We start from the raw sequence: 144,179 nt of genomic DNA, 5'->3' as shown, positions 1-144,179 counted from the left end.
TTACATGGCCTTCAAGAGCTACATGACTGCTGAGGTGACATATCTGACCCCTTAGGATTTGTGGCATTCCTTGTGTATTTGTTTCCCGTATGTTCCACTTCGTTTCTCCTTTCTACTTGTGACACTATTTGAGTTTTTTAGGCCTATCTCTATTACGTGACTAACCACTAGAGCGTTGGACTAGTTAACTGAAAGGTTGCAAGTTCGAATCCCCGAGCTGACAAGGTACAAATCTGTCGTTCTGGCCCTGAACAGGCAGTTAAACCCACTGTTCCTAGGCCGTCATTGAAAATAAGAAATTGTTCTGAACTAACTTGCCTAGTAAAATAAAAATATAAACTGCAGTGGGTTGAAAAGGCATTTTGTTGTATTGAATCAGGTAAACTGCAGAACTAATTGAATATAAACTGCAGTGGGTTGAATCCTACTAGTTCAGTGTTTTCCAGGCAGGGGTAGAGTAGGCATTTTGTTGTAGAGGCACAGCTGATTGAAAGAGTTGAATCAGGTGCAACAACAACAACAACAACAACAACACCAATCAATGTGAAGAGTGGGACACAGATTAATTAGTAGTGGTCACAGTTGGGCCTTGTGTTCAACATAGGTCAGTATTTGAGTGTGTTACCCGCACATGTAAGTAGCTTTCATTTCTTCTTCCTCCATAGTTCCCTAGAACGAACGCCCTCCCCTTTGCAGCAGAGGCCAGGCAAAAGCGCGCGCTTTCTGTGCCACTGGCTTCAATCAGGTCCACCAAACGCAGATAATAAGAGCACCAAGCAGAAAAAAATACGTCATTAATTCACTTGAACTCAGCTAGCGAACACACAATGTCTGGAAGAGGTAAAGGCGGCAAAAGGGACTCACCGAAAAGGGAATCACCAAGCCCGCCATTCGCCGTCTGGCTCGCCGGTGAAGCGTATCTCCGGGCTGATCTACGTCACCAAAAGGTTCTCCGCGATAACATCCAGGGAATCACCAAGCCCGCCATTCGCCGTCTGGCTCGCCGTGGCGGCGTGAAGCGTATCTCCGGGCTGATCTACGAGGAGACCCGCGGTGTCCTGAAGGTGTTCCTTGAGAACGTGATCCGCGACGCCGTCACCTACACCGAGCACGCCAAGAAGAGAAAGACCGTTACGGCCATGGACGTGGTCTACGCTCTGAAACGCCAGGGACGCACCCTGTACGGTTTCGGCGGTTAAACACACTCTACTCGGAACGTCAACATCCCGACTTGAACCCAAAGGCTCTTTTAAGAGCCACCCACATCCGCTTCAAAAGGGCCAAATCCATTACAGTCGTATTAAACCATGAGCCACTCCGAGTGGACGGGGAAGAAGTGTTCACGACAGGAGTCTATGTTCAGTATAGTCGTATAAAACCATGAGCCACTGAGTGGATGGGGAAGAAATGTTCACGACAGGAGTCTATGTTCAGTACAGTCGTATTAAACCATGAGCCACACTGAAGAAGTGTTCACGTGGAAAGAAGTGTTCACGACAGGAGTCTATGTTCAGTACAGTCGTATTAAACCATGAGCCACTCTGAGTGGACGGGGAAGAAGTGTTCACGACAGGAGGCTATGTTCAGTGCAGGCTTTGCGTACAGTCGTATTACGAGACACCCGAAATAAAGGCACCACGGCTGGGAAATCCCCACCAAGTCCAAAAAGGGGGGCTTTATTTCTGGGCATTGCATGGGTATTTTTTTGAAACACACCATTCCCCACCAGTGACAGAGCATAGGCTATGGAATAAGGGGGACAGGTCTTTGTTAGGGAAGCAAAGCCTCTGAGTGGAAGGCTCTTATGCGCGCTCAGCTCCACTGGGCAAATGGCAGGGGCGCCTATGAGAAAGCAGGGGTGTGTCCACGGCCGGCGAATTAGCTTAGCTTCGTCTTCATAAGAGGGAAAGGGCTCTCCGCCCCCTCATTCGTTTGTGAGAAGCAACGACACATCAGCATCATGCCCGAGCCAGCAAAGTCCGCGCCCAAGAAGGGCTCCAGAAAGCCGTCACCAAGACCGCAGGGAAAGGCGGCAAGAAGCGCCGAAAGTCTAGGAAGGAGAGCTACGCCATTTACGTGTACAAAGTCCTGAAGCAGGTCCACCCCGAAAGTCTACGCCATTTACGTGTACAAAGTCCTGAAGCAGGTCCACCCCGATACCGGCATCTCCTCCAAGGCCATGGGAATCATGAACTCGTTCGTGAACGACATCTTCGAGCGTATCGCCGGAGAGTCGTCTCGCCTGGCCCACTACAACAAGCGTTCCACCATCACCTCCAGGGAGATCCAGACCGCGGTGCGCCTGCTGCTCCCCGGAGAGCTGGCCAAGCACGCAGTGTCCGAGGGCACCAAGGCCGTGACCAAGTACACCAGCTCCAAGTAAACAGCGCATTTGGAGTGCTGTAGTAACCCAAAGGCTCTTTTAAGCAAGTTAATCCATTGCGCCTCGGCGAGGGAGGGAGGGGGTTGCATTTTGGGGTGGCACGGAGAGGCCGAGCGTCCCGTCCAATGGGTGGCGGAGGAGGCCTCCGCAACGGGCCAATCAGGGCGGTGCGGAGATGGTGACCAATCAGCAGACGCCGCTGCCGGCTTTATAAACTTCACATAGGCATTTGGAGGCTATACTCCGACTGTGAAAGAAGGAAGCTAGCTAGCGCCATGGCCAGAACCAAGCAAACCGCTCGCAAATCCACCGGTGGCAAAGCACCCAGGAAGCAGCTCGCCACCAAGGCTGCGCGCAAGAGCGCCCAGCCTCCACCGGCGGCGTGAAGAAGCCTCACCGTTACAGGCCCGGCACCGTGGCTCTTAGAGAGATCCGTCGTTACCAGAAGTCCACTGAGCTGCTGATCCGCAAGCTGCCTTTCCAGCGCCTGGTGCGAGAAATTGCCCAGGACTTTAAGACCGACCTGCGCTTCCAGAGTTCCGCAGTGATGGCCCTGCAGGAGGCAAGCGAGGCTTACCTGGTCGGCCTGTTCGAGGACACCAACCTGTGCGCCATCCACGCCAAGAGGGTGACCATCATGCCCAAGGACATCCAGCTGGCCCGTCGTATTCGCGGAGAGCGTGCATAAACGATGACCTGATCTCCAAAATCCCCCAAAGGCTCTTTTAAGAGCCACCTCCATATTTCAGTCAAAAAGGCACAATTGTTCCATTTGTACACGCCCCTTTCCCACCGTGTTCCCTGCTCTCGAGTCCCTACAGACCGTGGTTCGATTCCAGGCTGTATCAGGCTGATTGTAATTAAGAGTTGGTTCTTAACTGACTTGTGTCGTTTCAATAACGCTCTCTATATGTGATTAGATGTATGCCTAGAGTAGAAGAGGGGGAAAATACACTATCAGTAATAAGTGATAGTAATGATATAGGGCAAACAACTGACTTTGAAAGTCCCATGTTGCAGTGCCGCTGATGAGAGGGGAAAAGTTTACCGTGGAGCACGGAGTCCATCTAGTGGTTAAACGCGGGTACTGTCAGCGTGTGAGCACGTCATAGTGGCTCCCTATTGGTATTTGATCTTCAGGCCAGCGTTTCCCAAACTCGGTCCTCGGGTCCCCAAGTGGGGCACGTTGTGTTTTTTCGAATCCAATTGCTCTTGGAATGTAACATGCTAGAGTCTGTCTATTCCTTTGTGAAAATGGCCATTCAATCATTTCTGGCCCATGTGACATTCCTGGATGGCAAAGAAATCCATGTTTTGATCCGATCATTACAACGTTAGCTGTGTGCACCCCGTAATTGATGCGACTGACTAAGCTATTGAAAGTAAAATGATATATCTCTGTCCAGCGCAAGTGAAAGGTGGTCGAAAAAAAGTGGTACCAACGTTTTGGTTGAAAGTATAGGAAATGTTGTAGGCCACCAAATTAGACGTGATATTATTAAGTCGCCCTTCTGTGCTTGTTTGTGTGATTGCATAGGTAAGTTGTTTCGATATAGTGGAATAAATGGAGAAATGGAAGGAATGTAATTTAGTGGGATGAATTCAGTGTGCGATTGAATATTCCAATGCCATACCATAGAAAAGGTATCAGGACAGCAGGAATCAATAGATGTAATCATCAAGGGCTTGCAAAAGAGCTGTTACGAAACAGGACACAAGCAGCCGGGATGATTGCCCTATTAGTAGTTGACCAATTACAAAATAGCAATCACCAATGCAGGCAGGTACGTGTTGATTGCTGCATTGGCTTCGTAAATAGGCTTCATAAGGAACTAAATGGCTCAGCACATGACACCTTCACAGTGCAGAATATTTGATAGTACTGACTCCCGTTGAGTAGAGTCGTGTGTCTTTGGCGTGATTTGAAGTCGACTTCTGATGTGGGATTTAGTTCATTTTTAAAAGAATATTTGCTGAGGAACCGAAATGATAAGACAAAGTAAAGGCCCTAAATACAGGCTGCCAGTTAAATGCAGCAATGACACGGCTAAAGTGTGTCATTGCCGGACCAAAGAGCGGGAATTGTCTGCTGTTGCATCTTCACTCGTGAGACAGGTAATAGCGGAGCTCCGTGGTGCTGAAATAGACAGCGCCCCTGGCCATTTGGCAAAGCCTATTTCCCGTTGAAGGGATACTTGACATGCTATAGGCACAGTTCAGTACACCCCTCATCCAACAGACCCCCTCCTGTAATTGGTCCCACAATCATCCACTTGATTCCCGACCATCAACCGATTCTCGGGGTGCATTGGTGTAAAATGTGGTCGTCGAGATAAAGTTCTATAGGCTACATGGGGTAATGGCATCCAGAGCTTACAGATAAAGAGTGCAGTAGGCTAGAGAGAAAAGTAGCATTCCGTTGTTCATAAAGTAGGTCAATGTAACTTACCCTCTTTTGATACTTGAGAAACATACATTCACATGATGTCCAAATCTGCAAGAGACAAACCAGCAGAACATCAGCAGGTGAACAAAAGGGTTAAGTGAATATGATTTAAGAGCAGTCAAATGAAGTAATAGTGACATATATTGTAAGAAATGAAATCTACCATGTCAACATTGCATTGTGGCTTTAGAAGAGCATGTATTTGTAGATGAATGACAGATTAGGTTTGGTGACAACGTAACTGTATAATTTGAGGTACTCTACATGAGCATGTGTTTGCCTATTTGATGATCTGTTGTAGTTAATGTTTGATTTGGACCACGTACTTGTTGTGACAATTGCATCAGGTTTGAGGGAGAAATGCTCTGTGTGGCCATTGTGAGTGGCACTTCTGATCCAGCAGGTGGTGTTAAGATCCCTTTCTATGTGGCTTGAATGATGAGCCAGTGTTGGAAAAATGACTTGTGGTCCAGCGGGTGGCGGTGAAATGACTTGACCTATTCCTTTGACATTGTTCACTTGATTGGAGATGATTCCGGTCTTCTTCATGTCCTCTTCATGAGCACTTGTGCATGTCTTCCTTCCTGTCTTGCCATGTGTGTTTTTGTTAGATATCACTGGGCACATTCCTAACGTGGAGGTCGTTTGCATAGCTCATGTTAGTCTACGGACGGTCTGAGATTGCTCGTCCATATATTGATGTATTCCAATTCCATTTGGGTGTATTGTGTGGAATGTTGGAACATGGTTCGATCTTACTTGTTAGACTTGACTGTGCTGTTGGAGCTAGTAACACAAGCATTTCTGCCAAACAGGTGTATGTATATCTCTCTAGTCACCCCCAAACCCAATTCTTTCTTTGGCCGCATCTCCTTCCAGTTCTCTGCTGCCAATGACTGGAAGGAAGTACAAAAATCTCTGAAACTGGAAACACTTATCTCCCTAGCTTTAAGCACCAACTGTCAGAGCAGCTCACAGATTACTGCACCTGTACATAGGCCACCTATAATTTAGGCCAAACAACTACCTCTTCCTCTACTGTATTGAATGAATGAATTTATTTTGCTCCTTTGCACCCCATCATTTTTATTTCTACTTTGCACATTTGTTCCATTGCAAATGTACCATTCCAGTGTTTGACTTGCTATATTGTATTTACTTTGCCACCATGGCCTTTTTTGCCTTTACCTCCCTATCTCACCTCATTTGCTCACATCGTATATAGAGTTGTTTATACTGTATTATTGACTGTATGTTTGTTTTACTCCATGTGTAAGTCTGTGTCGTTGTATGTGTCGTACTGCTTTGCTTTATCTTGGCCAGGTCGCAATTGTAAATGACAAGTTGTTGTCAACTTGCCTAACTGGTTAAATAAAGGTGAAAAAAAAATGGGGGTAAAAACATGTGGCTATTTTATTAGGACTTTTCCTCTATGTGTCGCAACTCCATTTCCACTTTATGTCCCCGTTAGGGAGCTGTCATTGATGCTGCAGGCTAATTACTACCATTGTCATTGTGGTCCAAGTTCAACTCCTAGCCTATAGGGTGTGGTAACAGGCCCTCTGTTATTTGTTGTTGTACTCTGCATTTGAAGTATCTGCACTGAGCCTATAGAGGAACTAAGCCCTTGATAATAGGGGAACGCAAGCAGTTGAAGGGAACAAGTGACAGAGTCTAACCTGCTGTTGAACACAAACTCCCAGTCCTATGATGTTGCTCTGTGAAGGAGGTTAGCTTTTCAGCATTCAATTCGTGGCAGACTTCTTCTCCCCTGGTTGATTTGTGAATGTGACTGGTTAGAGAATGTTTGGCTTGGGTATCCAAGGTGTTTGACATTGTTGAGGACCAGTGTTCCGAGGGGCTGACTGTGACATCATAAAGCGGAATGTAGTTAGCTTGCTGTTTGAGGGATTCCAATTCAGTCCGTTGCGGCCTTCCAGGCAGTGCAGTTGTGCTTCAAGTGTGCTTGCTCTCTGTGTGATGACTTGTTGTGCATACACGGAGTAGAGCTACGAACGGACGTGACATTTGGGGTAAGCCTAAGCCTTTTCGTAACCTTAACCTATTTCTTCTAACTTGCTATGCTTTGTGCTTGGATGACACTAGCTGCATCCCAGCTAGTTGAACGCCGGCAGCCACTAAGTAGAGGTAAGAGACAATTATGGCAACAATAAGTTGTAAGATGAAACCTAGTCACATCTGAGATGTGAATCAACTGCACTGATTGATCAATCGCCAGTATGTGCCCTTGGGCCTCATTTGTCCCCTTTGAAATGACCTGTTGAGATCATTCGATGCAACATCTGAGCCTATCTGGCCTATAAAGGATCCACCTCATACCACTATTTCCATAATATAAGGCTATGTTATTGGTTTTTGAAAAAAGTACCATACAATATTTGCACATGCCTATCACCTCTGTACGCATAGGAAAACGATCCCTTTGTGTGTGTGTGTGTCGGGTGGGTGTATGAGGTATGTTTTACAGCGTTTCAGCTTGCAGAGGTATCACCACCCTTCCCATGGCCACCTGGATCCTGTCTAGGGAAGAAAAAGAAGAAAGATGTTATTACATGGCCTTCAAGAGCTACATGACTGCTGAGGTGACATATCTGACCCCTTAGGATTTGTGGCATTCCTTGTGTATTTGTTTCCCGTATGTCCCACTTCGTTTCTCCTTTCTACTTGTGACACTATTTGAGTTTTTTAGGCCTATCTCTATTACGTGACTAACCACTAGAGCGTTGGACTAGTTAACTGAAAGGTTGCAAGTTCGAATCCCCGAGCTGACAAGGTACAAATCTGTCGTTCTGGCCCTGAACAGGCAGTTAACCCACTGTTCCTAGGCCGTCATTGAAAATAAGAAATTGTTCTGAACTAACTTGCCTAGTAAAATAAAAATATAAACTGCAGTGGGTTGAATCCTACTAGTTCAGTGTTTTCCAGGCAGGGGTAGAGTAGGCATTTTGTTGTAGAGGCACAGCTGATTGAAAGAGTTGAATCAGGTGCAACAACAACAACAACAACAACAACACCAATCAATGTGAAGAGTGGGACACAGATTAATTAGTAGTGGTCACAGTTGGGCCTTGTGTTCAACATAGCTCAGTATTTGAGTGTGTTACCCGCACATGTAAGTAGCTTTCATTTCTTCTTCCTCCATAGTTCCCTAGAACGAACGCCCTCCCCTTTGCAGCAGAGGCCAGGCAAAAGCGCGCGCTTTCTGTGCCACTGGCTTCAATCAGGTCCACCAAACGCAGATAATAAGAGCACCAAGCAGAAAAAAATACGTCATTAATTCACTTGAACTCAGCTAGCGAACACACAATGTCTGGAAGAGGTAAAGGCGGCAAGGGACTCGGAAAAGGAGGCGCCAAGCGTCACCGAAAGGTTCTCCGCGATAACATCCAGGGAATCACCAAGCCCGCCATTCGCCGTCTGGCTCGCCGTGGCGGCGTGAAGCGTATCTCCGGGCTGATCTACGAGGAGACCCGCGGTGTCCTGAAGGTGTTCCTTGAGAACGTGATCCGCGACGCCGTCACCTACACCGAGCACGCCAAGAGAAAGACCGTTACGGCCATGGACGTGGTCTACGCTCTGAAACGCCAGGGACGCAGTATAAAACCATGAGCCACTGAGTGGATGGGGAAGAAATGTTCACGACAGGAGTCTATGTTCAGTACAGTCGTATTAAACCATGAGCCACTGAGTGGATGGGGAAGAAGTGTTCACGACAGGAGTCTATGTTCAGTACAGTCGTATTAAACCATGAGCCACTCTGAGTGGACGGGGAAGAAGTGTTCACGACAGGAGGCTATGTTCAGTGCAGGCTTTGCGTACAGTCGTATTACGAGACACCCGAAATAAAGGCACCACGGCTGGGAAATCCCCACCAAGTCCAAAAAGGGGGGCTTTATTTCTGGGCATTGCATGGGTATTTTTTTGAAACACACCATTCCCCACCAGTGACAGAGCATAGGCTATGGAATAAGGGGGACAGGTCTTTGTTAGGGAAGCAAAGCCTCTGAGTGGAAGGCTCTTATGCGCGCTCAGCTCCACTGGGCAAATGGCAGGGGCGCCTATGAGAAAGCAGGGGTGTGTCCACGGCCGGCGAATTAGCTCATCAGCATCATGCCCGAGCCAGCAAAGTCCGCGCCCAAGAAGGGCTCCAAGAAAGCCGTCACCAAGACCGCAGGGAAAGGCGGCAAGAAGCGCCGAAAGTCTAGGAAGGAGAGCTACGCCATTTACGTGTACAAAGTCCTGAAGCAGGTCCACCCCGATACCGGCATCTCCTCCAAGGCCATGGGAATCATGAACTCGTTCGTGAACGACATCTTCGAGCGTATCGCCGGAGAGTCGTCTCGCCTGGCCCACTACAACAAGCGTTCCACCATCACCTCCAGGGATCCAGACCGCGGTGCGCCTGCTGCTCCCCGGAGAGCTGGCCAAGCACGCAGTGTCCGAGGGCACCAAGGCCGTGACCAAGTACACCAGCTCCAAGTAAACAGCGCATTTGGAGTGCTGTAGTAACCCAAAGGCTCTTTTAAGAGCCACCCACCCTGTCAGTGAAAAAAGCTAATCCATTGTGTGTGTGTGTGTGTGTGTGTGTGAGGACATGTTAGAGTGTTGTGTCCAATTGGGGGGGGGGATAAATAATGCTGTCATGAACAGGGTAGGAATGTGTGCATGCCAGTAGAACACAGTGAGTGGGATTCCACTCGTGCTCCAATGACTGGAGCCTGTATCACTTTAGGCCGAAGCAGGGACCCTCTGCCCACATGAACAACAGTCTCCGAGCAAGTGACGTCACCGATTGAAACTAGCCCTTGCACCTGTACAAGAGAGAGGAGGAGGAGGAGGAGAAGAGCCTCCAAATCGCTCTCTCTAGGCCTATATCAGGGCGAACAAGCGCATGGGGCGCCAGCCTCCATAGCGCCGGCCGCACAGCCAGACACCAAGACCCACAGACACAAAGACCGGCACGAGTCACGCTGCGGAGTCCAGAGACAAGGTGAGCTCAACTACTTTGGCCCTCACCTCATCTGGATGACACGCGTTTGAAAGAGACACAGACAGAGACACAGAGAGAGACAGAGAGAGAGGGACTACCTAGCAGAAGAAAAAACACACAATGTGCACAAAGAGCAGGCTCCAAATCCAACTAAAGGACTAATAAAACATCACACACACACACACACACACACACACACACACAGTGCAAGTAAGCATGTTGTTGGACAGTGTATTATTTCCTGTGCCTCCTGGACACATGACGAATACAACGTGAAAGTAGTCTCAGCCAGGCCTCACAAGTGCATGTGTTTTAAGGTCCCCAAAAGAGCTCTCCTTTAAAACACCAAGGAGCACATCAGGGGACGCCAAACCATTTGACTCCCTTGCCAGACATCTCGGCTCACTCCACAATCAATGGTGCTCGCAATCGGATGCACTTTTAGGCCATTTAGGAGACAAATAGCACAGGAAAAGCAGTGCGCACCGCTCCACCCGACAGTCGAACGGTGAGGTTTTGAGCGAGTCGCAGCAAAATGCACGGGGCTTCTGCAGCCCACATGACTTTATTCTGAACGGACACAAGTCTGCTCGCTGGGCCGTTCGCTTTTGGGCCAAAAACACGGCTCCGTCGGTGACTTTTGGCCCGATATTGGCGACCAGAAAACACAAGTGAAAGAGCATTTGGCCAGCCCGGAGAAGCCGAGCTGGGTGGCTTGAGTCTACATGGTTCTCATGTCGCGTTTAAGGCCAGCCCCCTGCACGGTGTGGAGCTTCAATAGCGCAGAGCAGCGTCTACAGCAAAGTACTCCTCCTCACAGACTACCGTAGTGTTGTAAGTGTGTGTGTTTACCGGACCCAACGACAGACATGGCAGAAGTCGCACCAGCACCCGCCGCCGCCGCGCCGGCCAAGGCACCCAAGAAGAAGGCAGCAGCCAAGCCCAAGAAAGCGGGACCCAGCGTAGGCGAGCTCATCGTCAAGGCGGTGTCCGCCTCCAAGGAGAGGAGCGGCGTGTCCCTGGCCGCGCTCAAGAAGTCTCTGGCGGCAGGCGGCTACGACGTGGAGAAGAACAACTCCCGTGTCAAGATCGCCGTCAAGAGCCTCGTCACCAAGGGCACCCTGGTCCAGACCAAGGGCACCGGTGCTTCCGGCTCCTTCAAGCTCAACAAGAAGGCCGTCGAGGCAAAGAAGCCCGCCAAGAAAGCCGCAGCCCCCAAAGCTAAGAAGGTGGCCGCCAAGAAGCCCGCCGCCGCCAAGAAGCCCAAGAAGGTAGCAGCCAAGAAGGCCGTGGCCGCAAAGAAGTCCCCCAAGAAGGCCAAGAAGCCCGCTACACCCAAAAAGGCCGCCAAGAGCCCAAAGAAGGTGAAGAAGCCCGCCGCAGCGGCCAAGAAAGCGGCCAAGAGCCCCAAGAAGGCTACCAAGGCAGCGAAGCCCAAAGCCGCCAAGCCCAAGGCAGCCAAGGCCAAGAAGGCAGCCCCCAAGAAGAAGTAAACCTATTACAAACAGTGTTCTTTCTACTCGACACATGTTGTTACCACAAAAGGCTCTTTTAAGAGCCACCCACCTCTTTCCATAAAAGCGCATGTCATTCCATGTACGTCCTACCTACCTACCTACCTACCTACCTACCTACCCGTGGTGCAAAAGAAATGAAATGAATAACTTTTACGCACCACATTTTCGAGTGGCTAAATGGCTTTACATTTGTCACTCAAGAGAGTGCAGCACCCTCACCTGTCAACATTGTTGTGATAGGTGTTAGAATTCACATGTCACATTGATCGTGATAATAAGAAGAATACATACTATAGTGGGTTGGACAGCAGCCATTTGTATTATGAGCCACTCAGTGATTTGAGTTGTCACTTTGGCGCTCCCGCCAACGAGAAAAAGTAACAAAAGTCGGAGGGAAACACAGTAGCCTAGCCCTTGTCACTCTGCTGCCTGCCTGCCTGCCTGGGGGCGGGTGGGTGGGGGCGGGCTTAGGGCTGACTGTCTGTCTGTGTGTCCCTCCCTCACTCCAATTGGATAAGGCCACACCGGTCCGGTGGCCAATCGATGCCTCTTGTGGCGAGGTATAAGTAAGGCTCTCGAGGTGGCCAGCGGTTCATTCAGACTTTCTGTCACATACTGAAGCTACCAATATGAGCGGAAGAGGCAAAACCGGAGGCAAGGCCAGGGCGAAGGCAAAGACACGTTCATCCCGTGCCGGGCTCCAGTTCCCCGTGGGCCGTGTGCACAGGCTGCTGCGCAAAGGCAACTACGCCGAGCGTGTGGGCGCTGGCGCACCAGTCTACCTGGCCGCAGTGCTCGAGTACCTGACTGCTGAGATCCTGGAGTTGGCCGGAAACGCTGCCCGTGACAACAAGAAGACTCGTATCATCCCCCGTCACCTGCAGCTGGCAGTCCGTAACGACGAGGAGCTGAACAAACTGCTTGGCGGCGTGACCATCGCTCAGGGTGGTGTTCTGCCCAACATCCAGGCAGTGCTGCTCCCCAAGAAGACTGAGAAGGCCGTCAAAGCCAAGTAAAATCGCTGGTTCGGCTGCAACTTGACTACTCAACCCCCAAAGGCTCTTTTAAGAGCCAACCACCTAGCTCAGCAAAAGCGCAAAGTGTCCTGGCCAACTATTTGGCGTGTTTGTTAGATACACACACATATACACACCGCACAGTATCAAGTGCCCACATGAGGCCTGAATGAAGAATAACAACTACTAGGCTAAAATGAAAGAGCGTTATTGCGCGTAAAGTGTTAACGTTGCTCGCGGCCCTAACAAAAGACCCAAGCGCGCCTCGGCGAGGGAGGGAGGGGGTTGCATTTTGGGGTGGCACGGAGAGGCCGAGCGTCCCGTCCAATGGGTGGCGGAGGAGGCCTCCGCAACGGGCCAATCAGGGCGGTGCGGAGATGGTGACCAATCAGCAGACGCCGCTGCCGGCTTTATAAACTTCACATAGGCATTTGGAGGCTATACTCCGACTGTGAAAGAAGGAAGCTAGCTAGCGCCAGCGCCATGGCCAGAACCAAGCAAACCGCTCGCAAATCCACCGGTGGCAAAGCACCCAGGAAGCAGCTCGCCACCAAGGCTGCGCGCAAGAGCGCCCCGGCCACCGGCGGCGTGAAGAAGCCTCACCGTTACAGGCCCGGCACCGTGGCTCTTAGAGAGATCCGTCGTTACCAGAAGTCCACTGAGCTGCTGATCCGCAAGCTGCCTTTCCAGCGCCTGGTGCGAGAAATTGCCCAGGACTTTAAGACCGACCTGCGCTTCCAGAGTTCCGCAGTGATGGCCCTGCAGGAGGCAAGCGAGGCTTACCTGGTCGGCCTGTTCGAGGACACCAACCTGTGCGCCATCCACGCCAAGAGGGTGACCATCATGCCCAAGGACATCCAGCTGGCCCGTCGTATTCGCGGAGAGCGTGCATAAACGATGACCTGATCTCCAAAATCCCCCAAAGGCTCTTTTAAGAGCCACCTCCATATTTCAGTCAAAAAGGCACAATTGTTCCATTTGTACACGCCCCTTTCCCACCGTGTTCCCTGCTCTCGAGTCCCTACAGACCGTGGTTCGATTCCAGGCTGTATCAGGCTGATTGTAATTAAGAGTTGGTTCTTAACTGACTTGTGTCGTTTCAATAACGCTCTCTATATGTGATTAGATGTATGCCTAGAGTAGAAGAGGGGGAAAATACACTATCAGTAATAAGTGATAGTAATGATATAGGGCAAACAACTGACTTTGAAAGTCCCATGTTGCAGTGCCGCTGATGAGAGGGGAAAAGTTTACCGTGGAGCACGGAGTCCATCTAGTGGTTAAACGCGGGTACTGTCAGCGTGTGAGCACGTCATAGTGGCTCCCTATTGGTATTTGATCTTCAGGCCAGCGTTTCCCAAACTCGGTCCTCGGGTCCCCAAGTGGGGCACGTTGTGTTTTTTCGAATCCAATTGCTCTTGGAATGTAACATGCTAGAGTCTGTCTATTCCTTTGTGAAAATGGCCATTCAATCATTTCTGGCCCATGTGACATTCCTGGATGGCAAAGAAATCCATGTTTTGATCCGATCATTACAACGTTAGCTGTGTGCACCCCGTAATTGATGCGACTGACTAAGCTATTGAAAGTAAAATGATATATCTCTGTCCAGCGCAAGTGAAAGGTGGTCGAAAAAAAGTGGTACCAACGTTTTGGTTGAAAGTATAGGAAATGTTGTAGGCCACCAAATTAGACGTGATATTATTAAGTCGCCCTTCTGTGCTTGTTTGTGTGATTGCATAGGTAAGTTGTTTCGATATAGTGGAATAAATGGAGAAATGGAAGGAATGTAATTTAGTGGGATGAATTCAGTGTGCGATTGAATATTCCAATGCCATACCATAGAAAAGGTATCAGGACAGCAGGAATCAATAGATGTAATCATCAAGGGCTTGCAAAAGAGCTGTTACGAAACAGGACACAAGCAGCCGGGATGATTGCCCTATTAGTAGTTGACCAATTACAAAATAGCAATCACCAATGCAGGCAGGTACGTGTTGATTGCTGCATTGGCTTCGTAAATAGGCTTCATAAGGAACTAAATGGCTCAGCACATGACACCTTCACAGTGCAGAATATTTGATAGTACTGACTCCCGTTGAGTAGAGTCGTGTGTCTTTGGCGTGATTTGAAGTCGACTTCTGATGTGGGATTTAGTTCATTTTTAAAAGAATATTTGCTGAGGAACCGAAATGATAAGACAAAGTAAAGGCCCTAAATACAGGCTGCCAGTTAAATGCAGCAATGACACGGCTAAAGTGTGTCATTGCCGGACCAAAGAGCGGGAATTGTCTGCTGTTGCATCTTCACTCGTGAGACAGGTAATAGCGGAGCTCCGTGGTGCTGAAATAGACAGCGCCCCTGGCCATTTGGCAAAGCCTATTTCCCGTTGAAGGGATACTTGACATGCTATAGGCACAGTTCAGTACACCCTCATCCAACAGACCCCCTCCTGTAATTGGTCCCACAATCATCCACTTGATTCCCGACCATCAACCGATTCTCGGGGTGCATTGGTGTAAAATGTGGTCGTCGAGATAAAGTTCTATAGGCTACATGGGGTAATGGCATCCAGAGCTTACAGATAAAGAGTGCAGTAGGCTAGAGAGAAAAGTAGCATTCCGTTGTTCATAAAGTAGGTCAATGTAACTTACCCTCTTTTGATACTTGAGAAACATACATTCACATGATGTCCAAATCTGCAAGAGACAAACCAGCAGAACATCAGCAGGTGAACAAAAGGGTTAAGTGAATATGATTTAAGAGCAGTCAAATGAAGTAATAGTGACATATATTGTAAGAAATGAAATCTACCATGTCAACATTGCATTGTGGCTTTAGAAGAGCATGTATTTGTAGATGAATGACAGATTAGGTTTGGTGACAACGTAACTGTATAATTTGAGGTACTCTACATGAGCATGTGTTTGCCTATTTGATGATCTGTTGTAGTTAATGTTTGATTTGGACCACGTACTTGTTGTGACAATTGCATCAGGTTTGAGGGAGAAATGCTCTGTGTGGCCATTGTGAGTGGCACTTCTGATCCAGCAGGTGGTGTTAAGATCCCTTTCTATGTGGCTTGAATGATGAGCCAGTGTTGGAAAAATGACTTGTGGTCCAGCGGGTGGCGGTGAAATGACTTGACCTATTCCTTTGACATTGTTCACTTGATTGGAGATGATTCCGGTCTTCTTCATGTCCTCTTCATGAGCACTTGTGCATGTCTTCCTTCCTGTCTTGCCATGTGTGTTTTTGTTAGATATCACTGGGCACATTCCTAACGTGGAGGTCGTTTGCATAGCTCATGTTAGTCTACGGACGGTCTGAGATTGCTCGTCCATATATTGATGTATTCCAATTCCATTTGGGTGTATTGTGTGGAATGTTGGAACATGGTTCGATCTTACTTGTTAGACTTGACTGTGCTGTTGGAGCTAGTAACACAAGCATTTCTGCCAAACAGGTGTATGTATATCTCTCTAGTCACCCCCAAACCCAATTCTTTCTTTGGCCGCATCTCCTTCCAGTTCTCTGCTGCCAATGACTGGAAGGAAGTACAAAAATCTCTGAAACTGGAAACACTTATCTCCCTAGCTTTAAGCACCAACTGTCAGAGCAGCTCACAGATTACTGCACCTGTACATAGGCCACCTATAATTTAGGCCAAACAACTACCTCTTCCTCTACTGTATTGAATGAATGAATTTATTTTGCTCCTTTGCACCCCATCATTTTTATTTCTACTTTGCACATTTGTTCCATTGCAAATGTACCATTCCAGTGTTTGACTTGCTATATTGTATTTACTTTGCCACCATGGCCTTTTTTGCCTTTACCTCCCTATCTCACCTCATTTGCTCACATCGTATATAGAGTTGTTTATACTGTATTATTGACTGTATGTTTGTTTTACTCCATGTGTAAGTCTGTGTCGTTGTATGTGTCGTACTGCTTTGCTTTATCTTGGCCAGGTCGCAATTGTAAATGACAAGTTGTTGTCAACTTGCCTAACTGGTTAAATAAAGGTGAAAAAAAAATGGGGGTAAAAACATGTGGCTATTTTATTAGGACTTTTCCTCTATGTGTCGCAACTCCATTTCCACTTTATGTCCCCGTTAGGGAGCTGTCATTGATGCTGCAGGCTAATTACTACCATTGTCATTGTGGTCCAAGTTCAACTCCTAGCCTATAGGGTGTGGTAACAGGCCCTCTGTTATTTGTTGTTGTACTCTGCATTTGAAGTATCTGCACTGAGCCTATAGAGGAACTAAGCCCTTGATAATAGGGGAACGCAAGCAGTTGAAGGGAACAAGTGACAGAGTCTAACCTGCTGTTGAACACAAACTCCCAGTCCTATGATGTTGCTCTGTGAAGGAGGTTAGCTTTTCAGCATTCAATTCGTGGCAGACTTCTTCTCCCCCTGGTTGATTTGTGAATGTGACTGGTTAGAGAATGTTTGGCTTGGGTATCCAAGGTGTTTGACATTGTTGAGGACCAGTGTTCCGAGGGGCTGACTGTGACATCATAAAGCGGAATGTAGTTAGCTTGCTGTTTGAGGGATTCCAATTCAGTCCGTTGCGGCCTTCCAGGCAGTGCAGTTGTGCTTCAAGTGTGCTTGCTCTCTGTGTGATGACTTGTTGTGCATACACGGAGTAGAGCTACGAACGGACGTGACATTTGGGGTAAGCCTAAGCCTTTTCGTAACCTTAACCTATTTCTTCTAACTTGCTATGCTTTGTGCTTGGATGACACTAGCTGCATCCCAGCTAGTTGAACGCCGGCAGCCACTAAGTAGAGGTAAGAGACAATTATGGCAACAATAAGTTGTAAGATGAAACCTAGTCACATCTGAGATGTGAATCAACTGCACTGATTGATCAATCGCCAGTATGTGCCCTTGGGCCTCATTTGTCCCCTTTGAAATGACCTGTTGAGATCATTCGATGCAACATCTGAGCCTATCTGGCCTATAAAGGATCCACCTCATCCACTATTTCCATAATATAAGGCTATGTTATTGGTTTTTGGAAAAAGTACCATACAATATTTGCACATGCCTATCACCTCTGTACGCATAGGAAAACGATCCCTTTGTGTGTGTGTGTGTCGGGTGGGTGTATGAGGTATGTTTTACAGCGTTTCAGCTTGCAGAGGTATCACCACCCTTCCCATGGCCACCTGGATCCTGTCTAGGGAAGAAAAAGAAGAAAGATGTTATTACATGGCCTTCAAGAGCTACATGACTGCTGAGGTGACATATCTGACCCCTTAGGATTTGTGGCATTCCTTGTGTATTTGTTTCCCGTATGTTCCACTTCGTTTCTCCTTTCTACTTGTGACACTATTTGAGTTTTTAGGCCTATCTCTATTACGTGACTAACCACTAGAGCGTTGGACTAGTTAACTGAAAGGTTGCAAGTTCGAATCCCCGAGCTGACAAGGTACAAATCTGTCGTTCTGGCCCTGAACAGGCAGTTAAACCACTGTTCCTAGGCCGTCATTGAAAATAAGAAATTGTTCTGAACTAACTTGCCTAGTAAAATAAAAATATAAACTGCAGTGGGTTGAATCCTACTAGTTCAGTGTTTTCCAGGCAGGGGTAGAGTAGGCATTTTGTTGTAGAGGCACAGCTGATTGAAAGAGTTGAATCAGGTGCAACAACAACAACAACAACAACAACACCAATCAATGTGAAGAGTGGGACACAGATTAATTAGTAGTGGTCACAGTTGGGCCTTGTGTTCAACATAGCTCAGTATTTGAGTGTGTTACCCGCACATGTAAGTAGCTTTCATTTCTTCTTCCTCCATAGTTCCCTAGAACGAACGCCCTCCCCTTTGCAGCAGAGGCCAGGCAAAAGCGCGCGCTTTCTGTGCCACTGGCTTCAATCAGGTCCACCAAACGCAGATAATAAGAGCACCAAGCAGAAAAAAATACGTCATTAATTCACTTGAACTCAGCTAGCGAACACACAATGTCTGGAAGAGGTAAAGGCGGCAAGGGACTCGGAAAAGGAGGCGCCAAGCGTCACCGAAAGGTTCTCCGCGATAACATCCAGGGAATCACCAAGCCCGCCATTCGCCGTCTGGCTCGCCGTGGCGGCGTGAAGCGTATCTCCGGGCTGATCTACGAGGAGACCCGCGGTGTCCTGAAGGTGTTCCTTGAGAACGTGATCCGCGACGCCGTCACCTACACCGAGCACGCCAAGAGAAAGACCGTTACGGCCATGGACGTGGTCTACGCTCTGAAACGCCAGGGACGCACCCTGTACGGTTTCGGCGGTTAAACGCACTCTACTCGGAACGTCAACATCCCGACTTGAACATTTGGAGGTTTAAAATATCCCTCTGGTGGCCAAGACCTACTTTCAGAAATTATATTGTTTGGTGGACATAAAGTCTAAGATCTTTGATAGGCTGATGTGGAATTTGTTAGAGGAAATAATCACCGGACAGGACAGCTGGTCAGGTTAGGGCTAAATGTGCCAGGCTATCTTATGGGAACAGCTATCAATTCATGTTGCATTGGATCACATGCAATTGGCTGATGCACATTTTGAGACAAAGCAAAAGAATGTACTTAGAAAAAGTTTCATGTTTGCAAGTACGGCCCCAATCACGCTGTACTCCTGTTTGTTTTATTGTAAACAAACACTCTATAGTCTCAAAACATGGTTAAAACTGTAATGTTAATATCATGGATGGTTAGTCCTTGCATCCATAGCTCTGTCTATCAATTTGAAAGTGGTTACATTTCTCCAGCCCCATCCCTCAGCTGTTTACTGAAACAGTGGAGGGGGTTTCTGCTTTGCTATTGTTTGAACTGCAGATTGCCCCTTTAATGGATTGCCTTGTTCCTTAACCTCTCAGAAAATGCAGCAGAGACTAAACCAGTTTTCAAAAAAGGAGAAGAGGAGCAAAACGTGTCCATGTTGACCATCTTCAAGAAGGTAAATTAAGGGCTGGATTCAATCTATATTGTTGAAGTTCAACTTTATTGAATGATTGAAATGTAAAGGCAATGTTCCTCATGAAATAGTACCCGCAAAACACCAGTCTCAACGTCAACAGTAAAGAGGCGACTCCGGGATGCTGGCCTTCTAGGCAGAGTTACAAAGAAAAGCCATATCTCAGACTAGCCAATAAAAATAAAACATCGGCAAAAGAACACAGACACATGGACAGAGAAACTCTGCCTAGAAGGCCAGTTTTATTGCTTTTTTAATCAGCAATGTTTCATTGGAACACAGGAGTGATGGTTGCTGATAATGGGCTTCTGTACGCCCTATGTAGATATTACATTAACAAAATCTGCAGTTTCCAGCTACAATAGTCATTTACAACATTAACAATGTCTACATTGAATTTCTGATCAATTTGATGTTATTTTAATGGACAAAAAGTGTCTTTATTACATATATTTTATTAAGTCTTTATTCATGTAAATAATCTGATTTATTGAATTCAAACCCCTTGACTTTTTCCGCATTTTGTTATGTTACAGCCTTATTCTAAAATTGATTAGATTGTTTTTTTCAATCAACACAATCACCACAGAACTTTTCGCAAAATAATATAATATCACATTTACATAACTATTTAGACCCTTTACTAGGTACTTTGTTGAAGGAACTTTGGCAGTGATTACAGCCTTGAGTCTACTTGGGAATAACGCTACAAGCTTGACACACATGTATTTGGGGAGTTTCTACCATTCTTCTCTGCGGATCCTCTCAAGCTCTGTCGGGTTGGATTGGGAGTGTCGATGCACAGCTATTTTCAGGTCTCTCCAGAGATATTCGATCGGGTTCAAGTCTGGGCTCTGGCTGGGCCACTCAATGACATTCAGAGACTTGTCACAAGCCACTCCTGCATTGTCTTGGCTGTGTGCTTAGGGTCGCTGCCCTGTTGGAAGGGGAACCTTCGCCCCAGTCTGAGGTCTGGAGCAGGGTTTCATTAAGCCACTCCTCAGTAAAAGGCACATGACAGTCCACTTGGAGTTTGCCGAAAGGCACCTAAAGGACTCTCTGACCATGAGAAACAATATTCTCTGGTCTGATGAAACCGATCCTGACTAGTCTCCCATTCCCTGCCGCTGAAAAGCATCCCCACAGCATGCATCACTATAGGGATGATGCCAGGTTTCTTCCAGACAGGACGTTTGGCATTCAGGCCAAAGAGTTCAATCTTGGTTTCATCAGACCAGAGAATCTTTTTTCTCCGTGGTCTGAGAGTTCTTTAGGTGCTTTTTCTGAAATTCCAAACAAGCTGTCATGTGCCTATTACTGAGGAGTGGCTTCCTCTAGACACTCTACCATAAAGGCCTGATTGGTGGAGTGCTGCAGAGATGGTTGTCCTTCTGGCATGTTCTCCCATCTCCACAGAAGAACTATGGAGCTCTTTCAGAGTGACCATCGGGTTCTTGGTTGTTGACCAAGGCCCTTCTCCCCCTATTGCTTTGGCCGGGCAGCCAGCTCTAGGAAGAGTCTTGGTGGTTCCAAACTTCTTCCATTTAAGAAAGATTGAGGCTACTGTGTCCTTGGGACCTTCAATGCTGCAGACTTTTTTGGCACCCTTCCCCAGATCTGTGCCTTGACACAATTCTGTCTCTGAGCTCTACGGACAATTACTTCGACCTCATGGCTTGGTTTTTGCTCCGACATGCACTGTCAACTGTGGGACCTTATATATATATGTGTGTGCCTTTCCAAATCATGTCCATTTAATCTATTTTACCACAGGTGAACCCCAATCAAGTTGTAGAAACAACTCAAGGATGATAAATGGAAACAGTATGCATCTGATCTCCATTTTGAGTCTTATAGCAATAGATCTGAATACTTAGGTAAATAAGGTATTTCTGTTTTTTATATTTAATACATATACAAACATTTCTAAAAACCTGTTTTCGCTTCATCATTATGGTGTATTGTGTGTAGATTGCTGAGGATTTTTTATTTTATTTAATCCATTTCAGAATAAGGCTGTAATGTAACAAAATGTTAACGGGTCTGAATACTTTCCAAAGGCACTGTATATATTAAAGGGAACTTAATTGAATATAACATGATTTTAAAATTCAGTATTGGTACACAGTTTCGACTTACAAAATCAAAGGAGACATTTTGTGAAACGGCCCAATTACTTTTTAAATTACAGTTTGTTAAGCTCTTTAGCATGTCGAATGACCAGTCACTTTCACAGCAAATTAGTTTTGGAGTTTAAAAAAAAAAAGTATTTCAATTCACTTTATGAATTGGAAAATCACGAAAACCAAGACACTCTTTATATAACTCCTTAAAATGAATTAACTTGCCATTTTTCCAAGACTACGAAAGTAGATCCATAAACCAAAGAGCACCTTCAATCACACTGTTGATGTTCTCCAGGAACTAGATTCTGCAGCGGGCTGATTTTTATCTTGAGCAGATAGTCGGCGTGCCGGAACATACTTACAAATCATTTGTAGACTGCAACTTGACCACAAGAAGCCCAAACAGACATAATGTTAGACTAAAGCATAATAGTTTCAAACCTTGCTCACATTTGTACATGATCACGTCGTGTCTCTCTATTATGTGTGGGAATAATTGGGGGCAGATTTCTTTAACAAAAATGGGGTTTTTTTTGTGTCTTTTACCTCCAAAAAAATAAAATTCCACTCAAAATTATTATAATTTATGTATATCTTTTCCTCAGAAAACTTGGTAGGCCAAATATACCATCGGCGAGTTAGGGAACCTTGTTCTACAGCTGATCCACATACAGCTCTCAATCTTTCTCCGGGGTTGAATTAACTGAGGGATGCAAGCACAATAGTGCTTGACAAGGGTACAGTTGAAGTCGAAAGTTTACATACACTTAGATTGTCATTAAAACTCGTTTTTCAACCACTCCACAAATTTCTTGTTAACAGATTATAGTTTTGGTAAGTCGGTTAGGACATCTACTTTGTGCACGACATAAGTCATTTTTCCAACAATTGTTTACCGACAGATTATTTCTGCTTTAGAAGCTTATGATAGGCTAATTGACATCATTTGAGTCAATTGGAGGTGTAACTGTGGATGTATTTCAAGGCCTACCTTCAAACTCAGGGCCTCTTTGCTTGACATCATGGGAAAATCCTCAGACCTCAGAAAAAAACATTGTAGACCTCCACAAGTCTGGTTCATCCAAACACCTGATGGTACCATGTTCATCTGTACAAAAAATAGTATGCAAGTATAAACACCATGGGACCATGCAGCTGTCATACCACTCAGAAAGGAGACGCGTTCTGTCTCCTGGAGATTAATGTAATTTGGTGCGAAAAGTGCAAATCAATCCCAGAACAACAGCAAAGGACCTTGTGAAGATGCTGGAGGAAACAGGTACAAAAGTAGCTATATCCACAGTAAAACAAGTCCTATATCGACATAACATGAAAGGCCACTCAGCAAGGAAGAACAAACTGCTCCAAAACCGCCATTAAAAAGCCAGACTACGGTTTGCAACTGCACATGGGGACCAAGATTGTAGTTTTTGGAGAAATATCCTTTGGCCTGATGAAACAAAAATAGAACTGTTTGGCCATAATGACCATCATTATGTTTGGAGGAAAAATGGGGAAGCTAGCAAACCGAAGAACACCATAACAACTGTGAAGCACGGGGGTGGAAGCATCATGTTGTGGGGGTGCTTTGCTGCAGGAGGGTCTGGTGCACTTCACAAAATAGATGGCATCATGAGGGAGAAAAATGATGTGGATATATTGAAGCAACATCTCAAGACATCAGTCAGGAAGTTAAAGCTTGGTCGCAAATGCGTCTTCCAAATTAACAATGACCCCATGCATACTTCCAAAGTTGTGGCAAAATGGCTTAAGGACAACAAAGTCAAGGTATTGGAGTGGCCATCACAAAGCCCTGACCTCAAGCTTATATAAAATTTGTGGCCAGAACTGAAAAAGTGTGTGCGAGCAAGGAGGCCTACAAACCTGAATCAGTTACACCAGCTCTGTCAGGTGGAATGGGCCAAAATTCACACATTGTGAAGCTTGTGGAAGGCTACCCGAAATGTTTGACCCAAGTTAAATAATTTTAAAGGCAATGCTACCAAATAGTAATTGAGTGTACGTAAACTTCTGACCCACTGGGAATGTGATGAAAGAAATAAAAGCTTAAATAAATGATTCCCTCTACTATAATTCTGACATTTCACATTCTTAAAATAAAGTGGTGATCCTTTCTGACCTAAGACAGGGAATTTTTACTATGATTAAATTTCAGGAATTGTGAAAAACTGAGTTTAAATGCATTTGGCTAAGGTGTATGTTAAATTCTGTCTTCAACTGTATATCCGCAGGGGAAAAGGTGTCTGTGGTGGCCTCAGCTGGTCTAATGTGCTTTCTTCTTAAGCTCTGATCCATTTAATCTAGATCTGGGTCCTGGCTCTCTCTGTGTGTTTTGCCTTCACCATCACCATCGGCACCTTCCCGGCAGTCACTGTGGATGTGAAGTCTACCATCGCTGATGGAGGCACCTGGGGTGTGTGTGGGTGAGGGTGGGTGGGTGTGGTACATGTATGCGTGTATCTATCTATGATAAGAGCACGGTTTATGAGTCCATATTAGAGTATATGACTTGTCATTTTGCCAACACTTACAACATGATCATATTCAGTCATTCACAACCAATGAAACACAAATGAACAGACGTGGTCTCTTATTGTACATTGCTCTCTCGTCTCAGAGCTGTACTTCATCCCCGTGTGTTGTTTCCTGCTCTTCAACCTCAGCGACTGGGTTGGGAGAAGCCTTACTGCTGTGTGTATGTGGGTAAGTCACCAAAACAAAACACTTGTAAATAGAGTGAAATAAATTGGTCGGTTTTAACGGAAAGGCCTGAAACTAACCGATTCGTATTCAGGTTTTTCATATTGTGAACTAAGGATTCCAGTTTACAGGTCTGGATTACATTTAGCTCTCCACACACAATTACGTGATAATGTCCTAGAAGCCCTGGTTTGGAGGATAGCCTATATGTGACCCAACAACTTTATGTTAGATTAAGTCAAATATTGCGATTTAGCTTTTTGGATTTGTTGTTGTTGTTGAATCAGATATTCAAAATGATATGTCATATACACTATAGATGGAGGAAGCAAGGGAAAGTTATGCTGCTTTGAATGTTGATAAACCTGTAAAACCAGGAGACAAATAGGAGAAAATGCCCTTGAAAGATTTTGTAGAGATGTTCATACCTGTTATAGAGCTCACCCTTGTTTGCACCCATTCAGCATCGTTCACACCCTCTTAAGCCTTAGCCACGCTCATTTCTTTATATCAGCATTGCATTTTCCTCCAGAAAGTGCTCTCTACTTAAACTTTTGCCCACTGAGCTTTGTCGATAGCACCGGTTACATTCAGGGCAGCAATGTTTTTGAGAACAGTACCAACACTTTTGCAGTTGTCCATAGATATATCGTTCCAAAAATCGGTGGTAGCAAAGATGATCTAAATAATGGGGAAGCACCCATTCTGTTATAGAAAGAAGCATGTGACATAACGGACCAATAAGGACTCATCTCTCGACATGTCCAACCCCTCAATTGTTTTTCAAATGGTCCTACAGTGTAGTAGGAACCTGTATTCCCTGGATCCTGTAACCAGACACGGGTGTTAGGCCCGAGATGAAGTCTAGGGCCAGCAAACCTTGCCAATAAATTCTCTATACCACGGCTTCAAAGCTATTATCACTTTTATACAACGGTTACCAACATATTAAAATAAATATGAACATATAATATTTTCATAAAAAATGTTGTTTATCCATATTACTTCCACGAAGATATAGTCCAGAGGTTGCTACCCATGCCCACTGGTAGTTCATTCAATTTGCATTGTTGCCAGCTATGCCGACTGGTCATTCGTTTGAATGACATCATTGCCAGCCAATCCGACTGGTCGTTAGTTTGATTAGAAGGTTGCTACGTCAAACAATAATGTTTTCTATGGAGGCTCTTCCCGTTTGTTAGCTCGCGAACTACACAGCTAACACAATCACTTCAAACTGAAGCCGGAAAAACCGCAAACTAGCTGCATTTGGTTTTGTTTTACCTGTTTTTTTGTAAATGAAAAGGAATCTCCACACACTGAGGATCAATGCACAATTTTCAATATATTTACGCTGAGTTTTCAGTCGTCAAACCTTCATCAGAGCATATACAAACACACTGACAGAGGCCACATATAGACAATATAAACTCTCAAATACACAATTTAATAACAGGTGCAGACATATTTCTGAGAACAATCAGAATTGTGACAAGATCAGGACAGGACCCATGGTCATTAGTATAGAAGGGGCTAGACTAACGTACTATTCATCAGTTGCTTACTGCCCCCCCCCACCCACACAAAAAAAGAAATCCCTTGAAGATAAATATATATGATTTTGCAAACAAAATCTGTGATGTTGAAGAATCAGAACAATAAAGGTTACCCATAAGCCTTTACTGACGTGTTAAATTGACCATCTGAGAACAAAATACAGGTCAACACTGAACTACCCTGTATTTCAGATAAATAAGTAAATAGATATAAATAACTACCTTATCTTGTGGTGACCGGCTTAAAACATACACAGCAGCAATGTTTTATTGAACATGCACTTGAGTGCTTTTCATTGAATGTGAATGTGGTGTGTCTGGCATCCCTCTACTTGCAGCCTGGGAAGGACAGCAAACTGGTGCCCATTCTTCTGGTGGCCCGTGTGATCTTCGTGCCGCTCTTCATGCTGTGCAATGTTCAGCCCCGCTACAACCTGCCTATCTTCTTTGAACACGACGCCTGGTTCATCGTCTTCATGATAGTCTTTGCCTTTTCCAACGGATACCTGGCCAGCCTTTGCATGTGCTTTGGGCCCAAGTAAGACCTCTTGCCTGGGCACAAACCCAAATAGATCAACTTTCAAGGTACTGGGCAACATTTTACTCTCACAATGACTCACGCTGTGAGCAAACTAACCATTTGCTAACTAAAATTTGACATAGATGTGATTAGTAAAAATACAACTTTTCTTTAACAGGGAAATCCCATTGAGACCTAGGCCTATTTTGAAAGTACACAAATTACACAAAATATACAAACACAACGTAATAAAAACATAATATTTACAATCAATTTTTAAAAAGCAGTCACATTCCTCAACAAGGATCAGGTAGCCTAGCGGTTAGAGCGGTAACCGAAAGGTCGCTGGTTTGAATACCCAAGCCGACAAGGTCAAAAATATGTCGATATTCCTTTGAGCAAGGCACTCAACCCTTATTTGCTCCAAGGGTGCTGTATTACTATGGCTGACCCTGTAAAACAAAATATTTCACTCCACCTATCTGGTGTATGTGACAATAAAACATCTTACTAAATTGAACTGCCCTAGAGGTAACGGAGCACCAGGGTGCAGAGGTCTGCAGATCATTCCATACACAGGGTGCAAAATAACTGAATGCTAATTTCCCCAGTTCTGTAGAGATCAACGGGACCTCTGGAGTTAGCCATCCCTGTGATCAGGTCTGGTGACTCGTATAATTGAACAGTGAAGTATGGTACGGTGGACGTTTGTGCAAGAAGGCTATATAAACAAAAAGAGAGCAGTGTATCGATCTACAAGACGGCTAGCTTACTTTCTGCAATAGGATGCAATGATGTGTACTGAACCTGTCACCTGTAATAAAGTGAAGTTTGGTGTGGTAAACTTAATTTAATGGTTTCAGTGTAGTGGCACCTGCAGTTGTATAAATGGTGTCACTGTAGTCTAGCATTTGCAGGAAAGTTGACTGAATGATCTGCTTTCTGCTGTTCAGAAAGAGGCATTATCTATTTCTAAAGAAGAAGCCCATTTTTATTCTCAACTTTATTCTCAACTCATCCATATGCTTTTTAAAAGATACATTTTTGTCAATCCAGATGCCCATATATTTATAAGCAGGGACACGATCAATGTGGGCACCATAAACCAATTTCCAGTCACCTGATCCAGGACAATTTCAGACAACCTTTTTGAATGTGTAAAGATCGGTCGAGGGTGTCGAACGCTTTAGACAAGTCAATGAATAGAGCAGCACACTGTTTCTTCCTATCCAAACAATTTACTCCTTCATTTAAAACCAGTGATGCTGCCGAGAAGGTGCTATGCCCTGGTCTGAAGCCCGACTGATGGACATTTAGAATAGATTTTGAAATAAAGAGAGATCTTGGCAGAGCATTTAGTCAAGGATTCAAACATTTTAGCTAGGCAAATAAAGTTTAGAAATAGGGTGATAATTATTAAAGTCACAATGTCTGTTAGAAGGACGAGGCATAACACACATAGTAAACGCAAAGCAATTCTGTCCTACCAAGCAAAAAGGCATTAACTGTTCATAGCGTGGAACTGAGAAAAATTGCTTTTATTTCGTTTTTGGAACTCCTGTCTATTTAAAATGTTATGGTTAGTTTACTCACGTTGCAAGGGTCATTACGAGAGAAAAATGTCTCCCAGGTTGACAAAAATGAGGTTGCACCTAAAATCTTACCACACCTGATCGGCTGTCATTCTCTCTCCCCACAGAAAAGTTGCTGCTCATGAAGCGGAGACAGCTGGAGCCATTATGGCCTTCTTCATGTCCCTGGGTTTGGCTCTGGGAGCTTCCCTCTCTTTCCTCTTCAGAGGCCTGGTCTAAAATGGCGCCCTGTAGAGAACATGACCCCAAAACCCCAAATTGACCTATAAAACTTGCATTGTAACAAATTGTCTGAAATGTATTTGTTTATTTTTTAAACAAACCATACTGATTCACCTCAAATCTGGTCTTCCAAAGAACGGAAGGTGGTAAGCAGCTCAAGACCAGGATTCAATCCGATAGCACTTTGTTGGCTATGCGCTATTTAAAGGTCATTTTCTAATTGTACCGACATATACAGCGTTTACCGTGAATGCGGTCTCCGTGAACACAGGAACATTACCTTTAACAGCCGGTAGTGTGAGGATTCTTTTGTTTGAAAGCTACCAAACTAACCAAAACTGAATTAAGTAGAGCATTTGTGAAATTAGGCATCTACAGGTTCCTACTGGGAGATCACATGCAATTCAGTGCTTCCCTTTTTGATTCTGTAGTATTCCAATTTGAATCCTGATGAAGCCATGAATCCTTATGAAGCCATGGGGTGGCAGGGCGCCTAGTGGTTAGAGCATTGGACTAGTAACTGAAACGTTGCAAGATTGAATCCCCGAGCTGGCAAGGTAAAAATCTGTCATTCTGCCCCTGAACAAGGCAGTTAACTCACTGTTCCTTGGCCCTCATTGAAAATAAGAATTTGTTCTTAACTGACTTGCCTAGTTAAATAAATGTGAAATTTTAAAGAATTAGCTCAATACGAAGCAAACACAATTTATGGCTATATTAACTGCCATTTATTGGCAAATATATTTAATCAGTATGAGTGCAATATACAGTGTAATCATGAATAACACAATCCCTACAAGAAAGTGATGTGCAATGAGATCGACTCAGCGAGATAACATTGCAACGAGCCGCACGGCAGATATTGAGATGAGCATGAATCTGCCAGTGGGAGGACCTATAGGAGGACGGGCTCATTGTAATGGCTGGAATGGAATAGATGGGAGTCAAACATGTGGCTGGATACCGTTTCATCCCATCCTACTATAGCTCCTCTCACAGCCTTCTCTGGTATCTGTGCATGTGCATGGGGGCACATCACGCTGCCACAATGGGACCAAAACAGCTGCGGGGTCAAAACAAAATCATTTTAGCCTTGTCCATCAACACTCTTCGTTGTTGTGTAAATGTACCTGTATAGAGTTTACTTTGGGCATGCAACGTCATCTCACTGAGTCTACCTTTAGTCATGTGCCCTAACGAGCTGACAAAAACATGGACAAAGCCAAATCAGCTCCAGGCCATGGTCATTTTGACAGCCACCATTTTCGTTAAGAAATTACACAAAGAGCTTTGTTACAATGACTGTCGTTGCAAACTGCCATATCGCCATGATTTTGTTAAATGTTGCTTACGGTAGTGTATTGTTAATGTCTTAATGGAGTGTCACAAAAACAGTATGGTTTTACTTTAAATTATGACAGTATGATTAGCAGCCTTTAAAAGCCTACTTTACAGTAGCAGGAGATGAGGAACAATATCTTGAATCTATACCTAGCGGGGTATCACTTAAATGTTATGTCCTAATGTACATACAGTCATGTGAAAAAGTAAGTATATCCCCTGGAAAGTAGTATTGTTTTTGTAAATATTTGGACAGATGGATATGTAATCTTCACTTCAACACTATTGGCAGATAAAGGTAACTTAAATGAAACTCAAAGATTATATTTTGCAATCATGTATTCATTAAAAAAAATTACTTTGTAAATTAAAAATGGAACCATGTGTATTTTTCCAGGTTTTTAATCTGTGAAGAGTCTTTAATAAAACTTTAATGCAGATGGCACGGAAATATTAGTATAAATATTATTGAATGCTCTAGGAAGGTGTGTACTAATAAATATGGAATCAGAGAAGTATATATCATCCACTGGCTATCAACAGATTAAGTGGCTTCATGTGGGATGTGGTCTCAGAGGCATAGAATTGGTACATTCATCAGAGGGATAAGCCTTGGATGCACATTTCTAATTCACAACATATTTCTTTAGTTCACAACATAGTTCAATGTTTGCTCCAATGCTACTTTTGCACTGTACTCTTTCTGTCTGCAACTAGAAACATCAATATTCCCTTATGCAGATTACCTACTTCAGAGTACATGATTAATTTCTGCTATTGCTCACAGTCATGATCCTCTTGCCATCTTAACCCTGAGAAATACCTCAGGATTTCCCAATAACCAATTAAACTGTCTGTTGAGTGCATATTTCATGAGTAGTATTTATGTGGAGATGCACGATAAGGATGACAATCAGGGGTTCAGTCAGGGTCAGTGTTTTTCATTACTTACGTGGTTTTGTAAGCTGAGTTGTAGGCTGAACACTTGGCAACATTGCTCAAGACCTCAAACCCTGCTCCCTATACCTGACACTTCAGAAGATCTGTAAGAGTTATTTGTGTATGTGAAATGCAAGCTCCACGCGTCTTATTACCAGATTTACAGTGCACCATTGCCTACGAGTTTATATAGAATTGGGCATCACATTTCTGGCAATTTACAGATGTTGGATCTTAATTCGACCCGTTTCGTCATAGGAGGAAAATAATTCTGCAGTAGGAGGATTTGAATGACTGAAGAAATATTTAGAATTGCCGCAATGGAGCAGCTGGAAGCAGTGTTTGTATACAATATAGTTGAAAATAAAAGAGAGCCACACACTCTAGGAGCTCAGATGCAAAAATGTAATACCAACGTTTCGACAGCCAAGCTGTCTTCATCAGGGTATAATCACAAACACTGCGGGATGACTTGTTTATATAGTGTCAAAAGACACAGGTGTCTTTAATCATGGCCAAGAGTGGCCTAATATCATTGGTTAATAATCAAATATTAAAATGTCATACAAAGAACAGCATATAAACAACAAATGGATAGCATATGGTCATAGATTAATTTGACTACACAAGTTTACAAACAATTAACAATGGCAAAGTCACAATAATCACAAGAATGGCTTAAGATCAAAGTCTACGTTGAGACCGAAGGGCGCAAGGGTCTTTAAATTAAAGATCCAGGGAGCCTCTCGTTTTAACAATGAATTATCAAGGTCACCCCCTCTCCTAGGGACTCGTAACCCATACAAATGAATGGAAGTACAGAGGTCATTTTTGCCAACAAAAATAAGGGGTTAAATATCTGTAAAAAAATAGTACCAGTCAAAAGTTTGGACACACCTTTTTCTATATTTGTAGAATAATAGTGAAGACTTCAAAAATATGAAATAACACATATGGAATCACATAGTAGCCAAAACAGTGTTAAACAAATCAAACTATATTTTATATTTGAGATTCTTCATAGTAGTCACCATTTGCCTTGATGACAGCGTTGCACACTATTGGCATTCTCTCAACCAGCTTCATGAGGTAGTCACTTGGAATGCATTTCAATTAACAAGTGTGCATTGTTAAAAGTTAATTTGTGGAATTTATTTCCTTCTTAATGCGTTTGAGCCAATCAGTTGTGTTGTGACAAGGTAGAAGTGGTATACAGAAGATAACCCTATATGGTTAAAGACTAAGTACAGATTATGTCAAGAACAGCTCAAATAAGCAAAGATAAACAACACTCCGTTCATTACTTTAAGACATGAAGGTCAGTCAATACAGAAAATGAAGAACTTTGAAATGTGAAATGTGGTCGCAAAAAAAACATCAAGCCCTATGATGAAACTGTCTCTCATGAGGACCGCCACAGGGAAGGAAGACCCAGAGTTACCTCTGCTGCAGAGGATAAGTTCATTAGAATTACCAGCCTCGGAAATTGCAGCCAAAATAAATCATTTACAGAGTTCAAGTAACAGACACATCTCAATCAACTGTTCAGAGGAGTATGCGTGAATCAGGCCTTCATGGTCGAATTGCTGCAAAGACATCACTACTAAAACACACCAATGAGAAGAAGAGACTTGCTTGGGCCAAGAAACACAAGCAATGGATATTAGACAGGTGGAAATCTGTCCTTTGGTCTGATGAGTCAAATTTTGAGATTTTTGGTTCCAATCGGCGTGTCTTTGTGAAACGCAGAGTAGGTGAACGGATGATCTCCGCATGTATGGTTCCCACCGTGAACTATGGAGGTATGGGGGTGCTTTGCTGGTGACACTGTGGTTTATTTAGAATTCAAGGCGCACTTAACCAGCATGGCTACCTCAGAATCCGTCTGGTTTGCATTTAGTGGAACTATCATTTGTTTTTCAACAGGACAATGACCCAACACAACTTCAGGCTGTGTAAGAGCTATTTGACTTAGAAGGAGAGTGATGTAGTGCTGCATCAGATGACCTCTCCTCCACAATCACCCGACCTCAACCCAATTGAGATGGTTTGGGATGAGTTGGACCACAGAGTGAAGGAAAAGCAGCCAACAAGTGCTCCGCATGTGGGAACTCCTTCAAGAACGTTGGAAAAGCATTCCATGTGAAGCTGGTTGACAGAATACCAAGAGTATGCAAAGCTGTCATCAAGATTAAGGGTGGCTACTTTGAAGAATATCAAATCAGAAGTAAATTTGGATTTGTTTAACACTTTTTTGATTACTACATGATTCCATGTGTTACTTCATAGTTTTGATGTGTTCACTATTATTCTACAATGTAGAAAATAGTTCAAATAAAGAAAAAGCCTTGAATGAGTAGGTGTCCCAACTTTTGGCTCGTACTGTATATATTTCCTGAGCTTTCTCTCATAACTTTATTCCTTTTGATTAAATTTTTTACTGTCTTTTTAACATGTTATTCAATGCTTTTCTACAGGCTATAGTAGTAAAGGTCAAATTAAATATTTTATAAAATATCTGATAAAATGGCTTAGACGTTTAAGAAATAACCAACACATGTAATGTACAGTAGTTGCTTTGGTTATCAGAACGTGCCGTTGTACTTCAGTTAAATAACCTGTTAGTTCATCTGCCCTATGCCCGTGATATGTATGCCTAAAGGCCAATAAATTCAACCACACCTTTGTTTCATCACAAAACCAGAGAGCAAGCTCTGTCCACTAAAGTCCACAACGCTTATAAGCAAGTTAATGTTTCCAACATTTTCAGACCACTAAACAGCTATTGATGTAGAACCACATAGAGGTACCACAAGTCACAAAGAAAACAGGAGCTGCCTCCACTATACCAGCACCATTTCAATGTTATCAAATAACGTATGCTTAGTCTAATAGAGTGACAACTAAAATATACCAAAAACGATTTAGTCCAATCAACATAAGATACATATGATGTGGATTTCTGAGTGTGTGTGCGTACGTGTGCATTCATGCACGTAGAAAAAACATGGAGACTCCCCCTAATTGTAGAGAAACGCCAATGCCATCCTCATCTCTTTCCTGTTGACGAAACGGTCTATCACTACACACTTTTATTTTTTGTTGTCTTAGACTATCTGGCTCAAATGCTTGCTCGCTAGACTAACTTCCTTTCATGGGCAACGTTAGCTAGTTAACATTAGCCATCTACATCTAGATATATATATTGAAGCTACATCCTCTCAGGCCCGGGGGCAAGCATTTATTATTTAATGGATTGGATCAGAATTGCCATTATAATCATTGGCCAGTAGTGAGAATGAATTAAAACTACTATTCCAAATTCTACATCTATCCATGGCTAATTTAGGAAAGGAACAATTTTAGCAAGCCACTGGAGGACAACAACACAATGAGATACAACAATTCAAGTTGCTTCCCTTTACACTTTTTTTTGTGGTGCGCCATTCAGAGTTGAGCTCACTCAGTTTGGCTCAATGCTGATTGTCTATTTTATACTTCTTTTTTTAAATCAATGAGGCCGAATGCTCACTTGCTTCCCTTGTAGTCAATGCTACGGGCTGCAACAATGTCATATTCTTTTGGACCAGGCAGCACCAGATAGTGGACCAGACAGCACTTTCTCCCGTGAGATACATTCAGTTTCTAGCATATTGAAGGAAAATTATGAAACACAGCGAGACGAAAGTCATTTTTTGGGGAGGCCTGGCTTCCCTTCCACATTTTCTTATGTTACAACCTTATTCTAAAATGGATTAAATCATTTTTCCTCATCAATCTACACACAACACCCCATAATGACAAAGCAAAAACAGGCTCTTAGACATTTTTGCAAATGTATTAAAAATAAACAGATACCTTATTTACATAAGTATTCAGACCCTTTGCTATATGACTTAAAAATTAGCTCAGGTGCATCCTGTTTCCATTGATCATCCTTGAGATGTTTCTACAACTTCATTGGAGTCCACCAGTGGTAAATTTGATTGATTGGACATGATTTAGAAAGGCACACACCTGTCTATATAAGGTCCTACTGTTGACAGTGCATGTCAGAGCAAAAACCAAGCTATGAGGTCAAAGGAATTGTCCGTCGAGCTCCGAGACAGGCTTGTGTCGAGGCACAGATCTGGGGAAGGGTACCAAAACACTTCTGCAGCATGGAAGGTCCCCAAGAACACATTGGTCTCCATCGTTCTTAAATGGAAGAAGTTTGGAACCACCAAGACTCTTCCTAGAGCTGGCCGACCGGCCAAACTGAGCATTCGGGGGAGAAAGGCCTTGGTCAGAGAGGTGACAAAGAACCCAATGGTCACTCTGACAGAGCTCCAGAGTTCCTCTGTGGAGATGGGATAACCTTCCAGAAGGGCAGCCATCTTTGCAGCACTACAACAATGATGTCTTTATGGTAGAGTTGCCAGACAGTAACCACTCCTCAGTAAAAGGCACATGACAGCCCACTTGGAGTTTGCAAAAATGCTTCTTGAGGACTCTCGGACCATGAGAAACAAGGTTCTCTGGTTTGATGAACCCAAGACTGAACTCTTTGACCTGTATGCCAAACGTGACGTTTGGCATACAGGTCAAATAGTTCAATCTTGGTTTCATCAAACCAGAGAACCTTGTCTGGAGGAAACCTGGCACCATCCCTACGGTGATGCATGGTGGTGGCAACATGATGCTGTGGGGATGTTTTTCAATGGCAGGAACTGGGAGACTAGTCAGGATCGAGGCAAAGATGAACTGAGCAAAGTACAGAGAGATCTTTGATGAAAACCTGCTCCAGAGTGATCAGGACCTCAGACTGGGGCAAAGGTTCACCTTTCAACGGGACAACGACCCTAAGCACACAGCCAATACAACGTAGGAGTGGCTTCGGGACAAGTCTCTGAATGTCCTTGAGTGGCCCAGCCAGAGCCCGGAATTGAATCCGATTGAAACTCTCTGGAGAGATCTGAAAATAGCTGTGCAGCTATTTGGGGAGAAACTCCCCAAATACAGTTGTACCAAGCTTGTAGCGTCATACCAAAGAAGACTCAAGGCTGTAATCGTTGTCAAAGGTGCTTCAACAAAGTACTGAGTAAAGGGTCTGAATTCTTATGTAAATGTTATATTTCAGTTTTATTTTTAATACATTTCCAAAAACAGAAAAACAATGTTTTTGTTTTGTCATTATGGGGTATTGTGTGTAGATTGATGAGGGAAAAAAACAATGTAATCCATTTTAGAATAAGGTTGTAAAGTAAAAAATGTGGAAAAAGCCATTAGGTCTGAATATTTGTGGGTCCATACCTGCAAACATTAGAAAAATATACACTTTTTCGTTGTCTCAAAATGTGCATCAGCCAACTTAAGTCATTGATGTCGTTGCATGTGATGCAACGCTACATGTTAGCTGTTCCCAGTACATAACATGAAACATTTAGCCCTATGCTTACTTGACCATTTGGCTGTGATTATGTCTTGTTACAAATTCTGCATCAGGCAATTATAAATGTTGGTGTAGATGAACGTGATGGAACACTTTTCCATGAGAACGTCCTTAACAGAAGTCAAATGACACGATCTGCTATTCACATAATTTCATCTGGACCAATAGTGAGCATTACTCCTAGTAATTTTCTCTGTTTGCGGCAAGTTCAAATCCCAGGTGAGATCGTTTTTCCCTTTGAAATGTAGAATTACATTTATTGTAATAGTGTGTTGTGAAGGGAAGTGCAGCCAATACCTTGTAAGTTAAGATTAAATATATTGGTAATGAGGAGCTTCTTGGAGTCCCTCTTGCAGACTGACACCTTTGATGCTTTCCATTGAGACTTTCCCCCACATTTTTTATTGTAAGCTCTAGTGTTATTGTGTTCTTTTTCATTTACTTGTTTCGACGTCTCACGGGTGGAATTAATCAGAATCCCCTAAGTAGCTTGAAGAACCAATCATACACGTCTGTCGGAGACAGAATGGTCGATTGGCGAAAGAGGGAGCCCCTCACCTCACAAAAGAGCAGTGGCGTACCGTGGGCCTGGGCCTTCAGTGAAGTCCTACACAGTCCCACCTGAATTAATCCACCTCTTATTACCATCATTATGATGCCATGGCTCTAGACACTATACATTTAGACAGAAACGCAGTATAACCAGGCGTTGCGTCACCTTGAAATGTAAATTTTTATTCAGAGAATTGCAGGGGAAGAGTACAATACCTTTTCATTGTGCAGCTGTGTTACTCTTGCGCGCTTGTTCGTTGAGCTGTAGATCCACTCGGGTGTCCCCAAAAGTTTTCAAAAGCACCATTGCTTGTAAGTGCCCAGCTGTACTTTGGTGTCTCGTTGCTGCCTTGGTTAGACAACTCAGGTTTGCAAAGCCAGTGTGGCTCCAAACACCAAATTGATCACTTGCAAATAATAGGCATTCCCAGCAGTACAGTTTGCAGTGCTTCTCGGAGCCTGTGAGCCATTGATAGCGCTCGTAGTTGGAACTTTGAAAGTGGCGAATGAACCCCTTTCCCGCCTGTGACAGGCTTTGTAGCGTCGGCGTCGGGCGACCTCTCCTGACAATATCTAACTTTTCTTGAAAAGTTTGTCTTGAGAATGGCGTTAGAATTATATCCTCGACCAAATCTATATCTTCTCCTTCCGCCATTGTGGGTTGAAAAAACAGCTTAGTAGTACGCAAATTAATTTGTTTATCAGTTTCCTAGTTCTGAGACCTGTCCATATAGGACCTGCCTCTCAATATTGGTAATCCAATCAAAAATGTGCACGCACGTTTAACACTGGAGCCAGCCAGTAGGCGTACAATAGCCAACTCTAAAGCTGATTGGTTGACACTAAATTTTCATTTCCATTCACTTTAAGCTACAAGCGCCCGCACTGTTGATTCTGAAGGCCTGGGGGCAGATTTTAGACCCCTGGCAACACATGATGGCTGAATATGATTGGATAAAAGATCTAACATAAAGACCGCCCTCCAAATCTCAACTTGGGGCTGGAAGTAGTGCAACCAAGAGGAAAGCTATGAAGACTATAACTCTTACTCTGGGGAATAATTTAATACATATTTGTGGGAAAATATATTTAAAAAATATTATATTCTGATGATGTTTAGGCCAGCAGAGAAGGCCTTGCTGGCCCTGACGGCCCACCACTGCAAAAGAGCCACCCGCCTGCCCTCTGATCATTGTTGTGCCTCTTCCTCACAGAAGAGTTATGCTTAACTCTTCTCAGTAGAACTTGATCTGTTTTCCTGTTTAACTGTTCACTGGTGTGCGGTCAAAGTTACACCGCCAAGCGCAGGGTTTATCATCTTTTGTGTTGGGTGACTTTACCAAAAGGAAAAGTTTCCGCTTTGGGTAAGAATTAGCTTCACCGCTTTTCTTCCAATGTCTCCTTTTGTAGCTAGTGCCACACGGCTAGCTGCAGAGTCTTAGCTAGCTTAGCTGCAAGGCTTAACTAACCTGACTATCACGCCACAAGGCTAGCTATCCTACTAACTGGTTATTCTACCTGGAAGGGTAGAATTACTAGTTCACTCTTATTTAGCTTTAACCACTACCGCCGTTAACTAGACCGACTGTCCTAGTGTCACTGCCTATCGGTCACGAACCGCACTTTTGTTCGTCACAAGACCAACATAGCATTAGCTTCCTTTGGATAACTTTGTGCTAACTAGCTAGGCTATTAGCCCACGTGGTGAACGCTCACTATGTTCACATTGTTAAAGGACTAGCTGTTTTTTGGAGCCATAGAACTGGCTAGCTAGGCCCAGGGGGCAACAGGCAAGGCCCCGGCTTTTTGCTACTAACACATTGCGTCGGAGAGTACACAGAGCAGCCCAATGTGGTTTGTCGCCACGCTTAACTTGAGCCCTCGTGGACCGACGTCTTGTATGTCTAACCCGAGGACCTTCACCCACTTTTCCAGGGCTTGGCCCCAGAATAGTCATCAATGAGGACAATGGCAAGGGTATGTCCAACCTCCTCCAGGCTGCCAAGCAGGAAGAGGACGAGGAGGTGAAAACGGGGCATCAACGGTAGATGACAGAAATTTGCTCATTAACTACTTCAAACGGGCAGCGACTATACACAGAGTGGCCCGAACCTGTGGAGGGTGGCAACGCAGAAAGGGGCTGGTACGACGGGAGGAAGCTTCCCTTTTGCACCATCCCAGGCAGACAACTTCTCCCAGCCATCCCAGTTTACATGGTGGAAACCAAACGTTTTGTCAACATGAATGTCAAAGACATGGAGGAGCTGGCCAACCACCTCAACCCCAGTGCTTCGTCAATGACAGGCTCTTCCCTCCCTGTTAAGGCAGACTACTTCTCCATGTTTATCATCCAAAAGGTGTACATGTCTCCTGCACATTCTGTATGGTTGTTGAATATTACATCCCTACTACTGGCTTACCAGGCTGATTTGATGTTGGAGGTGCACAGTCTCCTATCGATTGGCAGGCCTAACCCAGACATTTGGGATGAGATGTTTTGTCACAGACCTTAACCGCTGAGTCTCCAGAGGCACCATTGAAGGCTGTGGCCATGACATGAGCCTTGCAGTGGAAGGGGAGAGGGCCCTGTGGCTCAACCTGTCCAGCCTGTCAGACAGAGAAAGCAGATTTCCTTGACTCTCCAGTCGAGCTGAAGGAACTGTTTGGGGTGGTTGTCGCTGCCATGCAAACTTCAAAAGAAGAAGGGCGAAGCCTTCAACTTCTGTCTGACCCATAGACCTGGAAATCGGGCTACCCAGCCTATCCCACCACAAGCCAGGGCTTCGTGGCAGTGATAGGCCAATTCGCGTGGGAGGCCCCCAGCGACAAAGTGGGCATCGAACCCACAGTTCGTACACAAAGCAAAAGTCTTGAATGATGCAGGTTAATTCTGCTCGCCACGAGTCTTTAGTGTCACACTCCTGATGGAAACTGAAGGTTACGTGCATAACCCCGATTCTATGATATTATGAGTGAGACATCTCACTAGTGGAATTCACCAGAATCTCCTAAGTAGCTCGAAGAACCAAAGATGCACGTCTGTCGGATGGGTCATGACGAATGAGGGAGCCCCTCCCCTCATACTAAAGAGCCATTGCCTGCCCGAACTTCCTCATTGCCTTGCGAGTATGGGAATGTGTTGATGTCTCACTCATAAAATTAGAGAACCGGGTTTTTGCAAGTAACCTTGAGTTCTCTTTCAATTATTCATTTTGACTTCTCAATAGTGGGATATGGCCAACTCCCGTATCACACACGCTCTCTGAAGCCAGGCAGTCTTAATATCAACCCTCGGCGGTCCTGACACTAAGAACAGTGAGGCCTCATCAGTAGAACCTCATAAAAGTATGAGGTGATGCCCAACAAGCTGCATTGCAAATCTCCTGCAAGGACATGCCATTGAACAGTGCCCAAGAGGTAGCCATACCTCTGGTGGAGTGAGCCCGTAGGCTATTGCTATTATATGCCGATATAATAGTTTCCACAATCCAATGTGATAACTGTGGACGAGCCCAGGACACAAGAGAGTTGGTTGCTCTTGTGCAATGCTCTCGTCCTATCCAAGTATATGCGCAACGCGCATACCGAACCGAAATGGTGTAACCGCTCCTCTTCCATAGAAAGGAAAGGTGGTGGGTGAAAAAGCCACAAGCTCCAAGATGAGACAATTGTATTTGACACTAACCTTGTGCATAAAGGCGGGGTTAGACAACAAGGTGACCTTGGAAAAGCCCTGGGCAAACTGCAGGCACGTATGGTAAACTGACAGTGCATGTAGCCACTTGTACATTTTGCAGAGGAAAGGGCAAATAGTAAAGCGGTCTTAATTAAGGGAGAGATTATTTATCTCCATGCTTTCATCTCCAAAGGTTGCCGTGAATTAGCCCTAAGCACAACAGACAAATCCTATGATGTGGTTAAAGGCTTTTCAACTGGAAGTTAGCAATGTGCCCCCTTCATGACGGGGTGTTTTCCCACCGTGTTCTCGTCAAAGCCTATATGACAGGCCAAGATTGCTCTAGATAAACCTTAACAGTGGAGAAAGCCTTCCCTTTGTTCGAGAGATCCTGCAAGAAGCATAACATCTCAGATTCAGATCATTGGTATGAAATTATCTGTTTTCGTTCACATCACTTCTCAAAAACGCAGCACTTATTTTCATACAGTGAGCGTGTTAATGGGCCCTAGCACTTTGGATTGTCTCAATGGCTCCAAGAGGCAAGCCAGTCGCATCCAGATTTAACCTCTCAAGGAGTTAGCAAGGCTCGGTGTATAACAGGAGAGTGATCTCCTATATCCAGAGCTTGCTTTGCCATGGAGGGGCTACCAAGATGAGGGATAAGCCTTCTCCCTCACTCTGGCCAGAGTGGGAAGTTTGAGGCTGAGAGGAGGAACATCGTAAAGCAACGTCTTCAGCCAAGGGTGTGCCAGCGCATCCACCCACAGTGGTGCATCGAGGGTGCTGACTTGTTGCACCCTTGACAACTACTGTGATTATTATTATTATTTGACCATGCTGGTCATTTATAAACATTTGAACATCTTGGCCATGTTCTGTTATAACCTCCACCCGGCACAGCCAGCAGAGGACTGGCCACCCCTCATAGCCTGGTTCTTCTCTAGGTTTCTTCCTAGGTTTTGGCCTTTCTAGGGAGTTTTTCCTAGCCACTGTGCTTCTACACCTGAATTGCTTGCTGTTTGGGGTTTTAGGCTGGGTTTATGTACAACACTTTGATATATCAGCTAATGTTAAAAGGGCTATATAAATAAATTGTATTTGAATGGGAATCCAATCTCCTACAAAACCTAACTGGGACAGCATTATGTCAAAAGAGATGGAATCTCTGCTACCACAGGGATCGCTCCTCAATCATGTTCTTATAAACCAACATGAAGGATGAATGCCAATTTTATTGATCAAGGAACAGATAATGACAAATGCTTCACCATACAGACCATTGGACAAAAGTAAAAATTAATAGTACACACAACCTGACAAATCTACAGCCTCAAATTAAACTTTCCTTAGTTGCCTTAGTGAAGGGAACCAGCATGAATGTTAGTAGAGACTGAAAAGCAAACAAACGTGTGACCATTTGCTGTGTTTATATGTAGCCATACCCTTACTCATGTTTTATAGAAACTGTAGATTATGTACTTCATAACACTACCATAACTTAATAGGGAATTTATGGCTATTTACAAAAACATATATACACTACCATTCAAAAGTTTGGGGTCACTTAAAAATGTCCTTGTTTTTCAAAGAAAAGTAAATTAAAATAACATCAAATTGATCAGAAATACAGTGTAGACATTGTTAATGTTGTAAATGACTATTGTAGCTGGAAACTGTAGATATTCCATTAAAAATCATCTTAGGCGTACCAAGGTCCATTATCAGCAACCATGACTCCTGTTAATGATAGAATCCTATCAAGGCATGTTTATTTTTCAGATCACATTCTTCTTTTCATAACTTAAATCCTTAGGAACAATGATAAATAAATACCAATACATGTAACGGCATCGTCACAGCTATCAACATAATACATAATACGGTTCCTTTTGCGATTTACAAAAATATCTCAAAGCCTTTTTTCTGAAATAGACTGTCCATTAGCAAGCAAGCCTCTTAAAATATTTACTATATTGTCAGGAAAATGTACTTCCACTGGATAGTTGTTAGTCTTGTGTTAGAGTGCATACAATCATGAACAGAGTGTTAGTGTGCATTAACTTAAAAGGGAAACAATGTACAGAACAGAATAGACACAGAAAAGCTACAATATCTCCAGCATGTAGCTATGGTTTTCAAACAGGGACAAACCACAATACAATGGTAATGTCAGTGTCTACAGAGGAAACTGTACTGCTAATAACAAGACAACCACGGTACATGTTTTTATTTTCCTACCTGATAGAATGTTACGGTTACCAATAGCCACAGCTTTCATAGATTAGCTTCATCAACAGATCGAAATGCTTAAAGTTGCAAACTAATACAATGCACACAAAAAAAACAGATGTATTTTTTTTTCCAAACAAGAGACTTGAACATTTCCTTAAGTCACTGCTCTAGTTCTATTTCTTTGCTGCATGTCAGGCTTGCTGTTGCATGTTCCTGATGCAAATTGGTAAAACATGCTTTTTTTGTTACAACAAATCATTTTGCACAGAGACGATTCGTCCCGTTCCAAAACATGAGAATAATAGTAATACAAAAACACAGGTATACAGTGACCTCTAGCAGATCTTCACTATCAGTGCACCTCATTTGTTGGACTAGTCAGTGGAGCCACACGCTTGGGCCTGGTCCATTTTTGGTCCCTAGTCTTTTCCATTTGGACCCATCCCTATGGTGTTCACAGATCTGAAAGAACTGGCTAGGTTTATGAAGAAATACTTACAATGCTCCACTTAAAATTATTAGTCAATGATTTTAGTTATCTATTTCTCCCTATTTCTCCCTTTGTTCTGTTATTAACTTTTTCCTGTTTTGGCTAAGTTCATAATTTTAAAAGGCTAAATGGTCATTAGAAAACTCTTTTGCAATTGTTATTTGATTTATTTTACCTTTATTTAAATAGGCAAGTCAGTTAAGAACAAATTTTTATTTTCAATGACAGCGTAGGAACAGTGGGTTAACTGCCTTGTTCAGGGGCGGAACGACAGATTTTTACCTTGTCAGCTCGGGGATTTGATCTTGCAACCTTTCGGTTACCAGTCCAACGCTCTAACCACTAGGCTACCTGCCGCCCCCTTGGCACAGCTGAAAACGGTTGTCCTGATTAAAAATGCAATAAAACGGGCCTTCTTTAGACATGTTGGGTATCTGGAGCATCAGCATTTGTGGGTTCGATTAGTTTTATTGTTTCTTTAATAGGCAAAACACTTTCGAGCTGTGCTAACATAATTGCAAAAGGGTTTTGTAATGATTAATTAGCCTTTTAAAATTATGAACTTGGATTAGCCAACAACATGCCATTGGAACACAGGAGTGATGGTTGCTGATAATAGGCCTCTGTACGCCTATGTAGATAATCCATAAAGACATCTGCGTTTCCAGCTACAATAGTCATTTACAACATCAACACTGTCTACACAGTATTTCTGATCAATTTGATGTTATTTTAAATGGACATTTCTTTCAAAAACAAGGACATTTCTAAGTGACCACAAACTTTTGAATGGTAGTGTATATAGAAATCTAATCATAAACTTTTAGCAAACCATTCCTGATCCCGAATCCTTCTATCAAGGCATGTTTATTTTCATAACTTAAATCCTTAGCAAGTTATAAAATAAAAAGTCAGTTCATGATAAATAAAAAATCACAATACATGTAACGGCATCGTCACAGCTTTCAACATAATCGGTATCACATCTGGAATAGGCTGTGTCACTGAAAACAGTTCCTTTTGAGATTTACAAAAATATCTCAGCCTTTTTCGTCACTGTAGAATAGTGTTATTGTAAAGTAACTTCATTTCCATTGAGAAATAGACTGTCCATTAGCAAGCAAGCCTCTTAAAATATTTATTATATTGTCAGGAAAATGTACTTCCACTGGATAGTTGTTAGTCTTGTGTTAGAGTGCATACAATCATGAACAGTGTTAGTGCACACTCACTTAAAAAGGGAAACAGATGTTACAGAACAGAGTAGACACAGAAAAGCTACAATATCTCCAGCATGTAGCTATGGTTTTCAAACAGGGACAAACCACAATACAATGGTAATTTCAGTGTCTACAGAGGAAACTGTGCTGCTAATAACAAGACAACCACGGTACATGTTTTTATTTTCCTACCTGATAGAATGTTACCAATAGCCACAGCTTTCATAGATTAGCTTCATCAACAGATCAAAATGCTTAAAGTTGAAAACAACTATCACAATGTAAAAAAAACACATGTAAACATTTTTTTTTTTAAACAAGTACACCTGAGACTTGAACATTTCCATTTCCTATTTCTTTGCTGCATGTCAGGCTTGCTGTTGCATGTTCCTGATGCAAATTGGTAAAACATCCTTTTTTTGTTACAACAAATCATTTTGCACAGAGACGATTCGTCCCGTTCCAAAACATGATAATAATAGTAATACAAAAACACAGGTATACAGTGACCTCTAGCAGATCTTCACTATCAGTGCACCTCATTTGTTGGACTAGTCAGTGGAGCCACACTCTTGGGCCTGGTCCATTTTTGGTCCATTTGGCCAAATCCCTATGGTGTTCACAGATCTGAAAGGACTGGCTAGGTTTATAAAGAAATACTTAGAATGCTCCACTTAAAAGTATTAGGGAGATAGAGCCATCACTACTGTATATTGATATACTTACCCAGTGATTTAATACTTCAGGAAAGTTACATTTAATTCTGCCTAATGTACCTGTTATCCACTTTTTTCTGTTTTGGACTGGATTATTTCAAATTCATGAAATTGTGGTAATTTAAGATATATATGAAATTATATACATAGTTATACACCCAGTGCCTTTTATGGAAGTATTTGATTGCGTTTTCATGTGTTTTGTGCTTGAAGTGCATTAAGAAAATAAATTGCACACTGCCTTTGAAATGTCACCACAATTTCCCAGGGTATAACTGTGAACACCAAATGGGGAAGTTGCTATGCGGGCTGAGAAAAGAATCCGAGAGCCAATTTGCATCAGACAGACACCTGGCTGATTGCACTTCCAATCAGAGACACACTGCACCCAAACTGATGTGACAAAAATAAATGGAAGCATCGCTATTCATTGGTGCTGTATATCTGAACAATTACCTTCCATAGGTATGACTCCTGAAGAGCAAAATACTACATTTTTAATCTACACTTAATTTCTATTCCTTCAGAGAAAGCATAGAAAAACAGCTAATGCACTGGGACTTGGCTTTTCCAGAGATGCATATATCGTACTTCTGACTGGAGGATTTTAAGGGTAGAGAGTACTTGAGGCAAGACCAGTTTCTTCATGTCTCCCAGCTTTTCCCTGGATCTACAACATAGGCTAAACTATTGTACTACTGTGTAAATGTTGAAGTTCTCCAAGGTGAACAGAACCCAGTTAGAGTCGAAGTTGCCTATTTGAACTATACACCGACAAGAAATTGTGCTTCCTATTTCAGGTGTATATGTTCATATGTTTAAGGTGGTAGAGGTAAAATAAAAAATAAAAGACAAAATAAAAACTGTACAACGTTAGTGACTGCAAGAGTCACCAAGCCATCCATGACTGACCCTTTGGAAACTGAGATGGACAGGATGGAGGGGAGCAGCAAGACCAGGTGACTGACAGGGCATCACAGGCAGGAGGACAGTAGACAAATGCCATGTCAACACAAGTCACACCAGAAACCCCACAATCCATCTGAGCGGACCCTGGTCTGTTTGGCATGCCATGCCCACTGCCGTCTTTGGAATATCGATGACACAACAGAGGGCCGATGTGATGGCCCTGATATCCTCCAACAGTGCCCATTCAGTGACGTGAGACGCATGAAGTAAAAAAATAAATAATAATAATACAAACTTGACAGTGACTGCATCATGTTTTTATACGTCATGTTAAGATGGTGTCTCCAATCACATGACTAGGATGTTCAGTGGCAGAGTGAATATCTTATGACGAACATAAGATATCAAAGAAAAAAGGGGCAAGCAAGTCATTTTGTTCATAAGCTATGAGAAAGAAGACCTAATGCAGGGTGCTTTGCACATTGACAAGAATGAACCAAGTTTAGTTTGAGTATGAGTCTGTAGACCCATAAAAGTTCAATGGGACCTGTGCTTGGAGCAGGATTTCATTAGAGGCTTTGTAGCCTAATTTTCATGACCTCTCCACCAGTCCTGAGCCACACTGATGGGGATTTAGTAAGGAAACATGGATGAAAAGAAACCCAAACCAGGCACAATTTTGACCCCCTCTTTCAAATAAGAGACAAAGACAGTTGGCATATTTTGGGATATGTACAAAGTCTAGGCTATTGTATGGTTTCTTTCCTGGGACTCCATCTCTTTGGATTGGATGAAAACCAGTGTTGGACTTGTGCTCCATAGAATCTCCATAAAAGTGTAGGACTCCAGTAGATAAATAAATAAAACAAGGGGCGTCAACACCCAGATTCATATCGCGCTGATAGGTGTTCAAAATACACAGAGGGGACTTTGAAGAATCTGCAGAGACAAGCTCCAAATTATACTTAACAAAACCATTCACAATTACACTGTGTGTGTGTGTGTGTGTGTGTGTGTGTGTGTGTGTGTGTGTGTGTGTGTGTGTGTGTGTGTGTGTGTGTGTGTGTGTGTGTGTGTGTGTGTGTGTGTGTGTGGGGGTGATGTACCTGGCATTTTCTGGTAATGCCAATGTGCAGAGGCACAACTGAAAAAAGGTGGGGGAGCAATGAGTGCAAATTGTTTTAGAATCCAAAGTGAAGTTGGTGGTTTGTTGTTCGTGTCTGGCATTCATCCTCTTCAAAATCCCTCCCTCACCATCTTTCGCTCTTTCCCCTTCTCAGCTGGTAGTGTTACTGGTGGACCTCGTTGGCTATGAGGCTGTCTTCACCGGACTGGAAGTCAGCTTCATTGAGACTATTCCCAGTGTTTATCATCTCCTCATCCTGTGAGGACCCCCGATCTTCCTCCCCACTGCCTGTGCAAGCATCATCCATGATTGGGTCCTGTAAAACCTGGGCAATGTATGTTGGTTGCTAAGGAGAAAAGAAACAAACATTCAATGTTATGAAGGATCCTGCATGTCACCATTAATATGTTTATAAATGGCATCGTGAGAAGTTAAAGGTGTTTGAATTTGTACTGATAATTTCAACTTCCACTTGTTTTTGAAAGAATACTCCTTAGCTTTGTATTGCTTCATACTTCATCATAACCCATACATACATACAATGGTTGAGTTCCTGCCTGACTACATTGCAGATCAATGCCAGCTCTTACAAGCCCTGGATAGGTATTTAACATATCAGTTAAACATATCATATGATATAGCAAAATGATGCCTGACTGCGTAGTCGACACAACCATTGGTTGATGCAATACAATGCCTGCGCATCTAGTCGGGCAGAAAATCGCCCATTCTATGCGAGAAATGTTCACATGTTCAACTGCCAAGAATGTGAACCAATAGTAAATCAGCAAGACACTGCTGTTTGTTTACATTGAATATGATCAGAATGACTAGTGAACAAGCAACTTCAAAGTTCTTTATTTTTCTCTTATTCTTTCTTCTCTTTTTCTCTATTACAGATATTATAATTGACATTAAGACCTATTTAAAAGGGCTGCTGACTCCAAACCATCACTGGGACAGGGAATACACAGGGAGCAAATTGTCAAAAGTCTATAATAATGATGGATTGGATTTGTATAGCCCCTTTCAACCAACTTCGGTACTCAAAGCGCTTTAGATCATAAGGGGGAAACTCACCTCATCCACCACCAATGTGTGGGACCCACCTGGGTAATGCACAGCAACCATTTTGTGCCAGAACCCTTATCACACATCAGCTAGCATGGTGGAGAGGTGAGGAGTGAAATATGCCAATTAGGGGATGATTAGTTGGCCATGATGGAACTTAGCCAGGACACCCCTACTCTTGCGATAAGTGCTGTGGGACTTTTAACAACCACAGAGTTAGGACACCCATTTAAAGTCCCATCTGAAAGATGCAAGCCTAAGCAGTGCAATGTCCCCTTCACTGCCCTGGGGTATTGGGATTTGATCTTAAGACCCGAGGTGAAGTGTCCCATACTGGCCCTCCAACACCTCTTCCAGTAGCATCTAGTGTCCCATCCAGGGCCGACCCTGCTTAGCTTCAGAAGCAAGACAGAAGTGGGGTGCAGAGTGGTATGCTGCTGGTGAAAAGCTGACAGGGAGATGGTACGTAGTTGCATTGACAAGGAGACAAACATTTATATACAGCCAAGTCGGGCATCAGAACCCGACTCGTCAGAGTTTCCACTATAACACAAGCAATTTAGCACTTGCAAACATAGCGTGATAGCAGGTCGAGCTGGTGATTTTCATGTCATTTCAAATTAAAGGAACATTTTATATTCATCATTTTCAGCACCTCCCCAACATCAGCATATATAATAATATATTCTATTTAGCTGACGCTTTTATCCAAAGCAACTTAGTCATGTGTGCATAGATTTTACGTATGTGTGCTCTTGGGAAACGAACCCACATGAAAATGGTGTGTATCTATGTTTCGTACTCAAAAAGATAAAGAGGAAAAAAAGTATTTCCGATGACATGATCCGAAAACACTTGACATGGGCCGTGTTCGGGAGCATCAAAGCCGTGATGCCTCATTGTGACTGACTGATCTACAAATAATATTCAAATCAAATCAAATTTTATTTGTCACATACACATGGTTAGCAGATGTTAATGCGAGTGTAGCGAAATGCTTGTGCTTCTAGTTCCGACAATGCAGTGATAACCAACAAGTAATCTAACTAACAATTCCAAAACTACTGTCTTATACACAGTGTAAGGGGATAAGGAATATGTACATAAGGATATATGAATGAGTGATGGTACAGAGCAGCATACAGTAGATGGTATCGAGTACAGTATATACATATGAGATGAGTGTGTAGACAAAGTAAACAAAGTGGCATAGTTAGTGGCTAGTGATACATGTATTACATAAGGATGCAGTCGATGATGTAGAGTACAGTATATATGTATGCATATGAGATGAATAATGTAGGGTAAGTAACATTATATAAGGTAGCATTGTTTAAAGTGGCTAGTGATATATTTACATCATTTCCCATCAATTCCCATTATTAAAGTGGCTGGAGTTGGGTCAGTGTCAATGACAGTGTGTTGGCAGCAGCCACTCAATGTTAGTGGTGGCTGTTTAACAGTCTGATGGCCTTGAGATAGAAGCTGTTTTTCAGTCTCTCGGTCCCAGCTTTGATGCACCTGTACTGACCTCGCCTTCTGGATGATAGCGGGGTGAACAGGCAGTGGTTCGGGTGGTTGATGTCCTTGATGATCTTTATGGCCTTCCTGTAACATCGGGTGGTGTAGGTGTCCTGGAGGGCAGGTAGTTTGCCCCCGGTGATGCGTTGTGCAGTCCTCACTACCCTCTGGAGAGCCTTACGGTTGAGGGCGGAGCAGTTGCCGTACCAGGCGGTGATACAGCCCGCCAGGATGCTCTCGATTGTGCATCTGTAGAAGTTTGTGAGTGCTTTTGGTGACAAGCCAAATTTCTTCAGCCTCCTGAGGTTGAAGAGGCGCTGCTGCGCCTTCTTCACGACGCTGTCAGTGTGAGTGGACCAATTCAGTTTGTCTGTGATGTGTATGCCGAGGAACTTAAAACTAGCTACCCTCTCCACTACTGTTCCATCGATGTGGATAGGGGGGTGTTCCCTCTGCGGTTTCCTGAAGTCCACAATCATCTCCTTAGTTTTGTTGACGTTGAGTGTGAGGTTATTTTCCTGACACCACACTCCGAGGGCCCTCACCTCCTCCCTGTAGGCCGTCTCGTCGTTGTTGGTAATCAAGCCTACCACTGTTGTGTCATCCGCAAACTTGATGATTGAGTTGGAGGCGTGCGTGGCCACGCAGTCGTGGGTGAACAGGGAGTACAGGAGAGGGCTCAGAACGCACCCTTGTGGGGCCCCCGTGTTGAGGATCAGCGGGGAGGAGATGTTGTTGCCTACCCTCACCACCTGGGGGCGGCCCCGTCAGGAAGTCCAGTACCCAGTTGCACAGGGCGGGGTCGAGACCCAGGGTCTCGAGCTTGATGACGAGCTTGGAGGGTACTATGGTGTTGAATGCCGAGCTGTAGTCGATGAACAGCATTCTCACATAGGTATTCCTCTTGTCCAGGTGGGTTAGGGCAGTGTGCAGTGTGGTTGAGATTGCATCGTCTGTGGACCTATTTGGGCGGTAAGCAAATTGGAGTGGGTCTAGGGTGTCAGGTAGGGTGGAGGTGATATGGTCCTTGACTAGTCTCTCAAAGCACTTCATGATGACAGAAGTGAGTGCTACGGGGCGGTAGTCGTTTAGCTCAGTTACCTTAGCTTTCTTGGGAACAGGAACAATGGTGGCCCTCTTGAAGCATGTGGGAACAGCAGACTGGTATAGGGATTGATTGAATATGTCCGTAAACACACCGGCCAGCTGGTCTGCGCATGCTCTGAGGGCGCGATGAGTAGTTATTTATGATGCAAGCTGATTTGTAGATCAGTCAAGCTCGACTTGCTTTTGAAAGTCGGCTGCAATGTCGAAGTACTGTATAGCTTCATAAAATATTCAAGCTATAACTTTGATCTCACAGACGGTTCGTCCTTTCACCGATAGCTCGGTCTATGAATTTGAGTGGTTACATTTCTCCAGTCTCATCTTTTTTCCATTTTCCAAAACAATGGCGGGTGGCTGCTTTGTTGTTTTTTTGAATCCCAGATTTGGACCAAAGTCAGATTGTTTGTCAAGGGATCAAACAAACACACATCGTTGGAACACTGGACAAAATTACGCATTGCGATAACGTTGGGCCAATCTCACTGTGCCATCTGGACAGTTCCATTCTAGTCCCCCACAATTCAACAGCTTGGAATACTAACATTTTTTAAAAATCTGCTTACCTGAGACTTATTAGAAGGAGAAGAGAAGGTGCGGAGTGGAGGGCGGCCATTTTCAACCACGTCAACATCTGTTTCCTTGGTGTCAATCTGTTTAAGGCCAGAGGAGGGAAGAAAAGGGGGAAAGAAGGGGAAAGAGCTGTCAGAGATGATCCTCTATGGTACTACTTGGCCTAAGTCTGCTACCTGAATTGAAGGACTGGACACTTGGCGTGTTGGTGAGCCGTACCTTGAGCACAGTGACCCGTACCTTGTAGTTGTGAGCGCTGAGATACTTGAAGTGGCCGAAGCAGACGTGCGACAGGCATACCACAATGGTGATGATTAGGACCACCAAAGTGAACATGGACGTGGGGGTTACAAAGCCTGGGTTTTTTAAAAAGTGCAAAGAGATGATAATTTACTTTAATTTACTGTAATTTAATTTGTTTCACTTCAGGACTCACCCTCTGAAAAAGGTGGTAAGTGTAAGGTACTAACACATTACTAACACATTGTATATAGACTTATTTTTCTATTGTATTATTGACTGTATGTTTGTTTTACTCCATGTGTAACTCTGTGTTGTTGTATGAATAAATACACAATTAAACAATCCAAATTACCACTAATTCAGGAAAGAAAAAGATCCCCCCCCCCCCCCCAGCCCCTTACCTGTGCGCATGGTGGAAAAGAATAGCAGCCAAAAAAGACAGAGGATGGGAGCTGCCACCACCTGATTGACAGCACCTGAGTGGATTTTCTTGTCCAGTTTCGATGGAAGGTAAGCGTAATACATGTTGTATCTATCCACCAGGTGCTTCAGCAGCATGTACATCAGACCTAGAAAGAGGGAGAATTTTCTTTGTTTGAGAACTGTTGTTTAAATGGTATAACTACTGAACATGCACCTCCCCCCACCCATTTTAGGTATTTGCTGGAGACAACTGACATCAAATCAAATTGTATTTGTCACGTGCCGAAAAGGTGTAGACCTTACAGTGAAATGTTTACTTACAAGCCCTTAACCAACAATGCCGTTTTAAGAAAATACCTAATAAAAAAAGTAAGAGATAAGAAAAACAAATAATCAAATAGCAGCAGTAAATGACAATAGCGGGGCTATATACAGGGGGTACCGGTTCAGAGTCTGTGTCAATGTCAATGTGCGGGGGCACCGGTGTCGCGGTAACCTTGTACATGAAAGTAGGGTTATTAAAATGGCTATGCATGGAGTCTGAACATTTTTAGGGCCTTCCTCTGACACCGCCTGGTATAGAGGTCCTGGACGGCAGGAAGCTTGGCACCGGTGATGTACGGGGCCGTACGCACTACCCTCTGTAGTGCCTTATGCTCGGAGGCCTAGCAATTGCCATACCAGGCAGTGATGTAACCCTTCAGGATGCTCTCGATGTGCAGCTGTAAAACCTTTTGAGGATCTGAGGACCCATGCCAAAGATAGGTCTGTGCTTGCTCTTTGGGGATTACACCTGGGTTGCTACAGTTTAAATTCCTGATTTGAAGGGGTTACAAGTATTTACTAAATTAATAAATGTGTGTTCACTTTTGTCCAAAAAGCAAATGTTCCCATTCTTACTAAAGTAGACAAGGGTATATAAATCTAAATAAATCACTGACAGTGTCACCAGCAAAGCACCCCCACACCATTACACCTCCTCCTCCATGCTTCACGGTGGGAACCAGACATGTGGAAGTCATCTGTTCATCTACTCTGCGTCTCACAAAGACACTGTGGTTGGAACCAAAAATCTCAAATTTAGAATCATCAGACCAAAGGACAGATTTCCACCGGTCTAATGTCCATTGCTCGTGTTTCTTGGCCCAAGTAAATCTCTTCTTTTTGGTGTCCTTTAGTAGTGATTTCTTTAAAGCAATTCAACCATGCAGGCCTGACTCACGCAGTCTCCTCTGAACAGTTGATGTTGAGATGTGTGTTACTTGAACTCTGTGAAGCATTTCTTTGGGCAGCAATCTGAGGCTAGTAACTAATGAACTTATACTCTGCAGCAGAGCTGTAACTCTGGGTCTTCCTTTCCTGTGACGCTCCTCATGAGGGCAAGTTTCGTCATAGCGCTTGACGGTTTTTGCGACTGCACTTGAAGAAACTTTGAAAGTTCTTGAAAATGTTCCACATTGACTGACCTTCATGTCTTAAACTAATGATGGACTGTCGCTTCTCATTGCTTATTTGAGCTGTTCTTGCCATTATATGGACTTGGTCTTTTACCAAATAGGGTAAAGTCTTCTGTATACCACCCCTACCTTGTCACAACACAAGCGATTGGCTCAAACGCATTAAATTCTGTTGTTTGGTGCTTTCCCAGGTAAGGGGGCAGTAGCTCTTCAGCTGCATCAGAATCACAACTGTCAGTGTCCATGCTAGCTGGGCAAACAACAAATGTAGAATTACTGATGCTAGCTTTGGATGTGCTCATGAAGCAGAACAACTTGTGTTGTCGACAGGTGCAGGTGTAGTACTGCTGGTATGTCCAGCACATTGAATATAGTTGCGGAGAGTTGGTACGTGGTGAGCTGGTATGTCTATGTATGGACTTACTTTTTTTTAACCATTTATCCATTTGAGCAAACAGAATGAGCAGCAGCTATGTTTGGCTAATTCCTACGAGAGAGTAACGGTTAATGTGATTGGATGTTAATTATTTTACTAGGCGACCTGTATATGACATTGTGTTGTTATTTGCTGAACACTAGATGGTTTAATATTATTAAACAGGCTCTCGCTTCTGGTTTCAAGCACCCGGCTTGTACCTATACAGTGCTTTAACATAGAGATGCACAGCAGTGATGTATTAATACTGTATGTACACACCAGGAGTGGGTCAGCCTGTTCTAGGCATAACGCAGAGTTTAATTTTCCCCAATTTCCTTGGTGATTCATTCTGATGCATACAAAGAACTGCCAATAGGTGGCCCAAGAGAGGGGAGAGTAGTCCTCTCTCTTCCCCTACTCAATCTCTCCCCACTCTCTCCCTCTTACCCCTTTCCTCTCTAGGGAGAGGCGGGCTGACTCACCAAAGGGGACGATGATTGGACAGGTGATGCTGTATGTCATAACTACAGTGAAGACGGACATCATCCAGGCGTAGGCCGCTCCAAACTGGAATTCAAACGCTTGATGCTGTAGACACGAAAACATTCAGCATTGAAAAGTCAATTGAACTTGAGCAAGGCAGCGGCAATATATTCCTTAAGGACTCTTACCCTCTTTACGTTGCGCCTCTCTGCAGAGGAACGGGCCAGGGACAGTCGGATCATATACATGAGCAAGCCTGGAATCCGCAGCAGGTCCATGGCGTTACCGATAAACGCTGAGGCGATGACATAGTTGACAAAGAAGGCTCCGTTGTCAGGGAGGAAGACACACCTTATACAGGGGGAGGCACCACCAGTGTGATTAGATGGCATTTACGAGTAATGGCCTGACAAATCACACAGTAACTATGCTTTGGTTTCATTGAGAGAAATGCTGTTATGTACCAGGTAATTAGCAATTGTGTTGAAAGTACAGTACCAGGACGTACTACATATTTTCCCCATAATACCAGGCAAATACCAGCTGTAACAGCAATGGATCTCTTCTATAAAAATATAAATACTTACTCAAATCTGACAGTGGCGTCAGCAAGGAATTTCTTATCAAACAGCCAGCGGAAGAAGACATCCAAACTGTATTAAAAGCAACAACAACAAAAAATGAAATCAAATTAGCTTTCCTGAGCAGGTCATAATTTGGTTGATATCCGTAGGCAGATATTGGTTGATTATTCATGTGCCATTTATTTGATAAACTAATTTGGCAAAAACAATCGATCTCTACAGGGCATTTTGGGCCAAGGTGGACTTGCACAGCCAGGCACTGTAACTTCCTACCTAGGGCCAAGGGAAACTACTGTACTTCACCTGCTGATTTCTACAGCTAAACCTCAATCTCTTTCTAGGTGCCAGGCATAAGATATGCCCCTATTTTTACAATTTCATGTAGTTATATTTCAAAAAGTATACTATGATGGCAAAAGGTTAGGTTAGGTTTTTGGGTTTATTAATGACATTGTCCAAACTTTTTAGCCAGTAGTTATGAAAGTAGCGCTCATGAGCCATAAATGGTTCCATGAAAATAGCGTACTACGTCACATAAGTACAGATATGTGCACTGACCCACGTGGGGGAAAATTCTGGGAAAATGGCACAGCAGAGTTTCCAGAAAAACAGTCGCTTTCATACTAGGGACTTCGTGGCTAATTGAGGGAAGACAGTAATTCTGCTCATCGATTATGCATAAACTACACATTGACACATCCAAAGTGGTAGGTTTAAAAAATAATTAGTAGATGCCCAAGTTCTAGAGCATGTCTTTAAGGGATTTCATAAGGGATATTAGTTTAAAAAGTACAGGGCATATTACCTTAGTTGAAATAACTAACGACCTGCATGAAATGTTTTGCGACTTTAAAACACAGTTTAACAGGTACCTGCTAAGACCCAGTGAAGGCAGCAAGAGGACCATGAAGATGAGGAAGGTGTAGCACTTGTGCATGGTGGTCCGGTTCTCCCCCGACCTGCCCATTAAAAAAAAAAGAGAAAAAGGCCAATGTCACTGATGGAGCATTAAATCACTTCCATGATGATAATGGTCTATTTCATTTAGTTTCACGTATACTATGGCAGTTAAAAGCTAAATTACAGTAACATATACAAGAAACACATTTAAATTAATAGGATGATACAACCAATTTCAAATCAAAATGTCAGGGAGTTGAGGCAAGAAGGAAGGTGGAATGGTCTGAGCGGTGGAGGGAGCATCTTGATCACAGTCACAGCCAGGGATCTCAGTGGTTTTAACAAGCGTCAGAGACGGGTCTGCAGCCATCAGCACACCTCGCTGTCGCCGACGTCCTCAGCCTCTCCTTGTGGACTCTGTAGGTAGCTACTCCTCTTCACTACTAATTTGTAGCACCCACTCGGGTGATGCCCCGGCAGCCGCGAGCGCCAGAAAGCCATCGGTAATCAGAATAGCGGTCCTCATCTCTACAATTATACTAATTTAAGTGTGTGTGATCTTTGGAAAACCCCAAATCAAGTGGAAATAACATAGGTCAACTGTAAGAAACCCCTCCCATAAATGTCGGTGATTCCCCATTGTCAACAACACATCTGCACAAAGAGCTGTTGGAATTAAAGATCTCTCAGAACATAACTTTAATGGCCACATGTACTCTTAAAGGTCCAATGTAGTCGTTTTATCTCGATACCAAATCATTTCTGGGTAACAGTGGCTAAAATAAAATGATCAAAAAGAACCAAAATAGCTTCTCTGCGGTCAGACTTTTTGAGCAATCATTACCAGCAATCATTACCAGATGATTTGAGTAATCATTACCAGATGAGGCAAAAAGTATTTTGATCAACTATTTTGAACTGGAATAAATGCTGCACTATTATCAATTACCAACACAATTCCAGTCAAAATAGAATGTTGTAAGAAATACTGAAGCCTACCATTACTATATCCAACCCAACTGTTTGTTGCCACTATCATCCCAGTGGTTTTCAAACTTTTTGACCCGCGACCCCCAAAAAGGAGTGGTGCAACCCCCCACGCACACACATGCATGCATGTGTAGCCTGTCATTACAGCCATAAACCGTGACGCATAAACTGCTCTTTACACCTGCATGGATCGGAAGGTCATTCATTTTAGTAGCCAATATCAACAAGGGATATATGTCACTACTCTGGAGTCAACGCAGTTGGCTTGTGGTTAGTGTCTGAACTGAGATTGGAAGGTTGTGAGTTCAATCCCTGGCTGAGATAAACCAAAGAGTGTAAAAAATGGACCTGATGCATCTCTGCTTGGCACTCAGCATTAAGATGCTGTAGATTGGGGGTAAGGCCCTGTGCTAGACTAGCGTCCTGTCCAGACTCGCGCTACAGAAACAGGAGTTTGGCTCCTACCCTATGAGCAGCTACGGCTCTCATTAGCTTGTGCAAGGCTACATCTGCATTGTTTGGGGTTTTAGGCTGGGTTTCTGTATAGCACTTTGTGACATCGGCTGATGTAAAAAGGGCTTTATAAATACATTTGATTGACTGATTACTTACTCTGGAGTCCAGACAGAGTAAGCTAAATGATATGGCCTCCTGGAGGTCATTTGCAGTGCTCTGGCAGTGCTCCTCCTGCTCCTCCTTGCACAAAGGCGGAGGTAGCGATGCTGCTGCTGGGTTGTTTCCCTCCTACGGCCTCCTCCACGTCTCCTGATGTACTGGCCTGTCTCCTGGTAGCGCCTCCATGCTCTGGACACTATGCTGACAGACACAGCAAACCTTCTTGCCACAGCTCGCATTGATGTGCCATCCTGGATGAGCTGCACTACCTGAGCCACTTGTTGTGTGGGTTGTAGACTCCGTCTCATGCTACCACTAGAGTGAAAGCACCGCCAGCATTCAAAAGTGAGCAAAACATCAGCCAGGAAGCATAGGAACTGAGAAGTGGTCTGTGGTCACCACCTGCAGAACCACTCCTTTATTGGGGGTGTCTTGCTAATTGCCTATAATTTCCACCTGTTGTCTATTCCATTTGCACAACAGCATGTGACATTTATTGTCAATCAGTGTTGCTTCCTAAGTGGACAGTTTTATTTCACAGAAGTGTGATTGACCTGGAGTTACATTGTGTTGTTTAAGTGTTCCCTTTATTTTTTGAGCAGTGTATGTGAAATTCTTCAAATAGCCACCCTTTGCCTTGACAGCTTTGCACACTCTTGGCATTCTCTCAACCAGCTTCACCTGGAATGCATTTCCAACAGTCTTGAAGGAGTTCCCACATATGCTGAGCACTTGTTGGCTGCTTTTTCTTTAGTCTGAGGTCCGACTCATCCCAAACCATCTCAATTTGGTTGAGGTCGAGGGATTGTGGAGGCCAGGTCATCTGGTACAGCACTCCACCACTCTCTGTGTTGGTAAAATAGCCCTTACACAGCCAGGAGGCGTGTTGGGTCATTGTTCTGTTAAAAAACAAATTCTAGTCCCACTAAGCGCAAACCAGATGGGATGGCGTATCACTGCAGAATGCTGTGGTAGCCATGCTGGTTAAGTGTGCCTTGAATTCTAAATAAATCAGACAGTGTCACCATAACACCTCCTTCTCCATGCTTTACATTGGGAAATACATTGGTTCACCCACACCGCATCTCAAAGACACCGCAGTTGGAAACGAAAAATCTCCAATTTGGACTCCAGACCAAAGAACACATTTCCGCCAGTCTAATGTCCATTGCTCGTGTTTCTTGGCTGAAACAAGTCTCTTCTTCTCATTGGTGTCCTTTAGTAGTGGTTTCTTTGCAGCAATTTGAGAATGAAGGCCTGCTTCACACAGTCTCCTCTGAACAGTTGATGTTGAGATGTGTGTTACTTGAACTCTGTGAAGCATTTATTTGGGCTGCAATCTGAGGTGCAGTTAAATCTAATGAACTTAGCCTATGCAGCAGAGGTAACTCTGGGTCTTCCTTTCATGTGGCAGTCATCACAGCCAGTTTCCTCATAGCACTTGATGGCTTTTACGACTGTACTTTAAGAAACTTGAAAAGTTCTTGACATTTTCTGGATTGACTGACCATGTCTTAAAGTAATGATGGACTGTCGTTTCTCTTTGCTCATTTGAGCTGTTCTTGCCATTATATGGACTTGGTATTTTACCAAATAGGGCTATCTTCTGTATTCCCCCCTTACCTTGTCACAACACAATTGATTGGCTTAAACGCATTAAGAATGAAAGACATTCCACAAGTTAACTTTTAACAAGGAACACCTGTTAATTGAAATGCATTCCAGGTGACTACCTCATGAAGCTGTTTGAGAAACTGCCAAGAATATGCAAAGCTGTCGTCAAGGCAATGGGTGGCTATTTGAAGGATCTCAAATATAAAACACTTTTTTGGTTACTACATGATTCCACATGTGTTATTTCATCGTTTTGATGTCTTCACTATTATTCTAATATGTAGAAAATAGTAAAAAATAAACAAAAACCCTTGAATGAGTAGGTGTTCTAAAACTTTTGACCGGTAGTGTAGTTAGGATAGGAAAGTGAACAGTACCTCGTCCAGTGTTTCTCGAAGAAAGCAGAGTAGTAGACAATGGTGGGCAGCAGGGCAGAGAAAGCCCACAGGAGCAAAGTAGGGAAGAACTGGGTGATGATGGGGTTCTGGAGAAAAATTAAAGGGGAACAGAAGACAGACATTTCCTTAAGTGTCAACAAAGCCTTGCTCCGCAAAGGCCCTCAGATTCAGCTCTGTACCAAAAAGCATTCGATTCTGTCCAACTGCAATCTATAATGCCATACTAAGAACAATGACTGAATTCTCACTGACCAAAGTGCTAAGGCAGGGCAGGGTATGACTATTAAATTACGTCAGAAGCTTTGCTGGTTTTGATTTTTACCCTCTAATCAAGGACTGAATCAGACCTGGGAAAGCAGGTTTGTGTTCATTAAAGGAATGAAATTAAATGGAAAGGGACTACCAATAATTCACCAATAACAATGGTAATTCTCCATTTTCCGCTGCAAAACACTTAAAATCTTATTTTGTGGTCTACCCTAATAGTGTTTATTCAAACCTCTCCTCGGGGATCCCCAGACTTTTCAAAGTCTTTGTGTAATCCTGAACTAGCTCTCACCTAAATGACATAGTCAAAGGCTTGATGATTATTGACAAGTTGAATCAGGTTTGCAAGCTCTGGAATATATCAAATACATGGAACGGCTGGGGGTTTAAGAACCACTGCCCTAATAAACACAACCCAGATTAACTCTGGTCAATCAATGACATTCAATTAACAAACAAGTAGAAAAGAAAACTAGCAGTGATATGGCTTTCTAGGACTGGAATAAATGGCCCTGTACAAGGGCGTACTAGCAAATTCACAGTGCATAATTTTCTTTCATTATGTCAACGTATAATCAATTTAAGTTTCAGTTGACAAAGCCTTAAAAAAAATAATACATATTTTCAGATTGAACATATAGTGGGAGAGAACAACAGTGGGGAAAGATAGAGAAAGGTTGTAATCAAAGGACAGAAGGCTGGATTCGAACCCATGCCGATACTGAGGACCTGTGTAGCAGAGGCTACTAGACCAGCCAGGCCACGACAAAACCTTTGATATGTAGTGAAATACATTGGGGGGGATATCGAAGATGTCCTTACATTGAGATACTCCACAGGCTTGGTGACGTTAAACTTGTCCATCGTGGAGATAATGATGGCGGGGGTGGTGAGAAAGAAGAGCAGGAGGAAAAGGATGCAGTTGATGATGAAGCAGCGAATCCACCAGGAAACGCCCCCAACCATAAGTGCTCCCTGTCAGAGAGAAGTGGATAGACACAGAGATCATTTGTAAATCATACAACATTTAAACAAGTCATCCCAATATGAACATTAAAGTGTTACCTTCATATCAGACTTAATACAATACCTTCTGGTAAGGTAATACAAATACAAAAGAAAAATATAACACTAGTTTTGTTCATCACTTAAAAGATGTCAATACAATCATAAGATTTGTTGATATCAAATCTATCGACCAAAATTCACACCCGTGTGCACAGGCACATACTATTATTCTGTTTTATGGGCGCTGAACAATTGTGCCATTATTATAAGAATTTTTTGTTGATCTTAACTTTTTGGTAGAGGTTACCGCCATAGTTTCCTATGACCGAAAGAGCTTCTGGATATCAGAACAACGATCCTCGATTTGGAGGAGGATTTCTACTTCAATGAGTCGGTGACGAAGGACAGGCCCAAACCACAGACATTTGAAAAAGGAAGAGGCAGTCTAACGCTGACTGGCATGTGGGATACCTGACGACGAGTGGATAAACCTCTACCCTCTGTTCTATTGGTGAATGTGCAATAACTGGAGAAAAAAACTGGACAAGCTACGTTGGAGACTATCATATCAACATGATCTGAAGAAATCTAATATCCTACGTTTCTCCGAGTCGTGGATATTTTTTTCTATATATTTTTTAAATTTTACCTTTATTAAACCAGGCAAGTCAGTTAAGAACATATTCTTATTTTCAATGACGGCCTGGGAACAGTGGGTTAACTGCCTGTTAGGGGCGGAACGACAGATTTGTACCTTGTAGGCTCGGGGGTTTGAACTCGCAACCTTCCAGTTACTAGTCCGGTTACTAGTCCAACGCTCTAACCACTAGGCTACGCTGCCGCCCCTATGGCAGGTATGCTCGCCTGAATGAGAATACCTCATGATAAGCTGTAGACCAGGTATTCCCAAACTGGGGAACGTCAAATAAAATATTTAAATAATAAAAAATATAATTTTTTTAAATTAGGCATTTATTTTCCTTTTTCTTCCTTCACATTTTCAAACAGTCCATTTATATTTTCCAACTGGGAAATACATTTGGGTGAGGTGTTTTTCACCCTCGCCTGAGTAGTCTCGTTTCACTGCCAAAAATAATAAATAAACCATCGAGTGTAGGGCGAAATAAGAACACAATGTCAAATACAGGTAGGCTAGTCAAATAACTAACATTCAAATCACATTAACCCTCACTCTCTTGCGGGAATTGCACAAACGGTCCGTATATTGCCAAACGTAGCTGATGCTCATGTTATTATCTGTACTGATGGTACAAAAGCCATGACAGGGAGACATAGTGAAGTAGTAAAGCGCGTGCAAGCAGTTGCTCCCGACGCTACTTGGGTACACTGCAGAATCCACCTACACTGCAGCATCCACCGAGGTACTCTTGCTGCTAAGGGAATGACTGACAGCTTGAAAGACATTTGGACACTACAGTGAAAAATGGTTAACGTTGTTAAAGCAAGGCCCCTGAACTCGTGTATTTTCTGCACTATGCAATGATATGGGCAGCGGCCATGTAACGCTTTTACAAAATACAGATGTGCGCTGGTTATCAAGGGACAAAGTATTGACACTATTTTTTAAATTGAGAGACGAGCTTAAAGGTTATTTTACCGACCATAATTTTCACCTGTCTGACGGCTTGCATGATGACGAAATTCTGACATGACTGGCCTATCTAGGTGATGTTTTTTCTTGCCTGAATGATCTGAATGTAGGATTACAGGGACTCTGCAACTATATTAAATGCGCGGGACAAGACTGAGGCTATGCTTAAGAAGTTGGAGCTCTTCTCTGTCTGCATTAACAAGGACAACACACAGGTCTTTCCATCATTGTATGATTTTTGTGTTCAAATGAACTCAAGCTTACGGACAATGTCAAATGTGATATAGCGAAGCACCGGAGTGATTTGGATGCCCTATTACGCAGGTATTTTCCCAAAACGGATGACACAATTAACTGGATTCGTTATACTTTTCAAGCCCTGCCTCCAGTCCACTTACCGATATCTGAACAAGAGCCTCATCGAAATTGCAACAAGCGGTTCTGTGAAAATGGAATTTAATCAGAAGGCACTGACAGATTTATGGATTGGGCTGCGCTCAGAGTATCCTGCCTTGGCGAATCGTGCTGTTAAGATACAGATGGCCTTTGCAAACACGTACCTATGTGAGAGTGGATTCTCAGCCCTCACTGGCATGAAAACTAAATACAGGCACAGTGTGTGGAAAATGATTTCAGAATGAGTCTCTCTCAAATACAACATTGCATAGTTGTGTGTATCCTTTCAAGCACACCCTTCTTATTAACCTGTGGTGAGTTATTCACAATTTGATGAACAAATAAGGTTTTTATGTAAGGATGGTTAAATAAAGAGCAAAATTATTGATGACTATTTATAGCCTGGTACTATAAAAGCACTTTGTCACTTCCCACAAGCCAGGTTGTGACAAAAACTCACTCATTATTATGTTTAATAAATGTATTGTATAGTGTGTGTGCGTGGCAGGCTTACAATCATGACCCAAACATTTTTTTGAGAGTGTGCTGACCCTGGTGCTAGAAGGGGTATGCAGCTGGAGGTTGAATGTTTGAAGGGGTACGGGACTATGAAAAGCTTGGGAACCACTTTTATGATCTATATATTTAAAATCTGTCTATTTACCACCACAAACTGATGCTGGCTGGCACTAAACCCACACTCAACGAGCTGTATAGGGCCATAAGCAAACAAGAAAATGCTCATCCAGAGGCGGCGCTCCTAGTGGCCGGTTATTTTAATGCAGGAAAACTGAAATTAGTTTTACCTCATTTTTACCAGCATGTCACCGGTGCAACTAGAGGTAAAAAAAACTCTAGATCACCTTTACTCCACACACAGAGACACATACAAAGCTCTCCCTCACCCTCCATTTGGCAATCTCTATCCTCCTGATTCCTGCTTACAAGCAAGACTTTAAATCAGGAAGTTCCAGTGAAGCACTTAATACAGAAGTGGTCTGATGAAGCGGATGCTAAGTTACAGGATTGTTTCACTAGCACACAGCGGAATGTGTCCCGGGATTCATCCGATGGCACTGAAGAGTTTACAACAGTCATCGCCTTCATTAATAAGTGAATCTACAACGACATCCTCACCAGTGGAGGCTGGTGGGGGGAGCTATAGGAGGTCAGGCTCATTGTAATGACTGGAATTAATTTATTGGAATGGAGTCAAGCATATGCGTCCATATGTTTGATACAGTTCCATTCCAGCCATTACAAGGAGCCGGTCCTCCTTTAGCTCCTCCCACCAGCCTCCTCTGGTCCTCAGAGTGACCATGCGTACATATCCCAATCAGAAGCCATGGATTACAGCAAACATCCACACTGAGCTAAAGGCTACAGTCGCCTCTTTCTAGGAGCTGGACACTAATCTGCATGTTTATAAGAAATCATGCTACGCCCACCGAAGATCAAACAGGCAAGGTGTCAATACAGGACTAAGATCAAATCCTACTACACCGGCTACGATGCTCGTCAGATGTAGTAGGGCTTGCATTCTATCAAGGATTACAAAGGGAAACCAAGCCACGAGCTGCCCAGTGATTCGAGTCTACCAGTCTAGCGAAATGCCTTCTATTCTTACTTCGAGTCAAGCAACACTGAACGATGCATGAGAGAACCAGCTGTTCTCGATGACTGTGTGATCACACTCTCCGAAGCCAATGCACTGGGCGTTTTACTGTCCATATCAGGGGATCTCTTTAAATGACACATTTATATTCTAGAGAATAAAGACCTTTTCCAAAGTATATTTTGAGTTTTGTGGATATGTACCATATCCTGAAAAAGTCTGAATCCAGATGTGGCTATTAGACATATGATATTGGGATTACGCTGCATATCACACATGGACATTTCCTATGGCCGGATATGGACTCATTCAATATCCTGAGATATGTGAAATCCTATTTTCTCTCTTTGTTTTTACAAATACTGACTGTATACATTGCCTATCTGTTTTCTCAGCACATTCAAAATATGAAGATCTATTGATTCCAGATATGCTTCTCTTGGCTGAGGTGATTGCTACAGCATGATTTCTGATGCATGAGTTTTAAGCACATGCTCAATAATTTGACGAATATGAAATTAATATTTCTTTCACGCACAAATAATGTTTAGATTCCCTCCGGATATCATAAATGGTATGGCAGGATATTGACTCATTAGATATCCTGAGATAGACCTGTGAATATCTTATTTTGTCTATATGATGACCTGTGGATATCTTATTTTCTCTATATGATGACAAATATTGACAGTAGGCCTGCAAAGCATATTTTCTCAGTACATACAAAGCATATGCTCTTGACTGAGGTCCATATCAGGATCTTGCTATGCATTTTACTATGCTAAATAAGGAACATTTCTGATGCATATTTGAGGACTTGATCAATAATTCGACAAATATTAAACCATATCATTCTTTCAGAAACCAGCTATAATTTTGATATTGCCTCTTGATAAAGGTGCGCATAAACTGCAGGCTAAAATCACTAACTGGTAGCCTAGCAACAAGTTCCAACTGTCATTTTGGAATTTGGGTGCCACAAATAAGTGTGTTAACGGTGTGGTCAAACTGACAACTGGATAAATAAAGTGAGAAAAAATAAAGTGAGAAGCTGTTCCAAAAATACCCCAAAGAAGTTAAAGCTAAAGTTTTTCTTTTTCTTTATTTTTATTTTTTATTTATTTTTATTTATTTCACCTTTATTTAACTAGGCAAGTCAGTTAAGAACAAATTCTTATTTTCAATGACGGCCAAATCTGTCGTTCAGGGGCAGAACGACAGATTTGTACCTTGTCAGCTCGGGGGTTTGAACTTGCAACCATCCGGTTACTAGTCCAACGCTCTAACCACTAGGCTACGCTGCCGCCCCAAAGTGAGTATCTAATTTAGGATGTTTTGTTATCTTAGTAACTAGAATCAGGAACGTCAGCTAAATTTGGCCCGCAGCAGTAGCTAGCTAGGTGGGAAACGTAAACTCACCCCATTCTGTACAAATGTGCGCAACCGCAACATTCAAACGAGGCTACAAAGAAAACGAATGGGACTGTAGCGACTGTGTTGACTTCAAAATCTGGGGTGTGAACTACGTTTCTATTCAAGCGTTGATAGACATGGTAATAGCTCTATACTATTGGAAAAAAGTTGAAAAAAACGTGTCATGCTGTAACGTACAGCACGCATAAAGCAACCATTTCTGTCTTACAATCTCTCTCCACCAGGTGTAGCACTTCTCTCATAATTTTAAAACAAGAAATGGACTGTGACGGGTGTACCTAGTCATTTTATGCGTCATCACTACAAGCGATCATCCTTCTCAAATAGGTATGTAATGTCATATTATATAAACTCTTTATAGCGTATTATTTACATTTTAGAAGCGATAAGGTGATTCGTTGGACAGATCTAGTGAAAAAAAGCAATTTTCCCACACAACATCTCTCCTTCTCACTATAACGCATTAGTTTCGCTTCCCCACCCGCCATTTTTAAAAAGACCCGACGTGGCTCATTGCCTTCTTGAATCATGCAGAAATGGGCAGCGTGGGGGTCATGCAATTGATTCTGTTGGAAAGGGGAGAAATTGTGCTTTTACAATGGTATTGACAACACAGTTGATCTGGAAGTATTACGTTTTTGGGGTGCTAAAATAAGGTCAATTGTACAGACCAAGGCGATGTACAAAAGTGAGTGAGTTTACGTTAAACGCTAACTGGTAGCTTAGCCAGCTAACTAATTAAGAAATTGCCTTCTCTTCCGGGATTTTTTTTATTTATCCCCATCAAGCCTCAAGCTGACAGCTAACATTTTAAAATGTTTAGGCAGATTTTGTATTACTGGTCAATATAAGCTAGCAACCTGGCTAGTTGGCTTATTCCAGTTAATCTTCTCGTCAAGAATGAAGCAGGTAGAGTAGCTACCTTGTGGTATGGTTATGTGAATGGACAATATGTTCTTGCAACATTGACAATTTTGATTAATGATTTATGCATTGACAGTTGAGTGGATTACAAACCAATACTACCACCATGTTGTGTCTGGACTTTGAGGGACCACAGCTGGTGACTCAATCTGCACCCATCGTCCATATCAAAACAGGGCAGGCAGGAGTATTGAGGGTGTTTTATTTTATGTTAAATAAATAAACAAACAGTTAGCAAAGATTGGCCTACGTTTGAATATTTCCAGAAAATGCAATATGTGTTGTGATTGGAGTTCTGGATTTGCTATGCAGATTTTTTAATTTTTTTACAGAAATAACAGAGATATGCTTTGGAAATAGCAACTTGGATGAAATATGACAATGTTTGCCTTTCTGTGTCTTGTATAGTCTACTACTGAATATGGTGAAAATGAATGCTCAGATATGTCACCTTCTTGTTAAGAACCACACTGATTTATAATTTGGGCGCTGGACCTGTCATGAGGAGGATTTAGCCCAGGTTCGATCAGACATACTAGGATGAATATTACATATTATGCAAGGAAATGTATTGAAATAGTTTAAAAAAAATATGAATGACAAGCAAATGATCTGGTAATGACTACAGATATTAGGCTTAGGCGATATCCAGATTGTCATACCTTCATACCGACCTTGTCCCATAAAGGGTTACTCTGTAATACTGGCACTGAACGCAAGGGGTGCTATTGTAATCTGACGGTTAGCAATGCTAAAAAGTACATGTAACATCCCATAGAGAATGCTAACTAAATGCTAATGATCGCTTTGCGGAAATTGTATCATCTCTGACCTAAAGTTATTGTAGGACAGACATCTCAGCTCATAAAGTTACACAACTAACTAACACATGCTACTCACAGTTTGCTGCATGCACAAAACAAATATCAGACATCAGGAGGGGATTCTCTGTTACCAAGCTTAACTTGATTTTGAAAGAAGCTAACCACTTAGCTAGATAGCTACTAAATTAGCAAACCAAATGCACAACTGCAGAACATTTAGCACATTTTAGACAGTTAATAGTTATAGGATATTTAACTTCCAACATTTCAATTCCATACTGTTACTATACTGAACAAAAATATGTAAAATCTTGGTCCCATTTTTCATGAGCTGAAATAAAAGATTCCAGAAAATGTCCATATGCACAAAAAGTTTACTTCTCACAAATGTTGTGCACAGATGTGTTTACATCCTTGTTAGTGAGCTTTTTTCTTTTGTCTAAATAATTGGCCCAGCGTCGCTCAGGTTAGGGGAGGGTTTGGCCGGTAGGGATGTCCTTGTCCCCTCGTGGACTAGCGACTCCTGTGGCCGGCCGGCGGCAGTGCACACTGACACGGTCACCAGATGTACAGTGTTTCCTTCCACACATTGGTGCAGCTGGAATCCGGGTTAAGCATTGTGTCAAGAAGCAGTGCGGCTTGGTTTGATTGTGTTTTGGAGGACACACGGCTCTCAACATTCGCCTCTCCTGAGTCCATACGGGAGTTGCAGCGATGAGACAAGACTATAACTACCAATTGGATACCACAAATTGGAGAGGAAAAAAGGGGTAACAAATAATAATAATAAGATTAGGTGCCTCATTTATTTCAATTAACTGATTTCCTTATATGAATTGTAACTCAGTAAAACCGTTGCATATTAAGTTCATATTTTTGTTAAGTATATATCACCTGGCATGTGCTGCACAACAGTGAGTGACCCACAAGGCTCAGGTCTGTCATAGTTGTAAACAACCGGGACTACCGGTAAACTTCATCATGCAAAATTATGTGATGGGAGATAAAGATTGCATTCTTCATTTGACCTAACTTATTTCACAAGTCGACTGCAGGTATTTACTTAAGTGGCAACAAATATTAACATTTATAAAAAAACTTTAAGAAATTGTTTTGAAAAAACATCCTGTGGCTATTTCCAAATATGCCAATAAACGGTGTTAACGGTATACCGCCCAAGCCTAACAGATATGATACATTTCAGAAAATATGTGGATTCCTTCATGCCTTAGTATAAAGGATTAGACACAGTATGTCAGCATGGTGACACATACCCCTTTCCGGAGTCAGAATATTCTACAAGAGGATCTTGCATGGAATTCTGGGGAAAGGCTGTTTGCTGATCAAGCTCTGTAACAATTTTGGCCTAAATTAAACTTCACTAGTTAAAAGTACATATTTGACCTAAATCGGACTGACAATGAGTAAGGATAAATATTCAAGTGAAAACGGCATCAAAGAGAAGCTAAACACGGTGAACGTAGCAGATTAAGTCGCTCACCGAGCCCAACTCCACGAGGTGTTAGAGTTCGCCATCACAGCCGAAACAGAGATGGCCGGAGATTCATCTCTCATGGCAGAAGTTATTTAGACGAGAAACAGCCACCTCCCTATGCAAAATGCAAATCACTATCAATGGCACGAAGGCTACTCTAGAGAAAAATGATAAACGGGTAATACATTACCAGGCTATTAGCTACCTGATGGGCTAGTTAGGAATTAGAAAAGGAGACTTGTTGGAAAACTTTTTCGTCGTAATAATATTCAAATTTTTGGGGTCAAAACCAATGCAGAAAGGGGGCAGAAAATGTCTACAAGATGGTAAGGGAGGTTTTGGACATCGATACTGCTACACCTTTGGTCATAGAGAGGACCCACAGAACTACACCTGCAGCCCAGAGCAGGCCCAGAGAGAAGGAGACACAGAGGCCCAAGCGCTATCACCGTGTGCCTTGTCAACTTCGAAACAAAACAGGATATAATGCAGCTGTCGAGAACCAAGGGAGACCTATTCTACAAAGACAAACGCATATCTATCTTCAATGACTATTCTTCAGAGCTATTGCAGAAGAGAAAATATTACGACAGAATCAAGAGAGAATTGGCAGCCAAAAACATCACGTACTCTCTGATGTTCCCTGCGCATCAACCACATCTTTGATTCTGTGCCTGCCGAGTCCTTCCTGCACTACATTGGGATTACAGAGCAGAGGACAGGGTCCGGAAAAGTTTGCAGACTACGTGGCAAATGGTTGGGCCCAGAAGGAGTGAGAGAGAAGGACTCAAGGCCAAAGAAGTAGCCTAAATCTACCGCGGGACAATGTCCTGTCCACATTGACTACTGAAGCAACCCCTTCTTAAGGACTTGAAACTACCTGGATTTATGCTCATAACTGGGATCATACTGCTGGACTAATTCATAAATCTTTGACCTACAGTTTGCTGGGATGGAGGTAATTATTCAATCTGGAATAAACAGAATAGCCTGATTTTCTCATTCCCACTTTCTCTTTTAATAGGCTAAAGAGTAAAGATTATCAATGTTTTACATTGTTTATGGCAATTACATATAGGCTACCCAAGTATAGGTTAGTCAAAATATTAACAAAAATTGCTAATCCTTTATTTATTTAAACAATGCTTTTGGATGCATTGAATGTTTTTTCCAGCCTTTAACCCTTACTGTTTAGGAAAGCCTGCTTTAGAAGGAGATACAGTCATAGAAGAATATGTGGGCAGGCTAATGTATTTATTTTCTTATTGATTTATTTTTGCGTTTTCTTATCTACTAATATTATTTGAGTTGGAAAAACATTTAATAGGCTATGGGGCTATATTTCATAGTTTATAATGGAGTGCAAGCTGTCATTGTTTCTGTAAGCTGTCATTGTAAATAAGAATTTGTTCTTAACTGACTTGCCTAGTTAAGTAAAGGTAAAAAATAAATAAACGAGGGTTTGTTTATGGGCCTCTCCCCTTTTTTTGTTGATTATTTATTTATTTTTGCATCCAGGCTACTCTTAAATGGTAGGTCGCTGAAGTGAAATTGTCAAGTGATAAATATTAGGTCAGATATAATATAGGCCGAAATATCACTTAGTTTCTACAATTGCCCCGGTACTGGGTCTCGTGAATAACCCCCCTTGTTTAAAGAACACCACCAAGATCTGCAACCCAGGAGTGTAGCAGTCTTATGTGTTCTACTTTTAATTTCACTGTTCAGGCTCCCTTCGTTCTAGTGGAGACACTGGTTTTTGTGTGGACGTTCTTGTTGTTTCTGTGTGTTTTGTATTGAAATTAAAAACAAGGGAGCATTTCTTTCTGCAAATATGGGTACAAGGAAAAGGTCTATTCAAATCAAGGTCTGTAGTGTTTTATATTGACACTTTATACTGACAATGAATTCACTTTTGATTTATAACGCGAAGGGCTTAAACCATGTGATTAAACAGTAAAAAATATTGACACAGCTAAAACAAATGGATTGTGACATTGCCCTCCTCCAGGAGACACACTTATCAGATGAGGAGCACAAAAAAGCTTAAACAGGAATGGGTAGGTCAGACTTTTTTCTCCTCTCACTCTTCCACAAAAACAATAGGTGTTTGTATATTAGGGCTAGGCCCCTTTTTCTTCACTTCCTGCCTGATTTTATTTTTTTGAGAGAGACCATGCAATGCAAGAGAAATGTCATATTGTGAATTAGCTCCCTGGATGCAATTCCTATGGCTTCCACATGGTGTCAACAGTCTATGTTCAAGGTTTCAGGATTGTAACTTCAAAAACGAATAGGAAATAACACTTTTAGTAGAGGGACACAGTCTTGGAAATTTGTGTTTGCGAAGCATAAAGAGATTAGCACCTACTAAAATCGGTTTCCTATTGAACAAACTTCTTTCAAAAATAAATATTATAGTTTGATTACATTTTAGGTTATCTGAGGAGTAAATAGTAATGTATTTTGACTTGTTGAAACAGATTTTCGGATTCCTTTCTCTGCAAGTTGAACGAGTGGATTACTCAAATCGATGGCATCAACTAAAACAGACTTTTGGGGATATAAAGGTTTTTATCTAACAAAACGACACTACATGTTATAGCTGGGACCCTTTGGATGATAAATAAGAGGAAGATTTTCAAAAAGTGAATATTTAAGCGTTATTACGTGAATGTATGAAAACTGTGCCGGTGGAAAAATGTTTGTTGTAATAGCTACTGTAAATCGGACAGTGCCTTTATATTAACAAGAATTTAAGCTTTCAGCCGATATAAGACACTTCTCTTTACCTAAATGTTTAAAATCCATAATATTTATGATTATTTATTTGAATTGCATGCCCTCCAACCGATCCTTAATAAGAAGTTTAATAAGAGGCCGTCTTTTACAGTTTAAAATCAAGTAACTGGGTTCAGAGGTTAAGTTTGTTATTGTTCAGTGCCTATTATTTGGCATAATTACTTTTGAAAATGTGTACACATTAACTTATGATTCCCCACAATTTATTAATAGATGTTTCTTAAATATTGCTAAGCATTCAAATACACATTGTATAGTTGGAGGTGGCTTTAACTGCATATTATCTCCAAATTTGTAAAAGTCACAACCAGGTGGTCCCATATTAAACAATGTCTAGAGCAGTTCAATTTCACTGTGAAGAACAAGGACTTATTGATATTTAGAGAAAGTTCAACCAAACAACAAAAGATTGTACTTTCTTTTTAAATCCTCATGGCACTTACACTAGGATATACTTTCTTATCACTCAAACCTTAGCTCATCAGGTAGAACACTATTCTAAAACAAAAGTTAAAATGCCGACAACCTAATACATACAGGTGGAGGATAAACACTTCTCTTCTTGGAGAAACTCATTTTCAAAAAGGTTATTCAAGCTGAACTTAATGTTTTGGGAATTTAACTCAACAGAAGGTGTCAGCCCAACCCTTTATTAGGAGAGTGCTAAGGCATATCTTAGGGCCTTTTCATCTCTGCAAAAAAAGTATGTATACAAAAAGAAGAGAAGATGGAGAGAGAAATTAGAAGACAGACATAAGAAACAAGGGGATGGGGACACTAATTCAGTAGACTGCATCGAAAGGGGAGCATAATATGCTTCTTACTTATAAAGCAGAGGGTTCTATACAATTTGCCCAAAATAAATACTACTCAGGGAGAAGAAACAGGGAAACTTATTGCACTACAACTTAAAAAGGATGCAGCTGAATGTATTCTCATTAACAGAACTGTGCAGGGCAAAGTTACTTATTAGTGAGTACTACGAGACCCTATATAAGACATCTAAAGATGTTTCCTCTCAGGAGGACTTTCTCACACACATTTGAAGCTGCCAGAACTATCGTGTGAAGATAGGGAAATGATAGACGCCCCCATTACTGACTCTGAGATCGAAGCAGCCATCAGATGCATGCAAAATGGGAAGTGCCCGGGTCCCGATGGGTTCCCCTGTGAGTTCTATAAAACTTTCAGTAAGGAAATAATACCGCTGATCAGAGGGGTTCTTCATGAGGTTAGAGTGAAATAAATATTCAGATACTTGGTGTGAAGCAATCACCACCCTGTAAAGAAGCCAGGTAAAGACCCACTAGACTGTGGTTCCCATAGACCAGTACGTTTTCTAGATTGTGACTCTAAAATCCTTACTAATATAAAAAAACTGAATTGAGCTAACAAATTAACAAAATTAATCAATCCAGATCAAACCGGGTTCATTAAAGGACGTCATTCAACGTTGAATATAAGATTATTTCTGAATATTATCAATTACTCTAAGACCCAACTCAAACAAACAGTTATACTATCTCTCGATGCTGAAAATGCATTTGACAGCATCGACTGGGTCTTTCTTTTAGCAACGTTAAAGAAATGTAGTTTTGGAAAATGGATATAACTGATATGTTCAAGTCCCAAATCATCTGTTAGAACTAATGGGAATATGTCACATTCCTTTTCGCTTCAATGAGGAAATCATCAAGGAGAATGTCTCTCGCCAATTTGATTTGCCCTTAGTATAGAACCTCTGGCACTAGCTATCTGAAACGCCATAAACATTCATGGTCTCCAGGTGGGGCCAAATGAACCAAGATATCTCTATATGCAGACGATGTCATCCTGTACATAACAGATGCTGAGACAACGATTCCAAATATATTCAAATGAATAGGTTAATATGGTGCTACATCAGCCTATAACATTAACGTTGGTAAAACTATTGCTATGGTGACATTTGGTGATGCACCCTCAAGTATCAAAGACAACTATGAATTTAAGTGGACTGATACAAGCATGCGTTACTTGGCCCTCGGATTTCATCAGACTATGGGAAACTATATGCTTTGAACTACCCCCCCTGTGATTAGTCAAATCACTGAAGATCTAGACCATTGGATGCCTCTCCCTATATGTCTAGCAGGTCAGGTTGCTTCAGTGAAAATGAACGTCTTACCAAGACTGGTTTATCCGTTTTCAATGCATCCTGTTAAAATCCCTGCTAAAACCTTTACTTGACTAAATGCAGCAATAGGCACATTTTTAAGGGAAAATAAAGAGGCTCGTATTAAAAAACTACAGCTATTCAAAAAACTGGGTGGGCTTGGCCTTCCTAACATTAAATCATATTACTGCGCAGCACAACTTAATCACATAGCATCACGGATTCAACAACCAAAGGATTTGTCATGGATTGAAATTGAGAGTCAATATTGTGAAATGCCTTTACATTGTCATCTCTTTATAGCAGACCCTATTTCTATTGACAGGATTAAACGCAATTATTACTCTAACATTGAGGACATGGAGAGTGGTTCAATGCCAATATAAACTGAGTAATGACATTTCTAGACACTCGCCAATATTCCGCAACCCAGCCTTTCTTCCTGCTACTATGTCCCAAGGATTTAGGGAATGGGATGAGAAAGAGAGCATTGTCTCAACTATTCAAAGGCTCAATTTTTAAATCAATTCAAGAAATCCAGGTGGAATTCATTATATCCCCCAAAAAGTTTTATAGGTACCTTCAAGTAAGGCAATTCATTGTTTAACAAAAAGGATTGTTACAAAAAATGACTGAGCCAATTACGCCTATTGACAAGATGATTGAATTACTTCATCAAGGGGAAAACCTTGGAACCGTTTCACATTTTTATCACAATATACCTAACATGCAAATATCATCTTTAGATAATCTTAGGAACACGTGGCAGGTTGAATTACAGGTGCAGATATCAGTGGAAAGCTGGGAGAGCCACTACATGTAAACGAACAAGGGAGTTTCAATTCCAAGTACTACATTGTTATTTTTTTGAGACCTGATAAAAACTTAATAACATGAAAAAAGGAATATCTGCTAAGTGTTGGCGGCAGTGTGGACAAATAGGTACTTTCTCACATATATTTAGGCAATTTAGGCAAAATCCAGTATTTTTGGTCTGAAATTCTCCATGTTATTCAGGACATCATAGGTATTATTATTCAACCAGACCCATGTCATCTCCTGGATATACTCCAATCCTCTCCACTTAAATGTATAGATTATCTTTTAGCAGCAGCAAGGAAATGTGTAACAAAATGCTGGAAAAATGAACATTCACTCTCAAAAGATATGTGGTTAGGTCGATGCGGAGAACTTGCTGACATGGAGAGAATTACAATCTTGCAACATAGACAGCACAGGTATGAAAGTGTCTGGTCAGAGCTCCTGACATATTGTACAGGTCTTATTCCGTCATTTCTGGGCTTTTTGTTTCTGTTTTTTTGTGGCTTAATCCAACTTGTATACTTATTCAGACTTGAAATAGTCGCTCTATACAGCCTAAATGTACCCTTTAGATGGGAATGTAATTACGCTCTTTCGTAAAGACGGCAAAGATAAGTTGTGTATGTATGGTACATGTTCTTTATGTGCTCTTGAATAAAAGTTAATGTAAAGTCAAAAATATAAAAAAAAAACAATAGAATATTCAACAAATATGTAAGCGGGTGCACGAGCATCAGGTGTGTGTCTTGAACGTTGGGATTGGATGATTGTAGAAACCTTTCCATTACGGAGGATATCCGAGCTCCGTATATGAACTGAAGAACATGCGTATGTGGAGCATGTCTACTCCTTATATCTAATAAAATGTCAGATACCTGGAAATATATAGATAAAGATATCCCCTGATGTGGGTCCTTTTTGTCCAGTGACGTGAGTAAGACCCTGAAACAGGTTAACATACAAGACAGACAGATTACCAGGACACATACTCAGAGTGCTGACCAGCCGGCAAGTGTCTTCCCTGACATTTTCAACCTCTCCCTAACCCAGTCTGTAATACCAACATGTTTCAAGCAGACCACCATAATCCCTGTGCCCAAGAACGCCAAGGTAACTCGTCTAAAAGACTGTATGTAGTCCTCACATCTGTAGCCATGAAACACTTTGAAAGGCTGGTCATGGCTCACATCATCCCAGACACCCTGGACCCACTCCAATTTGCATATCGTCCCAACAGATTCACAGATTACTCAATCTCTATAGCGCTCCACACTGCCCTTTCCCACGTGGAGAAGAGGAACACCTACGTGAAAATTGCTGTTTGTTGACTACAGCTCAGCATTCAACACCATAGTGCCCCCCAAGCCCGCCACTAAGCTAAGGAACATGCGACTGAACACCACCCACTGAAACTGGATCCTGGACTTCCTGAGGGCCGCCCCCATGTGGTGAGGGTAGGCAACAACACATCCACCACACTGACCCTCAACACGGGGGCCTTTCAGGGGTGCATGCTTAGTCTCCTCTTGTACTCCCTGTTCACCCACGGCTGCGTGACCATGCACAACTCCAACACCATCATCAAGTTTGCCGATGACACGGTGGTGGTAGGCCTGATCACTGACGACGATGAAACAGCCTATAGGGAGGTGGTCGGAGACCTGGCAGTGTGGTGCTAGGACCACAACCCCCCCCCCAACGTCAGCAAGACAAAGTAGCTGATCGTGGACGACAGGAAACAGAGGGCCAAGCACTCCTGCATTCACATTGACGGGGCTGTAGTGGAGTGGGTTATGGGTTCCTCAGTGTCTACATCACTAAGGACCTATCATGGTCCAAACACACCAACACAGTCGTGAAGAGGGCACGGCAATGCCTCTTCCATCTCAAAAGGCTGAAAAGATATGCCATGGGCCCTCGGATCCTCAAAATGTTCTACAGCTGCACTATTGAGAGCATCTTGATAGGCTCCCTGTCATCCAAGACCTCTATACTAGGCGGAGTCAGAAGAACAACTTAATTGTCACAGACTCCAGCCACCCAAGTCATAGACTGTACTCTCTGCTACCGCAGGGCAAGCGGTACCGGAGCACCAAGTCTGGGACCGAAAGGCTCCTGAACAGCTTCTATCCCCGAGCCATAAGACTGCTGAACAGTTAATCAAATGGCTACCCAGAGTATTTTCATAGACCCCCTTTTTTCTTCGCACTGATTCATACACTGGCTGTGAACCCCATGAAGAGTAGCTGCTGCCTTCGCAACAGCTAATGGGGATCCTAATAAAATACCAACATACAGACTATGCACACTTACTGGACTCATGGACACATACTACACTAACATTCCAACACACACACATGCATATTGATGCCACACACACACTTTCACATACGCTACGCGGTTTACTATCGATCACGATTGCCTAGTCACTTTTACACCGACCTACATGTACATATTACCTCAATTACGTCAACTACCTCGTACCCCTGAACATTGACTCGGTAACAGTACTTATTTTATATAACCTTGTACTTGTTATTTTATTACCATTATTATTACTTTTTAACTCCGCAATGTTGGGAAAGGGCTTGTAAAGTAAGCATTCGGCCCATGTGACAAATAACGTTTGATTTCATTTGATGGGGAGCCAGTTAAGCATGGGCGGAGACTGAGTGGGTTAAGTCATTGGCAAGCATTCAGTAAGCCACAAAGCTCCAAAGTCAGGGGTTTAGGAAAAGACCTGACTGGAGGTCATGGGGGCCTGAGGATCACTAATGACAAATACCCATCATCACCCCATCCATCCATAGCCACATTTTGTAATTGGGTGCAAAGGTGTGGAGTGCAGTCACTCATGCAGGAAGGCCAAAAAGATCATCAAGGACCACAACCACCCGAACCACTGCCTGATCACCCCGCTACCATCCAGAAGGCGAGTTCAGTACAGGTGAATCAAAGCTGGGACCGAGAGACTGAAAAACAGCTTCTATCTCAAGGCCATCAGACTGTTAAACAGCCATCACTAACACAGAGAGAATGTATCACTAGTCACTTTAATAATGTAATAACTTTTATTCAATTCCTTTATTTAGACTTGTGCATTAGGTAGTTGTTGAGGAATTGTTAGATTACATGTTAGATATTGCTGCACCTGTCGGAACTAGAAACACAAGCATTTCTCTTAATTCGCAATAAATATGCTAACCATGTGTATGCGACCAATAAAATTTGATTTGACAATAAGAGTCCATTTTAGCCTCTCTTGCTGCCTCCTTTGTTCTACCTCAACATCATAGTTGGTGCTAGCCACATAGAAATATAATTAGTAGTTCTCTAAATTCTATTTCTATGGCTGGCCCACCCTGCAAAAGACACTATCTCTTACCAGCGCACGTTTTGAGGGTCAGGAGCATAGCTCACACTCCAGTTGTAGATGTGGAGACTTTCACTGAACTGGGATGACTTGGGCTCTTGGCGACATGTGCAGCCATGGCATTGGCAGGCATTGAAGTCCTTTAGGATTCTATGAAAAGTGGTAAATGGCAGGGAAATTCAGCAGGCTAATAAAGCTTTTATTACATATGGCATTTGGTGATGGCACTGATCTACTGAGGCGTTTTGAAAGACCATCCTGGTCAGATATAACAGGGCATGCATGTACAAACAAATACATACACCACAAAAACATCAACTTGTGTCGAGATCGACTCACATTGCAGTCATTGCCTCATTCTGGAACGTGACGAACGCCATGCCAAGAGGTTTAGTGTTGACCTTCTCTTTCTCCTTTCTGTACTCCTCCTTCAATTTGGCCTCCCGCTTAGTATAGAAGCTCACCGCCTCTTCCTGAAATACAATGACAGATTATACTTTACATAACATAGCACAGAAGTCTAATTTGCAAATGCCTAAAGGCACAGCCTAATGAATGTGATGGTTTTCTGGGTGTCTAACCTGCTCACAGCCTTTGATGACACAGCAGCAGAGGTGGCCACAGGGTTTGGGGTTGACCATGGTGGGCATGTGCTCTTTGGCCATGAGATCAGTGAAGAACTTTAAACTGCGCTCTGTCTTCTTCCTGTAAGGCGACACACACACACAAATCATATTGAAAGCTCTACACATGGTGCACAAAACGCACAATCCTGCACAAATGCATGGTGACATACAGTATGTCCACACAATCCCATCAGAGCAGTACATACACTCGCAAACAGGCATATACAGTTGAAGTCGGAAGTTTACATACACCTTAGTCAAATACATTTAAACTCAGTTTTCACAATTCATGACATTTAATCCAAGTAAAAATTCCCCGTCTTAGGTCAGTTAGGATCACCACTTTATTTTAAGAATGTGAAATGTCAGAATAATAGTAGAGAAAATTATTTATTTCAGCTTGTATTTCTTTCATCACATTCCCAGTGGGTAAGAAGTTTACATGCACTCAATTAGTATTTGGTAGCATTGCCTTTAAATTGTTTAACTTGGGTCAAATGTTTCAGGTACAGTTCCACAAGCTTCCCACAATAAGTTTGGTGAATTTCAGCCCATTCCTCCTGACAGAGCTGGTGGAACTGAGTCAGGTTTGTAGGCCTCCTTGCTCTCACACGCTTTTCCAGTTCTGCCCACATATTTTCTATCGGAATGAGGTCAGGGATTTGTGATGGCCACTCCAATACCTTGACTTTGTTGTCCTTAAGCAATTTTGCCACAACTTTAGAAGTATGTTTGGAGTCATTGTCCATTTGGAAGACCCATTTGCGACCAAGCTTTAACTTCCTGACTGATGTCTTGAGATGCTGCTTTCCTGCAGCAAAGCACCCCCACAAAATGATGCTGCCACCCCCGTGCTTCACGGTTGGGATGGTGTTCTTTGGCTTGCAAGCCTCCCCCTTTTCCCTCCAAACACGAGGATGGTCATTATGGCCAAAAGGTTATATTTTTGTTTCATCAGACCAAATCAAATCAAAATCAAATCAAATGTATTTATATAGCCCTTCGTATATAAGCTGGTATCTCAAAGTGCTGTACAGAAACCCAGCCTAAAACCCCAAACAGCAAGCAATGCAGGTGTAGAAGCACAGTGGCTAGGAAAAATTCCCTAGAAAGGCCAAAACCTAGGAAGAAACCTAGAGAGGAACCAGGCTATGTGGGGTTGCCAGTCCTCTTCTGGCTGTGCCGGAGGACATATCTCCAAAAAGTATGATCTTTGTCCCCATGTGCAGTTGCAAACCATAGTCTGGCTTTTTATGGCTGTTTTAAAGCAGTGGCTTCTTCCTTACTGAGCGGCCTTTCAGGTTATGTCGATATAGGACTCGTCTTATTGTGGATAAAGATGCTTTTGTACCCGTTTCCTCCAGCATCTTCACAAGGTCCTTTGCGATTGTTCTGGGATTGATTTGCACTTTTTGCAGCAAAGTACGTTCATCTCTAGGAGACAGAACACGTCTCCTTCCTGAGCGGTATGATGGCTGCGTGGTCCCATGGTGTTTATACTTGCATACGTGGTACCTTCAGGCGTTTGGAAATTGCTCCCAAGGATGAACCAGACCAGAATTTATTTTCTGAGGTCATGTCTGATTTCTTTTGATTTCCCCATGATGTCAAGCAAAGAGGCACTGAGTTTGAAGGTAGGCCTTGAAATACATCCACAGGTACACCTCCAATTGACTCAAATGTCAATTAGCCTATCAGAAGCTTCTAAAGCCATGACATAATTTTCGGGGATTTTCCAAGCTGTTTAAAGGCACAGTCAATGTAAACTTCTGACCAACTGGAATTGTGATACAGTGAATTATAAGTGAAATAATCTCTAAACAATTGTTGGAAAAATTACATGCAAAGTACAACCAATTTGCAAAAACTATAGTTTGTTAACAAGAAATGTGTCGAGTGGTTGAAAAAGAGTTTTAATGACTCCAACCTAAGTGTATGTAAACTTCCGACGTCAACTGTACACGCCCACACATACAGTACCAGTCAAAAGTTAGGAAACACCTACTCATTCAAGGGTTTTCTTTATTTGTACTAATTTCAACATTGTCGAATAATAGTGAAGACATCAAAACTATAAAATAGCACATATGGAATCATGTAGTAACCAAAAAAATAGCCACCCTTTGAATTCTCTCCACCAGGTTCACCTGGAATGCTTTTCCAACAGTCCTGAAGGAGTTCCCACATAAGCTGAGCACTTGTTGACTGCTTTTCCTTCACTCTACGGTCCAACTCATACCAAACCATCTCGATTGGGTTGAGGTCGGGTGATTGTGGAGGCCAGGTCATCTGGTGCAGCACTCCATCACTCTCCTTGGTCAAATAGCCCTTACACAGCCTGGTGGTATGTTTTGGGCAATTGTCCTGTTGAAGAACAAACGAGAAGGGCTGGCGTATCACTGCAGAATGCTGTGGTAGCCATGCTAGTTAGTTGTACCTTGAATTCAAATGAAATCAGAGTGTCACCAGCAAAGCAGCCCCACACCATCACACCTCCTCCATGCTTCATGGTCGGAACCACACAAGTGGAGATCATCCATTCACCTACTCTGTGTCTCACAAAGACACGGCGGTTGGAACCAAAAATCTCAAATTTGGACTCATCAGACCCAAAGGACAAGTTTCCACCGGTCAGATGTCCATTACTCGTGTTTCTTGGCCCAAGCAAGTCTCTTCTTATTGGTGTCCTTTAGTAGTGGTTTCTTTGCAGCAATTCGACCATGAAGGTCTGATTCACGCAGTCTCCTCTTAACAGTTGATGTTGAGATGTCTCTGTTACTTAAATTCTGTGAAAAAAATTTGACTCTGCAATCTGAGGTGCAGTTAACTCTGGGTCTTCCTTTCCTGTGGCGGTCATCATAGACAGTTTACTCATAGCACTTGATTGCTTTTACGACTGCACTTTAAGAAACTTGAACAGTTCCTGACATTTTCCGGATTGACTGACCATGTCTTAAAGTAATGATAGACTGTCGTTTCTCTTTGCTTATTTGAGCTGTTCTTCCCATAATATAGACCTGGTATTTTACCAAATAGGGCTATCTTCTGTATTCCCCCCTTACCTTATCACAACACAACTGATTAGCTCACACGCATTAAGAAGGTCAGATATTCCACAAATGAACTTTTAACAAGGCACACCTGTTAATTGAAATGTATTCCAGGTGACTACCTCATGAAGCTGGTTGAGAGAATGCCAATACTGTGCAAAGGGTGGCTGATTTGAAGAATTAGTTGAACACTTTTTTTGGTTACTACATGATTCCATGTGTGTTATTTCATAGTTTGTGTCTCCACTATTATTCTACAATGTAGAACATAGTACAAATAAAGAAAACCCTGAATGAGTAGGTCTGTCCAAACTTTTGACATGTACTGTACAACACACAAAGTAAGGCTCAAGTCTTCGGGTAAGTGGATTACGACCCATAAATTTTGTAATCAATTCCAGTAGCATGGAAGATTTCTCCAGCCACTGGAGATCAATAGTGTTTAGCACCAGTGGGCGAGTAGGAGGAGATCAAGATGGCCACTGCTGGGTCATCAAGGGCTACTTCTGTCATCAGAACTCACAAACCTAAAAAACAAGGTCCCTCTTCTGCGATATCGTATAGGTCACACAGATAACATGTCTTAGTCACAGTTATGGACACTGTTGCAAACTTTAAACAAAAGCGGTGCGTCTACAGGGTTGGGTAGGTTATTTTATCAATGTAATCATTTACAGTTACTAGTTACCTAACCAAAAAAATAAACCAGTAAAGTAACTTTTGGATTACCCAAACTCCGTAAAGCAATTAACTCAGAATGGTTAAGGTAATGGTTAAGTTTTGGAATATACTTAAAACAAAAATATCAAAAACATCTTTCTATCGATGGATTCGAACATGCAACCTCTGGAACCAGAGACAGAAGCCCATTCACCATCCCCATTCACAACACCCTAGCAAAACCAAAGCCTACTTGATGGTAACAGCACTCACTGTTGCCCCTATCTGCTGGTTTCCATGTTATCTCCCAACGTCCTCGGACATGGATAGATGTTGAATACTGACTTGTAGTTCACCTGTGATACCTTTTCAAGAAGCAAAGCGAAACTTTCCACTTTTGGGTGTCAGGGAAAATGTATGAAGTAAAAAGTAATTTAAAGTATTTTTACTTAAGTACTTTACACCACTATTTTACACCACACCAACCATGCGTCTCCATATACAATTCTAACACTATTTTATGGACCTTACACTTGCCTTGACCCATTTGTTGAGAGTGAGGAGGTAATGAGTTTAATTAATGTATTATCTCTATGTGGTCAACAACAAAAAATATGGGGGGCTTTTCTTCCCTTCAAAAATGGCAGGAATACATTCCACCTGGAGTTGTTCTACTGTAACTACAGATGTATGATCTTAATTAGACCTGTATTGTCGCAGCAAAAGGATTTGTCCATTTAGTCCATCATGTTGCTTGATCGCTGGTCAAAATGAGGCTACATGTAAAGTGGAATACTGATAATATAACCATGGGTTTTAAGTGAAATTATGTAAATCACTCATCTGCATTGCAGCGCAGGAAAATCTCAGCAACAAAAGAGTGATCAAATTAAAAGTGAAGTAATATTTAACATAGGCTATATAATAGATACCTCACATGTGACCCGTGATAAAACTACGTAATTAGCCTATTAAAATGTTATTGACTCCATAAAGATGATTTAACAATACTCAACAAATTATAGTTGAGTTACAGACAGGTCTGAGTTGTCTATCAAAGGCAAAAATATGTCATATTATTGTAAAATAAATGATAAAATCATACAAGGCATAACCTTAAGTTACAAGGCCTTATCCTAGGTATGATCAGACCGGGAACGAGAGAGAAGTCATGGCTTGTGCCATGTCCCATAGCTTTGGGGGAGAGAGAGGTAGAAAGGCTGTGTATATTTCACCAACCAGAGTGAAAAAAACAAGTATCTGACTTGTTTGGATTCAAAATCTGAGTTGTTGACCAATAGCATTACTGTTGAGTTAACTTCCAATCAGATATCAGACCCGCAGGATATAAAGACAAAAGAATGAGGGATGTAGAGAGCAACACAGAGAAGGCTGAATTCTTAAGACAACACAAAGGAAATCTTTGCATAAAGTGTAAAGAGTCACTTTAGGGGCTGTCCTACAATCATACATCTGTACAATTTTGTCAAGCGATGCCATTTTTTGTAGTGAGGGTTCGATATGTTGGGGGCTGAAATTGTGATGACGCATTCTAAAGGAAAGTGAGAATGAACATAATTGGTGAACAGCAGGTAAAGGTCTCACCTCTCAGCATTCAGGGACATGAGTTTGGCTACGTTGTAGCAGATTCGAGCATCAAGAACAGTGCAGTTCTCATAGGCTTGTCTGTGTGACAATGGAGAGAAAAGAAAACAATTACCATACTGTAATGAGAGTTGATAAAGTCAGTGACCTTAAAAATGCAGTGACAATTTTCATATTAAGAAAACCAGATGGCACGATTATCTTGTTTTTTTTATTTACAGATCGCCAGGGGAACACTCCAACACTCAGACATAATTTACAAATGAAGCATGTGTTTAGTGAGTCTGCCAGATCAGAGACATAGGGATGGTCTCTTGATAAGTGTGTGAATTATATAATTTTCCTGTGTTAGGTTCTAAATAACAGGGGAAAAACTGACGGACAACTATGAAAAGCTCAAACCAAGTTGATTCACCCAATGGGTCAGACAGCTGAACAGACAAAGACATTCACACAAGCACTGGTATTTAACTCTTCCTCCTATGCAGAGTCTCCTCCATATCATAACAGCCAATACACCTCTGTTGCTAGACAAAACTTGAGTGATCGGTTCTTCCTCACTTCATCTGACCACAGACCAAATTCCTCACTCCTCCCTCTCATAGCTGTCCTGTTGACTTGTACCAGACTGTGGCACTTCTCCTTTCCATAGGATCCCTGATGTCTAACAATAACATATTGTGACAATGTAAACATTCTACATTCCTCTTTCTCTCCCAGTGACATGAAAAAGGATGTTTCATGTTTTCAAGTTTAGAAGTCAGAACCATTCAAAATGTAATAAGTACTTTTGGGTATCAGGGAAAATGTATGGAGTAAAAGTACACTATTTTCTTTAGGAATGTAATGGAGTAAAAGTAGAAAAAAATATAAATAGTAAAGTAATACATTTGAAGTTGGAAGTTTACATACACCTTAGCCAAATACATTTCAACACAATTCCTGACAATTAATCCTAGTAAAAATTTTCATCTTAGGTCAGTTAGGATCACCATTTCATTTTAATAATGTGAAATGTCAGAATAATAGTAGAGAGAATTATTAATTTCAGCTTTTATTTCTTTCATCACATTCCCAGTGGGTCAGAAGTTTACACACACAACTAGTATTTTTTAGCATTGCCTTTAAATTGTTTAACCTTGGCCAAACGTTTCAGGTAGCCTTCCATAAGCTTCCCACAATAAACTGTGTGAATTTTGGCCCATTCCTGCTGACAGAGCTGGTGTAACTGAGTCAGATTTGTAGGCCTCCTTGCTCGCACACGCCTTTTCAGTTCTAACCACACATTTTTTATAGGATTGAGGTCTGGGCTTTGTAATAACAAGGTCAAAGTATTGGAGTGGCTATCCTTAAGCCATTTTGCCACAACTTGGAAGTATGCTTGGGGTCAATGTCCATTTGGAAGACCCTTTTGCGACCAAGCTTCAACTTCCTGACTGATATCTTGAGATGTTGCTTCAATATATCCACATAATTTTCCTTCCTCATGATGCCATCTATTTTGTGAAGTGCACCAGTCCCTCCTGCAGCAAAGCACTCCCACAACATGATGCTGCCACCCCCGTGCTTCACGGTTGGTATGGGGTTCTTCAGCTCGACAAAATGATGGTCATTATGGCCAAAAGGTTATATTTTTTATTTCATCAGACCAGAGGACATTTCTCCAAAAAGTATGATCTTTGTCCCCATGTGCAGTTGCAAACCATAGTCTGGCTTTTTTAGGGCGGTTTTAAAGCAGTGGCTTCTTCTTTACTGAGCGGCCTTTCAGGTTATGTCGATATAGGACTCATTTTACTGTGGGTATAGATACTTTTGTACCCGTTTACTCCAGCATCTTCACAAGGTCCTTTGTTGTTGTTCTGGGATTGATTTGCACTTTTCACACCAAAGTACGTTCATCTCTTGGAGACAGAACGCATCTCCTTCCTGAGCAGAATGACAGATGCGTGGTCCATGGTGTTTATCCTTGCGTACTATTGTTTGTACAGACAAACGTGGCCCATCAAGTGTTTGGCAGTTGCTCCCAAGGTTTAACCAGACTTGTGGAGGTCTACAATTTATTTTCGGAGGTCTTGGCTGATTTCTTTTGATTTCCCCATGATGTCAAGCAAAGAGGCACCGAGTTTGAAAGTAGGCCATGAAATACGTCCACAGGTACACCTCCAATTGACTCAAATAATGTCAATTAGCCTATCAGAAGCTTCTAAAGCCATGACATCATTATCTGGAATTTGTTTAAAGAAACAGTCAATGTTGTGTATGTAAACTTCTGACACACTGGAATTGTGATAGTGAATAATAAGTGAAATAATCTGTCAGTAAACAATTGTTGGAAAAATTACTTGTGTCATGCACAAAGTAGATGTCCGAACTGACTTGCCAAAACTATAGTTGGTTTGCAATAAATTTGTGGAGTTGTTGAAAAACAAGTTTTATTGACTCCAATCTAAGTGTATGTAAACTTCCGACTTCAACTGTATACCCCCCAAAACTACTTAAAACCTGTAGTACTTTAAAGTATTTTTACTTAAGTACTTTACATCACTGATCTTCACCCAATTCCCACATAGTGCCTTCAGAAAGTATTCATACCCCTTGGCTTATTCCACATGTTGCATTACAGCCTGAATTCAAAAATTGATTTAAAGAACAATTCTCACCCATCTATCTACACACAATAATAACCCATAATGACAAAGTGAAAACAGGTTTGCAAATGTATAAAAAAATACAGAAATATGTAATTTACATAAGAATTCACACCCGAGTCAATACTTTGTAGAAGCAAGGGCATGACTACAGCTTTGAGTCGTCTTGTATCAGCTTTGCACATCTGGATTTGGGGATTTTCTCCCATTCTTCGTTGGATATTTTCTCAAGCTCTGATAAATCAGATGGGTAGCGGCATTGAACAGTAAAATGAAAGTATTTCCACAGATTTGCAATAGTATTCAAGTCTGGGCTTTGCCTTGGAACTCTCAAGGACTTCCACATTCTTGTTCTAAAGCCATTCCAGCATTGCTTTGGCTGTATGCTTGGGGTCATTGTCCTGTTGGAACGTAAATCTTCACACCGGTTTTAATTCTCAAGCATTTGCATGTATTTGGTTCTATTCTTTGTTTCCTCTATCCTTACCAGTCTCACAGTCCCTGCCGCTATAACACATCCCCAAAGCAAGCTGCTGCCACCATCATGCTTCCCAGTAGGGATGGTGTTAACCAGCCACAGCTAAACCCCTGTCTTTCTCCAGACATTGTGTTGTGCATTCAGGTAGTTCAATTTTGGTCTCGTCAGACCACAGGATATTTTGCCTTATGCTTATGGACAGCCAGCTGGGTAGTTCCATATGATGGGAAATTGCTCTTGGGAACTTTCAACACTGTATAAATTGTTTTCGATCTTTTGTAGTGGAAATGCTTAGTGTCCTCTGTGTCTGCAAATGTGTGACTACATGTAGCGTGTTGTTTCTTGTTATTGTGTTAGGATGTTCTGCTCTCAGGGAAGGGACTGATTGAAGAACAGAAAGAAGGGAACACATTGTTACTTTGGCCCAACGCCTAGAAACTGTGTGTGCAAGGTCATGATCAGCCTATTGCACCCTGAGAGCAGAGACGCCCAGTTTGTGCACGAGTATAAAGAGTGCTGAAGGGAGAGCATCCCTTCAGAGCTGCAGACAGACTTGTATTTTGAGTATTAAGTTTGTTGTAACCTCTCCCACTGTGATAATACATATGTTCATTAACTTTGAGTCCTTAGTGAGGAATTTCCCCAGATATACTGTATGCTTCATCACAATTCAATCTCATATCTACGGGCAGCTCCTTGGTCATCATGGCAAGATTTCTGCTCTGACATGCATTGTCAACTGTGGGACCTTATATAGTCAGGTGTGTTTCTATCTAAATTAGGTCCAAACAATTGAATCAGCCACAGGTGGACTCCAATCAGGTTGTAGTAACAGCTCAAGGATGACCAAAGGAAATTGGATGCGCCTGAGCTCAATTTGGAACATCATAGCAACGGGGTGTGAATACCTACGTTAATGAGATTTCAATACATTTGCAAATCTTTCTAAAAACATGTTCTCACTGTCAATTATGGGGTATTGTGTGTGGATGGGTGAGATTTGTTTTTATTTTAATCCATTTTGAATTAATACCATAACACAATAAAATGTGGAAAAAGTCAAAGGGTATGAATACTTTCTGAAGGCACATACAGTGGGGTCTGGAATTATTGACCCCCTTGATAAAGATGAGCAATAATGTCTGTAGAAAATAAACAATTAAAAAACAGCTATATATTATGCTAAAAAAATGTAGGAAATTATGTTGGTATTTGTATTTATTAAGGATCCCCATTAGCTACTGCCAAGGCACCAGCTACTCTTCCTGAGGTCCAGCAACATTTAGGCAGTTATATACAATTTAAAATATGACATTACATTTCATAACACTTCACTCCATACATTTAGTGTGTTCCCTCAGGCCACTACTCCACTGTCACATATTTACAATACAACATCCATGTGTACATGTTGTAGAGTGTGTGTCTTATGTGTATGCATGTCTGTGCCTGTGTTTGTGTCTCTTTACAGTCCCTGCTGTTCCATAAGGTGCATCTTTATTCTGTTTTTTTAATCATCTGATTCTACTGCTGGCATCAGTTACCTGATGTGGAATAGTTCCATGTAGTTATGGCGCTATGTAGTTCTGTGCACCTCCCATAGTCTGTTCTTTACTTTGGGATTGTGAAGAGACCTTTGGTGGCATGTCTTGTGGGGTATGCATGGGTGTCTGAGCTGTGGGCTAGTATTTTAAATAGACAGCTCGGTACCTTCAGCTTGTTAACACCTCTTACAAAAATAGGTAGTGATGAAGTCAATCTCTCTTCAACTTTGAGCCATGAGATATTTACATGTACACTACCATTCAAAAGTCACTTAGAAATGTCCTTGTTTTTGAAAGAAAAGTCAATTAAAATAACATCAAATAGATCAGAAAAACAGGGTAGACATTGTTCATTTTGTAAATGACTATCTTAGCTGGAAACAGCAGATTTCTTATGGAATATCTACATAGGTGTAGAGAGGCCCATTATCAGCAACCATCACTCCTGTGTTCCAATGGCACGTTGTGTTAGCTAATCAAAGTTTATCATTTTAAAAGGCTAATTGTTCAATAGAAACCCCTTTTGCAATTATGTTAGCACAGCTGAAAACTGTTGTCCTGATTAAAGAAGGAATAAAAATGGTCTTTATAGATTAGTTGAGTATCTGGAGCATCAGCATTTGTGGGTTCAATTACAAGCTCAAAATGGCCAGAAACAAATAACTTTCTTCTGAAACTCGTCAGTCTATTCTTGTTCTGAGAAATAAAGGCTATTCCTTGCGAAAAATTGCCAAGAAACTGAAGATCACGTACAACGCTGTGTACTACTCCCTTCACAAAACAGCTCAAACGGGCACTAACCAGAATAGAAAGAGGAGTGGGAGGCCCCGGTGCACAACTGAGCAAGAGGACAAGTACATTTGTCTAGTTTGAAAAACAGACGCCTCACAAGTCAACTGGCAGCTTCATTAAAATAGTACCCGCAAAACACAAGTCTCAACGTCAACAGAGAAGAGGCGACTCCGGGATGCTGGCATTCTAGACAGAGTTCCTCTGGCCAGTGTCTGTTCTTTTGCCCATCTTAATCTTTTATTTTTATTGGCCAGTCTGAGATAAGGCTTCGTTGCAACTCTGCCCAGAAGGCCAGCATCCCGGAGTCGCCTCTTCACTGTTGATGTTGAGACTGGTGTTTAGTTTTTTCGTGTTTGCATTTAGTTTTTTTGTGTTTAAGATTATTTTTAGCCAAATATAAATGAAACAGTAAATAATGTACTGTGTCATTTTGGAGTCACTTTCATTGTAAATAAGAATATATTTTTCTAAACACTTCTACAATAATGTGGAAGCTAACATGTTTACAGTTAATCCTGAATGAATCGTGAATAATGAGTGAGAAAGTTTGCGGTTCAAAGATCATACCCCAAAGACATGCTAACCTTCCCATTTAATGGTAATGTTTAGAAAAATATGCTTAGAAACATCTATTCTTATTTACAATAAAAGTGAAGACAAAATGACAACACATCACTTACCATTAATTTATATTGGGCACAACACAATCTGAAATGCATCCAAAAAGTTGGTAGGGTCACAAGCTTGATGTAGTGCACCGCATGCTAGGAATATTTGTAAGTCGCTCTGGATAAGAGCGTCTGCTAAATGACTTAAATGTAAATGTAATATGGGACCACATACTAAACTTTTGACTAGCTTATTTATAAAAGAGTCTTTATGGGTGTATATCATATTGACCCCTTTTTTCAGAAAAAAATATTGCTTATTAATGCAATTGTTCAGAGAAAGAGATTTTGTTTAAGTATAAAATAAGTTGTTTGCATACAGTATTTGAATGATTTTACAGTCGTTATTGCTCATGTTTATGGGGCGGCAGCGTTATGGGGCGGCAGCCTAGTGGTTAGAGCGTTGGACTAGTAACCGGAAGGTTGCGAGTTCAAACCCCCGAGCTGTCGTTCTGCCCCTGAACAGGCAGTTAACCCACTGTTCCCAGGCCGTCATTGAAAATAAGACTTGCCTGGTTAAATAAAGGTAAATAAAGGTAAAATAAATAAAATAAATAAAAATGTTTATCAATGATGTACATTCTACTGTGGGGTCAGCATTGATTGACCAATGCCTTGCTGATTGATGTCTGACCATAAATGAAACCAGAAAAATGCTTACTGAAAGTGTTGTTTTATGTGGACCTCTTCGGCATATTTGGAGATCCCATTGATAAATAATGTACGTTTCACCTGGAAAAGAGCATATGCTTTGATTTATGACTGCTGAAATTTACACATCTGTTAACCAGATGTTGCCATGTACTGTACTTCATAACTATTACATTCCAAATGTTTTTATAGTAGCCCATGATTAAGTGGACATTGCATTCATCTGAATTTGACTATGGATAAATAAATAAAATAAACTTTACCAGGTCGTCCTCCTTGTAATGCATCTTGGACGTGTGTCGTCTCATGCTGTACACAGTCAGAAGCAGGTATATGAATGCAAACGAAGTGTGGAGCCACAAGAGGTTAGTCCTGAGAAAACGCAGAAGAGATTTGATAAACATGTTGTTTAAAAGATATCTAAAAACATTATAACCAGTATACAGTCATCTGATCATGATGTACCAAAATAATTAATAATAAAGTCGTTGCAACCAGTTTTGCCTCCTGGGATTTTCCGTAACTACCCATCATTCTTTCTTTTCAAATAATGCCATTGGTTTAATATCCAACAAAATAACAAAAGCGGGTTATAAAAAATTTACTTACCCAGACTTCAGGTTTGCTATAGTGGTCCGCCCAAAGCTGTATGCATTATTTTCTGGTGACAAAAAGAGAACAATGTATATAGACATTTTCTTGTGACATTTCCTTTAAGTATTTATATTATCTGTATTTAGTCTGTTAGTAAACTTAAATAAACTTTCTTGTAGAAATTTAGCTATGATAGTCAACTAAAATAAAGTAGTCTGCCTCAGAATATAACCTAAGAGCCGAATATTTTGTTCCAAAATCATGAGCATTAACATATAGTTAGTCCCTCCTTTGCTGCTATAACAGCCAACACTCTTCTGGAAAGGCGTTGCATTAGATGTTGGAACATTGTGTCGGGGACTTGCTTCCATTCAGCCACTGATGTTGGGCGATTAGGCCTGGCTCGCAGTCGGCGTTCCAATTTATCCCAAAAGTGTGTGATGGGGTTGAGGTCAGGGCTCTGCAGGTCAGTCAAGTTATTCCACACCGATCTCAACAAACCCTTTCTGTATGGACCTCGCTTTGTGCACGGGGGCATTATCATGCTGAAACAGAAAAGGGCCTTCCCCAAACTTTTGCCACAAAGTTGGAATGTCATTGTATGCTGTAGCATTAAGATCTCCCTTCACTGGAACTAAGGGGCCTAACCCGAACCATGACAAAAAACCCCAGACCATTATTCCTCCTCCACCAAACTTAACAGTTGGCACTACGCATTTGGGCAGGTAGCGTTCTCCTGGCACCTGCCAAACACAGATTAGTCTGTCGGCCTGCCAGATGATGAAGCATGATTCATTGCTCCAGAGAGCGTGTTTTCACTGCTCCAGAGTCCAATGGCGGCGAGCTTTACATCACTCCAGCCGACACTTGGCATTGTGCATGATGATCTTAGGCTTGTGTGTCGGCTGCTCGGCTATGGAAACCCATTTCATGAAGCTTCCAACGAACAGTTCTTGTACTGACATTGCTTCCAGAGGCAGTTTGGAACTCTGTACAGAATAAAAATATCACAAAACATGCATCCTGTTTGCAATAAGGAACTAAAGTAACACTGCAAAAAAATGTGGCAAAGAAATTAACTTTCGCAGTGCCGAGGTGTCACTACAGCCTTGGGTTCAATCCCAGGCTGTCATAGCCGGCCGTGACCGGCAGACCCGTGAGGCGGCGCGCAATTGGCCCAGCGTCGTCCGGGATTGGCCGGTCGGGATTTCCTTGTCTCATCGTGCTCTAGCGACTCCTTGTGGCGGGCTGGGCGCCTGCAAGCTGACTTCGGTTGTCAGTTGTACGGTGTTTCCTCCGATAGATTGGTGCAGCTGGCAAGAAGCAGGGCAGCTTGGTAGGGTCGTGTTTCGGAGGATGCATGGTTCTCGACCTTCGCCTCTCCTGAGTCCATAGGGGAGTTGCAGCAATGAGACAATACTAACTACCAATTGGATATCATGAAATTAGGGAGACAAGGGGGTAAAAGTAAAACAATTGTTTTTTAAATAACTTCATGTCCTGAATACAAAGTGTTTTGTTGTGTAGAATTTGCCCCAAACATATCACTGAGTACCACTTCATATTTCCAAGAATTGTGGTGGCTGCATCATGTTATGGGTATTCTTTTCATCAGCGAGGGAGGTTCTTTTAGGATAGAAATCAATGTAATAGAGCTAAGCACTGAGAGGCAAATTCACCTTACAGTAGGACAATAACCTAAAACACAAGGCCAAATATATAATGGAATTGCTTACCAAGATGATGTTGAATGTTCCTCAGTGTCCTAGTTACAGTTTGGACTTTAATTGGCTAATGGCTATGGCAAGACTTTAAAATGGCCGACTAGCAATGATCAACAATAAACTCAGCAGAGCTTGAAGAATTAAAAAAAGAATAAATGTGCAAATACTGTAAAATACAACTGTGCAAAGCTCTTAGAGCTGTGAGAAAGACTCACAGCTGTAATGGCTGTCAAATGTGATTCTAACATGTATTGACTGAGGGGTGTGAATACTTCTGTATTTAATTTTCAATACATTAGAAAAATGTTTTAGAAAAATGTTTTACAAATATGTTTTCCCTTTTTCATTATGGGGTAGTGTGTATAGATGGGATTCCATTTTGAATTCAGGCTGTAACACAACAAAATGTGAAATAAGTCAAGGGGTATGAATACTTTTTGAAGGCATTGCAAATTCCTTAATGGGACATTTTGGCATATCATAAACCCAAAACAAGGACCGATTGGTCCATGTGTGTTTTTGTTGTTATAGGAGATTTTGTAAACGAACTGTACAATGGAGAGCAGATATGCTACTTCTATGTGCAAATCTGATGGAATACGTCTTCATGTTGTACCATTGTTTATTTCTTTGTTTATTTCTTTGTTGAAGTCACATTAATATGCAAAGTCTCACATGACGACAACAAAAACAATGTAGTGTGTCTAACTTAAGGTGATCTCATTAATAAGGGATTTATAAAAAGGTAAACAGGAGGTACATTTCATTAATAGAAATGAATGGAAATCTGGCATACTCACCCAAAAGGTCACCAGAAAAGTTGACCGGCAGGACGATGCCCACAGACAGAACCCCAACAACCACCAGCTGGCCGATGATGTGGCGCTGGAAGGAAAGGTAGTGCACTGCGTCCTCACCACACTTCTCCCGAATCTCCTCGTCCCTAGGTGGGGTGAGGGCAGGAGAAGTGGATTCACTTTTGGAGTATAAATTGAGCACCATTTACACAGAGACAAGAACTTTATTTTTGGTGAAAGGGGTAGGAGGTACATTTTCTACATTTGAATTAAAACCACTTAAGAGACTTACCCAGAAACTCACAGGTGATTCTAACACGTATAATCACCTGTGAGGGTTGCATACTAATCTAATCAAGATACATTAGTGTTTATTTTGCTTATATATATATATATTTTTTTTTTTACAAATGTTAGAATTTTTCTTCCACTTCCAATTTGACTTTAGCATATTTTGTGTAGATCATTGACCAAAATAAATGACAATTAAATCTTAATCCCACTTTGTAACAACAAAATGTGGGAAAATGGGTGTGAAAACTTTCAGAAGGCACTTCCAATATTATTTTCATATCTGAAAGATATGAAAAATACTTTCAAATATCATTTGCTTTTCTGAGACCTGTACTTGAATAACAAAGTAAATAATGATTTATTTTTAAACTATATTTGACTACCTAGATTATTTGAAAAGTTTAAAACAAACTACAAAATACAACTATTTTCTGCCCAGGTCTGTGACCAGCAAGATTTATATATATTTTTTATTACTATATGTGGGAATTTAGCTGTGTTTTTTGAAGGTAAATTCATTAACACTTGTATTGTTAATTTGTATTTCAAACAGCCCCCATGGTTTAACAACCCAGCCCTTCCAAATTGCCGGTTGCGCACTGATGTGTACAAAAGGGATACATTAAAACAAGATTTCTTTTCAAACAAAGGCCATTTACCCTCTAAATAAATAGTTTGAGCATGTCTTGTTTGTGGGGAACGTAAAAACTACTATATTACAGTATTTAATTGTATGTATTAAGGCAGGGGAGTCCCATCTCTTTTTCAAGGGAGCCCTACATGACAAGACCAAGCAACCAAGGAAAGAATATAGGAAACAAAGCAAAATACACAAAAAAAAAAAACGATTATAAAAAAAACAACCACATTCCCCAGTGAAGAGGTCCCTCTACCAACAATCTGAATTGCCAGGAAAGGCACCAATGCGTCCAACTGTAGGGTTTTCTGAAGATTCTTAGCACATCACTCATAGAACAAACTAAAAGCAGTTTTACTGAAATCTGTAGTGACAGAAGGAATTTCAAGATTTAGCCACCCCTGCAACAGGATATGGGCATCTCATACTTCAATAGGCTCGTTACAATGTTAGGTAATACAGGTGTTTTAGCAAACAGGCTTTAAAATAAACAGAATGCAATGTTTTGACCTACGCAAAGTCAGAGGGCCATTCAGATAGGGAATGCAGTGATGAGTGCAAAACCTGTTGCCTGTAATAAAGCAAAGTGCACTGCATCTAACAGCTTTAATGAAGTGGCAGCTGCAACAATGTAGAAGGTGTCGCCATAGTCTAGGACTGGTAGGAACGGCGACTGAAAGACCTGCTTCCTGCAATTAAGCAAGAGGCGTGACCTGTTGCTATAGAGCCTAGTTGTATTCTCAACTTCTCAGTTATCCAAATGCCAGATATTTGTAAGCAGATATATGATCAAGTTTGGCACCATTCAAGGTACAGATCTTTAGAGTCATTGTTGAGCGCTCTAGAAAACATACCTTGTTTTTCCAGTATTTAATACAAATTTCAGGGCAATTAATGTTTTTCGTAAGAATGAAAGCAGTCTGTAGGTCAGACAGAGCCTTGTCCACGGTGGAGGGGAATAAAATACACAACAGTATTATCCACATACAGGCGCAATTTACAATTATTCACAGAAAAAAAACAATATTGTTCATGTAGATGGCAAAAAGTACTGCACCCAGAATCAGCCCTTGCAGAACACCTTCTGTTATATTAAGGAAACTTAACTGAACATCATCAATAGATACATATTATGTTAGATCTGTCAAGTAGGTTTTAAAGGAAAGGTTCACACAGCCGAGTTATTGGGGTTCAAGCAGACAGAAATCCGGCCGGTATGACGTGGAACTGATTAAGTCGCTCTCACTACACTGGAAGTTAACAGGAATATGACATTTAGGATTGCAAAAACATTATCGTACAGGTCAAATTTCAATACTGGCCGATGTCAAAACTCGGGAGGATATCTTCTATGGAATGAGCCATTGATTATATTTTTGTGATATTCCTACAGAGATATTATAGAAAGGAGATAGGAATCCAATGAATAATGGAACGTATAAACCCCACCCAGCAGAATGTCGACTAATCGCATTCACATTGTCATGCTGCGTCACGCGGTTGCTAAACTAATCGTCACGCAATCCCTTCTCAAAGTCAGTATACATGTCGAGGAATGTGCCTATTTTCCTCGAAAGTAGGCAATGTAACGATTCCAAGGCAATGTAACGATTCCAAGGCTATACAGTATTACAGATAGCAAGTTAATTATCACACATCTCGGAAAATATTTGTAATGTTGTACTTCTTTTTGACAAAATTCGTGCTAATGTTGGGTTTTGAGCTAGCGCCTAACAGACTCCCATTCATACTTTACAGGAGAGTACGCCTTCACACAGAATGCACCGCGCCGCCCATTGCCGTAGCGCGGGCAACGTTTACCATCTCCTCAAATGTCAAACCCCACCCTGAGGCGCATTATCCACAGGTTGAACATGGTGAGATTGGAGACTCCTAAATTGATAGCTGTAAAATTGCCTAAAGAAGTTGCACTAACTAGCCACTGGACATGCTGATATTGTATTTGGGATGCAGCAGAGATGGTGCTATGTCCCGGTCTAAAAACAGACCGGTGAACATTCTGGATACATTTCATAGATAAGAAAGATTGTAGCTGAGAATTAATCAATCAAGTATTGATACGTTGATAACAGACTCACTTACTTTATTCTGAAGATGGCAGTTAACCAGGAACAGAAGCCCTGCAGTGTAGACATGCACAATGACAATCAGACATTTGAAAAAAATGCAGTTGAAAACAGTCGCTTTTCAACATTCTCAATACATGGAGATTTAAAAATAAAATAAAAATGAAATTCCACACAAACAAATAATTTGACAGTGGTGATGCATTATTAAGTGTTTTCGTTTTTAGTCCCCAATTCAATCAACTGCAGATACAGAACAAACCAGCATGGTTTTTTTATTTATCAAAGGTGTTAAATCCAACATAGCAACATGCTTTTCTCATAGTCATTGGATGTTGATGTGAAACCTAAACTCAAAACACAGTGTAAACATTTAGAATTAAACTACGGTGTTCCTTTATCTGCAATTTATTTAATTGGGGTCCAAGTACTGTATGACCAGAGAGGGCAATAAACAGGGGACTGTCTGGGGTAAAGCCAACGTCATCAGGACAGCTATAGCAGTGGCCCAATCGTGATGTGAGTTTTAGTGAACAGACAGGGAGAGTGGAGGCAGAGCCTTAGCCTACCAGCTGGGATTAAAAGGCTAGGAGGTAGAAAAGAGATAACGGGGACTGAATTGACCTACTAGGGTGATTACAGTGCTACACATGACTCTGGGATATCGTATGGAGTTCCATAGAATGTTATTGAGGGACATTGGGTGTGTGGATAACTGACTGGTTTAGCTTATATTTCTGTAAAAGTCACAAGTTTGAAAATGTGTATGAGTGTCTGTTCCACGCACTGGGGCATTTAATCTTAAGGATATTAATTCAAACTATCATCATATACAATATTGTGTTGCATTACTTGGAAGAGTCAAGAGAGAAGTCTCCCTTATGATAAAACATATATGTACTGAATCGATAAGGGGTGGGAAGTCTCCATCAGGAGTCACCAAGTGAAACTGTGTCTGACGGACGTGACTCCACCCACATCCAAGGCTGGCAGCCAGCGGCTTTACAGTCCTCTACTTATCTTGCATTGTTTAACAGGGATGGGAGGCAAGGCCAATGGAGTCGATTAAAGAGATGCACGTGTGACCAGTAGGAGACAACCTCAGTGGTGGGGAGACATTCTGAGGGAGGGAGTAGGGAGGGATTTCTCACGTTATCCCGTTGATCGAAGTCGACAGAGCTGGAGACTGAAGTGAGACGTTCATAGCGGTCTGGCGTTTCAGAATGCAGAGCTGAGGCAACACTGGAAACAGAGGACAAGTGTCAGGCTTTGATGGAGGCACGGAGAACAAGGCAGGACCGGGTCCTGCAACTGTGGTTTAGTTAGTTAATTTGTGGTTTGAAACAGAATGGAATTGAGGCTAGAGGAAAAGCTAATGGGGTCGATTCCATTTTAATTCCATCAATTCAGAAAGTAAACAGAAAATTGGAATGTCAGTTTACCTGAATTTACAACATTTAAATAGAATTTGACCCCAACCCACATTATGTTTCACTGCTGCATATCTATCATCAAAAAATGTCAATTTATTAATGAAACCATAACAGTTACTCAACAATGTCTGTAGAACCATGCCATTCTGTGTATATTTTATAGTCAGTTTGATAAACTCTCCAGCTCTCGGAGGGTCTAACATGACACATTCAAGATCCCATCATCCCTCAGCGGAATTACTGGCCAATCAAGCAATTGCTGACTTAGTACGCACAGAGGCGTCAATCAGAAAACAGTTAATTTAGTCATTGTCACATGATATAATCCTACATTTCACGTTTTACTGTAGATACTATGCACTAACAAAATCACACAACATTTCACTTGAACTTCCCACACCAAGGTCAACATCAACAAGGCTGCTATGTGAATGACATAATAGGATGTCCTGCTCCATGAGTTCAACATTTGTAACTACACAAACATCAAACTCGTGGGGCTGGATAGATGTCTAGATTATGGTTTGTGTCATGACTGTAAAGTCTGGTAGAATCAGCCAACAGTGTAATGACGATTTATGGCATCTGCCTTGTCAGGGAGGTATCAAGTAAAGGGTTACCCCTCACTCTATAGGACAAGAGACATACACAGTGTGCAACAGACCAACACAACTCTGGCTGAGGGTGCCCCAAGTATGCCAAGCATCCAGACATTAAGGTAGGCATCATTGAGGGCACCCTCAAGCCAAATAATGGTTGTGTGCTAGCAGTATAATTTTTAGACTGAAGAAAGGCTTTGAACGATCTATGTTGGCCACCATTGCATTGTGCTGCCTAACATTCCTGAGGATATACACTATATATACAAAAGTATGTGGACTCACCTTCACATTAGTGGATTTGACTATTTCAGCCACACCCATTGCTGACAGGTGTATAACATCGAGCACATAGCCATGCAATTTCCAGACAAATATTGGCAGCAGAATGGCCTTACTGAAGAGGTCAGTGACTTTCAACGTGGCACCGTCATAAGATGACACCTTTCCAACAAGTCAATTCGTCAAATTTCTTCCCTGCTAGAGCTGCCCCCCGGTCAACTGTAAATATTGTGGAAATGTCTAGGAGCAACAACGGCTCAGCCATGAAGCGGTAGGCCACACAAGCTCACAAAACGAGACAGCAGAGTGCTGAAGAGCGTAGCCTCGGTTGCAACAATCACTACCAAGTTCCAAACTGCCTCTGGAAGCAACGTCAACACAAGAACTGTTCGTCGGGAGCTTCATGAAATGGGTTTCCATGGCCGACCAGCCGCACACAAGCCTAAGATCACCATGTGCAATGCCAAGCGTCGGACGGAGTGGTGTAAAGGTCACCACCATTGGACTCCAGAGCAGTGGAAACGCGTTCTCACGAGTGATTAAGCACGCGTCACCATCTAGCAATCCGACGGACAAATCTGGGTTTGGCGGATGCCAGGCGAACGCTACCTGCCTCAATGCATAGTGCCAACTGTAAAGTTTGGTGAAGGAGGAGTAATGTCCGCCCAACATCAGTCCAACCTCACTAAAAGCTTGTGGCTGAATGGAAGCAAGATCCCTCAGCAATGTTCCAACATTTAGTGGAAAACCTTCCTAGAAGAGTGGAGGCTGTTATAGCAGCAAAGGGGGAGACCAACTCCATATTAATACCCATGATTTTGGAATGAGATGTTCGACAAGCAGGTGTCCACATACTTTGGTCATGTAGTGTACCATCTTTGATATGCATAATCTCATTTTGTGATTAGAGCTCCACTGAGCAATGGACATGCATTGTCTTATGCTTTAAAAACCAAGGGCCGTATTCAATTCAAACTACTAACTGTCTTCTCATCATGAGCAATTTTTTTTTTATGCTATAAGAAAGCCTGTTTTGGGTTATGTACTCAAACAACATGTTAAAACAAAAAACTGCAACTCAAGGCCAGGCACTACGGGCAAATGTTTTGTATTTGTTTTACCTTTATTTAGCTAGGCAAGTCAGTTAAGAACAAATTCTTATTTTCAATGACGGCCTAACTGCCTTGTTCAGGGGTAGAACAACAGATTTTTACCTTGTCAGCTCAGGGATTCGATCTTGCAACCTTCTGGTTACTAGTCCAACGCTCTAACCACTAGGCTATCTGCCGCCCCTAATGACTGACAATGACAGTTTCCAGAAAAATGGGATTTACAGGATATGCAAATATTTGCATATTTAATTGGAGTACCACAGTACGAGTCATAATACCCATAAAACCTAGGAGGTCAAACAGGGGAAATGGTTCCAATAATTATTCCACCATAGATCTTTCCCACAGGGGATTTAGAAACGCTTCAAATAAGGGCTGTGTTTCGTGTAGGCTTACCCTGGCGTGAAGTTTGAATAACCATGTAAATGTCTCTAGGACAAGGTGACTGATCAATATATTTGCCTGTATTTACCCCCCCCCCCAAAAAAAAATTACTGATTACTGCCGAATCAAGGCAAAGGTCATCTCTGGATTAACCATCTAACATTAGCTAAATGTAGTAATGAATAAATTGGCTACATTTCTTTAAAACTGACAGTTCTGTGAACTGTCTTGTGCAAGTTTTAAATTGACACAATACTTTTTAGTAAAGGTGTCAGCTAGAGATGATGTGCAGGACTTTGCAGGGATTTGTAGTTTTGCATGATGTCTACTTTGATGCTAATTAGCATTTTCGAATCCGAGTGTAAATGGAGCCGAATATATTGATAAAATCACATGGACCGAGAGAGATTTACATGGTTATCAATACTTCACGCCAGGGTAAGCCTACATGAAACACATCCCTTGTTTTAAGTGTTTCTAAAATCCCCTGTGGGAATTTTTTTTTTTTTTTTTAAATGATTGGAACCATTTCCCTGTTTGACTACTAGGTTTTAAGGGTATTATGACACATCCAGAGTGGGGCTCAACAGCCTAGGTGATTGAGATTAAGGGGGTGGGAACGACACCATCAGTGTGGTGCCTGGCCTCAACAACAACAGTATTACTCCATAATTTCTTGCAGGGTAGGATTGGTTTTTGACCTATTCCGGAAAGACAGTTAGCGATTTTGAATAGGGCCCAAAGTCTACAAATAGGTTGTTTTAGATGCAGCACTGGGTGTGTATTGTAATCTCCCACTCTTACATCCTACAACAGAAGATCTACCACGGTCCAACAGTAAACTTAGTCCAATGACGACATGTACAGAAATGGGGGCATTTATCCGTCAGGACAGGAGACCACATTCCACTTTCTAGCTGGATTCCAATCTGAAAACACTCATTTCCTCTGCCTTTATTGACCCCTTCATGGCCCTGAATGGACAGAGGGGAAGGGGTCATTTTTTGACTGAGAACCCAGCCTGTTGAGAACTTGGCTTCTTATCGTCTAACAAAGGGTCCACTCGGGAGGTGCTATCATCACAGCTAATGTCACAAGGATTCACAAAGACGCCACAGCAAGAGGGCCTAGGGAAGTTCACATCCACCCTGATTCACCGTTTACCTTGTATTATTTGCTCTCAGTGTATCATAGTTACCCTTTTCTCTTCTCCGACTATGTTATATTCAAATATGTAAAAAGGAAGCATGCATGTCAAAAGATTCATATGTTAGGTGACAGTCAAAAGCATCAGAAGCCATGGCAGATACACTGGTGGAAGTCAACAGTATGGTTAATGACACACAAGGCACTTATGGTGGGTTAACCAAAGTCAGAGTCAACACCCAAGAAATCCACAGCAAAAAGCAGTGACGGAGCCCTCACACCAAACCATCTTGCTTGTTAATAAGATAGATACACATAAACCTCTCTCACACACACCAACCCGCAGGACACCCCAATTGGAGTTGATTGCAGTACATTATGGAATTGGACTGCACGCACACACACACACACACACACACACACACACACACACACACACACACACACACACACACACACACACACACACACACACACACACACACACACACACACACACACACACACACACACACACACACACACACACACACACACACCTGAAAGGAAAAAAGAGTGTTAGTCCACCAGTGAGCAGGGCAAGTACAGTTAGGACAGTAAAGCAACCAGGGAAGAGAGAAGACGACATTGGAAAACCAGGAGATAATCAAAACGTGTTTAAAAACATACTATTCCCGCTCCTCCAATCCGTTGAAACGCTTCTTCGATCTTCACAGTGAAACAAAAAAAAAAACACGAAAAAAGGAAAAATGAGCATAATCGGCATGAAAAGGAGTACACATTTACTTCATTAAGGTTAGTCCTGGATAGAAATCCTAAAGTGTCAACAAATTAGATGTTACACAATGTATAAGAGCAGGACAGGTTTATGAGAGCCATAGGCGGGGTGAGGTTGAGGGGCGATCCATCACATCACATGGGCCCTGATCAAATGTCACCCCACAATCCCCTCACCACACACACGGACATACAACTCCCACACTGGTGACCCCCGCCTCATCACAGCTCTGAAAGAGCCCCTGAAATCAAGAAAACAGCTGTGTGTGTGTGCGTGCGTGTGTCTGTCTGTTAGTGCTGACCAATTAACAAAAATGTGGGCCCGGTTTACTCATGGGGCTTTTATTAGCTAATTGTTTTATTATGTGTAGTTACAGAAGAAAAACAAAAATCTTACCAATATTGAAGACCATGACTATTTTTCAAAAACCGAACTGTAACCAAATCATCCTCAAAAAACATTAAATCACTCAGCACTAGTGTGTGTGTGTGTGTGTGTGTGTGTGTGTGTGTGTGTGTGTGTGTGTGTGTGTGTGTGTAGGGAGTGACAAGGGAGAGGGAGCGGGACAGACAAGAAAACAGGAAGTATGTGGCGCAAAAGAGATTGTTCAGTCAGCTGTGGGACTATAGGAGGAAATGGTTTGCCCCTCTCTCTCTGTCCTTTAAATGAATGGGAGGACAGAACTATTTCAAAGGACATGAAGCACTTAGAAATCTCATACATCATATCCATGAGCAGGCCCAGGTCACTTTAAAGTAACCAAATAAGTCTTCAAACTATTATTGTACTTAAAAGGGGCCATCCAGGATTGGTACACAGTAAATCAAGGAGAGTTGAAATCACGGTGTTAAAATTGTTAGGGTTAAATTGACTCCACTTGAGTTATTTTAACCCTCAGCGTGATACGGTCTCTGGAGTTAGTTGGGACTGAGTCCTTTTTAGTCAATTAAGAGTAAACAGAGACAGGGAGTTAAATCTATGGAGGGGCCTCATATTTCCCAGCATGCTCCGTTGCAGGTAGATTTTTTTTAAATAATTTATTTTAATATCTGTCTTTTTGCATGTACATTAATTGTTTATAATCCTTTGTTTTTTACTTTCTGCTCCGACAGGCTTTCTGAATGCAAGTCGTGATATCTTCCCTCGAGTTGGATACCAACAGGGATTGGATATTACTTTGCTAGTTACCATAACGTGACACATTAAGATATGCAAATAAGGCATCACCCTTACACTTCAGAAGTATTAAACTGATAGAGAAAATGTAAACTGATGGAGTTGACTGTTAATTCAAAACACAGATAAGTGGAAAATTGCAAGAGTATACTAAAATGACGCTAAAAAGAGTAATCAACTATTAGAGTTGGATATTTACTCTATTAGTGTAAAAAAATATTATAATGAAATACAGCCTGGCATCAAAGACTAGACGTAACATAGTAAATGTAAAGCTGAGACTCAAAATAGTGTGATATGTTACATTTTGTATGATTACAAAAAGACAGGTTACTTAACCCTTTACACATGTGGGAATTGACCTACTTGGATCAGGCTTAATTCAAATGTTTCTTACAGAAGAAATATGAAAAGTATATGTATAAGCAATTGAAAGGGAACAGTTTGGATACATTGGAAAACTTATTAGGTCAAAATTGAGGACACAGCAGTTCACCTGTTGTTAGTGTTGATTATATGTCCAGTTTACATTTACTGTACTTTTCACTGTATTTGTTGAAACAAAATCTGAAAATACTCTGGATACAGTCAGTAACACAATAATATTTTTGGAAAAGGTGGAGTAGGTGCAACATTAGAAAAAATGTACAAGGGTTTGAATGAGAGGACTAACATGTGTCTCCAAGTGGCCAAAAACCCCTCCAAAGTGTGTATAGTTCCTAAGTTATTTCAATGCAGTTTTATGACTCAAAGAAGAGTTAAACTATAAGGTGTTCTTTTTGTTTGTACTCCTAGCTGTGCCCTTGAGGAACTAGGGCAGGGACACTGTTAGTTGTTTGGTTTGGAACATAACTCTGCATCCCCCACCACACCAATTAGTGTTAGGCTTTCACAGGGCAATTCAGAGAAACAGATTGTAATTTTGGTGCTAATAGAATTTTAGTCATGAGTGCATTCAGGTGCGTGTCCCATTGCAGATTTTCTTCATAATAGACAAACATAGGCTTATTCTGTTCAGAACAACCCAGGGTATGACGCCATGTCATCTTGTAACTGTACATCAAAAACACTGTTTATGAAAATGTGATATGGAAATGTGAAGTGCACATTTTGGATTTACAGGTGTTTGAGTTGCTACAGTAGTATGACATCAAAATTGGTGGTATGTATTATAATCCTCAATGTCTCATCTTTCAAAATTGATTGAGTCCTCTTAAATTTACAGCATTTCCCTCACTCAAACAAAAAATGTGCAAAAGTTGCCCAATTAGCAGGAGGGATGTGGGCAACTTCTTGATGCGTTTGGTGCTCAGGTTCAGGACGGCAGTCAAAACCCATACAGCGCAAAGCCTGAGCTCTGATGTCATTTATATCATGTTACTGTACAGCCACTGTGTTCCATTTTAGGTGCTTAAGTGCCAAAATCTGCTATTTTCAACCTGTATACGGGTACGAGCGTAAAGGGCTACAGGTACACTCAGTGATATGACGTAGGTGCACAAAGTAAATAACGTAATGGGTCAATTTCCGCAACAACCTAAGAGCGTAGAAGCACAAGGCTAAACTCCCTCACTGTTTTGCTCCCGTACCTACCACGCTCTAGCTTCATGAAGTTAACCCATGCACATGTGCAGCTACAGTGTGGAAGCAAATTCTTGGGGGGGGGGTTGACCAAATTACACGAGATTAGACTGCTCTAAGGAGTGACCTCAAACTACAATTTGGTTTTCGTAGAAACAAAACGCTTAGGTTAGCATTTTCAGACCAAAAACTGTATTTCACTCAGCAAAGAGTGTGTATGAATTGACACATTACAATATTAAACAGCTTTGGAATAAAATGTTCAATATCTTTTCTTAAACATCCTCTGTACCGTGTGCTTATTGTTTAACCATAAATATGTTCTTGGGTCATTTTGAGACCTTATGGAGCATCAGGTACTGCTGGAATGTCTACTATGACATGTGCATCTTTTTGTGAAATTACAATGTATATTCAAAACATTTATGAATTATTTATAAAGTATAAATAACCCACACTTTAGATGAGGCCAAGCAAATAGACCTACTTTAAAAAGTTGTTTATATTATAAATGCGTGAATAACTAGGTTACTAAAATTTACAAATGTGGGAGTAATGATTAATAAACTATTAACGAATACATTATAAAGGCTTTATTATGTGGAGTTATTATAAAAGTGCTACCTGTCACGACTTCCGCCGAGGTTGGCTCTCCTGCCTGTTCAGGGTGTGCTCGGAGGTCGTCGTCACCGTCCTATTAGCCACTACCGATCCCTTTTCGGTTATCTGTTGGTTTTGTCTGATTGTTTTCACCTGTGTGTTAGTTAATTAGTATCTGTATATAATGTAGGTTGTCCCGCCCTTGTTTTGTGCGGGATTGTTTGTTTTTGTCATTTCGTTTCGGCTGTCGGTGTTTTTGTGTTTTATTTCTCCGGTTTGTCTGTTATTTTCCTGTTTTGGATATTTTTCACCCTGTTTGTATTTTTGGGTTGTCCGTGTTTATTGTTGTTCACCGGAGAATAAACCTCTATTCATTATTTGCTCTCTGCACCTGATTCCACCCACCTTGACTAGTCGTGACACTACCGAATATTTTTCAAAACTAATTTGTTGTGGCAGTTTTGAAAATCTTGCATAAGCCTGTGTCTGGTTGGGCAAGGCCAACTCTCTCAATATTCCCCCAGTAGGACATAAGCCCAAAAGGACAACTGCCAGAAAGTTTGCCTACATCGTCATTACAGAGTGCAAGTATACACTGGATTACCTGGACAAGTCTCCTAAGTATACGCTTGTTTTATGGAACAGATTGGTTGACGAAATTCATGAATTCATGATCACTGATGTATAATATTACGGTCAACTTTTAATGTCAGATAGCTAACCCTATAAAAATAAGATGGAGGCAGAAAGCTAACCCTTTCATTTTGTCTTTTGACCATGTCCAAAGTATGTATGTGCATGTGTCTGCATGGGGAAATGCCTGGAGGATAAATAATGAGGTCGATATGAGCAGAGCGACCATGACAAGACCCAGTTCTCAGTGAATGACTGATTCAGTACAAGTAGTTCAAAACGTGTTATTTCTCTTCTTAATACACTGCACCAGATCATGTACATTCAAAGGGATCGATTTGATACAACAGTAAAATACAGTAAGTATGCTAACTAGTTCTAAATTATTTCCATATTTATTACCAACATACCCAAACCATAGATTAATCATAATTGATTAATAAGTATCCCAATGGGTTACGATAATAAACTGGTGAAAATATTCCCAATTTTGTTGCTCTGCTGTGTGAGCAAACCCTGCAGCCCAGACAGTCGTTGTTCCAGAAATGAGTAGTATGTAAGTGACAGTGAGTCATTCAGTCACCCTGAATGACTTGCAAACCAATAATCCTGAAGGAAGAGGTAGGAAGGAATGGTGATGGGGTTACTTAAGGCACACAGTCATAACAGGCAAGTCATTCTCACAATTCAAGGGACAAGGGCTAATGACCAGTAGGACTACATCAGGGCAGTATACGTGTGTGCACGTGCGTACAATGTAACACCTCAGTCATTTGTTAGGCCTACCTGTCAGCATCTGTCACCAATGCCAGGCGTCCATAATCCCAGGCCACTTTCCGCAGTACTGAGAAGACAAAGAGAAGCACCTGAAAGCACAGAGGAAAGTAATGTGATATGATTTCCTCTTCATTGGTGTTTTTTGGGTGAGCCCCAAGAACATCTGTGTATCATTCAAATGTCACTGCTGTTCTAAAAAAAAAAAAAATTGTAGGACCAGTAAACACTTAGTGGGCTCCGAAATTATTGACACCCTTGATAAAGATGAACAATAATGACGGGGGGGAAAAGGAACAAATATGAAGCTATATTGTACGCTCCAAAAAATTGGAAAGATAGAGAAGGAAAAAAAGTAGGGGTCAAAATTGACACACCAAAAGATTCTTATTAATAAAGTAGTCAAAAGATTAGTATTTGGTCCCATATTCCTAGTATGCAATGACTACATCAAGCTTGACACTACACAACGTATTGGATGCCTTCACGGTTCGTTTTGGCTCCATTTTTGAATATTTTGTGCCCAATAGAAATGAAATGGTAAATGATCTATTGTGGTCATTTTGGAGACATTGCAAATAAGAATAGAATAATGTGTTTCTAAACACTTCTACATGAATGTGAGTGAGACATTTAGAAGGTCAAAGACCATACCCCTCAAAAATGCTAACCTCTCACCATTACCAAAACCAGGGGAGGTTAAGCATGTCTTGGGGGGTATGATCTTTGACCCTCTAAATTTCTCACTCACATTCATGTAGAGGTGTTTACACATTCTATTCACAATAAAAGTAATACATTTAGTATTCATTTCTATTGAGCACAAAATCTGAAACACAATCAAAACAAAACTTGGCCACTTTACTTATAATCAAATCAAAATTGTATTTGTCACATGCCCTGAATACAACAGGTGTTGAGAAATTGTATCAGTATAAAATATAATTTAGTATTTGAATTACGTATTTTATACAGTCATTATTGCTCATCTTTATCAAGGGTGTCAATCATTTCAGACCCCACTTCATATTATAGGAGGTAAATGTAGTATGATTAGAGGATGACAATAGAAAGGAGCAACATTGGTGCTTAATTCTAAAGGGTAATTAAGTATAAAAAGGCCAACACTCACGTCACTCAGTTCAGATTCCAAAAATTATTGAATTTTGCATATATATTTCACATTTTCCTTACGCTGACAAAGACGTGAGTAATAATATGAAATAAATTGACTAAACAAGCCTTTTCATCTGTTCATTGTGTTATGATATCATGTCCATGTTGTTAGTATGTTTTATTTAACCTTTATTTAACCAGGAACAGACAGAAACCTGTTTTGGGAGGGGGACCTGCTATATGCTGCTTTATGAGCGTCAAAGTTGACATTGTTCTAAAGAAACAAAATCATTGAGAGACAAGGATCTTTGAGGGCACACAATACGAAATGTCTTCGGAACACTAATTTCGTCACCAGACCCTGTCATTTTGGGTGAAAACGCATTCTGGACACATATATAGTTATTGATGATGCTTACCAAGGCACAGCCATAACCCATCACTTTGTGACCTTGGCTGCCCAGTAACATTTTACAATACATGAGGAGATGAGCATGTGGCCATGTGAATGTAGCATACTTTAAAAGACAACAGGAGATGGTGAGCCCCAATGACAATACAGCTTCATTTGAATAACACCACTGCCAGACAGTCAGCCACTATGTAGGTCAATCCATTGTCCCCATGGTCACAAAGCACTATGGATGTTACCATCAATTATTCCTGAACAGGAGCATCCTGTTCCACACTAGTACTACAGCCAAACCATTAGGACTGGTCAAAAAGAAAAATGGTACCATTGAACTCACTGACCGACTTGTCCAATTTGAAATCCATAGTTGGGTGGGTGTAAAGTTCCTAAAGGAATTTAATAAAACTCAATAAGATTTGTCAAACCATACACTTCCTCCCCTGTAAATTGGGGACTGATTCAGACCTAAAATGACAAGGACACAAGGTTGAGTGGACTCAGACCAATCAATGACATCAATTAACATCCAGGGAGAAAATAAAATTAACAGTAATGACAGACTTACTGGTCCAGATTTGAATATCCTAGCCCTGTTGACCTTATGTAGGCCTGCCCAATTGACCTGAGCCATTTCGAACAAACAAAAAAATCCTGCGCATTAACACACAAGCAAACAATGGGAGAAGTCATTAAATATGAATTACATGTGTCAAAACTATTACATAACATGTACAGAGTTTGAAAGATATGGTCATTATTTGGTGAGAAAAAAATGAACCTGTGTTTTCATGTAGTATAAGCACTCAGAAGCCGACGTTAGTATTCCCAAAAACTTAAGATAGTCTAATAAGCTAGCCAACTACCCTGCTATCTAATAGTCATACATCCATACAGAATTCATCCCTTTTCAATGAAAGAATTGAAAGGGCATTGTTGTTGGACAATGACAAAATACTAAATGTTTTAATGTAGATAACGTTAGGATATTTGCGATCTGTTGTGGCACAAAGCTAACTAGCTAACCCACCATGTTAAGTCTAATATTGCCGTCTCCAAAACGGAAAGGTGCCTCAAGCAGTGTTAACTTCCAGTCAATTCAAAAATGTATAAATAAATATAATAATGACAAAGCAAAAACTGGTTTCAAGAAATGTTTACTAATTATTATTTTTTAAATAACAAAACTGAAATATTACATTTACATAACTATTCTGACGCTTTACTCAGTACTTTGTTGAAGCACATTTGGCAGTGATTACAGCATAGAGTCTTCTTGGGTATGACACTACAAGCTTGACACACCTGTATTTAAAGGAGTTTCTCCCTTCTCTGAAGATCCTCTCAAGCTCTGTCAGGTTGGATGGGGAGAGCTGCTGGACAGCTATTTGCAGGTCTCTCAAGAGATGTTAGATTGGATTGGGTTCAAGTCCGGGCCACTCAAGGACATTCAGAGACTTATCCTGAAGCCACTACTGCATTGTCTTGACTGTGCTTATGGTCGTTGTCCTGTTGGAAGGTGAACCTTTGCCCCAGTCTGAGATCCTGGAGCAGGTTTTCATCAAGGATCTCTGTACTTTGCCTTGATCCTGACAAGTCTCCCTGCCGCTGACAAACATCCCCACAGCATGATGCTGCCACCACTATACTTCACTGTAGGGATGGTGCCAGGTTTCCTCCAGTTGTGATGCTTGGCATTTCAATCTTGCTTCTCATGGTCTGAGATTCTTTAGGTACCTTTTGGCAAACTACAAGCGGGCTATCAGGTGCCTTTTATTGAGAAGTGGCTTCTGTCTGGCCACTCCACCATAAAGACTTCATTGGTAGAGTAATGCAGAGATGGTTGTCCTTCTAGAAGATTCTCCGATCTCCACAGAGTAACTTTAGAGCTATGTCAGAGTGACCATCGGGTTCTTGCTAACCTCCCTGAACAAGGCCCTTCTCCCACGATTGCTCAGTTTGACCGGGCAGCCAGCTCTAGGAAGAGTCTTGGTGGTTCAAAACTGATTCTATTTAAGAATGATGGAGGCCAATGTGTTCTTGGGGAACTTCAATGCCGCAGACATTTTTTGGTACCCTTCCTCAGATCTGTACCTCGACACAATCCTGTCTCTGGGCTCTACGGACAATTCCTTCGACCTCAAGGCTTGGTTTTTGCTCTGACATGCACTATCGATTGTGGGATGTTATATAGACCGGTGTGTGTCTTTCCAAATCATGTCCAATCAATTTAATTTACCACAGTTGTAGAAACATCAAGGATGGTCAGTGGAAACAGGACGCACCTGAGCTCAATTTGGAGTCTCATAGCAATGGGTCTGAATAGTATAAGTATGTTCATTTTTATATAATTGCAAAACATTCTGTTTCGCTTTGTCATCATGGGGTATCTTATATGATTGCTGAGGATTTTTTAATATTTAATCCATTTTATAATAAGGCTGTAATGTTACACAATGTTGAAAAAGTCGAGGGGTTTGAATATTTTCCAAAGGTACTGTACACACACACATAGATACTGTATACCTATGTGATCATTGCAGGTTAGCATAAAGTCACTAGGACCCCTTTTCTCAAATCCGCACCTTCAGGTCAGAAGTATTGCTGTACACAAACCTGGGATCCCAGGGAAATATAATCTCTGGCCAATGAATCAGTGACAAATCAATAAATTAACTACAGGGAAGTGAGAAAAACCTGCAGCACTGGAATGGGAGCTAGGAATCTATTTGAAATACAGGCAAGAGATCTCTAGGCAAACTCACCAGGAAGCACATGAAGTCCAGCGCAAGGACTGTGGGGACCCCTCCAAAAGGTAGGCCCTGAAGCACGGTGCTGCGGATACGGGCTGAGTAACAGTAGTCTTTGGACTCATTGTTGGCAGAGCAGTTCTCCTGGCCTGCAATGCAGGCCCGGACCCCCCCCGGCCATATCCCCATGGTCACGATCAGGTGAAGACCCACAGGATCAGCACTGTGAGCAAGCTCACAGCCGCATCTTCCTGGAAACCTATTGTGGAAGGAAGGAGGAAAAGGAGGGTGAAACCACATACTTCAGATATCCAGATAAACCACTTACGGCAACGAAAAACACCTAAACATCATCACTTAGGGAATTGTGCACTTTATATAGAAATCTCAAAACTCAGATCTTTGTAAATTACAGTTTCTAAAACTAGAACTTGTTGTGAAGGCAATTCAATAAATAGAGCAAGTGTTATGCCGCTAAGGACCATTTTCACAAAGCAGAATAAGTGTTGGGGCACCTCACAGTAACAGAATGACACAGACTCAGATTTTTCACTTTACAAGTATGCCAAAAAAAAAAAAACATTGATTGCAAAGTTAAACAAACCATAGAACTTTATGCACAAGGACTACTTTTAACAATTTCCCCAGAAAAATGTACAAAAACACATTTACTCGAACAGTGCATATGTAATGTTTGGTAACAGAATGACAGTAAAATCTTCCCAAAAATAGTCTGTTTTTTCTATTAATTACTTGTTTTGTTTGCAGAGGGAAAGTAAATGTAAACAGTCTTAGCATCTTCAAAGTGCACCTCTGCAGATATATATTTTCTGCAGATATATATTTTAATGTTCCATATTTTGGGGATGTTGCTTCAATCATTTTGAAACACTGGTGTGGTACAGAGATGAGGTAGTCATTAAAAAATATTGTTAAACAGTGCACACAGAGTGAATCCATGCAACTTAAGTACATTTTTACATCAACTGATTTAGGCTTACCATAACAAAAGGGTTGAATACTTATTGACTCAAGACATTTCAGCTTTAAAATGTCATTTGTAAAAATGTCTAAAAACATAATTCCACTTTGACATTATAGTGTAGTGTGTGTTGGCCAGGTTCACAAAAACAAAATGGAATACATTTTAAATTCAGACTGTAACAACAAAACGTGGGGGAAAAAAATGTCACGGGGTGTGAGTTCTTTCTGATGTCTACTTTTACTTGTTACTTCTGTGAACTTTCATTATCCTTCCTCCTCATGAAGGAGAGCAATTCGAAAAAAATCTTTACGATATGTGAGTTTTTGGTAATGGAATGACAAGGCCTTTATCCAAATCCAGATAGCTGATGTTCTGAAAGAGCTGCAAAATCTGGACCCCTACAAATCAGCCGGGCTAGACAATCTGGACCCTCTCTTTCTAAAATGATCTGCCGAAATTGTCGCAACCCCTATTACTAGCCTGTTCAAACTCTTTCGTATCGTCTAAGATTCCCAAAGATTGGAAAGCTGCCGCGGTCATCCCCTTCTTCAAAGGGGGTGACACTCTAGACCCAAACTGCTACAGACCTATATCTATCCTAACCTGTCTTTCTAAGGTCTTCGAAAGCCAAGTTAACAAACAGATTACTGACCATTTTGAATCCCACCATACCTTCTCCGCTATGCAATCTGGTTTCAGAGCTGGACATGGGTGCACATCAGCCACACTCAAGGTTCTAAACGTCATCATAACCGCTATCGATAAGATACATTACTTTGCAGCCGTATTCATCGACCTGGCCAGGCTTTCGACTGTCAATCACAACATTCTTATTGGCAGACTCGACAGCCTTGGTTTCTCAAATGATTGCCTCGCCTGGTATACCAACTAATTCTCTGATAGAGTTCAGTGTGTCAAATCGGAGGGACTGCTGTCCGGACCTCTGACATTCTATGGGTGTGCCACAGGGTTCAATTCTCGGGCCGACTCCCTTTTCTGTGTACATCAATGATGTTGCTCTTGCTGCTGGTGATTCTCTGCTCCACCTCTACGCAGACGACACCATTCTGTGTACTTCTGGCCCCTCCTTGGACACTGTGTTAACTAACCTGCAGACGAGCTGCAATGCTATACAATTCTTCTTCTGTGGCCTCCAACTGCTCTTAAACGCAAGTAAAACTAAATGCATGCTATTCAAATCGATCACTGCCCGCACCTGCTCGCCGTCCAGCATCACTACCCTGGACGGCTCTGACTTAGAATACGTGGACAACTACAAATACCTGGGTGTCTGGTTAGACAGTAAACTCTCCTTCCAGAATCACATTAAGCATCTCCAATCCAAACTTAAAATCGGCTTCATATATAAAAGCATCCTTCACTCATGCTGCCAAACATACCCAGGTAAAACTGACCATCCTACGGATCCTCGACTTCGGGGATGTCATCTATAAAATAGCCTCCAACACTCTACTCAACCAATTGGATGCAGTCTATCACAGTGCCATCCGTTTTGTCACCAAAGCCCCATACACTACCCACCATTGCAACCTGTACGCTCTCGTTGGTTGGCCCTCGCTTCATACTCCTCGCCAAATCCACTGGCTACAGGTTATCTACAAGTCTCTGCTAGGTAAAGCCCCGCCTTAGCTCAGCTCACTGGTCACCATAGCAGCACCCACTCGTAGCACGCGCTCCAGCAGGTGTATCTCATTGCTTTGTGAACTAGTGTCAACAAACAGCCAATAACAGAAAAATCCTCCCAGAGCCCAACAATGGCAACAGAAGGTGACAGAGACATGGTAAGCAGACACTGGCAAAGACATCCATCAAACAAACACAAGAGCAATGACATTTCAATAAGATCCAGACACAAAGGAAATGTCATGTACTGGCTTCAATGATCTCAACTGTCTCTTGTCACAGAGAAAAAGGTAACATTATCATATGAAGGCATTATAAATGTATTACACATGTGCTTCATCCATTATGAAGAGTGAATTAATAGGATGTGTAAACCAAAAAGGAAGGTTTGCTCTTTCCTCTAATCGTGGATGTCAAACTCATTCCATGGAGGGCCGAGAGTATACTGTTTTTCATTACTTCCATTCAATGTGTCCAATTAACCTTTTCACAAGGTGACAAACAGGTGAGATCATTCTACAGTGGTCCCTGCAGCGTAAGCTCAAACCAGTGTGATTAGAATGGTAATTTAGAACGTCTAGTTCGTTAAACTTCAAAAAGGTATTTCACACACACACACACACACACACACACACACACACCACACACACACACACCCATTACAATCTATGCCATAATCAGAATGCATTATTTGTCAACAGAACTTGAAAACATGTGAATAAAACTAAATCCATTATGCTCCATACATACATGTATGCTACAGTAGAAACATCATATAAAGAAAGTAATAGGAACGCACACATGTCCAAAGTTATTATTTGTAAGGAAAACAACGTGAGCGCCAGCCAGAAAATGTGCCAGTTCGTGCAAGACTGCGCAAATGTCAGCATACTTGATGTGCGGGAAAAATGGGAGAAGGGCTCTCCTCGAAGAGGGATGTTTGTCCAGCTCAGTTAAGCCTCAAATATAAATTGTCCGCAACAGTGAAATGGGCTACTTCTATGTGAACGAATGAGGTGGAACACACCTTGTTTCAAAAATGTTGTTAGAAAATAATTTGACATTGGCAAGTTGAAACATAGCCTATAGATAATTAGGAGGCAGCGCGTGTTTACTGTTCTGTTGCGTAAATCACATTTTGGAACAGTGAGTGCATTCTAACATCATGTGCATGAAACAACTTACGATGGGGGCAAAAGTTAGAGATATTTGGAACTCACATGTGAAAAGATTAATTAAGACCTTTATTTATTTTACTTATATTTAACTAGGCAAGTCAGTTAAGAACAAATTCTTATTTTCAATGACGGCCTAGGAACAGTGGGTTAACTGCCTGTTCAGGGGCAGAACGACAGATTTGTACCTTGTCAGCTTGGTGATTTGAATTTGTGGCCTTTCGGTTACTAGTCCAACGCTCTAACCACTAGGCTACCCTGCCGCCCCTGGTGAGAGCAGTTCCTAACCAATCAGTGACCTTATTGATCAATCAAGTACAAGGGAGGAGCGAAAACCTGCAGACACTTGGCCCTCCATGGAATGAGTTTGACAAGTGCTCTAACCATTGTCCTCAACCTTTGTCCCCGTTTCCAAGAACTCCAAGGTAACCTCACATCTGTAATTATGAAGTATTTTGAAAGGCTGGTCATGACACACATCAACACCATCATCCCAGACACCCTGGACCCACTCAAATTCTCATACCGTCCAAACCGATCCACAGATGACGCAATCTCAACTGCACTTCACAATGCCCCCTTCCACCTGGACAAGAAGGGAAATAAGGGAAATAACTGTGAGAATGCTGTGCATAGACTACAGCTCAGCATTCAACACCAAGCTCATCACCAACCTGGGGATCTTGGGACTGAACACCTCCCTCTGTAACTAGATCCTGGACTTCCTGACGGGACGGGCCCAGATCGTGAAGGTAGGCAACACCACCATGTTGATCCTCAATATGGGGGCCTCATCAGGGGTGTGTGCTTAACCCCCTCCTGTACTCCCTGTTCACCTACGACTGTGGCCACGCACGACTCCAACACCATCGGTCACGACGTGGTAGAACTGATCACCGACAGCGATGAGACAGCCTACAGGATGGAGGTCAGAGACTTTGGTTGTGTGGTGCCATGACAACAACCTCTCCCTCAACATCAGTAAGACCAACGAGCTGATCATGGACTACAGTAGAAAGAGGGTAAACTTACCTCACCTCAAAAAGCACTAATCGCTCCACACTACACACATAAACTACATATGCACATACACATGCATACCAACAACAAAAAACACACATTTTTTACAATCATATCTATCCTGATGCCTAGCCACTTTACCCTGCCTTCATGTACATATCTACCTCATTCCCCTGCACAATGATGAATGTATTTTTACTTTGAATCTGTAAAAGGCACATGACAGCCCGCTTGGAGTTTGCCAAAAGGCACCTAAAGGACTCTCAGACCATGAGAAACAAGATTCTCTGGTCTGAATGCCCAGCATCCTGTCTGAATGCCAAGCGTCACATCTGGAGGAAACTTGCCACCATACCCACGGTGAAGCATGGTGGTAGCATCATGCTGTGAGGATGTTTTTCAGTGGCAGGGATTGGGAGACTAGTCAGGATTGAGGCAAAGATGAACTGAGCAAAGTACAGAGGGATCCTTCATGAAAACCTGCTCTAGTGTGCTCAGGACCTCCGACTAGGGCAAAGGTTCACCTTCCAACAGGACAACGACCCTAAGCACACAGCAAAGACATAGGCAGGAGTGGATTCAGGACAAGTCTCGCAATGTCCTTGAGTGGCCCAGCCAGAGCTCGGACTTGAACCAGAGCTAACCTCTCTGGAGAGACCTTAAAATAGACTTGCAGCGACGCTCCCCATGCAACCTGACAGAGCTTGAGAGCATCTGCAGAGAAGAATGGGAGAAACTCCCCAAATACAGGTGTGCCAAGCTTGTAGAGTCATACCCAAGAAGACGACGCTGTAATCACTGCGAAAGGTGCTTCAACAAATTACTCAGTAAAGGGTCTGAATACTTATGTAAATGTAATATTAGTTTTTATTTTTTTATACATTTACAAAAAAACTCTAAAAACCTGTTTTTGCTTTGTCATTATTTGGTAGTGTGTGTCGATTGGTGGAAGAACAAAACTGGAAAAAGTCAAGGGGTCGGAATATTTTCCGAATGCACTGTATATTATGGACAGTTTCTGAAATTACAATGATAAAAATCTAAAATAAATCCTGTGTAGCACCTTTAAGTCTAATCACATTGTATTCAGCGCATGTGCCAAATACAATTTGATTTGATTTAAGTTTGACATCTAATCCCACAGATAGTGCTAATTTGCACAAAATAATTATGACATGAACAAACAAAAAAAACATACTCAAAGATATCAGTTTTTACATGGACAATGCATTATTATCTAAAGGCATAGTTTAACAAGCAGTGTAGTGGGGTCTAAAATAGGTCAATAATGTTGATGTTTTTAAATAGTTAAAATCATTGGTGCCTGCTATGTTATGCTTCCCTGAAGAACGTCACCACATTACTTCAGCCATATTTTTCAGTCATTAGTTTTGTTGACACCCTGCACTAACATGAGTTTCGATATCTAATCAATATGATCCAATCACTCTCTACACATTGTATTGTGGTGAAACGTGTCTCTTTGTGACCAGATCAGCTGGTGTCTCCCTGTATGCAAATAATTTGACAGATTTTCTAAATAATATTTATTTTAAAGATAATTACTAATGCCATTAGTGAATGGTGCTACTGGTCAGATTTTAGAGACCAGTATAATGATGATGATTAAAATGGTTTGATCTAGACCGGTTTACACTTGATTGATATCCAGGCACCGTGTGACCGACTACCTCCGGAAGTGGTCAGGAAGATCTGATCACAATCATATCACAATGTGTCTTTTAATCGTCGAAATCGGTCTAAAGATGTCACAATCAGAATGTGGGCAAGATCTGGACAAAGGACGAATGAGTTATAAACAGAGCAATTGATTCATACATTGTCTGAGTAGTAATACAGTGTAACCTGTTTCAGAGTTCATAGCACTTGTACAGTCATGCCCTAGATTGACTGGGAGATAAACGAATACCGGTTGGATCAGTATGAACTGTGCAATCGGTCTTGATGTTGTTGAGGGATAAGATTAAAAGGGTTTGGCCTATTTGCATTCCCCGAAAGATGGCATGTCTGCTTGCTTCAGAGTTCTCAGCTTAGAAATGAAGCTAAGGACTTTAAATGAATCTTGCAGCTGCCACTCCCCAGGACTAGCATTGACATCAGCCTTACTACTCGATGACGGCATTCCCTTTATGGATAAGGTGAGGTGTTCCCAACCCATTTTTCACACCTAAAATCATCCCACTTTCTCTTACCAAAAGAGAATGGAATGCTTTTTTCCCCTCTTCGCTTGTGTGTCCGATCAGAGTAGAGAAGCAAATATTCCCAGCTGAATTCTAGCTTATCAACAGGAATTCTATGCAAAGATCTTACCGACAACATTGAACTTCCCAACGACTAAATAAGGATGTGGACTCAATAGGGAAAATCTGACAGAAAATATATGTTGTTGTACCTCCTACCCAGCCTTGATAATGATCATTGTGATTCGTCTGTGGTGATTGAAGAACACGGCTCAGAAACACTTAATACCTTAGCCTACTACCTCCTTATCTTATCAACAAACAAAAAATTGCGGGGTTGTGAAGTAGTGTTATATAAATGTTTTCAACTTCAAAAGTAACAAAAGTAACCACAGATTCAGTTGTGGGTGTGCCATTGTAGCGACCTTAGTACAAAACCTAGTAACTTGACTGGTTTGAGCCTCTTCGCAATGACTAAGGCGTCTGACCGACAGTTGCAAAGACCCATGACTGAGTTCCAGTCAGGCTATTCCCAAATTAGCTGCATTGTTGTCAGAAGTTGAATGCTGACACCAATTCTTTACAAAGGGGTATTTTAAGTAGAAAGTAACTTGTACAACTAAGTACAAAGTAGGAACCTCACCATGAGGTTTGAGCCTCTTGAGGTAATGACTAAGGTGTTGGACTGAGTCACAGAGACATGGGTTCAGTTCTAGATCAGGCTTACCCCCCCCCCCCGCACAACTAAGGCCAGGTGCACAGCTTTATTTCATACAGTGCTCTTTTACTACTCTTGGTATGAAAAAGTGTCCTTTTTCTGTTTGACATGGCTTCATAGCTGTATCTGAACATAGTGTTATATAGCTGTATCTGAACATAGTGTTATATAGCTGTATCTGAACATAGTGTTATGCAGCCATCTAACCATCCTGATGAAAAGCCCATGTCTTATAAGTACAAATGTGATTACTTTCCATTGCCGTAAGACCTCATGAGAGGATAGTCAGAAAAGTACACAAAGGGCTTAATGAAATAAAAATCCACCCTTCCGTTGCCAAAAATACTGTAAGGTACTCGGTTTATTAATATATGTGTGTGTGTAGCGAACAAAGGCATATACATTATTATTGAAAAAGGACAATTCTCCTACAAGATCAATTCCATGTCAGTATAAGGGTTACACCCAGAGGGGAAACACTTTGGGGCCAACTCATGAGCTGCAATTAAGTGCACATAAAATACAAATCTAAAATGATCCATCTGATTGAATTTCCTTGGCCTGCAGGGAGGAATCATGCTACAATCACGGGTTTGTAATAAAGTCAGACAGTGTGAGTGAGTGAGTAAGATACAGCTGGGATATATAATGTGTGCGGTGTCTTTAAGGAAAGATAATGAGCGCCCTCTCTCTCGCTCATAAGAATGAAGAAGAGCTAGAGAGGGATGATTGTGGACTACAGGAAAAGGAGGACCGAGCACACCCCCATTCTCACCGACAGTGCTGTAGTGGAGCAGGTTGAGAGCTTCAACTTTCTTAGTGTCCACATCAACAAACTAACATGGTCCAAGCACACCAAGACAGTCCTGAAGAGGGCACGACAAAACCTATTCCCCCTCAGGAGACTGAAAAGATTTGGCATGGGTCCTCAGAACCTCAAAAGGTTCTACAGCTGCACCATCGAGAGCATCCTGACGGGTTGCATCACTGCCTGGTATGGAAAATGCTTGGCCTCCGACCGCAAGGCACTACAGAAGGTTGTGCATATGGCCCAGTACATCACTGGGGCCAAGCTTCCTGCCATACAGGGCCGCTATACCAGGCGGTGTCAGAGGAAGGCCCTAAAAATTGTCAAAGACTCCAGCCACCCCACATAGACTTCTCTCTGCGACAGCATGGCAGGCGGTACCGGAGTGCCAAGTCTAGGACCAAGAGGCTTCTAAACAGCTTCTACCTCAAAGCCATAAGACTCCTGAACATCTAATCAAATGGCTACCCAGACTATTTGCATTGCCCACCCCCTCTTTTACGCTGCTGCTACTCTTATTAGCTATGCATAATCACTTTAATAACTCTACCTATATGTACATATTACCTCGACTAACCGGTGCCCCCCACATTGACTCTGTATCGGTACGCCCCTGTATATAGTCTCGCTATAGTTATTTTACTGCTGCTCTTTAATTACTTGTACCTTTTATTTCTTATTCATATTTCTGAAACTGCATTGTTGGTTAGGGGCTTGTAAGTAAGCATTTCACTGTACGGTCTACACCTGTTGTATTCGGCGCATGTGACTAACATTTGATTTGAGTAGGACTCCCTGATAAAATAAAAGTTAGATCAAATAAATACATTGGTCCAAGTTATGGTCACCTGTGGCCTGCACAAATGCAGCGTGATTGCAGGTCGGCAGACAAACAAAATTACATTCTGGGTAAAAATGCATCCGACTCGAGGCCAGACTGCCCAAACTCTTATTCACACAAGTGACAATTATTTTTTTAAATCATCCCACTGTTTTAATATGAATGGACCTTTCGTCTTTGTCACTGCAGACCAGCGAAATCCCTGTTACCCACAGGCCTTTGTTTTCTCTCCACACCTCAACACACTCTCCCTCCCTCTTTCTTTCACTCCCCAATACAACACTCACAGATGTAACAATGAACACTCAATGGGCTGCCAGGGTGCAGTGGAAACATGTGACTCATGGTGGAGGACATGGAAAGCCCTCTGCACTTCCTGACATGGAAACCCCTCAGCCCATCCCAACATTGTCACACCCCTCCCCCCCGTCCGGACTGTGTGAGAACAAAAGTTCTGTAAACTAAATAATTATCCTAGTCCATTCATATAGGGAAGCTTCAGATACCATTCAAACCATTTCTGCTGGATTTAACTGCCAAGCAGAATATATTATGCAATAAAATAACCTACTGGGATAGACTTTATACAACAATAATTTTATTGAGTCAAAAGGCAAGACGTGGCAGAATACCATAATTTAGTCTATTTCTTACACCACTACTCCAGTGAAACTCTTAACGTCTAATTTGGGCACAAAAGTTACATAATATTATGATTGTGGATAAATACACGGAAGCAAAATATAAACGCAGTATGTAACGTTTTGGTCCCATGTTTCCTGAGCTGAAATAAAAGATCCCAGAAATGTTCCACACACATACAAAACTCATTTCACTAAAATTGTGTGCATCAATTTTTTTAACATTCCTATCAGTGAGCATTTCTCCTTTGAGAAGATAATCCATCCACCTGACAGGTGTGGCATATCAAAAAGCTGATTAACAGCATGATCATTACACAAGTGCACCTTGTGCTGGAGACAATAAAATGCCACTAAAATGTGCAGTTGTGTCACACAATACAAGGCCACATGCATCTCATGATGAGGGAGCATGCAATTGGCATGCTGACTACAGGGATGTCTACCAGAGCTGTTGACAGATAATTAAATGTTAACTCCTCTACCATAATCCACCTCCTATGTAATCTAAGAGAATTTGGCAATACGTCCAAGCAGCCTACATGTATGGCGTTGTTTGGGCGAGCGGTTTGCTGTTGTCAAAGTTACGTATGGGCAGGCATAAGCTGCGGACAACGAACACAATTGCATTTTATTGATGGCAATTTGAATGCACAGAGATACCGTGACGAGATCCCGAGACCCATTGTCGTGCCATTCACCCTCCGCCTTCACCTCACATTTCAGCATGATAATGCATGGCACCATGTCGCAAGGATCTGTACACAATTCCTGGAAGCTGAAAATGTCCCAGTTCTTCCATGGACTGCACACTCACCAGACATGTCACCCATTGAGCAAGTTTGCAATGCTCTGGATCGACATGTACGACAGCATGTTCCAGTTCCCGCCAATATCCAGCAACTTCGCACAGCCATTGAAAAGAATTGAAACATTCCACGGGCCACAATCAGCAGCCTGATAATCTCTATGTGAAGGAGATGTGGTCACCCTGGATCTATGACCGGTTCTCATCCACGCCTCTATCTTTTAATTTAAAAAAAAATCTTTATTCCCAGTCATGTGAAAATCAATAGATTAGGGGCTAATGAATTTATTTCCTTATATGAGTTTGCAGGAACTCACCAAGAAACACTCAGCTGTTTTGGAATTGCCAGTAGCATGGAGCATAAACAATATTGAGCGATAACCAACAGATTAATTATCTACTTACGGATATATAAATAATAATTAACTTCTCTAGCCCATGTAGACAGCAAGTAAATATGAAATATATAGAAGGGCATCACATGGATAGCAAGTCGTAAATTCCCCATGTCATTGCTGACAACTATGTTCCTATTATTAACACAGGCCTGGGGCCTTGCGCCATGGCAAACTGTCAGGGTACAGCGGCGAAATACAAACCCCATTATTCACCAACATCCAAGGTTAGTTAGTGCGTGTGTCCTGCATCACAACCCATATGTCTAGGTTTGTGTGTGTCTGTGTGTGAGTTTTGTCCCATCCTTCACTGACACACTGCCAGGTTCAGCACCAATTTCTGAAGGACTGGCTGCTAGTGCTAACCCTCGGCCTACAGACACAAATACTATTGATCGCCATACTTTCAACTGGAACATCTTGTCGTCTTCACTCACCATACCAAGCAGCTCCACTGTGGTCGAAAAGATATTAAATATTCAAGAGTGAAAGTCCCTTGTCTACATACCATTGTTCCTTAAACAAAAAGCAAGAAACCAACACTTCAATCATGGTTCATTATATTTGTCAAACGATCCATCGCTTCAATTTGGGGATGGTCGAAAACACAAATAGATACATTAATTCACATAAAACATTTGTGTGCAAATTGAGCCATGTTCAAGGCGCTGGGTTGCACCTGAGAAGTCTGTGCTGAACTTGTCCAAAGCTGGCCAAACATCTCAGCCATGTCTTGTTCAAACAAGAGAGCCAATCGATCTTTCTGCTCCATAACAGAGCCAACAGCTACAGAGATCACATTTAATGTCACATGGAAATAAGGTCGAACAATTATGATTTTTCAACGCAGATACCAATTATTGGAGGACCAAAAAAAGCCAATACCGATTAATTGGACGAGATTAGATAGATAGATGACAATTACAACAATACTGAATGAACTTATTTTAACTTAATATAACACATAAATAAAATCAATTTAGTCTCAAATAAAATAATGAAACATGTTCAATTTGGTTTAAATAATGCAAAAACACAGCTAACTTTTAAGTTCCTTGCTCAGAACATGAGAAAGCTGGTGGTTCCTTTTAACATGAGTCTTCAATATTCCCAGGTAAGAAGTTTTAGGTTGTAGTTATTATAGCACTCTCTCTCGCTATACCATTTGTATTTCATATACCTTTGACTATTGGATGTTCTTATAGGCACTATAGTATTGCCAGCCTAATCTCAGGAGTTGAAAGGCTTGAAATCATAACCAGCGCTGTGCTTCAAGCCTTGCGAAGAACTGCTGGCAAACGCAGGAAAGTGCTGTTTGAATGAATGCTTACGAGACTGCTGCTGCCTACCACCGCTCAGTCAGACTGCTCTATCAAATATCAAATCAGACTTAATTACAATATAATAAACACACAGAAATACGAGCCTTAGGTCATTAATATGGTTAATCTGGAAACTATCGTTTTGAAAACCAAACGTTTATTCTTTCAGTGAAATACATAACCGTTCCGTATTTTATCGAACGGGTAGCAACCATAAGTGCAAATATGTATGTTACATTGCACAACCTCATGTCATAATTAAGTACAATTCTGGCAAATTAATTACGGTCTTTGCTAGGAAGAAACTGTCTTCACACAGTTCGCAACGAGCCAGGCGGCCCAAACTGTTGCATATACCCTGACGTGAATGTGCTTTTGTTAAATCATCACCCATTTGGCGAAGTAGGCTGTGATTTGATGATAAATTAACAGGCACCACATTGACTTTATCCAACGCAGGACAAGCTAGTAATATCATCAACCATGTGTAGTTAACTAGTGATTATGTTAAGATTGATTGTTTTTTATAAGGTAAGTTTAATGCTAGTTGGCAACTTACCTTGCCTCCTTGCTGCACTCGCGTAACAGGTAGCCAGTCTGCCACTTGGAGTGCAATGTAATCGCCCATAATCGGCGTCCAAAAATAAAGATTACCGATTGTTATGAAAACCTGAAAATCGGCCCTAATTAAAAATCGGCCATTGCGATTAATCTGTCGATCTCTAAAAATAAGAACCAACAGCAACCATTGATAATTCTATATGTCGGAATGTGCTACCAAGCACCGAATCAAAACCTATCAGTCAGTCAGTATCGCTTTTCAATGTGCAGATCGACGAACATCTCCTGACGTACATGATTCATACACTGCATCAGAAACCCTCATGTCATTACTGCAAGTCAAAACATCAGAACAGCTGAATAGTAGATATTTCTCAATACAACAATAGGTACACACCCATTAAGGTGTACAGAGTCAGTGTATCCGTGACTAAGAGTGCCATAACATTGTTGGCTACATAACCAAATTCAACATTAGCATTTAGTCTGGTTAACAGAGCGCATGAGGTTCTTATGACCAACCTGCCTCTGACCAGTGTTTGGTTTGTGGGAAAGGGGGGGGGGGTTATGCTGTCAACAACACTGCAATGGAACAGGACACACAACACTGCATCAAACAGCAGTAGACTTCGCATCATAACAAATTACAATCATAACCATTTATGAATACTAGAATCCACTATACTCCCTCCATATAAAATAGACTACTTTTGAATGTATAATTTTGAATTCTAGAAGTACTTTGTATCTATTTTAGGCCAAAACAAGAACTATATTCCAGTGGTATGTATACAAGCCAATTATTTTTACAATCATAGCAATTTCTCAAAGGGAAACTTATGTGGATTGTTATATAGCAGGCTGCTCATTATCACATATCTGCACCGGACATGTTCTTCTGCAAGAGTGAGATTATCTGCTCCAAACAGATAGAAAGTGTGCAACAAGGAGAAAAGGGGCAGAGAGAGGCGAAAAAAATGTCTAGGTAGCCTATTAGAACGCACCCGCTTAACATGAGTGCAGTGCTTATCAACAAACACAGAAACATCTCGTAGAAGTCCCATGACTGTCCATGTATTTGTTACCACTTACATAGCCCGTTTGTACATTGGTCGTATGTATCCGTATCGTAAACCTGAGTTAAAGACTAGATTATAAATATACATTCTGCCCTAGGAACAAGGTGAAGCTGACCCAGCCTAATCAATGGGAAGGACATGCTGTAGTGAAGTTGAACAAGTGCTGTGTTACGACTCCGCACCCCTCTCTCTCTCGGACACAGAATTCTTATCTTCGCTCATTAGCTGCAGTAGATTGGGTCCCATGCAGGAGCTCTCTCACTGAATTTCAAACACTGTCCATTACACAGACCCAAGGTAACCAGTAAATGTACTTGAAAAGGTAGATACAGAGAGAGAAAACAGGAGATAGTGAGAGAAGAGAAAATGAGACAGAATGAGAGAGAGTGAAAGAATGACTTTAAAGGTATAAAATATAAAATATTAGAATCACCCCACATAAAAACAAAAGATAATGACTCTCTCTCCAATACTTCCATGTCATAAAACACAGAGCCATTGGAAATATGGATTGGGTGGTATCCAAATTAGTAGCCTTCTGAAAATCATACCTTATTGGTATTGTATTGGAAATCATACCTGGCGTATTTCAAAATACCCTGGGACATTGTAATGCACGTGTCAAACTCATTCCATGGAGGGCCGAGTGTCTGAGGGTTATCACACCACCCATGTACTTGATTGATGAATTAAGGTCACTAATTAGTAAGGAACTTCCCTCATCTTGTTGTCTAGGTCTGAATTGGAAAAAAAAAACACTGCAGACATTTGGCCCTCCATGGAATGAGTTTGACACCCCTGATCTAATGGGAAGGGACTTTATTTACATTTACATTTAAGTCATTTAGCAGACGCTCTTATCCAGAGCGACTTACAAATTGGTGCATTCACCTTATGACTAGATTGAAGAGTTACATGCACTCCCCAAAACACAATGGGGTAAATGGATGATGATCAACATATCGGTGTTGGCTACAGACTACAAAATATAGAATCTAGTTATCATTTTGACAGAAAAGCTATGGACAGCAAACCATTTCAATACCTTATTATTTTGTAAGGAGGTCCTCAAATTTAATTGATTGACAAATTTTTCATGAAAAAAAAGACAATTTATATATACATATTTTTACGCAACTGGGATATGACAATAAAGTCAGACTTATTTCCAAATCATCCCAACTCCATGAAACTTGACTCAACCATGAAGATCATAAAAATGTGCGTGTCTGTGGCAGACTCTGAAAGATACTTTCACACCTCTATCAATAGTGGTTGTGCAGAATTCTAGTGGGTACATGCACATGCTGAAAGTCTCCACAGAAAATTAAGGTTGCATAAATGTGTTACCATCTGGGTTTGAACCCAGGTTGTCTGCATGCCATTAGCATTACCTCTTATACAATAGTTAGTGCAGCAGGAACCTAACCCATGACCCTGGCATTGCCCGCGCAAAAGGCATCTATATCAGTCTGTTAATACAAGGCCCAGTGCACTGCTTTTCAGATTTTATTTTTAAACAAATATGTATTTGAATGTTTACCAGCATTTGTAATTGGAGTCTGATAATTATCGGTACAAAACAGTTATTCTGATAATACTTGAGGAATATAAAAATTACTTGCTTGATATAAATTTTCCAGATTCTTGAAATACTTTGCAAATGCAACTTATGTGAAAACAGAAATCGTCTATTCATTCCTTTTCCATTTTAGTAGGCACTCTTATCCAGAGCAACTTACAGTAGTGAGTTTACATTTACATACTGGTCCCCCCGTAGAAATCGAACCCACAACCCTAGCATTACAAGCGCCATGCTCTACCAACTGAGCCACATCGCATCATCACAAACCTCTTGATGTCTCAATGTACTCAAACACTGTATTGGTCATTGTTTTTCTTCATGGTGATGAAAAGCCTACAGGTACAAACCTAGATGACCAGGCTATATACAATACAGTAATGTTAATTTACATTAAGTGGTTTGTAAGGATGGTCAATTAATACTGCACAAAAAGTATTTCATATTTAAGAAAAATATATTTTATTTGATGTGGATGTCTTATGTCTTGTGTCTTTGTCTTTGCCCATACCTTTGCACCTTTTGATGTAAATGTTTTGAGGACAGGATTTTGTTTTTTATGGATTCCATTAGAATGAGAACAGCAGAGAAAGGGACAGAGCAAAAACTCCAACTATTGAATCGTGCATTAATTAGAAAACTACCTTTATGGTCAACGCTAAGATGCTTTAAAAAATAAATTAAGTAAAAACTGTCTTGCGCAACCGACATCCATATTGGTTTGCTGGCCCAGACGGCATCTCTAGCCGCGTCCTCAAAGCATGCGCAGACCAGCTGGCTGGTGTGTTTACGGACACATTCAATCGCTCCCTATCCCAATCTGTTGTCCCCACATGCTTTAAGATGGCTACCATTGTTCCTGTACCCAAGAAGGCAAACTTAAATGACTGCCGCCTCGTAGCACTCACTTCTGTCATCATGAAGTGCTTTGAGAGACTAGTCAAGGATCATATCACCTCCACCTTACCGGCCACTCCAGACCCACTTCAGTTTGCATACCACCCCAACAGGTCCACAGACGACGCAATCGCCATCACACTGCTCTATCCCATCTGGACAAAGGGAATACCTATGTAAGAATGCTGTTCATTGACTACAGCTCAGAATTCAACACCATAGTACCCTCCAAGCTCATCATCAAGCTGGAGACCCTGGGTCTCGACCACGCCCTGTGCAATTGGGTCCTGGGCTTTCTGATGGGCCGCCACCAGGTGGTGAAGGTAGGAAACAACATCTCCACTTCGCTGACCCTCAACACTGGGGCCCCACAAGGGTGCATGCTCAGCCCTCTCTTGTGCTCCCTGTTCACCCACGACTGCGTGGACATGCACGCCTCCAACTCAATCATCAAGTTTGCAGACGACAGTAGTGGGCTTGATTACCAACAATGACGAGACAGCCTACAGGGAGGAGGTGAGGGCACCACTCAGTGTGGTGTCAGGAAAACAACCTCTCACTCAACATCAACAAAACAAAGATGATCGTGGACTTCAGGAAACAGCAGAGGGAGCACCCCCTATCCACATCGAAGGGACAGCAGTGGAGAAGGTGGAAAGTTCTAAGTTCCTTGGCGTACACATCAGACAAACTGAAAAGGTCCACCCACACAGACACTGTGGTGAAGAAGGCGCAACAGTGCCTCTTCAACCTCAGGAGGCTGAAGAAATTTGGCTTGTCACCCAAAACCCTGACAAACTTTTACAGATGCACAATCAAGAGCATCCTGTCGGGCTGTATCACAGCCTGGTACGGCAACTGCCCCGCCCTCAACCGCAAGGCTCTCCAGAGGGTGGTGCTGTCTGCACAATGCATCACCAGGGGCAAACTACAGCACCTTCAGCACCCAATGTCACAGGAAGGCCAAAAAGATCATCAAGGGCATCAACCACCCGAGCCACTGCCAGTTCACACCTCTACCATCCAGAAGGCGGGACCAGTACTGGTACATCAAAGCTGGGACCGAGAGACTGAAAAACAGCTCTCTCTCTCTCAATGCCATCAGACTGCTAAACAGCAATCACTAACTCAGAGGCTGCTGCCTACATTGAGACCCAACCACTGGCCACAAATGGATCACTAGTCACTTTATACAACGCACTCTAAATAATGCCACTTTAATAATGTTTACATATCTTCCATGTATATACTGTATTTTATACCATCTATTGCACCTTGCTTATGCCACTCGGCCATCACTCATCCATATATTTATATGTACATATTCTCATTCACCCCTTCAGATGTGTGTATTAAGTAGTTGTTGGGGAATTGTTAGATTACTTGTTATATATTATTACTGTCAGAACTAGAAGCACAAGCATTTCGCTACACTCGCAATTACATTTTCTAACCATGTCTATGTGACAAATACAATTTAATTGATTAGTAAAGGCCCAGTGCACTACCTGTGAATAAAAAAAAAATTAATAGTAATATTATTATTATAACCCTCAGCAACCTTACTTTCCACGGCTAAGGGAGATTACACTTTTAGTAAAACACAACGGCCCAGTGGTGCAGTGGAAGTTATACACCCGGTATAAGCCATATACACACACCTTTTTCTTTCTTCTTCAGTTGGCATTGCATAAACTCACTTCTTAATCCCTACTGATGCGTATCAAAGTAGCGTAGTGGAGGTATAAGGCTTATAAATTATGTAGTACAATAGAGAAATCATGCACAAAGTAGCCTACACACATCGCAAAACACATGAAATACTGTATATTCACGAGCGCCACACACATAGCCTAGTTTCAGCAGAATATCATCTGCAGGCAGGAAGAGCGCACAGCACTCAACTGGCTTTGGTAAGGAGCAGCTCACGGAAGAATGACATCGGTAGCCAGTAGGGTAGGAAAGATATCTCCCAGTAAATGCTAACTAAGGCAACAATGGATATGAAAACCAGGTATTGAAAAAGTTTGGTCGGAAGTGTTTGTTAGTAGGCATTTATGATGCCCAATTGTCATGCGCTGTTTGCATCAGGGGAATAGGCATGGGTGGACACAGACCCACCCACTGGGGAGCCAGGCCCACCCAATCAGATTGATGTTGCTTAAGCATTGTTGTGGACTTACAACATCACCAGTGAAACATAGGATTTCACACACAGGGTGCCTTTCCCACTTCTCCAGGCACCACTACACAGGGCCGATAAAAAGACAGCAGTCACACACAGCATGATGTTAAGCAGTCCATTCACGCTGACATTTTTTACGTTTAGAACCCAAAGTAAGCGGTGACCTAAAGTTGAAATGCAACAATGCTTCAAGCTATCAGCAGCAGGTGTGCTGCATTAAAAAAAACAGTTCCAGTCACCAGATGATCATTTAAAACTGGACTTCCTGTTGGAAGTTAGTCTTCAAAGGGGAGAAGATAACAAATTACCAACAACACCTGCTGCAGCCTCCGCAAACTAGCCGACAACAAAAGCTAGCTAGCTAGACCATGGGGGAAAACTACTGCTCGTTATTGTGACCCGTTGGCCTTCGAGAAGGCAGAAGTTCACTTACATTTTATTAAAACTGTCCAAATGTGATAGGTTGATTTCACTGTCACTTTTGCCATAATACAGGTGAATGGCAGATGCCTTCTATACAGCTTCTGATGGCCTAGCCAATAGTTGACTTATCTAGCTAGATTTACTGTATCTCCCCAGAGACCAGCAAATACAAATGCTGATTGGATCTTTTTTCCCTTTCTTTAAAAAAAACTGAAGCAATGAAATCCGAAAATCATTGAAAATAATATTAGAATGATTTTATTAATCTTCTCTGAAGGCTTAGAAGACCCATTCTTCCTCACTGTGTCTGGGTTAATAATAATTTGTAGAGCAGCTCTGTTTTACCTCAGCATGCATTTGTTCACTTCTGAATGGCTAAAGAATCCATATGTTGTTCAGAAATACTGGACATTTTGAACTCTTATTATGGTGGTGATTTGACAGAATTACAATCATGGTCTTGAATTGGATGTTTTTCTGGTCTCGGTCTTGGACCCATTGTTCGGTCTTGAATGAGTCTTGCTTTAGGTGGTCTCGAACACAAGAAACTCAATAAATAAGTCAATACAATTGCTAGATGCAACCACCCACCTCTAATGTAAAACCAAACATAGATGGATTCAATGTTGTTTTCACTATCCGGGCACACACCTGTCTGTTTCACACCCGAGGTGTAATCCATGAGGGGGTTTGATTAATCTCACCTGGGCAGGCGTGTTTTGCATAGACTAAAAGTTGATTGCATTCAATTTGGAAACGGGCTGCCTCCCGGGGGTGAGCCAGGTGCCCCGCTCGGTCCGATGGTGAAGTCTGCTCCAAACAAAAGTGACATAATTAAGCAATTACTTGGGATCTGTGTTTTCCCATGCAAAAGTGATTTGTTCCGAGAATGTTTTATCTGCCTTCCCAATGAAAACTGCCTTGAAAAATGTTACATTTATTTTATGTTAAAGCGATGTGTGTTTCTGGATGATGTACTATGCTGCATCTTTGACAACATGGATGAGCAGATTACTGTTAGATTTGAGAAGGGCGCTCCTCCCTCCCCGCTTTCACCCGATGGGCCAAACGGTTCTAAAACTCAAGTTTTGCAATTAAAACAATGATATTTTGGAAAACAATTATATTTTGCTTCCGTGTAGTAGTTCTTTCCACTCACAGCCAGTTATCCTTGTCATTGACAAGCACCTAACTCAAAAGGAGTCGGTGTTCTGAAAGATGAGACATTGAGGATTATAACAAAAACCGCTTTGATGTCACACAAGCAAACCACACACCCATGAGTCCAAAATGTGCACTTCACCATTTCCATATTTGAAAATGTAAAATTACAATCCTTTTGTCTGACATGTTTGTTTGACAAAGCTTAACACTAAGATTGCAATTTTATAAATTAGCTAGCTGTGCTGGCAATAGAATAAGCTTTCACGATACCCACCTGACCCAGATTGTGATTCATAATGAAACGTTTTTTGGATTGCAAAAACAGTCATTTTGTTCCAAACAAAAAGCCATAAGCATGTTTGCTTCAAATTCCTCAAATGGCAAAGCAGGAAGACATTAAATTTTTTTTTTATATAAAAAAATAAAAAAGAACCTTCATAGTTGAAGGCTCTTTCCTTGAGTCATAAAACTGCATTGAAATTACTTAGGAACTGTGCAGCTTGCAAAGGTGTGGTCTAACTGGTGTTTCCAGGTGGCCTCTCACTCAAACCCTTGTAATGGTTTTTTTCTTATCTTGCACCTAATCCAAAATGTAAATGAATATTCTTACATCACTGAATGTATTCAGAGTATTTTCAAATTTAGTTATTGAAAAGTGAAGTAAATGTAAAATGCACCAAAATAAACAGTGTAATGTTTGGATTCTTGTGTCAGGTGAAAATGTTGTGTCCTCACTATTGGTCTGATAATTTCCCAATCATCTCCAAAGTGTTCTTTCACTTGCCACCATGGTCATGCATACAGTACATTTTGAAAATATTCAGACCCCTTGACTTTTCACATTTTGTTCATTTACAGCATTATTCTAAAATGGATTAAACTGTTTTTTCCCCCTCATCAATACTCCATAATGGCAAAGAAAAAACAGAAGCATTCTGTTTCCATTGATGATCCTTAAGATGTTTCTACAACTTGGAGTCCACCTTTAGCAAATTCAATTGATTGGACTTGATTTGGAAAGACACACCGGTCTATATAACATCCCACAGTAGACCGTGCATGTCAGAGCAAAAACCAAGCCATGAGGTCGAAGGAATTGTCCGTAGAGCTCCGAGACAGGATTGTGTCGAGGTACAGACCTGGGGAAGGGTATCCCAAAAAAGATATATATATAAAGAAAAAAAATAAAGAAAAGTCTGCAGCATTGAAGATCCCCAAGAACACAGTCATTCTTAAATGGATTTTAATAATAATAATTTTCCTAGAGCTGGCCATCTGGCCAAACTGGGCAAACAGGGGAGAAAGGCCTTGGTCAGGGAGGTGACCAAGAAACCAATGGTCACTCTGACAGAGCTCTAGAGTTCCTCTGTGGATATGGAAAAACCTTCCAGAAGGACAAATATCTCTGCAGCACTCCACCAATCAGACCTTTATGTTAGAATGGCCAGACGGAAGACACTCCTCAGTAAAAGGCACATGACAGCCAGCTTGGAGATTGCCAAAAGGCACCTAAAGGACTCTGACCATGAGAAACAAGATTAAAGTGTCAAGTCTGGAAGAATCCTGAGACCATCCCTACAGTGAAGCACAGTGGTGGCAACATCATGCTGTGAGGATGTTTTTCAGCGGCAGGGACTGGGAGACTAGTCAGGACCGAGGGAAAGATGAACGGAGGAAAGTACAGAGAGAGATCATTGATGAAAACCTGCTCCAGAGCACTCAGGACCTCAGACTGGTGTGGAGGTTTACCTTCCAACAGGACAACAACCCTAAGCACACAGCCAAGACAACGCAGGAATGGCTTCGGGACAAGCCTCTGAATGTCCTTGAGTGGCCCAGCCAGAGCCCGGACTTGAACATCCCTTGAGAGACCTGGGAATAGCTGTGCAGCGACACTCCCGACCCAACAGGCTTGAGAGGATCTGCAGAGAAGGATGGGAGAAACTTCCCAAATACAGGTGTGCCAAGCTTGTAGCGTCACACCCAAGAAGACTTGAGGCTGTAATCGCTCCAAAGGTGCTTCAACAAAGTACTGAGTAAAGGGTCTGAACACTGAAATGTCACATATGTTTGACATTTTTGGCAAAATTTCTAAAAAACTTTTTTGCTTTGTCATTATGGGGTATTGTGTGTAGATAGATGAGTGGGAAAGAAACAATTGAACACATTTTAGAACAAGGTAACATAACAAAATGTGGAATAAGTCAAGAGGTCTGAATACAGTAATCTACATATATTGAACAAAAACACAACCTGTTAGTGAGCATTTCTCCTTTGCCAAGATAATGCATTCACCTGACAGGTGTGACATATCAAGAAGCTAATTAAACAACATGAATATTACACAGGTGGACCTTGTGCTGGGGACAATAAAAGGCCACTAAATGTGCAGTTTTGTCACACAACACAATGCCACAAATGTCAAGTTGAATGAGCGTGCATTTGGCATGCCGACTGCAGGAATGTCCACCAGACATGTTGCTATTTCTCTACCATAAGCCACCTCCAACATAATTTTAGAGAAATTGACAGTACGTCCAAACGGCTTCACAACCACGTGTAACCACACCAGCCCAGGACCTCAACATATGGCTTCCTCACCTGTCAGATCGTCTGAGACCAGCCACCCGAAAAGCTGATGAAACTGAGGAATATTTGTGTCTGTAATAAAACCCTTTGAGGGGAAAAAAACTCATTCTGGTTGTCTGGGCCTGGCACTCAAGTGGGTGGGCCTATGCCCTCCAATTGCTGCACCACTGCACAGTCAAGTGATATCCATACATTAAGTCCTACTGAATTTATTTCAATTGACTGATTTCCTTATATGAACTGTAACTTAGAAAAATCACAATAATATATATATTTGTTCTCTATATCACACAAACACAGTACCAGTCAAAAGTATGGACACTTACTCATTCAAGTGTTTTTCTTTATTTTTTACATTGTAGAATAATAGTAAAAATAAAGAAAAACTCTGGAATGAGTAGGTGGTACTATATAGTAATTTATTTTTCCAAATTATTAAATATTAGATAAATTTACCTCAGAATAGTTATGTTAGTGACTTAAAAATGTAGATTAGATAGATAACATTTTTAGCTTAACTCGAGTAGTGCCAGCCAGGAAAAGTGTTACAAATTAGTTTCTGTGAGAATTACAGAAGGGTCAGTTACCCCACGTTACCCTATGCTGCTAGATGAAGATTACAATATCTGTCTAGAAACTGGGCTAGACTCAAGACCGTTCCTCTCACTGGATCCTACAAAGTCTTTCTGCAAAGACAGCTCAGCGCAAAATTATTTTAAATGCGGTTCTTAGAACGTCAATTAGATCATACGACACGACGTTGTTTGGTTTTGAAATAATTCTTCAAATGGTCTAGAATACTATAAAATTATATTAAAGTAGGTTATCCCTCAACTAGCCTATAGGCGTGACAGGCCCAGAGCACAATAGTGCGAATGCGATTCTGCATGATTGCTGCGCTGCGTCAACATTTTTAAACACGTGAACCCTCGCAATAGTATATATTGTATGTAGGTCTATACCTTCTGGCCATATGTCAAAACAAATTAAATGAAGCCGCATCGTCATTTACCTGGCAATCCAATTTGAATTTATGTTTGCGTCTTCTCTTGCTCCAATGGCAATATCCCAAACGAGAGAGGCTAAATATATCGTTACAAATCCACCACCAAGGTGAAAAGGTCTGGAAATCAAGCAATCAGCCTCACGAGAGAAAGCTACTGAGAAGCGTCAGAAACATATTCGAAATCCATTATGGGCTTTTTGTTGCAAAAGTTTAAAAAGCGGCGAATTGCTTCACAGTCCCTTTGAACGACACCGAAAATGGACGTGAACGCTAGGAAAATAATTACCGGCAATTGGAAGCCTGACATATTCCATTGTGAGCCTCTCTCCCAACAACAAACACTAGGTGGCGACAAAGTAACACTTCCGTTAGGTTTTCAGAATAAAAGTCCCTTTATCCAAAAACGCATGCAAAGTAATTTTGCAAAGTGTTATTTTATTTATTTCCTATTAGTTACACCTCATTGGAATCATTGGAACACATCTGTTTTATTTACTTGAAATCTTAAGAACAAAAAATATATTGTCTTAACTAAAAACCAGTCCACTCAGCTCACCAAAACCTAATTTTATTAGTATGGAAGTTGCAAATAACCAAGTGGCAACTGTAGATCATGCTGCTTGCTTAGTGAATGCCACTTCCATCCGATTGGGCTATTACCCAGCGCAAACTCAGGACCTCTGCCTCGCAAGCACAAATGACGGCCCTCCTAGAGCATTCCAACCCATTGCACTGCCAAAAAAATGCATATTTCAATAGCGTAAGGGATGACACTTTCAGGATGAAGAGTGAGTTTTCATAGATCCCCATCTGCTACATATGCACAAATATATCAGTAAATATGTAACAGTATTCACAAAATAAAATGAAGACTAATGATAACGTAAATTAACCATTATGATCATTTTTACACTCATCCATATTAGGCTACCTACCAGAAGACTGCTGTTTTTGAAAATATTGTAGCAAATTCAGGGCTAAGCCCAATTCGGGACTCTGCCACTTCTTGATGAGGTCACTAGTTGTTGTACAAAGGTCTCTACATGCTTACTGTCTGCTACTGCTATCCCCATGTTTCTCTCACAAGTCCCTTGGGACACACTTCTTGTTCTAACACCAGCATAGCGAATATGTAGCCCGACCAAGACACAAACCCAGGTTACTGCTACTGTGAGTCCAAAACTTAAATTGTTACACCAAGAGGTATGAACTTTCTGATGAGATATTAAAACGTTATTTATTGTGTGTCCCTTTTGGGAAATGTGTCTTGCATCTTGACAAACAACAGCACAGCATCACCAATAAGTGGGGTGGCAGGTAGCCGAGTGGTTAGATCTTTGAACTAGTAACCGGAAGGTTGCAAGATCGAGTCCCTGAGCTGACAAGGTAAAAATCTGTTGTTCTGCCCCTGAACAAGGCACGGAACCCACTGTTCCTAGGCCGTCATTGAAAATAAGAATTTGTTCTTAACTGACTTGCCTAGTAAAATACATAAATCACAAGCAATAACTACAGCAGACATGTTCATCAATTCAGGTGGGTGGTGAGTAGTTATTTATACTGGTGGGAATGAATGATTTCTGGGCTCTGGCGGTGTTGTAAAGATGGACTCTGCATCGGCGGTATGAGCTGGTACTCCTGGTTTGTGTCAGATCAGTGGCAATTCTCGCTCCTGCCCTCATTACTCTCTCTAAGAACAGCGTTTCCATGTTCTTGAGATTAACTCCTGATATGTAATTAATCTCTTCATGAAAGACAGTCGTTGTTGTCCCTTATTGTATATATGTTTTGTGTTTGCAGTCCAGGAGAGTTTTGAGTCAATTATAGTTCCAAGATATTTGTGTTGCTCAACTGTTTCTATTTGCTCTGAGTCAATGTGAATGGGCCCGAGATCATCTCTTAAAGTACTGAAGTTTATTGTCATTTCCTTGTTGTTTTTTCACATAAAAATGAGTCTGTTTTCCTTCCACCATTGGGATAAATGTGTTCTTTCTGTCCCGTAGTCATCCTTGGAACCCTAGGTGTGTTCCTAGGTTTGTACAATATGCTTTCTGAATGCTACTAAAGGCTGTGCACACCCAAAAGCCTTGTTTTCACCTTCATTATCTGATCAAGATGATCCAAACAAGTCCTGTCACGTTTACACATGGTAATAAAATGTGCCTGTTATCTGTCTACTGTGTCCACATTGTGACCATATTTCCCTATAATATCTGTCTGCAGTCTGCAGTAACTACAAGGAACAGTTCAGTGTTGTAATAATCAAGACCACATATTGAGTGTCTTGGTCTGGTCTCAGTGTCTGATACTTTTTTACTCGGTCTTGACTCGGTCTCAGACAATGAGGACTCATAATTTCTTCCAGAGACCAGGCGAGACCAGCAGAGTAAAAAACTCATCATTGCAGTGGTCGCGTTCCACTGCTTAGATGTTGCATGCGTCAACCAATGGTTTGTGCCACGTCATTGAATGTGTCATCTACAGACAGATTGCTATAACATATGACGTAAGATCTGGCTACGTCTATCAGTACATTTCCACATAACACAATAATTCCAATAGCCATTCTAGCTTTTCCTTCGTGTGGGAGCTAGCAAGCAGCTGAGGTAGTGCTAGGTATCAACAGCCAATCCAGTAGGGGCTGGAAGCTATAGTGAGCTTCAATTGGTCAATAGCGTTGCGTTATCGTAGAGTATTTGAATAAAGTTCAGCTTTCTCCAACTTTGGTCCTGCTCTGTTCACTCTTTCTCGCATCGCCCAATGGTCCCCCCATCCACTTCGCTTCCCTCCACTGAAAATGAATGGGGCTCTGTTGTTTCATCACCCCCATAGTGTTATGTGGAAATGCACTGTGAGCAGAGGAACGTGACCAGTATCAGCTTCCATTCCAGGCTTCGCCAGGCCAAATATCCACACTCCTTTCATGACACATTAATACCTTATCGCCTATTGAAACATGGGCTTCCTACTGTTCCCAATAGTTACCTTCTGTCCTTTACATTCGTTGAACAACTTGCAAACTTTGTGGCATTCTAATGCCAATGTTTGTCCATGGAGATTGCATGGCGGTGTGCCTGATTTTGTACACCTGTCAGCTGAAATAGCAGAATCCACTAATTTGAATAGTGCGAATACTGTATCTTCACCAAATCCATGCAAATTGGTATTCTTCCTCAAGACTTGAAAATGGTCAAAGTTATCTCCCTCTATAAATTGGAATTTCAGTGATTTGCTGGTAGGCAAGAGTGGGAGAAATGGTTTGAAAGTTGCACGCTCACTATTAGTAAGGGGAGACTGGGGGAAGCTGTAACATATTTTGTCTTTCTATCTATTATAGACCTGTTTAGGTTAGTGATCATTTGTAGAGTGGCTCTCTATTTGCATTTTTTCCACCTTTCTGAATGTCTTTATTTTTGTACATTTTATTGAACATTTATTTAACTAGGCAAGTCAGTGAAGAACAAATTCTTATTTACAATGACGGCCTACCAAATGACAAAAGGCCTAAAGAATCCATATGTAAATATATATATATATCAATTAAACAAAGCATATTAACTATAATTGTACATTATATATTTAGCATACAAGAAGAAAAATGTTTGATTATATGTGTGTGTGTGGGGGGGGGGGGGGTAGTTTATTGAGTAGTTTGGTTCATCAGGCTGACCCCCAGTCCTCGCTTGAAGTTATTGAGGCATGATGAGGTTTTGGCGATATGAAGATAAGAATTCCAGAGTATGGTTCCTCTGTATCTGGTAGAGAATTTACTTTGTGAGGGGTGGGGAGGGGGAAGGTTATCGCAGTGTTATATAGATGGATTTCAGAATTAACCTGGAAGAATACATTGAAGGGATTAGGTAAACTGTCTGGGAGGTATGAGTATTTGTAGATGAAAGTGCATATTTGGCGTACATTAATGTTGTAAACAGACAAAATATTGAGTTTCTCAAACAAAGTTGCAGATGGAGCTAAGTAATTAGAGGAGGTGGCTAGTCTTGCAAATGTCTTTGTATGATGAGTAATTTGTGTAGGTAGGAGGCATATGTGCTGGCCAAGACAATATTATAGTAAATGAGATATGGGTAAATTAAGCTATAGTATAGAGTTAGGAAGCAAGCCTGATGAACCAAACCACTAATATTTCTGATGATAACAGATTTCATTGCTTTGCTACAGACAAATGTAATATGACATTTCCAGGATAGCTTTTCATCAATTAGAACTAGTGGGATCTAGTGGATGTGACTTGTTCCATTTCATTCCCACCAATTGAGATTCTGTCTCTTACTCTTACTAGTTTTTAGAATAAAGTATGATTTTTTTAAACATTTAACGGACAATTGTTTATCTGAAACCATTCAGAAAATTTGGCCATACCTGAGTTGGCTTCATTAATTAGTGAATCAAAATGATTGTGTGATAAAATTAAATTGGTATCATCAGCAAAGAGAATGGGAAGTACAGGAGAAGACACAGCAGCAAGGTCATCAATAACAAAGGTCCAATTATCGAACCCTGTGGCACAGCACAGGATATCTTGGCCCTGGTAGATGCACAGCCGTTTGCATAAAAAAATTGTTCTCTAGCATAAACATAACAATATAACAGTAATAATGCAATTTAGAAGGTAGTGTGTCATGATCAACTGTGTTAAATGCTTTGGATAGATTTTTTTTTAATTGTTAAGGGCTGTAAAGATTTTATCCACAAGTTGCAAAAGAGCCAAATCTGTGAAGTAGTAACATGTTGGTGCTTATTAAGAATACGGTGTTGATTTAAATGTTTCAACATTCTCTTTTCACACATTTTTCTAGGATTTTAGAAAAACATGGAAGTACAGATATTGGGAGATAGTTTGTAAAAGATCTTGGATCCCAAGATTTATAGAGGGGGATAACTTTGGCAATTTTAACATCTTTAGGAACAATAACAATTTGCATAGATTTGGAGAATATACTGTATACACTACATATACAAAAGTCTGGGGTTTCCATGTTCTTGAGGAACAATGGTCAGGGGCTGTTTTTCATGGGCTAGGCACCTTAGTTCCAGTGAAGGGGCATCTAAATGTTACAGCATACAGCCCCAGGCCACATTCTAGATGATTCTATGCTTCCAACTTTGTGGCAACAGTTTGGGGAAGGCCCTTTCCTGTTTCAGCATAACAATGCCCCCATGCACAAAGCCAGGTCCATACAGGAATGGTTTGTCGAGATCGGTGTGGAAGAACTTAACTGGCCTGCACAGAGCCCTGACTTCAACCCCATCAAACACCTTTGGGATGAATTGGAACACCGACTGCGAGCCAGGCCTAATCGCCCAACATCAGTGCCCGACCTCACTAATGCTCTAGTGGCTGAATGGAAGCAAATCCCGCAGCAATGTTCCAAGATCTAGTGGAAAGCCTTCCGAGAAGAGTGGCATTGCTATCGGGAAATAAAGGCCCAGGTTGGTTCTTATGAGGCTTAAGAGGTCAGAGCAAAGAAATCTGATCTGCCCGTCTAGACTGAGGTCAAATATGGAGCACTAGAATTGTGTTAGGATTTAGATCCACATATGGATGTGGTATAAATCTGAACTTAAACATTTTTGTTGCTGTTTACACATTAGGGAAAGATCAGATAGGTATCAAATATTCAAATAACAGTGCCTTCGGAAAGTATTCAGACCCCTTCACCACTAAAATATATTTGTTGATAATTTATCTACACACAATACCCCATAATGACAAAGTGAAAGCAAGTTCTTAGAAATTTTTGTAAAATTATTATTATTAAAACTGAAATACCTTATTTACATACACTACCATTCAAAAGTTTGGGGTCACTGAGAAATGTCCTTGTTTTTGAAAGAAAAGCACATTTTATGTCTGCTAAAATAACATAAAAATGATCAGAAATACAGTGTAGACATTGTTAATGTTGTAAATGACTATTGTAGCTGGAAACAGCAGATTTTTTAAGGAATATCTACATAGGCGTACAGAGGCCTATTATCAGCAACCATCACTTCTGTGTTCTAATATCACATTGTGTTTGCTAATCCAAGTTTATAATTTTAAAAGGCTAATTGATCCTTAGAGGAGAAGTACATTACAGTGTCTAGTTTGAGAAACATATGCCTCCCAAGTCCTCAACTGGCAGCTTAATTAAAAAGTACTCTCAAAACACCAGTCTCAACATCAATAGTGAAGAGGCGACTCCGGGATGCTGGCCTTCGAGACTGGGAGACTAGTCAGGATCAAGGGAAAGATCAATGGAGCAAAGTACAGAGAGATCCTTGATGAAAACCGGCTCCAGATTGCTCCGGACATCAGACTAGGGCGAAGGTTCAACTTCCAACAGGACAACAACCCTAAGCACACAGCCAAGACAACGCAGGAGTGGCTTCGGGACAAGTCTCTGAATTTCTTTGAGTGGCCCAGCCAGAGCCTGGACTTGATCCCAAATACAGGTGTGACAACCTTGTAGCGTCATACCCAAGAAAACTTGAGGCTGTAATCGCTGACAGAGGGTTTGAATACTTATGTAAATTTGATATTTCCATTTGCAAAATGTTCAAAAAAACACAGTTTTTGCTTCGTCATTATGGGGTATTGTGTGTAGATTGATTAAGGAACAAAATGATGTAATCAATTTTTAGAAGAAGGCTGTAACATTTTTTTTTTAAAGGTTCAGGGGTCTGAATACTTTCCGAATGTACTGTAATTGGCAAAAGATCGGATTTGGGCTGCCTGTGTTATGCAACTTTAATAACAAAGGAAGTAAGCTCAATTGTTCATGCTTTTATTCACCCTGAAAAAAGACTTTATTATTACACTGATAAGTGATAGACCACCCACTGCCAATAATTCTACAATCGGTGGAGAGCAATTGTAAATATAAAATTGTAACCATCGTTTTTTCCCAATTTGGTGTAACTGTCATGTTTTGTCTTATTTTGTCTTGTCATTTTGCTTTTCCCTCTGTTCGTTTTCCCCCTGCTGGTCTTTTTAGGTTCGTTCCCCTCTTTCTCTCTTCCTCCCTCTCTCTCTTCTCTCTATCGCTCCGTTCCTGCTCCCAGCTGTTCCTATTCCCCTAATCAATCATTTAGTCTTCCCACACCTGTTCCCTATCTTTCCCCCTGATTAGAGTCCCTATTTCTCCCCTTGTTTTCCGTTTCTGCCCTGTCGGATCCTTGTCTATTGTTCACCGTGCTGTGTCTGTGTATCGCCCTGTCGTGTCGTGTTTCCCTCAGATGCTGCGTGGTGAGCAGGTGTCTGAGTCTGCTACGTTCAAGTGCCTTCCCGAGGCAACCTGCAGTTCATGATCGAGTCTCCAGTCTGTTCTCGTCATTACGAGTGGAATTATGCTTTATGATTGTAGATTTACTTTACTGGATTAAAGACTCTGTTTTCGCCAAGTTGCTTTTGGGTCCTCATTCACCTGCATAACAGAAGGATCCGACCAAGAATGGACCCAGCGACTATGGATTCTCTCTACTCTACTCTCGAGTTCCAGGGAGCGATGCTCGGCAGACACGAGCAGGAATTGTCTGCTGCTCGGCATGCCGTTGAGACCCTGGCCGCTCAGGTCTCCGACCTCTCAGGACAGTATCAGAGTCTTCGTCTCGTGTCACCAGCTACTTCCGGTTCTTCCGAGCCTCCGGAACCTAGGGTTAATAACCCACCATGTTATTCTGGGCAGCCCACTGAGTGCCGCTCCTTTCTCACCCAGTGTGATATAGTGTTCTCTCTCCAACCCAACACATACTCAAGAGAGAGAGCTCGGATTGCCTACGTCATATCACTCCTTACTGGTCGGGCTCGGCAGTGGGGCACAGCTATCTGGGAGGCAAGCGCTGAGTGTACTAACAATTATCTGAACTTTAAAGAGGAGATGATAAGGGTTTTTGATCGCTCAGTTTTTGGGAAAGAAGCTTCCTGGTCCCTGTCTTCCCTATGTCAAGGTAATCGATCCATAACGGATTACTCTATAGAGTTTCGCACTCTTGCTGCCTCCAGTAACTGGAACGAGCAGGCGTTGCTCGCTCGTTTTCTGGAGGGACTCCACGCTAAGGTTAAGGATGAGATTCTCTCTCGGGAGGTTCCATCCAGCGTGGATTCTTTGATTGAACTCGCTATTCGCATTGAACGACGGGTAGATCTTCGTCACCGAGCTCATAGAAGAGAGCTCGCGTTAACTGTGTCTCCCCTCTCTCCGACACTACCGTCTTTCCCCACTGACTCAGGTGTTGAGCCCATGCAGCTGGGGGGTATTCGCATCTCGACTAAGGAGAGGGAACGGAGAATCACCAACCGCCTCTGTCTCTATTGCGGTTCCGCTGGTCATTTTGTCATTTCATGTCCAGTTAAAGGCCAGAGCTCATCAGTAAGCGGAGGGCGACTGATAAGCGCTACTAGACGGTCCTCTCCGTCAAGTACCTGTACTACCTTACCGGTCCATCTACGCTGGACCGGATCGGCAGCTTCCTGCAGTGCATTAATAGACTCTGGGGCAGAGGGCTGTTTTATGGACGAAGCCTGGGCGCGGGAACATGACATTCCTCTCAGACAGTTAGGGAGCCCACGGTCATGTTTGCCTTGGATGGTAGTCCTCTCCCCAGTATATTATATGAAACACTACCTTTAACCCTCACTGTATCTGGTAACCATAGTGAGACCATTTCT

At 41.8% G+C, this 144,179-nt stretch overlaps 6 protein-coding genes and 3 pseudogenes across 7 annotated transcripts; 8 read left to right on the top strand and 1 right to left on the bottom strand.

Annotated features, from left to right (window-relative positions):
- LOC124003849 overlaps positions 1–8,912 on the top strand; it is a 56,429-nt pseudogene extending 47,517 nt beyond the window's left edge.
- Positions 828–1,199, top strand: LOC124004119 (histone H4-like). The gene has a single exon (XM_046312914.1). The coding sequence runs from the start codon at positions 828–830 to the stop codon at positions 1,197–1,199; it is 372 nt and encodes a 123-aa protein (XP_046168870.1).
- LOC124003841 lies at positions 1,502–9,443 on the top strand (annotated as a pseudogene).
- LOC124003834 (histone H3-like) lies at positions 2,492–4,883 on the top strand. The gene is given in 2 exon segments (XM_046312441.1): positions 2,492–2,748; positions 2,751–4,883. Coding segments are annotated over 2 exon segments (411 nt in total). The 5' UTR covers positions 2,492–2,658; the 3' UTR covers positions 3,072–4,883.
- On the top strand, positions 8,957–9,431 carry LOC124003844 (annotated as a pseudogene).
- Positions 9,444–10,614: 1,171 nt separating the features above from the next.
- Positions 10,615–11,405, top strand: LOC124003831 (histone H1). The gene has a single exon (XM_046312437.1). The coding sequence runs from the start codon at positions 10,710–10,712 to the stop codon at positions 11,331–11,333; it is 624 nt and encodes a 207-aa protein (XP_046168393.1). The 5' UTR covers positions 10,615–10,709; the 3' UTR covers positions 11,334–11,405.
- Positions 11,406–11,488: 83 nt separating this feature from the next.
- Positions 11,489–12,757, top strand: LOC124003837 (histone H2A). The gene has a single exon (XM_046312444.1). The coding sequence runs from the start codon at positions 11,987–11,989 to the stop codon at positions 12,371–12,373; it is 387 nt and encodes a 128-aa protein (XP_046168400.1). The 5' UTR covers positions 11,489–11,986; the 3' UTR covers positions 12,374–12,757.
- Positions 12,758–19,169: 6,412 nt separating this feature from the next.
- On the top strand, positions 19,170–29,859 carry LOC124003824 (equilibrative nucleoside transporter 1-like). Its single transcript, XM_046312426.1, has 5 exons — positions 19,170–19,325; positions 23,795–23,903; positions 24,108–24,193; positions 26,085–26,284; positions 27,966–29,859. The coding sequence occupies exons 1-5, from the start codon at positions 19,305–19,307 to the stop codon at positions 28,075–28,077; spliced, it is 528 nt and encodes a 175-aa protein (XP_046168382.1). The 5' UTR covers positions 19,170–19,304; the 3' UTR covers positions 28,078–29,859.
- A 13,726-nt stretch (positions 29,860–43,585) lies between these two features.
- On the bottom strand, positions 43,586–135,832 carry LOC124002961 (CSC1-like protein 2). 2 transcript variants are annotated; one of them, XM_046310829.1, is made up of 25 exons: positions 135,515–135,832; positions 111,480–111,723; positions 107,202–107,281; positions 102,317–102,355; positions 97,843–97,933; positions 96,708–96,745; positions 93,677–93,819; positions 91,168–91,219; positions 90,822–90,930; positions 90,569–90,639; positions 83,778–83,858; positions 78,418–78,541; positions 78,176–78,309; positions 77,849–77,986; positions 64,290–64,294; positions 60,199–60,347; positions 59,089–59,195; positions 55,465–55,551; positions 54,596–54,661; positions 54,197–54,359; positions 54,008–54,113; positions 51,629–51,796; positions 51,204–51,340; positions 50,978–51,064; positions 43,586–47,061 (listed from the first exon to the last, which is right to left on the bottom strand). In XM_046310829.1, exons 2-25 carry the CDS (start codon positions 111,651–111,653, stop codon positions 46,879–46,881), a joined length of 2,532 nt encoding a protein of 843 aa, XP_046166785.1. In that variant the 5' UTR covers positions 111,654–111,723; positions 135,515–135,832; the 3' UTR covers positions 43,586–46,878. The 2 variants fall into 2 exon arrangements, with proteins under 2 accessions (XP_046166785.1, XP_046166783.1); XM_046310827.1 differs by lacking the exons at positions 64,290–64,294; positions 78,176–78,309; positions 78,418–78,541; ... (9 more) ...; positions 111,480–111,723; positions 135,515–135,832 and having other exon boundaries at positions 51,225–51,340; positions 60,199–60,351.
- Positions 135,833–144,179: the final 8,347 nt, after the last annotated feature.

The sequence above is a fragment of the Oncorhynchus gorbuscha genome, linkage group LG18 (genome assembly GCF_021184085.1).
Source record: "Oncorhynchus gorbuscha isolate QuinsamMale2020 ecotype Even-year linkage group LG18, OgorEven_v1.0, whole genome shotgun sequence".
Classification (NCBI taxonomy): Eukaryota; Metazoa; Chordata; class Actinopteri; order Salmoniformes; family Salmonidae; genus Oncorhynchus; species Oncorhynchus gorbuscha.
This window is presented reverse-complemented; position numbering and strand designations above follow the sequence as displayed.

Coding starts and splice junctions, on each gene's coding strand:
- LOC124003831 (XM_046312437.1), top strand. CDS start 10,710: ATGGCAGAAGTCGCACCAGCACCCGCCGCCGCCGCGCCGGCCAAGGCA.
- LOC124003837 (XM_046312444.1), top strand. CDS start 11,987: ATGAGCGGAAGAGGCAAAACCGGAGGCAAGGCCAGGGCGAAGGCAAAG.
- LOC124004119 (XM_046312914.1), top strand. CDS start 828: ATGTCTGGAAGAGGTAAAGGCGGCAAAAGGGACTCACCGAAAAGGGAA.
- LOC124003824 (XM_046312426.1), top strand. CDS start 19,305: ATGTTGACCATCTTCAAGAAG. Junction 23,904..24,107: donor CGCTGATGGAGGCACCTGGG/GTGTGTGTGGGT, acceptor CTCTCGTCTCAG/AGCTGTACTTCATCCCCGTG. Junction 24,194..26,084: donor TTACTGCTGTGTGTATGTGG/GTAAGTCACCAA, acceptor CTCTACTTGCAG/CCTGGGAAGGACAGCAAACT.
- LOC124002961 (XM_046310829.1), bottom strand. CDS start 111,653: ATGGGGATATGGCCGGGGGGGGTCCGGGCCTGCATTGCAGGCCAGGAG. Junction 78,310..78,417: donor TCATCAAAGGCTGTGAGCAG/GTTAGACACCCA, acceptor ATTGTATTTCAG/GAAGAGGCGGTGAGCTTCTA. Junction 51,341..51,628: donor CTTTTCCACCATGCGCACAG/GTAAGGGGCTGG, acceptor TAAAAAACCCAG/GCTTTGTAACCCCCACGTCC.